Below are 116204 nucleotides of genomic sequence, written 5' to 3'. Positions count from 1 at the left end.
TTTCTTTCACCCTGCTTCTGTTGGGATCTGCCGGACAGCAGCCATCTGAGAAGGTTTTGGGAGACTGTACAGTTATCAGACTGAGACAGAAGGAAATAGTCTGAGCTGGAGGCAGGACAGCCTGTACACATATCCATTCTTTAAGTCCTCTTGCTTTCCCCGTGGCTTAGCTGCTTGTCAGGGCAGTCAAACTCAAGGTCTCACTGCAGCAGGGTCTGGACAGGCTGGAGGAATGTCCTCTTGAGGTGCATCCCCATAAAATTCAGTTAATGCCGTAACACATGGAGGGCATTTGGCTCACAGATCATGATGGGATCCCACTGTAAGAAAAATTTCTTTAAGGCTTTTTGAAGCTTTCTTCTCATAGCAGAGTGCTGTGTACTTGTATTTATGGAAAGGGAAGCAGTATGAGGGTGGTATAGGGTGTATAGGGCACACGTCCCTTTTCCAAGTAGATGTAGCATTGTTTCATGCCCCTTGTTGGCTGGAATGATTTCCCAGAAGAGAGGCTGGCTTTGTATCCTGGCAGCCTGGGTTGCCACTCCACTGTGCAGGATCCCAAAATCTGTGTTTATAAGCTAACACACTAAATCATCTTTCTTTGCTTCTTACTAAAGTCCTTCCTTAATAAAACCTTTCTTTCCATCTCACTTCCTTCCACACAGTGATGTGACTGACCAGCACTTCCCCTGCAGCTGAGGATGCAGCTGCACTCACCTGGGCCCTCCAGCAAAGAGCAAGGTGAGAAGTAGAGAGTGTGAGTGCAACTGTGCTACCCTGGTGCTCCCAGGGCTGGAGCATGTTGGGTACCCGCACACCAGTGAGAATCACTGAAAGTGACTTCTCCATCCTTCCCCTTAAATTTTCCTTGGGCAGGAGTGATATCCTACACAATCCACGCTTGAAATTTTTGTGCTGTTACTTATTGCCCAGAGCTGCCCAAGCACAGTGTTCCTCATCACAGCAGGCTGGGTTTACAGCACATCCTCAGCTGTTGGGAGCTCTCCAGGGGTAGCATGCAGCCCCCTTCAGCTCTCACTCAGCTGTTTTGCCATCATTTTGTTTGCAGCTACTCGAGACATATTTGCCCAAATCACACTTGTGAGTGGCCAAGGCAAAAAGTTACCTGTCTCAGCAAAGTGAGATTTCACTTATTTTTCCACATATTTTACTGACTGAAACCTTAAAGGGGTATCTGCAGGTGGCAGCCACATTTTGTAACCAAATTCCCTCTGCATTCTTACTACTTTGTAAAACTGCTACTAGTTGATTACAGAAGCACAGTCTCATTACTTTGTTGGCCTGTTTAATTTAGAAATGTAAATCTCATGAACTTCTGACAATTGCTAACCTTCTCATTGGATTAAATTCTTAGACAGTTTTATTGATTCATTCTGTGGGGTTTTCCAAGGTTTTCTTTGGCTGGGTCAGCTTTTCTAAACTGCCACTTAGATTTGCTATGAAAATAAATGCCTCTGCATCCAGCGCACACCCTGTCAGATGCACAGTGGAAGCCCTGAGCCCAGGCTCCTTATCAGCCCCCTGCCCAATGCTGCAGGGTGCTAACATCTCCACTGGGGCTGGTGGTACTGGGCAGAGAGGCTCTGTGCTTGATCTCAGCCCTCTCGGGGCTTAGATCACTTACTTGAGGTTGCAAAAAGATGCTTCACATCCCTAAAGTTGCTTCTGGAGTTCAGCATTTTGGCCAGCACTTTCTGAGGCCCCAGCAGCACAGTTGTGTTTTGTCCTAGTTGTAATGGTTGCCCATGACATGGAATAGCTGTTCCAATGCCACGAGGGTCCTTTCTCAAGTTTGCTTTCCCCGATGGAGACTCTCTGAGACTTGCAGGGTTTCTGAGGGTGCTGTGGAGCACTTGAGCTTGCATTTCCCATCTCCCATAGCAGGAACATACATGGTAGAGTACAGAGTATTTTCCTCTTAAAGCTGAAATGTATTTCAGCTCTTTGGGATGGTGGGTGTATATGTGGCAGTCTTGTAGGAGAGGAGACACACGATTCAAATTCAGTTCTAGCAAAAGTTATAGTGGTTTCTATTACACATTCCTACAAAGTTCAGAACAGATTAAGTGGTAATTAGATATCAGTAATTGCCAGTGGAACTAAAATCATAACATAGATCTCAGTAACTGTTGATTTAGAAATGTCCACAATAACGAGTCTACACCCATACTTGTAAAACCCCAAGACTGGTGGAAAGAGCATACCCACACAATGGAAGTGTCTTGAAGATATGCAAAAATCTGAATAGCAATGTGAGTGGACTAAAAAGAGTTCTGTTTTGGTTTGTCACTTTTTTTTAATATTGAGTTTGGAAATAATTAGGCCTCAGTTTCGTCAGACAAATCACTCCTCTTTGTTTTGTACCTCTTCACGCCACATCAGATCCAGTGCTTGGCAGTCACCTATATTCCTTAGTTGCTGTGCTGAAAAACATTCACCTAGTCATTACATTCTGGGAAGCATACCAAAGCTGTCCGCTTTTCCAAATATTTTTCCTTTTACATGACACCCCACCACAGACAGTTGTGGAACGGGTTGGAAGGAGGCATCAATCTGACCATAACTTCTGTTTCTGAACATATTTTACCCCTCATCCTCAAGTGCATATGGAATATTTCTCTCTAAGAGTTGCTCCAGCTCTACTTTGAATATTTTCCTGCCTGACCTCACACAGGGGTAAAGACTAGGTAGTCTGCTTTCCAAATGGTGCAATTAAAAAAAAGTCAACTATAAGTGAGTTCAATGAAGGTCTGCAGAGCAAGACTGGCAGCCGTGAGGACAGAGATTTTCCCTATACTGGGGAAACACAGCACAGAAAATGGCAATCTTAGAGCCTCTGACTATTGCACCCATTGGGACTGAGTGCAGTTCTCAAGGACGGTGTGACTTTGGTTATTAGCGTGAAGCAACACTGATCTCTTCTCTCAGAACATTAGGAGCTGCTTTTCTTTTGGGCTGATCGCCCCCTGGAAAGTGGGCAGAGAAGCCCCACTGGTTTAATACATGATGTTGTCCTCCAGTGGGTCTCAGCTTGGCCCTGATCAACCCCAGTCCCATAACCGAGGTTTACATAACTGCTGACCATCCACCACCAGCCTCCTTCTCCTCTTTCTTTTTGACTCTCTGAGTGTCTGTTTGTCCCAATATGTGTTCCCCCACCCTTCCGTCATTGGAAGGTTTAATGCTGAGTGAAAAACCACGAACAGCCTTTGAACGTGTTCTGCCAAGTCTCTTTACAGTACAATACTGGCAGGAGTAAAACACTGGAGCCAGGCAAATATGCAAGCTTCATCACATTAAAGGAAGCAGAGCAGTACGGTTATTGCATCATTCTATGGCTTCCCAGACGTTGTTGTTATGTTTTCATTAGAGCAACAGAACTGCACTTGGTGCTTTCTGCTGAGGAGCCAAGGAGGCCCCAAAAGGCTGTCAACTGGGGAAGAGAATGCGGCAACTGGAAAGATGAGTGGTTTATTGCACTAATTTTATAGCGCAGCCTTTACCAGTTAGTGGTAGAGGGAACCAGCAACATGATCTGTGTTTGCTTTTTTTTTATAAAAAAAAGACACGTAGCCAAATACTTATAACCATTTTCTTGTTCAAGACAAGTTATTTGGAAGTTTAACTACTACTGAATCAACCAACGTTTTTCAACACTAAATCATTTTGACTCCATATCATATGTTTTTAATTTTATCAGCATCTGTATTTTTTTAATTACCATTTTTATTAAAGCTTTTTTTTATTTTTTTATCAGAAGCAGGACACAAATCCCTAGCTATTTAATCTGGGTATTAGAAGGTGCAGTTCAAAGCTCAGCCATTGAAAGTATAATTCTGCTGCCAGATGCACCCACTGGACCACAGGTGCTCAGTATTGCTTTCCTTCATTCACCAAGCGCCTTGGAGAATTAGAGTGTGACATAGCATGGCTGGACAAAAACTTACCACCATTAACAATTTCAAAGAACAAGCAGCGTCAAAAGCATTCAGGATCCTAATGCAAAGGGGAGTTGACTGAAAACTGCTGGTTAGGACCTTGTTTCCTGGTTCACCATTAGTGTAATGTCATTCTTCTGGTCCTTCTCCAACACACACTCAAAAGCAACAACAAGCAAAGGTTTTGACTGGCCAACTGCTATCTTGTCACCACTTCAGGATTCCCAAATGATGGAAGAAACATGTAAAATTAGTGAAGATGGCTTTGTGTCACTGCAGAACTACAAAAGTAGCAGGATTAGGCCACATCACATTATATGGTAGCCAAAATCAATGCTTCCTTGCATGAGTTCACGAGCCTTTCAGAAAGAAAACATTTGTGTTCACAGTAGAATTGATTGCAGTTGTAAAAGATCAAGCAACTGAAGGGTACTGTGCTCCATGCAGACCAGGATAAAAACACATAACTTGCCAATGACAACAAATGGAAAAGAGAAAGGAACTTGCCAACTGAAAGGTGTCTGGCAGATAACATAGAAACAAGTTGAGAGGATAAACACAAGCCATGGTGATGTTGTCCATGGAAATACTTCCCAGCAAGTCGTACTACTGAACTGATAACTAGGCAAAGCACATGTTACAATGAAAATTGCATCCAAGGAAAAGGTTCATGAAAATGGCTGGCTTCAATAGCCAGAGCAGCAAGATATCAAACACTGAGGAACAACACTGTTTAAGCAGGAGAGGGAGCAGTAATTGGTAAAATTAATTCCTTCAGAAGTGGTGTAATGTAACTTGCTGCTGCAATGGCTGTGACTGCAAACACTCTTTTCCTGGCCTGTGTCAGGTCACCGAACAGCCTGTGATTAGGCTGTCTGAGTTGAGGAGTGGCCAAGGTGCAGCACTGCTTCTTTCTGTTGTTCTGGATCCTAAGCAGTGTGTGGCAAAGCCTACTACAATTTGCAGTTGGTGAACAGTCAGCTTCTGACTCTGAAATAAGCTCTGCAAACAGCCTGCATGGAAACTTGAATTCCACTGCTGAAGAAACACATTACATATTTCCATCGTAGTCATCCTGCTGTCATGTGTAAAACGATGATTATGTTGGTGGAAGTGTGCAAGGAACAACCATTTAATTTATTATGAGATGAAAGTCTTAAACTAACATATTATCTATTTCGGCCTCCTGGGACGATTCACATCTGACCGCCAGGGTCAGCAGCTCATTAAACACACTTTAGGATATGTGGAATGAAAGAGGTACCACGCTTTCACACAAAGTGATCAGTTAGCCTAAAACAAACTAGTGAATCAAATCTCAAGACAGCCCTATGAGTTTCAAGCTCATTTATTTGCCAAAGGAAAGATCTGATGATGGAGCAGAAAAACAAAACCCCTAATACATCTCAGATTCATTGCACCCAGGCCGCGAAGTTTGTATTTCTCTAACAACTTGGAGACAATATCATGTGTCAGAGCATATGCACTTGTCATTAGCATGCATAAGAGGAAATGAACATAAATCCCAGATTCAAATGTGCAGTTTGAACATCCTGGGACAATTAAATTATTGATAATGGTTATCTGTCACCAAGCAATAAATCATAAAGTCATGGAGTGGTAGAAGAAAAGCTATCTTGGTGCTGACAGATGTGTAGACTGAAAGATGTGGTGGGCCTTTAACGTTTCAGAAATAATTGCATAAAGGTGAAAGATTTCTTCTTTTACTCTTTTTCTCATCAACTCTAGCATTTCCATACTCAGAACAACACTTTCTCATGACAACTTTTCTTACTTGGACTCTATGTTTTCTGACATTTTAATGTAATTGATGAACAAAGCTGACAATGAGCAGCCGGTGAAGAGCAGGCCCGGCTTTATGGCTGCCAGTTGGAGCACGGTGCTCTGTGCAGAGCTGGGAGCTGGCTCCCAAAATTGTGAAAAGTGATGACAGTAACATCCATGTAAATAAACTGGAACCCCCCCCATATTACAAGACTGTGAAAACAGAGGAATCACATAGAGGGAGCAGACGATGGCATATGAACAGGACAGAGGCTGACTCCCCCTTCTAAATCACTACATTTTTGCAACTAAAATGATTTGTACATCAAATTGCTCTGTGCTGAAGATCATATCAAGGTCCCATACTCAGCATAACCATATTTCCTGAGGCTACAGGTTTACATGGACAAGTAGCAGCTGGCAGGAAGGGCAAGGAGTGAAGGCATTTCCCTTCCAGGCATGGGAGCTGGGAAGTAGGAGCTGGCTGGTGCCTGGGTATATGCGGTGGGAATGCTGGGCCTGGGTGGCGGTGGCTGCTCGGGTTGGTGCCAGGGCTTGAATAGGATGGTGGGCACTGCCAGGAGGGCTGTGTGAGCAGCAAGTGGGACCCAGCTTTGTGAGGATCCCTTTTCAGAGAGCTGCAGTGCTGGGAAACTCAGCGCAGTTCTGTGGACAAAGTGGAAGCTTTTCAAATGTACACGTTGTACTGCACCGCTCAGAGGGGTCAGGGATCACACTCATTTATTCATTTTCCAACAACTAAATCTCTTTATATTAATTACATGGAACCCACCAGTTTTGGCCAAAAAAAGATGTATTTTTTTAATACTAGTCCTTTGTCTGTGTGGCAATCTGTATCGATTTCAAGAATTCTTCTCCCTGTACAGAACTTAAAAACTGCAGGCATGGTAAAGGAAAAGAAAACAGCACAAGTAAGTCAGCTTAAGTCTAGGATTAACTGTCTGAGGTCTTAAAACAAAGGTTTCAGAACTACTCGGAGGCATAAGGGCTACCAGTGGGAGTGAGAGTGGCAAGCTGAGGCCATTTCATTGTCAGGAACATGACATTTATTGCCCTGACACCTGTATCATAAAATTAAGCTTACTTCAGAACTTATTCCATTTGAAATCCATGCTAAACAGTTAAGTGTGCCTTGAGAGGTCATGTTAAGGACAGCAGTTATTTTCAGGGAGGTTTTTTTTCCCCTTAACAGTTAGAAAAATAAACCACCATTTTACGTGTTATTCATAAGTGAGACTGTGATAAACTATTTGTATCTACAGCTTTTCTCACAGAAAAGACAAAAATAAAATCAAGCCTCTCCTCTTCCAAATGAATTTTGCAATCAGCATTTATTTTAGAAGTATTTTTGGGTATAGTGCTGAAGCATATGATACTACTATAGTTGTGACATCAGGGTAATAATATAGACATGTTTATTCAAAATAACATACCAGGCCTGTGGAATAGATTTGGAAAATGCCTAAAATAAAATTTGCTTGGTCACTGGTTGCTGATTGAACTTGTGACAACCCCATGATTATGTTGGTGTTTGCACTGATCAAAAAATACTACTTGGATTAACATTTTGATCTCCACACTATTATATTAGCACCTGTCAGTAGTTGGTTTCCTTTAAAATAGTCTCTACAGCTTCCCTAAGGGCCCAATGCAATTCCCCTTTTTCAGAATTCCATGAGTCTTCTAAAATGAAATTTTAAATGAGCCTTCATGTCTGCTTCAGAGAAAACAAAATAAAGAGGTGGATTTGCATTATGTCTTCCTTAGAAGCTTCTGTCAGCAGGAAAATTAGTTGCCTTGAGAAGTCATGCTACTTAGAACAAATATGGTGAAATTACAAAATGCTTCCAACCAAGAAAATTGTTAATTATTAAGTAAAGTGAAAAGAAATCATTCAGAAGTGAGTCCTTGACAAAGGCAAGTTATTTAAACATTTGCTTTTTTCAGTTTTGTCAGCAGTCTTTGCTTGTAATTAAGACATTACTGCTCTCAAAGAAATGCCTTAGTATTATTTGTTAAGCATGGTATGTACAGTTGGTCTGTAATTTATAATATCAATAATAATTTCTGTGCTTTTTTGAAAGCAACTCTAATTCTGAACATAACTTTATGCAGAAAAATAAAGTAACTACACCAATACAATGTTGTCTTCAGTTTAAAAATGAAAAAACAGGAAGATAATGTGCAAATGTAAACATAATATCCTGATCTTCATTTAGAGCTGGTAAATTTTAATCTGAGTTAAACACATGTTAATTAAAACACATTTCACCAGCTACTTGTAAAATTAAGGGCTATTTTGTTTGATGTTGGTAGAAACGGGAAATCTGGAGTGATGTCTATCGCTACAGCTGTTTTCAGTCCTCATATAACACCAGATGTGAGATAGATGTATCTGCATTTTCTGCTCTTCTGTGACTCACAAGTGATCAAACATGCAAAAACATCATGAGAGGATGACTGGACAAGTTTATAATGCAGGGAACTGTTCAAGACATTCATAAATTGCTGCAAACCACACACACAGTGAAGGAAAATTTATTGTAACGTCACAGACAAGCAAAAACATTTATATCTACAGTGAATTAAAATACAAGCATATTAATTGTAGAAGGTGTCTTTGACATATCTCAACTGTATTTAAAAAGATATAATGCTAAAAGACACCCAAAATCAGGTCTGAGTGTTTTATCAAACCTAGGTGTGACAAATCAATAACGCAAAAACAAATGTAAGTTTCCACAGATTTGTTTTTATTGAAGTATCCTCATATAAATGAGCTCTGCTATGAAATACAGATGCTGGAAGGAATAATCATGTATTTAAATGTAGCTGTATTGCTAAACAAGTGTGTTGGTAAAAGCTGCTAAAGCATCAGCCATACTTTGCTTTTTCTGTTGCTAGAGCCAATCTGCGTATGTTTGCTACGCAACCAGCTGCTGCCTCCTGCAGAGGGTCATCTGTAGAGCCTACCATAACCAGTAGGAGCTAGCAAAAATACAAAAGAGAAATGGCATGAGAAAAACAAATAAGTGTGCTATTGTTTCAATAATGTTCAAATCATATCTGGAACCATTGCATGAATTTACCCCCACACATAATAAATAAAATTCTAGCAATCATATTAGCAACACTGTATTATATATGTATATATATATGTATGTATACTGTTACATGCATACTTTTGTACACATATATGTATTAACATCCACATAAGAGTGCAATGCCTTATATTTTATCATATTTGTACCTGTGAGTTGGCATTTTCATGTCTTATTTTCTGGTTATTGTACCATGTCTGTCTATTGGTTGTACTTGGATTTTTTTATTTTAAGCAGAAATTGCACATGTTTTATTTGAGTCATGGTTTTCCCCCCAGGGTATACCAGTGTAATTGTACATGCTCAAGATTTTTAATAAACAAAGCCATGCTTTTTTTTTCCGGTCTTGATCATGGAACTGGATCCATGTGAATGGGCCCTTGTGTCCCATTGACTGCAGTAGGTTTCTTTATTGTCACAGCAAACCACTCATGTTAAACTGCTTGAGGGATATAGATCTGGGCATATCAGTCTTAAACATTTGCAAGTGAAAAACAAAAGCTCAAGAAAGGCACCAAACTTTTGGAGTTGATTCAGCTTTTCAGTCATGTGGAGTAAATCCTCTACTCTGGAAGTCATTCAAATTTTTCAGTGGAAATTCCTTGGGAGTAAGGTACTGTTCAACATGAGCAAGACACAAGACAGGCCTTGATGATAAAACATTTTTACATATCAGAAAACCATTAATAATGGGTTAGGATCTCATTTTACTGTGTTGTAAGTCAGTGATGCAACTGCAAATGCAATATAACTGGAAAAGAGAAGATTCTTGCTTAGCTCAGATCAGCTCCACACAACCTCCAGATTTCTGAAAATTTGCCAGGCCTAATGTGCGTTCAGGTATTTTGAAGCTCAGACAGCTCTAATTAAAATCTATATTTTCAGTCTGCAATACTTAGGAGTCTGTATTCACCCAAACAATGTTGAGTCAAACCACAGAGAAATATGTTATCACTCAACTCTGGTGCATATTTTTCATACAGCTAAAATATTACACAAAATTATGAACTGCTAAATATAAAAGCATAAATTGAATGCAGACATCAAATTCATATGCTACCTTTTTCTAACCTTCCAGCAGTTGTGAGGCATGGGCCACAGCTGCACACATATGGCATTTGCTTAGAGAGATCAAAGCCTTTTGAACTTGAGGAAGTAGTTGTGTTAGCCAAATGTACAAAACAAGCATCTTGCCAGTCACCTATCACCCTTTGACCCCTACATGCAACTTGTATCACAGTGCCTGTGATAGGCCTGAATTAAGTCAGAAAGAGTATTGTGTCAATTAAGCATCAATGATATTTTTTTCTAGCAATTCTTCTTATAATTTCCATTACTGTAATCAGATGTCTAGGCCCAAGTAGCCAGGTAGTAGAATTCTTAAAGTATGAACACTCCTGAAAGGATATGCCAGAGTTAAAATGACATGAGAAGAAATGATATGGGAAAGTTTTATGTTACTCTACTTTATTTGCATGCAAAACCCGGGCCAAGATCAGCAACCAGAGAAGTCAGTGGAAGGTACCACTGGCTTCAAGTGGACCTAAGATTAAGGAGCATGTCTATGTGTACTGATAAAACTGCTCTACAAAGCACAAAGACCAGAGTGCAAGCCTTATCAAATGACTTCTATTTTTTGATTCTGAAATATTGCTGGATGAAGATCTTTCTGCCTTGCCTTTTGCCACGAGCTGATTTCTCATAAGCTTAAATTATCTAGTGATTCTTTAGGTGCCTCACAACTTTCTTGTGTAACTTACAGAAAAAAACTGTTATAAATCCTTCATATCCCTGACTCAACCCCAAAAATATGCCTGCACATACCGTTCATATGGCGGTTTTGGTAAAGCTCTAAGTTTCAGATTTGGGGGCAAGGAAACTATACGCCTTATGTGATTATTCACTTCACAGATCTAATGCAAGGCTTTTCCAGTGTACTGAGTGTGGAACTCAAACTCCCTTAATAATTTCAGATAAGACTTGTTATCAATGTATAAGAGCTGAAGTTCATTACAAAAATAACGTTTTGGAGATACATTATCTAGTAGGAATATAGCAAAAAGCGAAAATCAACCTTTGCCTACATGTTAGGTAGGACTCAATTCAAGGTTAATTACCTTTTATTTTAGCCATCACTTCTTTCTAGGCCCAGAAGACTTAGGAAAATAGGTATTTTTCTGTCGCTTTCCATGGAGAGCTCAATATTAAGCAATGACAAGAGCTGTAGGGGAGGGTCCATGCTCTTTGCTGCAGGTGCATTTTGGAAGATCAGGGTTAGGCATCAAGGAACAGAATGCTACACAACACTGGTTCCAAGTATCCAAATAGATGCCTAAAGAATTAGTGGTACGAATGCAACCAACGCAAACAGCAATTTTTATAAAGGTATCAAATACTGATTTTTCTCCTTCTGAGTTCAGGGGATCACAGATCAGTTGTGCTCCAATTTGCTGTTTTTCTAAATCACTTGCCAGTGGTAACATCTATAAGAACTGCCACGTCATACAAAATCCTGTACTACACTGTGTCTCAGGATTTTTACAATACGACTTCAAAGGAATATTCTTGGAAACACTGTCCAATACAGTAGCTGCCTCTAAAGACTGAGGATATACAGCAACATTTGTCAGTTAACTTACTCCTTTTGTGCTAACAAAAAGACAGCTGAAGAGAAGATTATCAAAAATGCAAAATATTTCATTTAGAAGTAGGTAATTCTGTATTTAGGAATCCAACTTTGAAGATTTTGATATAAATCCTGCCTTAAATGAAATAAAAACTTATTAAACTTATTCTTTTTTTTATAAACCAAGACATTTATCATTCTTTCACTTCCTGACTGTCACTCCTTGACCCTTTCATGTGTTCAGTTCAGTTTACTGGCAATTTGGGTCATCCAGTTGAGGTATGGGAATATATTCATAGATAGTATACGCAAACTACACCCACATATTAGATATATTTGACAAGTCCAAGAAATATTTTTTTTTTAATTCCAATGCACCAGTGCAATATAACATGTCATTTTTCTTGATGCAATGCCCTTGAACTTCACGTATCCCTTCCCTTTACTGTTCAGGTATTGTTTTCTGACACATGTAAATGTTAACAGATGTGAGATGCAGTAAAAAAAACATGTGGTATAAATGCTTCTTTCTGGCACATAAAAGGCACTTTCCATAGACAGGGAAAGCATCTGCAGCACCATGTAGCCTTCATTTTCTGTTGGCAGGTATCTATATTCTAAGGCAAGAGTCCAATATTTTTTGCACAGTTAGCACGTCACACCAGCAAATAATCACAAATACAAGCTGTTTTGAGAATGTACAGAGCATATGTAGCATTTCTGGATTCCAAAAGCAAGAGTAATGCACAGCCAAATCATTTAAATATTCAGACCAATTAAGATTTTGCTATTGCTATTCCATCTTCAAAATAGCACAAAATTGTGATACTATATTAGGAGTGCACAAACACAGAATAATTCAGAATTCTGAGGGGATCTCAGGAGGTCTCTAGTCTAATGTCATGCTCAAGGCAGAGTCAGATATGAGGTTAGACCAGGTTGCTCAGAGTTTTATCCAGTCTGAAAAACTCCAAGCATAGGAATGGCACAACCTCTTTCAGCAACCTATTGCAGTGTTTGACTGACCTGGTAGAGAAAAAGGTTTTCCCTGTGTTCAGTTACTCATGTTTTAGTTTATGCTCATTGTTTCTCATCCTCTTGCCATGCTTCACTGTGGAAAGCCTAGATGCATTCTTTTGATGACTGCCCTGTAGGCATGCCATTGACCATCCTGGTGGTCCTCTGCTGAATCTATTGTGGTTTATCCATGTCTTCCCCACATCAGAGGCCAAAGCTGAGTGCAGTATTTTAGGTGTGATCTAATGAGTACTAAGGGGTACAAGCACTTTCCTCAACCTCCTGGCTGTGCTCCTGGTATAAGCCCAGTGTTTTGATTTCTTTGCTGTCAGAACATATTGCTGGCTAATGTTCTGCTTGCTATTTACCAAAACCTCTATATCCTTCTCAGTAAAACTGCTCCTCAGCCAGTCAGTCTCTAGCATTCCCTTCATAAACTCTCCAGAGAGGAATGTGAGGTGACCAGTCTGTGGTGCTCCAGACTGGAAGGTAGAATTGTAGCTCTGAAGACACACTTTGCAAACTCTTATTGTTGGGTCTTATGCTCTCTGGCAAAGGTGTAACAAAAACAGAAATTCCTTTATTCCTCAAGGCATTAGTAAGAGGTAAGGGGATAAATATAATATTGGTGGCTAATGATGCCACCTACCACTGCCTGAAAGCACATCCTCCTTCTGTTTAGTATCTTTACCATCACAAAATAACCAACTGAAAAAGTGTTATTTCAAACAAGATAACACAAGCACCAACAGCAGAACTTGTCGGAAGTCCCATTACCCTGGATGAGTAAGACAGTTATAAAAATGGACTAGCAATTCTCTTTCCCATGAATATGTCTTTCTAGAATTTTTCACTTCTACAAAAGAAGTAGCCCAAGGGGATTTTAAAGCAGAAAAAGATAGGTACGTTTTGTAACAACAAACCCTAAACCTGACAAAATCTCAAATGGTCTCGATGTACTGGTTACCATAACTTAGAATTACTCACTTTCCTTCAGTCACAGTCACTGCAGCTTCTAGACTCAGAGGAGGGAAGCAAGAAGCATAGGATATCATGTTTTCAGAAAGAATAGAGGTTTGCATGTAATAATCTTTAAATAACAAGTTAGTCATGCGATGTTTCCACAACAAGTTTTCCAAAACAGTGGAAAGTATAGAACAATGCTGTTGGAAAGAGGCTCCCTTGCTCATAAACAGATAAAAGATCAGACTATTCAATACTCTGGAGTCCTGTGAATGTGAACGAAAATTATGAATAAAGAATAACCGTAAAAAAATATTTAATGCCCTTTTTTATTCTGGCTTCTTTAGGTTTTCGACCCTGTAAAACAAATCTTATTTGATTTTTTCTAATCAGAAGGAAATATGGATAAACTCCTTCAACAAGATTCATATCTGTACTGGGAAGCTAGTCAGAGTTCACATAGAGCTTAAAATTCCTGGAACTAAAGACATTTGCTTCAGTACAAGATCTTGTAGATTGATATAGCATTTCCAGTTGATGGTAGGACTTGTCTTTTTTTTCCTTAAATTTAGATTTAGTATCTGACTTTTTTTACATGCAACATTTCCTGAAGGATGCTAAATTCCTAGCACTGTGATTTTCTAATTGTGTAACACTTTTTTTTCAAAAAAGACATTTTTCACATGTTTTTTATAAATTTAACATAAAAGAAAAAAATACTTTAAATAAAAGCATATGGTAGAACCTTATCCAAGAAAGTATCAGTCTAGATCCAGCCAGCATTTTCTAACTTTCAACACCATATTGCACACTGGAAAATATTAAAGCACCTAGTTTGAGTGTTACGTTACACATATTCCTACAAAAATACTTTAATAAAATTAAATTATAAATAATAAAACACTCCACAATCAAAGCATAATGAAGGTTAAGCCAAGTCACTGCTTCTAAACTAAAATTCAGGCCAATTTCCTGATTTCCCCTTTCAGCTGAACGAAAGGGTAAGACAACAATGTACCATACCCAGACTGCTAAGAAGATGCTTGTGTAAGTTCTGGGGTGTTTTCTGTTATTTTTTTTTTCCTCAGGTGGCACAAAGAGAATAGATTTCAAACATAAAGACCTATGCACCAGGGAACACTGAGCTAGCAGTCATACAAAATCCAGTACCAAGAAATTCCAGTAACGGCAGAAGATGGGCAGGGCAGACACTCACTGTGCTGATTCCCTCTTTTATAGGGTCTCTCCTCTCTGGGACTGAAGTTGGAGTAACCCTTGGTGCAGCCTAGTTCACTTGTTCTGAATGTAAAGAGGTGAGAACTGAAGCTCTCTGGCTGGGGTGGAAGAAATCCTAGGAAGATTACACCTGGCTTCTTTTCATTTCTTGTCTTCTTTCTGTCTTTTCTCTCTCCCATGAAACTCATATCCATTCTGGCAGCCATGGGAAAAGGACAACAATCTACAGTCACTCAAGAATGGAGGGGGGGGCTGAGGAGGTCGAAAGGATGCAACTTGGGCTAAGTTACACCTGAATGTGGTGGTGGTCTCTTCTTTCTCATCTTTCCCTTCCTCCCTCAGAAAATTAGGGAAAGAGTACAGAAGCTGGAAAACCTGTGCACTTTCTACAAAGAGGTACAGGACTTTAAGTCAGGATGAGAATGAATTTGTCTGCAGTTTGTTGTGCATTTAAACCATCTCACCTATCTCAGGACTTAGGACAGGCGACTTGTCCTTGGGAAGTCATTTTTCCCATGTGACTGCATCTGACAAAATGTCTGTTGGCAAGATGAATCCCACAAAATGCTGGGAAACACGGGAAGAAGACGAGTAGGACTTGATAGTTTCAGTGAAGTATTCTGAACATATGGTTATTGGTACCTTACCATGAGATGTTTACTCTTTCTTTAGAATACACAGCTTACTGAGCTTCAACTGATTTTACACCATGACAGATTCAAAGTTTAAAATCTTTTTGGGTACAGTGTCATTTTTTCATTTTTCCTGCCTGCTGTCAGTCCTTTTTTTCTAATTTGTTTAGTCACCTCCTGTACTACAGGAGGTATTTGGGTCAAGGACCATATTTCTCCAACACATCTGAATGGGAACAGCACTCTCGAAAAGAAGTCCTCTTGAGCACACAATAATAACATACAAAATAAGAATATAGTTCTCATATTCTCCAATAAAGTTAAATGTTGCATTGCATTACTCTGGAGAAATACATACAGCCTGAATGCCTAAAGGGAATTATAATATGGTACACATACATACTTGCAAATGTTTATATAGCTACAAAATATGAATAAACTCTACAGCTCTCTCTCCACCTCAGCTGTTTCATTGTCTGTTTCGTACATAGTTATTTAGAGAAGGATGCCCTCCTTCTCTGTAAAGACTTAATAAATGGGCAAAGAACTGTGAATATCAGTGACAAGGAGAAACTGACCAAAATGCTAAATGGTGAAATGTAAAATAGTTTAAAAACTGTAAATTTGCAGACAACTTTAAAATACACTAAGTTTAAAGGTTTTCCTATCTCACATTGCAACTTACAGGACTTCAGAGGAATATTTACAACAATTTCAGATGTAAATCTAACTAAATATAAACATATCATGCAACACTAAAGGTGCTTAATAAAACTGGTAATAAAAGTTATTTCTTATCTTTGTTTAAAGATATGTAACCTACTGGAGTCCTTAGAGGCAGACAGTTTGAATCTACATTCAGCTGTAAGATGTTTGGTGCAATATTAAGAAAGAATTCAATCACCGTGAACATTCCAATGTACAAAAAGTCTTATGGGATATGAAATTCATCCCACAAAAAACAACAGGCAGATCTGATAATCCAGAAGTGATGAAGCCCAGGGTCTCACAGCATATTTTTATTTGAACCACTTTCTCTATTTTATTTTTATTTCACTGTAGTTTTCAAAAGAAGATTAACATATAAAAAGCTCTTGGTGGGATAGAGAGAATAAAAAACTTTTTGGTAATCTCAACAGAGTGACATTTCAAAGAAGTTTTTTTCAATTCATTGGAAACTAATTTTATTAAAATTAAAACATGAACCTGTTTACTTACATGTAATGGACATTCAAAACAGTGAACTTATGTCATGGACATTCCCTTCCTTTTATAGAATCATAGAATCATAGAATCAACTGGGTTGGAAAAGACCTCCGAGATCATCAAGTCCAACCCTTGATCCAGCACCCGCCGTGGTTACTAGATCACGGCACTAAGTGCCACATCCAGTCTCATCTTAAAAACCTCCAGGGATGGTGAATCCACCACCTCCCTGGGCAGCCCATTCCAATGTCTGATCACTCTCTCTGTAAAAAATTTCTTCCTAATATCCAACCTAAACCTCCCCTGGCAGAGTTTAAGACCGAGCCCTCTTGTCCTGACCGACGCCCAGCTGGCTACATAATTTACTTTGGCTCAGTAACATGCTGGGGACTACCCTTCCTTTATATCGCTGCCAGCCTGATCAATCTTTCTTCTTTGTAGTTCTTGCTCTTTATCCATACTTACCTGCTTTTTCACACTTTCCTTTTCACTTTACAGGAGCATGACTTTTACCTTGCCTTTCCTTCTCAAATGTTACTGAGAAGATAGAATAGGAAATTGAGAAAGAATTCAGTTTTGGTTTTCAAATTTGTTAATATGACTATGAATATGAGTATTTTGTCTGTTTGTCCCTAGCAATCATATGAAGATTATATGAAAGCTAATCAGGGGCAGTTGCAAATAAACTATCATCAGCAAATCAGAGGAAAAAACCTGAAGGGTTCTGCTTGACTTCTCAGCAATAACCTGAAAACATGCTGTGGGGTTTAACTCTGAAATTCCTGAAATGCACTCTAACTAGTCTGCCTGTGAAGACAACATTGAACTGCAGTAAAGAGACACCACCGTTTCCAGACTTGTGACAAATTTTGCAGTGTTTACTGCAAGGGCATCTTATCCTGAGAACAGGGTATAAAATCTGACTGCACTAGTATTTTAAAAGTATGTTAGATCTACTGGTGTTCGTGAACTGACTTCAAATTCTCTTCTGTGCTCATTTCCAAGCACTGATTTTGATCTCTAAGGTTAATATAGATTTAGGTCCAATGATCTAAGTGTCTGTCTCTCTTCTTACATATGATCATTATAATCAAAACCAGTGAGGTGCTTTTGCTAGTAAACCTTACATATCAAAGTCTGGGGATAAAAGCAGGATGTGGATCCATACAATAGAATTTATTTCAAATAAGGAGCCAGGGTATTTCAAAGTTCTTTTTTTTTGTGGCACACAAGAAGACTGTTCTATAATCTTATGTTTTAATACATGTGGGTGGCAACAGTGCATACATTTACATAAACTGGAAGATGAGTGGTACTGTTCAACTTATAGTCCGGTTTTAGACTACTAAATGTACTAGAAAATGTTCAATTAGAACACAGGGTAAATAAATGTATAGATGGTATGAACACAGCTCAGCTTTATTCACACAAATATGCAAGTGAATGTGATGAAGCAAAAAAAGAGCTGGGGTTTTCATGGGCAAAGGTCCATGTACCGTCCACATGTTCATTCATATTGGTAGATTTAAATGTATGATATCAGAACATTAACAGTATGCTATCAGTTACTTCTCCAGAATCTCAAACTGCTTTTTTTGTTATCAGAGAAAAACACATGGAATAAATTAATTTATACTGAGGAGTCAACTTCCAATAATCAACCCAAATTTCTGAGTCACTTGAGCATTTCTTTACGAACAGAGTCTGATTCAGTGCTCATAAAATATATTTACAAGTGCTGGAAATTTGTGTGCTTTTTTACAGTCTGTGTTGTGGAAAAACATTACCATGTACACTTATTGTGACAGATAAACACTTTGGGTTTTGGTGATGAAAACACAGGGAGTGGCTTGAATTAGTGTTCCACTCAGGTCATATTCAACCAAAGTACTTGTGATTTGCATACAGTTATCTAGAGGGGACTTAGGTTTTTTTTTTTTAAATAAGCAAAAAGTCTCTCCAAAACCACTCAAGGACTCTGGCCACAAAGTGCTTGAGTGACTGCTGGATTTTGGAAGCTTTGTGAGATCAGAGACTTTTAAAAACACTGTGTAGCCTGCAAGCAAGCAGGCAATAATACCTGCCTGCCTGATTTTTGTATGTCAGCCAGGAAATCCTAGAGGCCTTGATCTGCTTCCTTCCCTCTCTGAAGATGTAACTATGAAGTAATGAATGAAAAATTAATTAATAAAAGCTAAATTTAAAACTTTAATTGAAGCAAAAGCCTGTTCCTCAACTTTTTTATTAACTGATCAACTTCAGTTCCAAGCTTCAAGTTTTGGAGATCTTTTTGGCTTACTCATTTGCTTGGGCTTTTTTAGTTTTATAAAAAGAAAGTTATAGTTGTGCTTGGGCAAGTGGAGGTTGTACCACATGCATAAAAGCTCTGCTAAAGCTGGTTAAAGCATGCGGGGGAAGATGTGAAAATTAATTTTCTAAACCCATGCAACTCTCTGCTTTAGTACAGAAAGAAAAAAAAATCATGTGGACCTTCTAGCTGAATGCTATCACTGCAAAAGGTAAAAAAAGAATCATAATTAATACTCTAAATTCGGTATGGCAGTTACTTTGTCTCTCAGGTAAGATGAAATGGCTGGAAAGGTTAGTTAGTTAACTAGCTACCCAAAATATTATTTCACAACACTAATGCTAGCACAAGAACATCATTAACCACATATTGGACATTCTTGGGTGAGTATGTTTGCCATCTAATTAAAACAACATGTGGAGCTGGTTTGAGACAAAGTACTACTCCTACATGGGGAATGTACTCTCTTCTTTATCAGTTCCCTACTCAAACAGGCTAGTATTTCAATAAAACAGTGCATCATGGGCTTGATTCATGACAAAAATTAAGGAACTAAACATCCTTCCCTGAAGAGGAGCATCTTTATGAAGAATATTGACATCTGTAAAAGAGTGGTTTCTCAAAATACAATTCTCTCATACGCATTTCTGATTCTGAAGAATTAAACAGACTATCAATTTCCACACATACCCCACTTCCCAGGATGTCAACACAAATTTAAAGATAAATAACTCCTACATTTAACTGCAAATTTTATGAGAATTCTTGGATTATGAGACCAAGAGCAGAAAGATTAATGGAAAGAGCCTGAACAATCAGAAGCAAAGTCAGGGCTTCAGGGTGACCCTAACTGTATGTTACATTGAATTTTTTTTCTGTCCAAATTGTTTGCAAGGACTTTATTGCCTCATCCAAATATATGTGGACATCTTTTCAGTTCTAACACACAGTTACTGTCGGTCCCTTTGGATCTGCTGCACATGTAGTGTGCAATCCTGTCCAGTGTAGTAAATCCAACACTTCCATGAAAAGGAAAAACTGCAATGAGCTGTGACATATTTGCACAGGAGATTTGACCTCCATAGCTCAGTACTGTGAATTGCAGTTTGTAATTGTCTCTGTCTCTACTACCATGAAGAACTGTACTGTCAGCAAAGTTTGCAACCTTACCACTTACTACCCTTTCCCATTATCATTTATGAAACACTGAATGGCAAGATCCTGTGGCTCCAAAACTTCATCCTATTTCCTACACTTTGATTCCTCATTTTTAATCAATTATTTATCCTCTCTAGGACTTTGCTTTCTCATCACATAGTACTTTAACTTCTTTAAGCATTTTTGGTGAAGAGTGCTGCTGAATGTTGTCTTAAAATCAACTGTCAATTCCACCCTTCCAAATAGCAACAGTATTATTGCACACAAATAGAATAATCAACTGATGAAAAGACAAAATGCTCTGAGGAGCAAAAGACTAATAAAATATTCTTTATACAATGAATCTACAGCAAATGCAGTGCAAAAATATGACAGACCTCCTTTAGATATATATACACTCCATTGACCTATAATGTGCCTGGAGTTTAGCAATTGTGTGTCTTTGGAATTCTGAGAAGGAGCTAATCCAGTCTAATGACTGTTGGATTTGAGCAGATTGCACAGATACAATATAAGAGATAAAAGGAGCAAATAAACCTGAATTCATCCCACATACCTGTGGTCAGGGTAGACAGTAGGCAAGAACTGGTGAAAGACAGGATGTCTGGAGGGGCAATGTTGATTATAGGTGTTCTAAGGACTTTCTGGATATTTTTAACTTTTCTATGTTGCCACAGAGCCCTAAATTATCTTAGTCCAAGTCCATACTGTCATACCTGTATGGCAGTATGGTAGCACCTTTATGAGTTCCTGTTTTCTCAATCCTATGTCATGGAGATTTTTTTTTTAATTTCATCCATACCTTTAACGCAAATGCAATGAGTAAACTACAATCAACCTAAAGGCATCGTCTATCTAGTTTTACAGTTTCTGTAAATTCAAAGATAACATATAACTTGCAGTGTATCAGACTCCTTTGGTAAATAAATAGTGTTGCTGGCTAATATTCTCTTACTTTAACACTATGTTTTTTCTTCAAAGCTTCTTGAAATGAAGAATTATCCTAAACCATGGCAAGAAATTCTGCACTGATTAGCAGCTGATAAATACAGTCAACAATCATTCTTGTTGATAAGTGCAAAATTAAATAAAATCAAATTTTCAATAAAATAAAATTGTATGGACTTTCACTCATAGTCTAGAAGATACATTTTAGCTTTTACATACAATTGATTGTTAAATAAGCATCATTGCATCAGCAATTCATAACCTTTCCCTACTCTCACTCAAGTCAGGACAGAATTCTCATCAGCCTCCTGCTGCCTGGCAGCCTTGTCAGCTCTTCAGAATTGATGCCAAAGTGTGCAGAACACTGACCAGGAACATTAACATGAGAGCCCATCTCATTATCCCCACATTGCAAATGGACTTTCCCTCAGCATCTTTACCTTGAAAGTGTCATCAATAAGATGTGCCATATTACTTAAAAGATACCATAGATTGCTCTTTGAAATGGCAACATGAAAGAGATTACAACGACTAGGGCCTGAAGCCAAACTGAAGTGATTGATTTTACAGGAAGAACTTTGTTCTTGGTATTTCTTATGTTCAGCTTCTTTGAATAGCTCCTTACATACAAGGAAACTATTTTTGATCAGCTGAATGTCAAAAATAATTACCTGGCATTGTGTTCTTACCCATTAAGCCTTATATCTCTCAATTAAGTAAACTAATTTAATATCTGACAGTATAGCTAAGACAATATTCCATAAACATAAAAATATTTTAATATTCTTCTTTCTGATTGTTGCCAAATTAGAAAGAAATGATTCACACAGTCACAAGGATAAGTCTGGTGCAGGGAGCTAAACAATTGCAAGAAGCTGCTCTGTGTATTTCTGTGGTTTGGAAATAGTGCCAAGTCGGAAGGAAAAGACATTCTCTGCATTTTCTAAAGCAAGATAAATACAGAAAAGAAATATAGATGAAAGATGGAACTGCTATCTGTGGACTCTGCCAGATTCCTTGGCTTTTTGGCACACCTATTGAAGCTGGCAGACTTAGCCAGTAGCAATCTTTTCCATTAAAAGGAGCAGCATATATTTGGATTTAACATACTTTGTTTGTGCATTTTTAAGCTTCAAAAATGTCTATTTAAATTTTTTTTAATGATTCCTTCTGCACAGTTGGCTGCAATTGCACTTATTTGAAATGGCTCATTTATCACTAAAAGAGCTGCAGGGCACAGCTACTGTTAAACAGCTCCAACAAACCTACAGCTTAGTGGGACAAGCTCCTTTTTATAAGACTAAAAGATGTTTAAAATGTGCCAAGAGGAGCTTTATGCCAGCCTCTAGGTTTGTTATCCAAATGTTACGAAATTAGAGATCTCCTGAAGCACAGTTTGTACAACAATAAGCTGATCTCTCTTAGGCTGCTGTTTTTTCCCATCCATGATCAGACAGATTTTAATAGAACACTTGCTACATATCATAAACTTTAGCAATGCGAAATTTTGAAAAAAATAATCTAAAATCTGAGGCTTAACCTATACTGAAGCCACACTTCATTACCTTTATCAATGGCGCAAAAGCAAAATGTTTTACATGTAAGCGCCTCTACTTTATGAATGGTGAAATTTTGCTTATTATGAAGGGAAAGGGTTACTGGTTCCTGTTTCCTGGAGCTGAAACCCTAAGAAAAATGTTCACACCTGGCAGTTGCTAGCACAATAGAAATTGCACTGGTGTAACACCGACAATTTTCATTAATTCTTTTGAAATGAGACAAAATATGCTAGTATTGGACTTTGTTTATGCAACTCTTATATCTAAAATTTAAGTGTGATGTGATCAATACATTTGTGGGTGAAGGGATTTGTCATACTTTCTGTAGACAACAGACATGCAGAAATTTTGGAATCTAGTGCCCTCTTTCTTGATGTCCAAGAACTGTAACAACTAATTTATAAAAAGCAACAGGCATTAGCTTGGAGTATGTGCCAAACACGCCATATCTCCAGCCTGAACTGTGGAGCCTGAATAGAGTGAACCACTATAGTTAAAAAGGGGATTCTTCTAAACTTAAAATAACCATATAAATATGTAAATTTCAACTACACACTATTATACCCCAATAATACTATTGTATATATATTACACTGAATACTTTGGATTGATTTATGAAGATATTATCTTAAAATTTGTTTAATAACGTAAAACTCCTTATTCTTTATACAGGGTTCTCACCAAAGGCCCCCCCACAAGAAAACAACCAATCCCATTGCCAAATACTCCTAAAGAAATAGGTGCCAGTGCTTTTGCATTTCATTTTCTATACTCCGGATATATAAAGTATGTGATAAAAGGTTGGGTTTAGAATGTTTGCAGTAGAGATTACTAGTAATTGTCTTCCATATTTTGTAATTCACATTTATTTATTTCACAAAGATGGTCTTATGAAAATCCTTGCACATAAAATGGTTAGCCAAAACTTCTTGTAGGGATTTATGACTTTAGCAAATAATGACCAATTCTCTGGAAGCTCTGCACAATAAGTTACAGAAAATGTATTTTTTAATACAGTCGTTATAAAGAAGCATAAAAAACCTTCCAAATATGAAAACTACATTTCACATAGCTTTCAGAAATCATTGTTAAACAAACTGTTTTTATATCTTGGATTCTTACAAGGGAATGGATGAGCCTAACCTTTTTTCCATTAAGAACTGAACTCAAAAAGCACAAATATCTCCTATTAATTCAACACAGAATTCCAAAAATGCACTACAACTGTTATGCCTTCTTTGCCAAAACAACAAAACCAACCAACCAACAATCCAATATGGAACACACCCACCTTCTCCCACCTTCCCCCAGAGGCATCTCTGTAGGCTGTAACCTGATGAAAAGACATGAACAAATCTGATGAATTAATTAAAAATATTAAAATCTACGATTATACAAATCAAGTCCCCTTCTTAGGAGTACGAGTCTCTGCTTTTCTCACCTTATTCTACCAAGCAGTTGAAATGCAGCTTTCAGCACCCCTGGTGACCTTCTTATAAGATAGAACAATTGATATTCTAGAAGGCATCTATTAATGTTTTTAATATTAAGAAAACAGAGCACTTCCATGTTGGGCAAATAATACCATAAACCAGACCACAGAGCAAGGCTAAAGATCAGTTGTATGCATGGGTAGGTTGATTAGGCACTTTCAATATTAAAAAATATCAGAACATAAATGGAAAGTCTGATCTTGTGCATTTCAGGTATGTATACTTTAATCATTAAGTTAATGGTTCCCCTAGCCCAAAAATAATTAGTTCTGCATGTACAATGGAATAAGAAGAGGAGAAAATGGATTTGTTCATACTGCCGCACAGAATACTATCTTTAAATAAATCTGTTTGGAAAACAAAAGCAGCTCAGAACAATGCAAAGCTCAACAGAGACTAATTTACTTTGACTTCACGTAGCCTTCAGTGCAGACACACATACGCGAAAACCTGCCAACAGCACCAGTTATGGTTCCCATATGTTGTAAGTGCCTTAAAGTCTGGGTGACTGGCTACTATCCAGTGGTTCTAGGTTTTTACAAAAAGCTTATAGGCAGTATTTGATATGTATGTTTTACTTTAGATAACTAAGTTGCAGCTATGAATCAGCAGTAATTGCATCCCAGTTTGCTCGACCTATCCAATGTAATCATACCTGCCCAGTGCTGCATCCAATTGCGGTCGGTCATTAGTGGTGTCCCCCGAGATCAGTGTTGGGCCCAGGCCTGTTTAGTATCTTTACTGATCATCTGGACGAGGGGATTGAGTCCACCATCGGCAAATTTGCAGATGACACCAAGTTGGGGTGAAGTGTCAATCTGCTGCAGAGGGAACTAGACAGGCTGGATAAATGGGCTGAATCCAATGGTATGATGTCTAACAAGACCAAGTGCCGGATCCTGCACTTTGGCCACAACAACCCCCTGCAGCGCTACAGGCTGGGAACAGAGCGGCTGGAGAACAACCAGGTGAAGAGGGACCCTGGGGTTCTAATCAACAGGAAGCTGAACATGAGCCAGCAGTGTGCCCAGGTGGCCAAGAAGGGCAAGAGCATCCTGGCCTGGATCAGGAACAGTGTGGCCAACAGGTCCAGGGAAGTGATTCTTGCCCTGTACTCAGCACTGGTGAGGCCGCACCTTGAGTGCTGTGTCCAGTTCTGGGCCCCTCAGTTCAGGAAGGATATTGAGGTGCTGGAGCAGGTCCAGAGAAGAGCAACAAGGCTGGTGAAGGGACTCGAGCACAAGTCCTGTGAGAAGAGGCTGAAGGAGCTGGGGTTGTTCAGCCTGGAGAAGAGGAGGCTCAGGGGAGACCTCATCACTCTCTACAACTCCCTGAAAGGAGGTTGTAGCCAGGTGGGGGGTTGGTCTCTTGTCCCAGGCAACCAGCAGCAGGACAAGAGGGCATGGTCTTAAGGTGTGCCAGGGGAGGTTTAGGTTAGACATTAGAAAGAAATTCTTTACAGAGAGAGTGATGAGACAGAGTGATCAGATATTGGAATGGGCTGCCCAGGGAGGTGATGGAGTCACTGTCCCTGGAAGTGTTTAAGAAGAGACTGGATGTAGCACTTAGTGCCATGGTTTAGTTAACGGGGTGGTGTTGGGCCATGGGTTGGACTTGATGAGAGGTCTTTTCCAACCTTGTTGATTCTGTGAAATATTTTTATTTTTTTTTTTCTACCATTCCATTCCTTTCGGTCTGTTCACCTCCACCCCCGCTGTGTGCTACATTTAAATTGAAAGTTTTTTGGGGTCATCTTCTTATACACAGGTACCATCACTCTCTAGTAAAGTGAACTACTTATCTGTGATCAATGCCTTTAAGCATCATCACAGTATACAGAAATAAATGCTAAATAGAAAACCCAGTACTTTTAATATTTCTTAGTTAGTTTGGAATTCAAGCAGAAAGTTTAAGTCAAAACATCAAGAGATCCTCATATGAGATACTGGAAATTACCTCACTGCAAAGATCTCCCTAAATGTTTCAAAATATTTATGTATCATCTGAATGTGTACTTGCAAAGGTAGAATTTCATTGGCAGGCAGAAAAGGCATTTTTTAGCTTTACACTTTACAATCAAAGCCACTTGTATTCTTTTCACAGGACTTAATCCACTTGTATCTACATAATTCAAAAGTATGTACCACTTTCTCAGCCAGTGAATTCTTTCAGTTTTCTAATGAATCTTATTTCTGCCAAGGCTGAAATCCTCTACTATGGAAAGGCAATATTTTGCTTTAAAGGTATGACAAAAAGAGTCAGTATGTTGGTCTCTTAAAATTTTCCTCTCTAAAACAATAAAATGCTTGAATACATTTTGTAGCTGCTTTTAAATTGCAAATTATTCTTACAAAAATGAGAGCTAAGTCATCTGACATCTATAAAGTGTACTGACAACAATTAAAATCTGAGACAAACTCCTGGGGAAAAAAAAATCAGCTTATATCACAAGGTCTAAATTCACTGGTGATTTTTACTCCTGCTCATGAAGGCCAACATTATAGCATGTGAAGGTTTAACCTGAGGAACAGTTTCCAAAAAGACATGGAAATCAAAGTAGAAAATTGGCCAAATAGGAACTTTGAGGGCAATACTGTGGCCAAACAGAATAATGAAAATCTCTGATGTTCAAATAGAGCTTACATAGAAACAGGGAAGTTATTTTACCTGTTTTAAGTATTCATACAGATATTACTGGAATACTGAGTTCTGCTCTGAAGTATGTTGCAATTCAGTCCAAAAAGAAAGTTCAAAAAATAAAAAAATCAGAACTGACACACAAATACAATTCAAAAAATAAAAAATATAGAAATTTCATCATTGATTACACTTGCTTAGCTAATTAAACATATGACAGCAATTTGATCCTTTTAATAAGAATTTATATGAAAACAGAAGTTATGTAGGGCTTTTCAGTTTACCAAGCAACAGTATCATACATGCAATTGCATAAGATAAAGCTAGAGAAACCTTAGGCTACAAATAAGGTGCAAATGTTTTTATGGGGAAGGTATTTAACTATTGGAACAAGTTATGATGGCTCTGGTGGATTTTCCATCTCTGGAATTTTTTAAGTAAAGAGTCAATGTTTTTCTAAAAGATATACTCTATTCCAAGCAGAAAAAAATGAAGCAATGTCTCTGGTTTGCATGAGCAAGGCTAGTCAGACCAGGACAGTAAAATGATCCTTCTAGTATTATAAGGTATGTACGTATGATTATTTAACATAATGTCCAGTTTAAAGGACTATAATCTTATTCAGGCTTTTTAAATATTGGCACATTACCATTCTTCCAGCGCTGCAACTTCCCCTGTACCACAAGTTTGTTGAAAATCAACATTCAGGAGGATATTAATTTAAATTCAGCTGTCTGAATGCTAGCTGTTTAGTCTGAGCTAGTCACCTAGGTCCTTTCTATACTCAGTGGAGAAAATCAGGCACTTTTATGAGTCTATTCCTTGCAGATATCTTGGGCATCTATTTTCAGCTAGGACAAGTCTGCAGGTGTCTCTCTCTTTCCATTGACTACAGAAGGTGTCTTAGTTTAGACTACTTTAAACTCAATACCTAACAGTGGCCAAAGTTAGATGAAAGGAATCCATCCTTAATACTCCAAAGATCTCCTTCAAAATCCTTGGTTTCAAGTCAGTTAGATCCACTAATTTAAAACATCTGGCATTATTAGATCATATACAAAGTGTGCTTCAGTTATTGCTGGGCAGATTGAGTTTCATCACCATCATAGCATATAAATTCAACTCATCTGTACTCTTCTAGGAAAAGAAAAATTATTTTTTTTAATAGCTCTTTCTTATTGCACTATTATTCAGAATTCTGTCATTCATATCGAATAATGGACTGGACTGTATATTAATTTTAAAAAGTTCTCCACCGCCTTGGGATGGGATTCACCCCACTAAACATAGATACCTACAGTGTAGATATGCAGATCTGACCTTTAAACCTGCACTCCCATTATAGCCAAAAGAGACCAGAAAACATTGCCAGTAGAAACTGAGGTGCCTTATCTTTGCATAAATATCCAAATTAAGAGAGATGAAACACAGTAAAGAATCAATTCCTCTTCCTTGACTATTGTAAAATTTGGGATGACTATTTCAGTTTCGTGGGTGCGAAATGTGAACATTTAAAGTTAAGATGAACTATTAATTTGATTAATTTTGTTTTTCCACAGCCTGACTTTGACTGCTTTTTTCCCCCTTGTTCTTACTGTTTAAATTACTATAATAATCTCCTCAGAGGTCTCATTGTGCTCATAATAAAAAACTGGCCCCAACTCTGTAGGCGATCAGGCCATTCAAACTTCCTAGGCCGCCTTTACACAGATATAAATTGATATTCCACATAAATGAATCCTTTATATCACTTACAAAGTCAGAAATTAACTTCCACAATAACAGAAATTCCACAAGAGATTTCCTTTTATCTTTCTCCACTTGCAAAGGAAGAATGACCAGGAATATTCAGTTGACAGTTTGAGATCTTTTCCTGAATGAACTTGATTGTTCTAAGGTTTCAGCAGCAGTCAAATATAGGTAGACATCTTTGTTCCTCTGCAATCGCTTTAAGGGAGATTTTCTGCTGTTTCCACAAAGAATGTGGTCATGGCTTCCTGTTGCTTGTGAATTTTGCTATTTCTCTTCCCTACGATTGTGACAGACTCCAAGTGGGAAGAGTGTTGCCTGCTATTCCTGCTTTTCTTGGCTATAAACTGCCAAATCCCACTGGATTTCTCTTCTCCTTTGGTCTGTGGATAGCTGTCTTCAATCTTGAATTCAGATTGATACCTGTTTGATGTCCAACATAATTTCTCTTGCCGTCTAGTGTCCCACAACGTGTTATTATTGGGTCTTTGAAAATAGAAATCTATTTTTCAGCACAGCCATGAATTTTTACTTCAGAAAGAGGAAATATTTTCTGGTGCTTTGTAGAAAGAAAGCATTGATTCATCTGTCACAGGTCATAACCATTGTTCCATTTCCAGTCATAAGAACATTGAGCATGGTATTGAACATAAAAGAAAAACTTCATAAACTGCCTTTCTAAACTTCCTCCATAATCACCCTGTTTGTCTAATCAGAATTTCACATGACAGCTGACATACACCAGTGATTTCCCAAGCTTTTTATCATACAGACTCACTTGAGAAAACTGAATGTATTTTGGGTGCAGTTAGAAATAGGTGAAAACTTAGAACACGGGGTTTTTTCTCACAGCTGTGTGCATACACCTGTTGTTTGGTGATTAGCAAATACTGTTTGAAGCAGTGGCAAAATGTGAAATACAAGAATCTGGTTGAAATTACTTTCCCTATATAATTTTATTCCTGGTTTCCTGGACAAAAACATGTATATACACATTGGATAAGGAATGGTCAGAAAGTCTAATGCTTTTAAAAGGCTTTGACCAACTGTTCAAGCACTCAGCAATTACAGGGTAAATGTTTCCCTGAAGCATCAGACTTTCTGTGCATGCGAACGAACACAGCACGTGAATACGTGCTGAAGAACACCTGGGATTATGCATGTATTGCAACCTAGTCAGAACTACAGCAGCTGTGACGTTAATCCAACTGGGCATGATTACTGAAATACCAGATATCTGGAAAAAGGATGAAAAAATATCAAAGGAACCCAAACAAATTTTCCAGTAAAAATAATTGGTCCTGGAAAAACCTGTACATAACAACCCCTATTTAAATACAAAGTATGCTTTCAGTCACTGGAGAGGCTAGAAGAATGAAAACACACAGACATTCTGTCATCACTGAGAAGCACGGAGCAAAAATATCCAATATCACAGACAACAGTGCTGCAACTACTGTCTCACCTGTGCTGGGCAGATGAACTGAATAAACCAGGCAAGATTCAGCACTGTACTCTCGTATTTGAGCATTTAAATCTCCTCCACCCACTGTCTTGCCATCTGGAATTGCCTCTCTAGCCTTTCTGAAACTTCAGTAATTGATTCTTGACCGCAATTCCAACAGTGCCACCACAGAAGTCAAGCTCATAAGTTTTGGCCATCTGTGCCCTGAGCTGTCATGGTCCATGTGTTGATTTGCTTCATGATCTACTCAGCTCTGGCAACACAGAACAAAAGCACTTGGACTAGCACATCTGGAGAAACTATCAAAGGTCCAACAGAACATAGTTTCTCAGACTGCCCAACATGTTTCAGTCATTTATCCTCACTGGATAGGAAACACTGTGTCTCACTAGTCTGATGTGTCTTCCAAAAAGACCTATTGGTTCCTTCACTTTGTTTTGCCATTCTAGGTATAAGACAACAAATAAGCATCATAAACTGTTTGGAAACATCACAGCAGGGTAATTGCTAATTAAATCAGACTTTATTTAGGGTTAGAAACTCTAGATGACCACAGGTATTGTCCTTTTGTGGGTAGGAGAATTACATATCCTGAAAAATAAGTGCAAAACCAAACTACATCCTTTCTAAAAAAAGGGTATGTGCTGCAGTCATAGTACTAGAATAAGGCAAATCATCTGACACTGATCTCCATGCTACCAAAGCTAGACAGGTAAGAAAGCTCAAGACAGCTTAAGAGAGCTCTGATAACCTCTCACTGCACTTTTGTCACTTCATGGCCTAGGGAGAAGACACCATGGTCTAGGTTTTTCATGGTTTATTAACATGAATCTCTGAACTCCTGACCTACTGGCTATGCTCCCTGTAACACAGCCAAGGATCCTGTTAGCCTTCACTTCTCCCAGGGCACTAGGTTCATATTCAACTTGCTTAAACTACACTCTAGGTCTTTTTCAGCAGAACTTCTACCCTGGCTGATAGTCTCAACATGGACCAAAATGCAGCTGCTTCCTGTCATACTACTAATGCTCATCTGCTTGTATGACACAAATACATTCGTGTGCTGGCTCACATGATGAGATTCAGTCACATATCTCTTGTGTTCAGGCCATCCATCAGTTAAAAGATGAGAGGTAGTTCCACTTTGGTTCTGTAATGAACCAAACACATTCAAACACTTATCCACTGTACTACAAAAATATAAGTTTCTGGTACATGAGAAGGGAAGTGCACCCTGGAATAAAAGTTTAGATGTAATAAATATAACCCAAGTTTCCTTATTTTGCAGTTTTAGTCTTTCTTTTATCAGTTCTATTTTCTCTCCCTTAACATATTATAGTCAATCCAGAATATTGTGAATAATAAAAAAAACTAAACCCTTGCAATATTTTTCTGTGCATCCCTATTTATTTTTAAGTGCAAATTAATGTTTTTAATTATTATAAACACTTTAACTAGGACTGAAAAATAAAGATGAACCTCGACAGAGATGGAATTACTGTAAAAGTGCATCATCAGAATGGGTTTTATGTTTGTTGTTCCACAACTTATAAAACCTAAAATCTGCATAATAAAATAAATGAAAACAACAGATGACAGGAGGTCAGAAAATGGGTAGTGTGAGTTGAATGGAGAGATAAGCAACATTAAAAACTCCACAAGTGCTCGTGCTGCAGTACTGTATATATCCCCTATATGTGCTATATATACCATATATGTGCTATTTAACCTGTATAATGCAACTGTGATAGGAAGGTGTTAGTTTCCAGCACTGAAAGGGTAGCTTAGATTTGAGCAAGTTCAAGTACTGGCATTTAAACTGAGTCTTTAAATATTTTTGACCAGTGGATCCTTTAAAGCCAACTACAGATAAATGTATGATAATGCAGGACCATTAACTGTGCCAGAACTGAAATTGCTCACAATAAAGTGCACTATCATAAGTGAAGGCATAAAATCAACATTAATAATAACACTGCATCATAAGTGAACTCTTACTGTCAATACATTTACCTGAACATCAAGTAAAATGAAAAGTCTGCATACAATTAATCTTTCAGGGAATTTATGACAACTGAGAACTCCTGCTATCTCCATCTCTACAGTCATAACGCTCATCTCTTCTGTGCCAAAGGAATAACTCTTCTGGCTTCAACTAGTGAGATAAAACTTTGCTAGAAAAATCTTTTTGAGACAAAAATTCTTTGTAGGGTAAGGTCTTACCAGAATGTGCTCACGCTTAACTCCTAAAATAAGAATTTTTATAAGTAAATGCAGAATTAATTGAAACAGCTCAAGTTGAACTAAGCCTTTGTATTATTCTATCTTAATTTGTCCCCAAATGCATCTACACTCCCTTTCTACGTGACTTTCTGCCATATTAGGCAGCTATCCATTAGAGATAACCCAGGTTCTTTTGCAAATGTCACTTGAGAATGACAAAATGGTGATGTGATGTCACTACCAGCCTAGATCAGAGTTAAGTAAATGTCCACATTGTACTTCCATTCCCAACAACAACTTAGCTGAAATATCTTTAGCACTAAAATCCCTAATTCACTAATTGGCTACACATTTTTAGGAAAAAGTTTGGGAAGTCTGAGGCGCAGAGCAGCATTCAAGAACTATTCCAACTTAAAGATCTCTTTTTTGACCAGGTCAAACCTCTTCAATAATTTGAACCCCAAATAAGAAAAACCTTCCATCTCACCTTCACCACTCCACCTTCATGCATTATGATACAGTTGCTAGCCTCTTCTGAAAGCTGATATAACGCCAGAGCTGCAGCTCTCTGAACTGACGGATCGTTTGCCTTCATGTAACGAACCAAAGGACCCACAGCCTTGTACTCTCCGAAGGCAGCTCTATTGCTGCCCCACATGCAACAGTTGCAAACAGCCTCTGCTAAGTGACGTTTTAATTTGTTATCATTCTGAAGAAGACAAAAACATAAGACATTAAAGTCAACACAATACAACAGAAAATTCATAGGAAAGCAGAATTGTATTCTCAAATGTCATTAAGGCGTCCCAATTTAACTGCTGTATAATTAACTGCTGGAGACAGTTGTAAGGCACAGAGCTAGGAGAGTCTCTTTAACATTCTTTTTGTAGGAAGTGCTGTGACTTTATTTCAAAGGTAGTTTTGTACTGACTGGAAATTAGATAAGATAGCATTAAACTGTAAAATATAGACCCATCACTGAGAGTCTCTGCATGTTTAGATTTGTTGTGTTCTCAACCCTTTGTGCTTTCTTCATATGGCAGCTGCACCTCTCAAAAGCAATATTCCACAACAAAAGCTATTAAAATGAAGCTCATCTTCCAAAGCAATTTTAGTACCAGACACAGAGTGTTTTCATGTCCAATATACATCTCGTACAGGAAGGATTCTACGTCTCTTCCTTGTAGCTGCTGCAAGCTACTGCTCTTATAACCTTTTAGTTGGGCACAATGCAGTCTGATGTAAGAAATTCAGATACTTTGTATAATATATTTAGATGTTACTTACTGTGTTTGCTAGTTTGGACAACAGAGGGACGACTCCATGATCTGTCATAACAGCTAAATTTTCTTCATCTTTAGCTATATTTGCAATGGCTGCACATACACTAGTTAAAACTTCTTTATTCTTTGATTTTAGAAGACTGACTATCAGTTCCAAACCACCAACAAAGGATCGAACCATCTCCCCAGAATCCTAAATGAGAATCAAAATAAGTATTGCTTTTAAATATTCAATCCATATTTATATGCAAATCTTTAAAAAAAAGAGATTGGCATGACATATTTATTCAAAACTGCAGCTATTGCTGTGTTGCCTTCACCAAGAAATATGGCTAATTTGGAACTCAAAGCTCTTTTGATTGACATATCAGAGTTTGACTGTTGTACACACCACCATCCAGGCAGAAATCCAATGCCTAAATAAAGGTATCTACCATTTTTTTATACCACAAGGTATAGCTGTCACTTCAGAAGGGTACAAATCTCCTTTATCGGTTGTTATCATATTGGCCAGACAGATGAGTAACACATCTAACACAGCAACAGGCACTCCTGTTTACTCTCATAGTGTCTTCTATTTCCTACATTAAGTCTGACAGCTAAGACAAAGGAGTGGTAATATTATTTTCTTGTATTGATGCAAACAAGTATTCAGGTATATTTAAGAGGGGAAGTTACACAAGTCATGACAGCTACTCTGGAGGATCCATGGTGCACCTCAGAGTACGAAAAATCAATATAATATATGACACAATAGGACACAAAAATTACACTGGAAAAATGTCTAAGTATGCCCTTAGAAATGATATAGAAAAGAGTGTCTTGAGCTTGAATACAGTGGTCAGATCTGGTCCATTTTTTCCATCTTGAAAAAGTTATAATAAAATCAGAAAAGATTTAGAGAAAGACAAGAATAATCAGGGTAGGGAACTGCTCTGTAGAAGGAATGACTAACCAACTAGGACACTCAAGGCAATAAAAGAGAAAAAGGAGGAGCATTGTGATACAGGTGTACAGAATCTTAAGTAGAGTGAAAGGGCACACCGGGATCTCTCTTCTTGGAGAAGAACTGGGAACATCAGACGAAATTAGCAGGTGGCATGTTCAGAATCAAAGTTATCTTTAGACAAAGCACAGTTGAGAAGTTGGAAGTCCTTGGAGCAGGACTGCAGTGGCTCGTAGAAGTTTACATGTTAGACAAATTAGAGGGAAAAAAAATCCATTAACGGTTATTCAATATGAAAGTATTCCCTCTGATTTAGAAATTTCCTGAGCCACAGATTTCTTGAAGGTGGAAGAGCAGTCTGGGAAGGGAACCAAGACTACAAGTTTGCCCTGTTCTACCTTTTCTTAGGCATCCCTTGTGGGCTAGTATGAGAAATAGAATACTGTGTTAGTGAACCTTTGGTCTGACACATCATTGCCTGTTCTCATGCTCTTGTGTTTGTGAACTCATATTATCAAGCACATCTTTACACGTCATATGTAAATTAGAAACCAGTAGTTTTGGCACTGTGAGGCTGAACTAACAGGTATGGGATTCACTTGGTTGCCTCAAGCAAAGAGGAACTGGTAGTATGTGATGAAGTGACATGCAGCACATAAGGTACTTCATGTACCTTAAAAGCACATTGGAAATAAATCTAAATTTTGTTTAAGCACAGATTCTGAACGTTAAGTTACACAGTCACTGACCAATGCTGTACACAAAGATTCATCACACTCTGTTAAACAGAGATGCTTGAAAAGAAATATATCTCTCTCTTTGGTAAGATGTTCCACCATTTAAGATTACATTATTTTAGATCTATTTTCAGTTTCTTTGTGGACAGAACCAATGCCATAGTGGGAAAATATCTACTACTTTGAATGATTTTTAACATGTTTACTCAATCTGTGGGTAACACTAAGCAACATATTGCCATCAACCATCTAGAACGGGTTCTCAGGATGCCTAGTTATACAGAACCTGAAAGACAACACTGTAAAATGCAGCAGCATTTTCAGAAACTTCATTGTAAACATAATAATTAACAAAGGGTTGAATGGAAATTCTAGTATTGCGACACAATCTAGAGAAATGACCATTTTTACTTGAAAGGGCCCATCAGTGGAGCGGACCTCTATAGTAAGCATAGATACCTGTGTTTTATCAGAACTTCTTTTTACAAGCTATAATCTAGCCAGACATTTTCTGTTAGATTTTCAACCTTTCAGATGTGGATCTGGAAAGATGACTAGTTCTTCTAAGGTTCTTTGTCCAGTAAATACAGAAACTAGCAAATTACTTAATTTTGGCTAACTTAAGTCTTCTGTTCCTACAGGAATACTTAAGAAAATATATCAACTATTGACTACAAAATAGATACAGAGCAGGGTCCAACTGTAATGCATTAGCTTTGCTGAGTGAATCCATCAAATTGCTCATGGACTTGGTAAATAAAGATTTCAGAAGATGCTGCAGCTCATCTTCTTTTAGTTCTGGGGCTAAACGTGAAACAGAACTCTGGGCTGTGATGTTTCCTTCTCACAGAAAGCAAAAGCAGTGGGTAGGCATGTTGGGAATAAAACATTTTCTGCCACAGGCAGTACAAATCTTGAGACTGGAAGGGAGAGGTTAAAGCCATACAGTGTGAGGGTAAAAACCAGATGCCATGGGATATGGAAAAAGGGCAGTATCCAAGAGAAAACTTTAAGCTGAAGTCCTTAAAAAACCCAGAATGAACAAATAACAGAAGTCCTTATAGAAATTAAAATAGAATTGAAATGCAGAAGAAGGACAATATAGTTTTGTGGCTCAGAAAAGCAACTGAGAGAAACAGAGAAGGAAAGGCTCTGCCACCTCTATTACCATGTGAGTTGCATGTAAAGGCAGGTTTCCCATGCATACCCTAGCATAAATGTTCCTCTGTCATTGCTAGTGTATGCATACCACCATGTAAATGCATCTACAGACAATCACTTGAATAAAAACACTGTTTCTCAGTATCAGTTTTCATATTTGTCTTGAAATTTTAAAATTTGACCAAAGGTGGTAGAGTTACAGAGAAAGTTTTCTACACACACAGATTTCTTATCTATATGTATTCAAGGGCTAGGCAGCTAAGTGACCAGACACAGGAGAAGGAAAGAAAATGAGATATTTTATATTTACTTACATTCCTTGAAAGTCACTACAGAAGTGTGTGTTACCTTGTGCATAAGTACTGGCTCAGGAGATGAGAAAGGAGATAAGAAAGGAGATGAGAAAGACTTCTGTTCAACAGGTAAATGCCCCAGTACAGTACAGTGTAAATGCCCCAGAGACAGTAGTGTCTAAGATTTGAAAGGCGCCCTGAAGATTATTCTGCTTTTCTGCACAGCTCAGATATCTGTGTATTATTATTCCTGCTTTTGAGAGATGTTCCATGAAGAGGTAAGATAGCTTGTATCTCATCTTAATGAACCAATATGTACATTTTGTATTTTCCTACCTGTACATATTTTTTCCAGGTGATTATAACCCTGTTTGTTAAACTTTTCTTCTGACAAGCTTATACTTTCCACATTTTGTAAAGGAGTACAGTCCAACTGAAGTGATGGGATAATATATAAACAATCCAGCAGTAAGTAAAAGAAAAGAGTTTTAATAATCATCTGTGAAACCAGCTAAACAGGAGGATAGAACCTTCTACCAGTGAAGAAAAGCAGAGGGAAACTGCAGAAACCACATGTCGGGAAAATTTCCCAAATGTGATTGTGGGTGTAGTCTGGTGGTCTGTGCAAGACAAAAGAGAAAAGCAAAATGGCAAGAAATTCGAAGAACAACAAGCTGAAAGAAGGACTGAAATGAGAGCTTCAAAGTCCATTATGTTATGTACAAGATTTCTTTTTTTTCAAAGAAATTTAAAGAACTAATGTAATCGCTTTTTTGTATCATTTGGAAACACCACATACTTGCTTTGTACAGTAAATTTCTACTTTTTTTAAAAACTGAAATATGTGTATTTGTTATATACAATTGCCATACCTCAAATATATTTAAAGGAGAAATTATATGAAGTTGTGCCCGTAATTGCAGAGCTCTGGACTTAATTCTTTTGAATCTATGTTCTTTGAGTATACCTGCATTAATGATCAGATAGCTGCTCATAGTATAAAGTCTAAAGTAACTTTGTGACTTTAGTTTCCAAGTGCTGCCAGGCATTTTCATCTATATCTTTTTTATTATCATAAGAGAAGAAAAATAATATACTCCAATATTAACTCAGAAATAGTTTTTTACTTTGTGCTTCAAATAGAAATAAATAGAATCTTTAAATTCTATCTTCTATATTAATTGACAAACAACTTACTCTGTCTGATAACCCAAAGGGTTTGTAATGTCCAGCTATCAGTGTGCGTTAAGCCTTCATATTTACCCGTAGTACGTTTTATGCAGGTGCCCCCCTCCCTTACCTATTGTGACAAAATCTTATTTCTTAGTTGTCCTAACAAGGCTTCTCAAGTAGAATTAGGCAGGAAAAAAAAATGGCATGGTAAGAATAAAATCTAAGACAAAGTCTTTCTAGAGAAAAATATTGATAAAATCACTGATAAGCAATAAAATAGATAATTTTATTGTATACATCTGAGTGCATGTGTTAATGATAGGTTGAATACATCTGCTTTAACAATAATATTTCCTGAGCTGAACAAAGTAAGTGGCCAAACGCAAAGACATTCAAAGAAGCAATAAAAATGTTTAAAAAAATTGAAAAGGGGAAGAAGCCTTTACTGCATTAACAGCAAATAACTTAATTTTAAATCTTCATCATTGTTATACCTTTTAATGTAATATTTAACCTGAGGCGACATATAAGAAGTATGGATTGCTAAATTACATTTTAAGTGGCTGAAGAAGACAGGAAGAGATAACAGAAGTTTTCATGACTTCATGTGACCACATCTTCTAACTAGCTGACTGCAAAATTTTCATCCTCAGAAAGTGTGATACATACTATTTTAAAACTGGATTCATAGGGAGGATTTTGCAATCTCAAGCAGTAAAGAAACATAATCTATCTGGCATAGATGCTGAGGCCAGTAAAGTTACCTGCTGTGCTAATAAAAGCCTCATCCCGCTACTCTAATCACATATTTTCATCTTGCTGAACTGCATGACTATTAACAAAATTTAGTTAACTTTCCCTTTTCACTTTTTTCTATATTGGCTTCAGCCAAAAGCAGAAATATTGTGAGACAGACCAGCTTTCCACATTTTTTTTAATTAGGAGCAGAAACTATCATGGTATTCACAGAAAGACAGATTTGGAAAAATCACTTGATCTTTGCAGTATTTATACAAGGAGAACATTTGGGATTTTTGAGTTCCCTCATCATCATATTATATGGTTTTTTGTGTTTATTCTCATTAAGTAAATAAAGTTCATCAGTCTTAAGTTGAGACATACAGTTCTTGCAGAAGAACTACTGGATTCTTTTGTAACTTATTTCCATTCTTATTTCTTCCAAAGTGAATACTGTTTTCTTTATTTGAAAGATTTAAAGATAAACACTGTATTACAAAAACACATTGTGTTTATCTTTAAAAATACTCCCCTTGAAAGATAAAAGTTTCTCTACTAAAAACAAGTAGTATTTCACTCTTAGAACAACATAAAAAGCTTAAGGTGTCAAAGTTAATTTGTCAAATTGAATTGCTTTTGCACAAAAAAGTGATGGCATGGCTGTGAATACAAACTTTAGTCATCAAGAGCCATCTTTAAACTACCTTTTCTTTAATGAATGAAGCTGTCTATTTCCATTCACTATTGCCAACTGAATAACTTCTCATCCTAATGCACAAACCAATTTAAAATTCAAATTAAAGAAATGCAACAGAAGTTTCTATATTATAGCTGCTCAATGAAAATGGGAAAGAGTTTATATAGGCAAGTTTCTATTAAATTTTCTTATTAAATAACTCTACGGTAATGTTAATCATATTATTTTATATTTAAAGGTTAATTTTATTCCTGTTTATACAGTACAGAGGCTTCCACTGTAGCAGAACAGATGAAGAAACATCTAGTAAGATGAGACCACTACATCTCATAACTTTTCTTCTGTGTTGGACAAATGCAATGTGTTGGGAAAACAAGAGTGGACAACAAAAAGAATTTTCTTGTCCTCTTTACCTCACTGAAGCAGCTAAAGCCATAGCAACAAAGCAGAGTCACTTTAAGATTATTCCAATACTACTCAATAGCCTGTAAGAGCAGAATTCCTCACTCCTGGCTCTTTAGGGATTTAATCATAGCACAGTCAAATGCTTTGCAAGTGTATTTCTATTGACAGTTTCAACAACAGTCAAGTCTACATAGTCAATAATGCAACTTTTAGTAGTCCTTTGGTCTATTGTTTTCTTTACTTTTTAATCTGGCAGACTCAACCTGAAGTTCAGTCCTGGGCAAATGCCAAAATCCTAATTTTTTTTTCACCGAAGCAGTGGAACTACTAATATCAAAGTCCTTTGAGGCCACAATTCTTTTAGATTATCTTGAGGAGCATTTAAATAATCAAAGTGTGAGAAACAACTAATGTTGAATAACTGGAAAAACTAAAGATTGTTTCCATTGGTTTTGGATTGAATTGAATTCAAACACATCTAAAAAAGCTTTGTATAATTATTAATACATTTATGAGACAGTCATCACTGCTATGTAGTTTTGTATTGTAGAGGTGTAAGACGGCATTATTGGAATGTTCTGAGGATAGTCTATCTAAACAATCAATGCAGTGACAACACAAACTGATAAACTGTTATAACAGTTATTGTTTGTGTCTTTGCAACTCTGGCATGGTTCCATGAAATAGAGTGGCACTTAAGAAGGCAATCATATCATATTTTACCACTCACCATCACAGACCACTGAGAATGTGAACAAGCAGCATTGAGTAAAAAATATGTTTTAGTTCAATCAAAAGCTTCAGCACTAGATAAAATGATTGCTTTAAATTTTATGGTTTATATTATGCAGTAAATGAAACAATGATCTCCATCCTCTTTTCTTGCCTAAAGAACTACGGAAGTTCCAAGAGAGAGGGTAAAGACAGGAAAAGAGTGAGATGGACAAAAAGGAAAAACAGAGAAGGAAGGAGAAAAAGAATTGGAGGCGGATGGGGTTTAAGCCTTTTCTAGACTTATAAAATCCAATTAGCAAGCCTGACTTAAAAGTACAGAAGCTACATGACAAGCTGTTGACTAGCATGTGTAGCTGTTATAAACTAAGCTACAAGAAAAGCTGGTCAAATATTTTCCAGTGGAACAGTATTCCATCAGAAAATGCTAATGGAATGGAACCAAAACCTTCCATAAGAACACAACGACTTCTTGAAAAGTTTTGACAGAAACCAGGCAGAAAGGCAGGCTAAATTACCAATGTGTCTCTTCATCTTTTCTCTTGTCAGCCAGATGGCTGGTGAGGAGCCTGCCAGGCTGCTTGGCTTCTAGTTTTCATAGAATCCCTGACTTCTTGCCTGATGGGCTGCCAAACAGCTGGAAAGCCAGGTCTCCAGGAGCTCCTGAGTTTTTTGGCTTCTCATGGTCTCCAAGCTCTCAGGCAGCTGCTTTGCATGGAACTTGGGACCCAAGGCTCCTCTGTGAGGGAAATACAGGTTAGACCCTTATTTTCCCTTCGCTTCACAGCTTTCAGTTTATGTGTTTTACGGAAATTGAACTCCTGTATTTGTAGACATTAAGGACCTCAGAGCAATTTATGCCTGTCCATTTGGGATCTCCAACATGTCTACAGGAGCCCCAGACAACTCCTGATAGCTGGTTCACTAAACTAGGCAGCCTGTGTCAAGAATCAGTGGATGGGCTGCTTCTGCATGTACCCTGCAGGCATGGCAGTCAGATATGGATTCACCAAGCCAGGTCTGGCTTCCTGGGTGTTCTAAATCTCCAAGGACCCTGGTTCTTAGGAAGGCTTGAGGGGCAAACCAAAAGTTCCTTTTTGTCTCCCTTATAGTATGCTTTTAAAGTTTAGTTCATAACAAATTCTTATAATCTGGAAGGTCTAAATCCAGATATCAGGGGTTAAAAACTGCATAAAATGAGAGCAAATATAGAGAAGTAGGGATGATTGAAGTAAAATAACCATACTCCTAGAGAAAACAGGAAAATGGAAAGAGAGCAGTAAGAGCAGTAACCTTGAACTGCCAAGGTTTCTGTATAGACTTGCAAGAAGCATAGTGAGGGAAAACAAAGAAACTGTACATATGCAAGTAGGGAATTTTGACATTATAGGCTCAACCAAAAAATTGTAAGTAAACAAAAATGTATTGGTACTGCTAAAGCAAAATTTTAAAAATATAAAACAAATTAACAGCAGTGTGCAGTATGGAGCATGATTATCTTTTTACACTACAGTTTTAAACCAGTAAAATGTGTAAAGAAAGCATCTTAATTAAAACAGCAAATAATTTTACTATTTGTTATATATTAGAAGAATTTCCAAGTTCAAGTACATTTCTTTGTTACTTTTAGTAAAGAAATGCTCTCTGCGGTTTCATACATATGGTTACGTTAAAATTTCCATAACAAGCAAAATCTTTGTAAGAATCCTACATAGCATAGGTCATCAGCAGCATATTTTCCACCCACAGGTTAACTCCAGACTGCTGGCTGCAGAAGTCACTTCCTCAGAATATAATACTGTTGCAAGACTGAAGACTAACTGACCTTCACACATACCCATCTCATTACCCCTTCCCTAGTAAACCTGGTTTAGTTTTCATTGGGTTTTGGTTTCTCATGTGTCAGCATGGACATTCCCTGTATGAATGAAATGCACAGACAACTTCAGATGGCTGATCATCTTTCATCACACCCATGGTATTCCACTGCAGAGCTGAAATCACGATTTATTAGAAAAGTGTGAGATGTCATTTTACAAGTACATTTAAGAAAACAGAATAACTTTCTAGTCTCTCAAACCCCCAGTTTCTGTCTGTTTACTTAAAACTGAAAGTTGAAAGCTGATATGCAAGTAGAAAAGGACAGAAAAACACGATGCCTGACGTTACCATTCCTATTCTAATGTTTGCACCCAAAACTCTACTAAATATGAGGACAGAAAATAAACCTCTTCAACTTTTTTTTTTATTTTTTCTTTTTTTTTTAATTTATTTAAAGATTCTAGCAGAAGGTTACTCCATGAGGAAATAGGTATTTTCATACAAACTCAAGTTGGCAGCGTTCCTCTTATTGGCACAATGCCTTTGGATGATTTTTATAATAGCCCCAACAACATTTTTGTAGAATTTCTCTAAATGTTTCTGTTTGGGCTGATGTACGTTGGGAGAACATTACAAATACTGTTTTTCAAAGAAGCATCATAACCAAATATTGCTGTTCCAACATCAACAGAGTTCAGTAGACTTCTCCTAGCCATTTTTCATAATCATTTGTGTTTCTTGGACAGCGCACTTACACTTTGTCACTACCAATGTGCCTACAGTAGTAATGTTTCCTTTTGGAAGTAAGGAACTAATTAATAAGAATCTGCTTCTATGAAGATAATTCCTTTGAATAAATTACATTCTTGTCTCTTTATGTCTTAGATTTTAAAGAAATGTATGAACTACTTTATCCAAAACCATGACATATTTGTCTAAAATTCACATTTAGCACTTTCAGGTGCTATGCAAATTTTCTCAGAAGAGTTCTACCAAACAAATTGTATCACTGACAGTAAGATCTTCACTCTACAAGAAATTCTTCAGGCTAAACATACCTAGAACTAATGCTGGCATATGAAGTGATGATTGATGTCAAACTAATATTACGGTTGTCAGAGCTACAGTTTATGTACTAGAGTGTACAATTTACATCCTCTATTTAAAAAGTCATAGATCTGTTATGGACCAAATATCACTGAACTTTGTCATATTGCTGTAACAAACAATATCACTTAGCTATATCCTACTGATACAATTCTATTCCATGGGAAGCACTCTGAAACAGCTACCATGATATGACTGTCAACACATATAATCTAGGTCTATGGGAACTTGGATTCTTCTCCTTTTGCAATTAATTGCCTAACAGCAGGCAAACCAGTTAGACCCAAAAGCTCAAAACTGACAAACATCTAAACATCTTGAGAATTCAAGCCTTGGCCTTTTGTGACTCTTATCCCCTAATGGTAAAACAGCAATGACGGACCCCCCAGTCCTAAACAGATTATAACGAGAGTAAGTGCATGAGAGAGAAACACGTACTCATGTGCTGTGACAATAACCACCCTATTAGAAAGATTGATTGGCTTCTAAGGTTTTATAAATATCAAAAATAACTTTTAAATTCCTTGTACAGAAAATGTCTATGTGGGAAAATGGATGCTGCATGACATGTTATAAAAATTTGTTTCTGATACTATTAACAAGTTCAATTTCGTCTGCGAGCCTCCATAACACAGAAGAGAACCACTACAGCTGCCACAAAAGAACACAGAAAGAAAACAAATCCAGATTCCATGCTCACAGCTATTTGAAACACAGTCTGCAGTCCCAAGTACAGGCTTGGAAGAGCCAGAATGCACATAATCCTTTAAAGTCATACCCTTATTACTGGTTTTGAATCAGGCACTGCGTAAACCAAACTGCTTCTTGGAAGATCATGCAAATTGTTGAATAATATTAACTCTGATCAAAAAATAAAAAATTTTCTTTAGATAGAAATAGCTGCTGTACTTCCACACTGTGGCTATAATCACTGCTTTATACATATTTCTTTCTATTCAGTGTCAGCGGAAAGGGTATTATTGGTAGGCTTGTTTCAGTGTGCCACTTGGCCGCAGGCTCACACAAAGAACTCTTTGTGGGGTCACAGATTAGCATTTGGGCAGGCAGCCAAGAGAGATGAAAGGGGGATAGCTACACTAAGGATGTACATAGCTTGCACTCATCAAGTATCCTGGGGAAAAAAACAAGAAAAAAAATCCATGTAATCTATAATTTCAGTAGCTGTCCTCTATTCCTTAGTTTCTGAAAAAGTGCTTTTAGTGGAGAAATTCTAGCAATGTGCAGTTCTATTCTGACTCTGCAGGTCACAGAATCTTACACATAGTAAGTATTACCTTAGTACGAATCAAGTAGTATTTTAACATTCAGTTATAGCAATATTGTTCAAGAGAGAAGCAGGTATATTTAGATACAAAAAAAACTTTATTATACTAGAGTGTACATTTAGAAAAAAAAAGATGAAAATATAATTCAGAATAACCAGCATGTCTGAAAAATGGCAAGCTGCGATTGCAGAAATCATTGTGAAGAAACACGAAATTCTTAAGTTATAAAAATCAAGAACAAATATTCTCATAATACTTTTATTCATATATCTGTATCTACATCAAATCATCTATATAAATTAATAGCAGCCAAACAGTGCTCAATTCCAAGCAGGAAATACTGCCTGCAAAGTATACTAAGGATATCTAGCACTTTGAAGGAATTTTCGCTCTTTACATAGTCAAGATCTCAAATTATATGTAGAAGGATATATATTTGTGGTAGAATAGATAGCAGATGCAAAAGTTGCATCGATTATGGAGTAAATTAGAAATGGAAGCTATTATTGTACAAGGATTAAGGAATAAAGTTGGTATTCTAGGAAACTTCTAACTGGAAACAAAACCTTGCCCATTTATTCTACCGCAGGTCAGTGGTGAGGATTCCCAGAAGATGACCTGCAGCTTATACTCACCATTTTATCTCTACTTGGAAACTGACACAAAATACATGAATAGCTCAGTTTTCTGCGCACAACTGACCTGCACAACCACCACTATTCACAGCTGGCACTTTTTGTTGGCAGTCTGAGCAGAAAACCTAAGGATTACATTGGCACTGAGTCTGAAATATGCTCTGAAATCAAATGATGGTCTCTTGAGAACATAGCTGAAGTACCTCATAGTGGAGAACAACTACAACTACCTGTGCTATTCATAGCCTGTGAGTAGAAGCTTTCTGTTTTCAGCATGCTTTATTTGGGAACAGTAAGTTAGATCCTGGTAAGTTATTAAAATATATTTTCCAAATACCATAAACACCATAAAGGCAAAACATATTATATAATGAGCGCTAGATGGAGGACTATTTACTTTTGAAAAGTGAATATGTATGTTTTTTAAGCAGTTAACAGAAAGAAATAAGGAGAGTCTAAGTAGCAAACAGCAAACTATTGCTGGAAATGATCCAAACATAAAAATTGTACGTGTGTGTGTATATATATAACAAATCTGTTACTTTCAATACTTTCTCACCTTAGCATTTTCAACGCAAGGACAAAGAGCCCAAGCTGCACTTGCTTGAACATCTGGGTTAGGATTTTTCAACAGTGACCATAACAAGCGAACTCCATCTAGACTGTCAATTATCCTATTGCAGAACAGAACAAAAAAGAGATAATTAATTATGGAGTGGACAATGTTGAATCTCAAATTACATCAGTTTGTTTGGAACACTGCTTTAACAAACACTGTCATGATCTTAACATACTGTTTTGCTTTATGCAAGTGCTTGTGTTTTATTGTCAGCTAATCACCATCAACATATTCAGTAAACAGTGCTTACTATAGCAGATGAGCGTGAACAAATAAAGACAGAATGTTTTCTACATAAATCTCATTAATGTTTTCTTTTTTCCGGCACTGTCATTCAAAATTCTTACAGAAGATAAAGTAAACTACATTATAACCAGAACTCATAAACATGAAAACAAGCATGTGACTTTTTAACGATCTGCATGTAAAGTGAAATCTGAATTCCAGCATACTGGCTTCTTTCATATAGTAACAAATACTTTCCAAAACAAATATTTGTGCCCAAAACTATGTACTTAATTTTTTATTCAGTCTATGTTTAATGTATTTACCTTGCTCTATGACATATTTTAAAACACTATGTTTCTAATCTAGCATTAGAAATTAAAATGGTCACGCCACAGAGCATCCTTTGTTGGGCACGAATAATGTGTAACTTGTTTCCCATGTGCTCCTTACTAACAAGACCAACACTGAACACTATGTTATAATTACTTAAACACACTGTAATCAAAGTATCTTCATGAGTAGCTGAGAAATCAATTATCAGCAGAATCATCTCTACACCATCTGCCTTATGTTTACATATCAATCAGGCTTGGGGATCATAACTTCACATTAGGTTCCACTGAATACCCCAAAGAGAAAGGAAGGTCAAACAAAACTTAATAGCCTTTACTAACATACCTTTTTTTTAAAAAAAGCTGTGTTAAACTCAAAGCAGATGAGTTGGAGATGAAGAAAAGCAAGTACACCTTCATTGTCTAACCTCAAAAGTAAAAAATTCAGCTGCATACAATGTGTTTACATTTTTCATTGTAAATGTGAGATAAATTGAAATACAGATTGAGCTTCAAAACAGCAGATAAAACATCTCATTTGTGTTCATTATATATGGTTTGCCAGGAAATTTTAAAACTAATTCTAAAATGAACTTTGTATGTAATCCTATCACCATTTGGAGCAGAAAAAATAATTAAGGACATGTGATCTGTCTAAAATAAGAAAGGATTTTATTCATAACATTTTCATGCAAACTGGTTAAACAACTATGTTTTTCAAAATAACACTTTTTGCACAAAGCTATGGTTAAGCTAAGACGCTGTAAATTTTTTAAGGTCTGCCAATTTTAGTACAGCTTATTTTACACGCTCAGCTCCAAATCAACTGCAAGAAAATCACGCAAAGGACAAATTCAGAAGTCTTAACACAACAAAATAAAACAGCATAATCATGAACTACACAATTACACATATATGTTCACATAGTAAGGATGACTCAAGTAAAAGCTTCAAAACAAACTTTTAAATCCCTCCAAACCCCAAAGACTTTTAAGGAATTTTAACATTACTCTCCTGTCATTTCAGAAAGCACAAGGCATTTTTTCCTATATTGGAATTAATTAAAAAAAGAACCCATGAATCTCTCCTCTAGTCAAGTGAGTACTGATCATATACCAACATGAGGTACTTCCTCCCAAGAGGGGCTAAATATAAATGACCCAGCTCCAACCAGTATATAAAAATCAAGAGATAGAAGCCAAACACTGAGCTCAGATTTTTCCACCACACTTAAAAAAACAACCTCTAGGCTGATTTATCTTTCCATTTTTTTAAAGCTTCCTTTTCAATTTACTTTCATTTTCTTTTCAGTTTTCTTGTCTTCTCTTCATTGTTTCGAGGTAAACTAGCCTCACTCTATTGGTCATTGTCTGAAGAAGAATTTTGCCTTTTGCTTGAAGACCAGAAAGACCAGTTGTCTTAGATGCAACACAACCCATCTCAGAATATCTCTAAGTGTAGTTCTCTGACCACTCAACATGTATAAAATCAAACCAGAAAACACTACAGACAAAACAAAAGAATCTCCAAATTACATTGTTCATCCCTGAGTACTGCTTTCTCACAGTTACACTAGATTAACTCAAAAAGAACGACGCTCTTAAATTCTCATTCTGGAAGAATTATCATTGTGTAATCACTATGCAAGCACAAACTCTTTTATTTTCATCTCGCTGAGAGCATATATTTGCCAATTAAGAAAGCATTGCTAAGGAGTTCAATACTTTATCTTTCTGTGGTTTCACTACACACTCAGCAGATGAAGAAAATGGGTGTTGAATGAGCGTATCTGCCTTAACAGCAAAGGGAACACTAAAATAAATGGTCCTGAAAAATGTTTCCTCTATAAAAGTGCTTAGACATCAGTTTCCTTCCTATGTGAAAATTCCTTTTTAAAGCTGACAAAAATACACATTCAGGTTTCTTTACAAATAAACAAGAAAGAGAGAAGAAAATAGACCTGTAATCTTGAAAATTTCAGCTCTGATGGCATAATGCTAAACAGTATTCTGATTTGGTTTTGTAAACAGTTTTCGTATCTAATTTTCTTCCCAAAATGTATTATAATAATTAGGAGGATGCTGTAATAAAGCTGCTTACTGCAATAAATACAAGCAAATATACCATAAAATATACTTTGGTTGGCATTCAATTCTGTATTCATCCATAGCTAGCACGTTATTCACTCTGTGGTTTCACTCACTTAAATTATATATTTCATAATAATTTGTCGACATTCTGATGATAAAATTAAACTACAGTTAAATCCAGAGTAAGCAACCACTCATGGGACTGTTAAAACACAGGTTTTTTAATAAAAATGCATAACATTGTCTTTGAAAGCTGAATGGAAACTCATAAAATTTGACATAATATGACATTTAGTTGATATAAAAATCTTAATGTTTAACACTTAATTATTCAGATATTTAAGTGCTTTATAGAATAGCTGATCATCATGTATCTAATGTACAGGACACTATCATTAATAGTCAAATTCTTAACAGGCATGAAACTCATCCAAAATAGAAATATAAACTTTATGGTAAGTAATTGCTGTCTGGTGCTTCACTATAAGTACATAACAATATATAAATACGTGGAGTTCCAGTGCAAGAGCCCACTGTTGTGGTTCTATTCCTTCACACAGCTGAGCCATCTCACAAGAGAACTGGACCAGTTCTTGTAATTCAAAGCTTTGTACTTCATCATATATTGATCTTATTTGATCACTGATACAATTTAGAATAGGTGTAGATTATTCTGCTCCTCAAAATAACCAGTAGTAGTTGCACTGGCAGTTAGAAATGGCTGGAGGGAAGAGGCGCTCCTGTGCTGGCCAGACACCATTAGAGCAGAGGTGAAGGGATATGCAGCTGGCATCACTCCTACCAAAAGGCAACTGCAAGGTGTATGACCAAAACATCTTCCTGCTTTCCACACAGAACCGCTGATGTATGGTGTACATAGAACAGGTCTTATGGGCAAAAAATTTTAATGTGGTTAAACCCTTTCAGAGATCACTGGAATGTTTAGTATTGCAGTGAATTGGTATTTGCTATCTGACCAGAGCAGATAACTTAACAAGATATTTTTTGTTGACTTCTGTTGTCTATTCACAGGCAAAAGTTGCTTAACACAGGCTTTTCAAATTATTTAAGAATCTTGATATCATGAAAACATTGAACATCATGAGCAAGACATGGGCCACAATTCTAACAATTTACTTTGCTTTTTTAAATATATCTGAAACTAGCAAAGCTGTTAATCCTAAATAGTACTTCTCTTTCAAATTAAAACTTAATATTGAACATTTCCAGTAGTAACGTTGACATGAATTGCTTAAATACACATACATACACGCAGCTTAGACATCTGTTTGTCATATCTATCATCTTTCTCTGTTACAATGTTGTTTGCCAAAACTTTGAGAACTCTAGTTTAATTGCCTGCCAATTAAGACCACAAACGCAAATGTAAATAAACAAAGTTATACTGACTCTGTATTGTGCTCACTGGTAAGATTACAGGGTTTAAATCTGGCAGAATGTAATCTCGTCTTTTTTGAAACCACAATTTAGCATTTTCCTTAAAACTTTCACTAGTTGCTGCGGACTGCTTTGATAAATAGTATTATATACCAATGACTCAAACTCCATCTGTTTGGCTAAAATAATTGTACATTTCAGTTTATAATATTCTAAACCCTCAGTTTAGAACACTAGCAATGAAGTCTATGGGTTTTCAAACGGAGAGGGCAAATGAAAATAAAGTGACAGTCAAAGAATAAGCACCAGACCTTTGTTGTTAGTAAGAAAAAAAGAATAATTATAAAAAGTTCCTCAAAAAGATAAATATACATTAAAAAAGTACTGCAGCATCTCTGTCATGGCAGTGTAGCATGGAGAACAGCTTCACGCTGTCCACAAAAGAGTAAGAAAGTTCAGTCACATAATTATGCTTTTTTTAAGATAAGTCAACTTATTTTTGGCTCTGATAGAAGCTGGCTGCTATTCTTTATTTTAAATAGCTCAATAGAGCCAATAAGAATCACTTAATTGCTTGAAGTTGCCTTGAAGTAAAGGATTGGTGCAGAAAAGTAACACTAGTGTACTTTCCATTCAGCAGTTGTAGAAGTTATAGTGTCAGCCAGAAATGGCTGCAATAAATGGCAGAAATAAAATACACAAAATACATGTAGAAGATGTAGATTCACTTATGCTTATCTACTAGTCTATCTTCATCAGAGCAGGCTTCCACCATGGAACGTAAGAAAACTGTACAGCATTTCCCTCAGAATTTAACTCCACTGCTTCATAGAACACTCTCAGGTTTTTATAATCCACAATAATATTTTTTTCTTATAATAAACCCATCCTCTTCATAACATATCCTTGAATCATTCACAGAAATTATGTGAGCCCTACACTTGGTCTCTATGGTTTCCACATACCTACTGCTGCAAGAATAACCACATTCAAAATAGAAGACTGCTCAACTGAATATTTAGTTTCTAACCCACACTTTGTTAAACAGACATGAAATGTAAGACTATATCTGAAAATTCTAAATCGTTATGAGATCCTATCTTTATATTTTTCTGCTTTTTTTTCTGTGTTTCTAGTACATATGGAAGTCAATGATAGCAGAATTCAGAAAAATCATCATAGTTTTCAAAATTTCTGTAATGCCAAACTAAAAAAGTAACCCTATAAACAGAGCCTGTCTGTACCACATGACAAAGAAAACAAGCCTCAAAACCAGCCAAATTTGTCAACACAAAGGCTAACAGTAGAGAAGAACTGCTCACCTAGAACCCATCAAGACATTCTGAGAAATAAGTGATTATGAAATGAGGAATATGATAGGGTTCCATCTAGATGAGTAAGAAAGACCATAAACAGATAAGTATCAACATGCAATGGAAAGTTCTCATCACCTATATACACTTGCAGGCTTCAAGTGGCTTTGCTTTGCTTCTTTTCAGAAGATAATCTTGGCACATCTCCATATCCTTGTTCAGATGTGCCTTTTTGGTTAAGAACTTCAGAAAATGTTTACAGAAAGAGACTGAACTCCACAGTAGTTTCTAACAAGGCTGCTTATTGTTTTGGGCCCAAATTCTGTAAACGGAAAAAAGTCATACTACAGACTGTGTATGTATATCCTTCATGTCCTTGGTGACTTATTCTTCTCCAAAAGGAGAGCACATTGGATGAGGAGATACAATTTCAGCTTCTGTTGTACTGGTCTGAGAGGCGGACAAAGGAGAGGAATAGATGTACTTTTTTTTTTGTTGTTGCTTTTAAGTGCTCTCAACCCTGTGAGAGGTAGAGCACTCAAGCAAATCATTTAAACATGTGAACAGTTACACTGCTGTCAATGTTTTAGCTAAGCATTGTTTTTAAAAAATTTGTTGGGTTGGTATCAAACTTATCCCCACTGGGATGAATCACGCTTTGGGAGAAGACAGCAGCATTATCTCTTCTAGTACTACAAGCCTAGCTAGCACAACACATCAGGTACGTGCCACAGGCTTGCTAGTAATAATAAATTTTGTGTAACAGGTTTTTTGTAGTAGTAAAAAGTATATTCTACTCTCAGAATATACTCAAGATCTTGCTTACTTGTTAATGTTTTAAGATACTTTTAAAAACCCTTCTAGAGTTGAGAACTTCAACAGAGAATTTTTTATACGAACGAAACTTTATTCCTTTGTTCACTCTTCACAAAGTCTATAAAATTTTGTCCCAAACAACCTGTACTCTCTCTTTCTTAAAAATAAGATGGACTTTGTTCTATCACAATTTTAACAGCAACTTGTATTCTTTTTTATGCTTATACTGAACACATTCCAGTATGAAGCTATCCATGCTGGATACTACAAGTGACAGTTCTGAGTACTAGAGTATGTCTGAGGTTTTATAAATATCAATTTATATTTACTGGCATTTAAGTTTTTCAGTATTTGCAATGCTAATTCTGTTAAGTTTTTCAGTATTTGCAATGCTAATTCTGTTAGGTTAATACATTACACTAAAGACTGATTTTTAGTGAGATGTCTTGAAAGTGATTTCATTTATTTATAGTTTTATGCTACATGGCTAACTGCTCATACAACCCATGTTTACAGTTGTGTACCATCCAGCCTTTTGCCACTGGGTGACAGCCAAAGCATGAAAACAAAAGCCCTATTCAGGAAAAGAATTCCCTGCACTGCTATATGAATATCAAGTGAATTATGCAAATCAGAACAGGAGGAGCTTAATAAAACTCTCTTTCTGACCTTCCTTATGTATACGGAGGGAAATATGCCGAGAATCTTGAAGTAAATATCCCTGTAAGGGAACTGTAAGTGCAGTAAATGCCGACTTCAACATTTAACTGGAACACTTAATCATAAAACTCAAGAATCTTTGTAACTTATACAAAGAGAGGAACAACTCTCTCAGTAAAAAGACATCCTTTGTCTTTGGTTTTGCGAAGGAATAAGAGGTGAGAAAAGGGTCCAAAACTGTCTGAGTTCACAAAAGGAACGATGGAGGGGGACAAAATACAAAATACTAGAAGTACACTACTTCAAAAAATTTATTTTCATGACAGTAAATGGGCACATTTCCTTTTTAGAATAACTTTCTCTAATTTAGCCTTTATGATTATTATTTATGATTTGATAACAGACGTAAAAGGACATGGCAAAATACATACCTATCATGCAGCACTTCAAAATGGTGCTTTGTAATTTTGAATTTTAAGTTTAATAAAAATCAATTTAATAAAGGTTAAATTGGTTTTCCTCAAAATGCAAAAGAGATATATATATATAATATATGTATTTCCTTAATAATGTTTTTATATATCACATTTACAGGAGGCTGTAACTAACCCACAGAATCCTGAAAAAAAACCCAAAAAGTAAAACATCCTTTTAGGTCAGATTAGAATTGACTATATTTCCATCAGAATTACTAAATATTTTTTAATATTTAAAATGCTATATATAGTAATAACTCACATCATATTTTCAGTTTCTGTTGCACATGCTCCTACTGCTTTGTTGACATTCACAAGTAGTGCCTGATCTGTTGCAGTCAGTAACTTCACTAAAGGTGGTATTCCACCACATCTGCGGATAGTACTTCGATTTATTTGCTCCTGGCAACATTCTCCCAGTGCTCCAACGACATTTATAAGGACTTCTTCAGGCTGATCAGTAAGCAGTCCTACCAGAGTTTCTATGGTTTGATATTCCCGAAATCTAAAAGACAGCAATAAACCCAAAGTTATTATTTTCAGTATGTTACCATTATAAATTTAATTTTATAATTAAAGTATCATTATTATTGAAGTACAATGTTTAATTTCTGTATGTAAAATCATCTTGCTGAAGAAATCCTAATACAGGTAAGTCATTCCAACAACTTAGAATAAGTGTGACATAGAACCTACTTTTCTCATGACATTTCTCTAATTTAATTATCTGGGAATCTCTTGAGTAGTTTGAGCGTTTTCTAGACCTTGACACGTGGATGCAACATCTACAAATAGCTGAAACAAACCAGAGGACTGGCAATTGCTATGCTATCCTGACCTCAGTACTTTTTCCTGCTATGTTAACAATAGCTAGAGTAGTGGTCTACCAGACCCTTCTCCACCTCTCTGAACCAAAGGATCACGAGCCTTTAGAGAGTTTGCCCTGAGCAGTTCTATACTTAGTTCAGGCCTAATACATTGCATTTTCCTAAGGTCAGACCCATAGTTCTAGTACACCTCTACTGTACTATGTGAGATTTCAATCTGAAATTAAGAAATAAGTTGACAGAAATTTGACTTGATTGCTATATTAATACTTTCCTCATTCTTCATAAAACTTTTGGTACTGAAAATCAAAAATACAGTTTTTAAAAATCCTGGAGGTCCTATCCTACAAAGAGATGTGTGCTAAACCTCAGAAGTTCATCTTTCAGAACAGGATGTTTCCTCAGTGCTAGAATCATCTTCTAAGTTTGTTTTGTTCAAAACTTAAGACGATTATTTATACTTAAATACTGTATCTTCCTTTCATACATTTTCTGACACACCTTGACAGTTTCACTTGGTATATCAAGCTACATCTAATCTGTATCTAATCTAATTATCAGAGATAATTTCTCTGAGGGTACTGAGTTCTCATTTGTGTTTCCCTCCCAGCCCCTACCTTCTGGAAGTGTCTACTTGAGCTACAAAAACTGTATTTTCCAAGAATCAGTTGCACATGTGGCTTTTCTTTCATACAAAAAAAAAAATTAATATTTCTGAGATTTTTATGGCAGACTGGAGCTGTTTCAATAAAACTTAATCTTTCCAAGCTGGATTATCAGCATAACAATTAAAGTAACTGAGAAGTGAGAAACTTTCTTTTTTGGTTATTCAAACCTTTGCTTAAAGGGAAATCTTCCTTTCTTTGTTCACTATAACTTGGAAGTATCCCTAAAATCATTTTTTTCAAGAGTAAACATCAACAGCATGAATAAAAGAGCAATAAAGTAAGCAAATAATTAAAAAAAAAAAAGAAAAACAAAGCAAACCAAAAAAACACCAAACTGTTTTTCTCTGGCTACTTTTTCTGCATTGCATATCAACCGCTCCACAGATGGAACGACAGGAGCTGGCTCTGCAACAGGCAGGCTGCACTCTGACAGAGCTGCTGGCTCGGGCCATCTTGTGTCCAGAAGCAGAACGGCTCCTTGCACGCGAACTGGAATCTGAGCTGGACGGGCCCAGGCACCTGTATCAGCTCACTGCTGAGTCAGCACATCACCTCAGCAATGTACTTCAGGTATAGGAAATACTGTGCAGCACTTTCAAGGTAATTAAGTGTCCCTGCAGGAACCAGCAGGATTTGTTAGTTCCAGCTTCAGGCCAGACTCAAGCTCATCCCTCCAGATCTACTTAGGTGTTTTCATATCGACCTCACTCCCTTTTCTTTAGTGCCCTCCCATCTTGAGTTTGGACATAGTTTTAATGCTTCAGTCTCAGCACTACATAATACATGAATTCAGCTGGAGCTGTGCCTGGCTAGTAACCTTTGTGGAGCACCAAGGACTTGCCAAAGATATGTGAGTAGCCCAACAAAAATCTGTTTGCATTTGGACAGAATTATTGGCTACAGCTATACTAATAAATAAAACAGGCAAGGGCTCATTCTCTAGCCCTGAGGACGAGAAGCACAACATAGCATCCATATGGCTAAAATCTCTTCTCCTCACAACTCAGGGTGGCCTCGCCCATTCTGCCTAATGGAAACAATCTGTTGCCTGCACTGTTCCCAAGGAGTGTCTGGGCATTGTCTGGGACAGTGCTTGCTGGCACAGGCCAAACTGTGTAAGGGACTGTGCTGGCAGTTGAACAGTACGGATAATCCTAACATAGTGCCTGAACCCTGAAAGGTTGGCCCTGTTTAGTTTACTAGTAGAGAGAGAGCCATTCAGTCTGTCTCATCATTGATTGATCCAAAATCAGGATACCTCTGTGCAGATACCCAAAGCCCACAGAAAAGAAGGATATACCCTTCTGCGAAGTTAGGTTACCATACAATCAAGAACGCAAAAAGCAGTAGGACAGCAGCAGAAGATGTAAAGGCTGTGGGTTTGGGAACTCAATAAGGACAGTAAAAAAGCCAGAATGTAAACACTTAGAGTGGAAATCTTCCTAATTTTTATCTAGCCTTTATCTATATTTGTGCTTATTCAGCAAAGTACACTAAAATGAGGGCTGCAGGAAGAGGTTACCTCTTACTTATACTCTTTCTAACATATGAATCTTGCATTCTTTTGTACAGAACAGCATAACTTCTAGGAAACCTAGCACATATGCAGCAGAGTCAGCTTTTTTTTTGAGGTAAGGTGCATGAATATGGTAAATTAATTTTAGATGAGGACATTGAGTATTCTCAATGATGAAGCTGTTCCATGAAAGGTGGAGGGTGATAACTCATGCTGTCACATTCTCAGACAATTACTCAGGACTTTGGTACAGAGAGGTTGTAGGTACCTATGGTAGGACTCTCATCAGTTAATTCCACTCTTTAGAAGCTGGGTCTCCAGACTAAGCTACTTTCCTGAGACCCTTCTGTAGTCAAGAAGAGCAGCATCGAGACTAACTATCCTAAACTCCAGTATATTTCTAATACGTATTAGACATCTACCCTAGAATGACATCTTTTGCTCTCTGTCTCTCTTGATGTAAGACATTAAAGTGTACTAAGAACTCTGTCTACCATGCTGCAGTGATTCCAGCTTGTAAGCTACACGGAGGAGAGAGGATATCAGATATGTCCATGTATCAGATGTTTAGTATGTGCTGGTACACCTCCCGACTCAGTGTCCTATGTCTTAGCTATTCTTTAGAGGCATCGCTTATCTCCATTTACTCTTAACATTCTAGGATCTGAGCACTGTCCACCATGCCCTGATGAGGTCAGGTGGGAGTTTTTTAAGTACTATGAAACCTAAGTTGAAAGTCCAACTGATTATAAAGAATGTTTTCGACGAACCATGACACAACAATTTTGAAAAAAATTTAAATTGTTACTTTGACACGTTTTCTATACTGATAGCACATTTCCAGATAGCTCCCGTCACAGCTGCCAGAAGTTTCTTGTTTTCAGAGTTATCAAGCAGAACAGAGAGTGGTTGTAGACCTCCATGTTGTCTAACCAGGTCACGTATTTGTTTATCTTCTGCACACTATACAAAACAATTAAATATATACATTATATAAAAATGTGTAAAATTATGTCTTCAAAAGCTAGCTGCATTACATTGTAACTAGTAAAATCTAATACAGAAGAAAACAAATATTGTATTAAAGTACCTGAATATGCTAACAACTCACTAAGAGAGTTTGACAGTAAACTGCTACTGTATATGCAGCAGTGCTTATACTGTCACACTGTCCACTTTGTGAGCAAACAAACATAAAAAAATCCAAAGAGGCTTCTCTCCACTGGCTACCCGTGCAATTTAGGACTTGCACAAAAGAAGAGCAAGTAGGAACTTAACTACAATATTAAATATGCAGTTAAAATATTCACAACATTTTTATAAAGTAATTTCTTACATATTAGAGAAATAGTGAAATTAAGAAATATTAAAACCGACAACCACATGAAAACAAGGGGCTAATTCTGGCTCTGATCTACTGATTGTAATAAAATTACCTTAAATATGGCACTTGCACAATGCATCTGAAGCTCCTCATGTTCACTACTCAAATTTTTCACCAGGTTCTCAATCATTCCCTCTGTTTTTATTGCAAGCCTGTAACTTGGCTAAAAAGATAAACTGCATCTTTTAAATCCAGTATATTAATAGTTAATAGGTCACAATAATAATACAGTGCTACAATTCCAGGGTTTGGTATTGAGAAGTCTTGTACTTTGTCACAAGCACAAGTAATCATTGCCTTGAAAATACCACTCATGATCTCAAAGGTAAGGAAATATAGAAATTCTCTGCAGTGCTCTTCCAATCACCTGTAAAACCAGGTGCTGCAATGCATATTGTGTAGCCACTTGGCTTAAAGAGAATGCAGAATATTCTGAAAGGTGTCCAGACTCCCTGCTCAGAGCCAAGAAAGTAAAAGGTGCTTCAGAATGGGATCAAGAAGTACCCACCCACTTCATTGATAACCAGCAGCCAAAACAACAGATCTATACCTAGAACAAGGTTAGAAAAACAGGCATTGTAACAGGGGATCATTGTTTAAGAGAGGGGAAACATCATTGTAAGAGGTGCATTTAGTATTCTTTCCAAGTTAGGCCAGACAAGAAACCCTTAAAAACGTCACCCCCTCAATACAGACTTATTTAACCTGAAACCTGCCAGGTTTGTGTCTCATGCAACATGCCTAAATTTGTGTAATTCAAGAAACTAATTTTTAAATTCAAGAAACTAAATTTTTACAAATAATGTAAAATCTTTTGAAAACTCATGTCTTCCGTGTCTCGAATTCTCCAAGAGAATGTATTTATATTTTTTACCTGAAGTGCAATACACCTTACTTTCAAATATGATTCTACAAATGGAGGTATAGAATCATAAAAAAATAGAATAATTTAGGTTGGAAAAGACCTTCAAGACCTTTGAGTCCAACCATTCACCCCGCACTGCCAAGTCCACCTCTAAACCATGTCCCTAAGTGCCACATCTACACGTCTTTTGAACACCTCCAGGGATGGTGACTCAACTACTTCCCTGGGCAGCCTGTTCCAATGCTTGACAACCCTTTCAGTGAACAAATTTTTCCTAATACCCCAATTAAACCTCCCCTGATTCAACCTGAGGCCATTTTCTCTGGTCCTATTGCTTGTTAGCTGGGAGAAGAGACCAATACCTATGTTGCTACAACCTCCTTTCAGGCAGCTGGATGGAGTTATCAGATCCTCCTCATCTCCTTTTCTCCAGGCTAAACAACCCCAGCTCCCTCAGCTGCTCCTCATCAGACTGGTGCTCCAGATCCTTCCCTAGCTCTGCTGTCCTTCTCTGGACTCCAGCACCTCAAAGTCTCTCTTGAAGTTAGGGGCCCAGAACTGAACACAGGATTTGAGGTGCAGCATCAGTAGTGCCAAGAGGGGGTGATCACTGCCCTGGTCCTGCTGGCCACACTATTGCTGATACAGGCAGGATGCCACTGACCTTCTTGCCACCTGGGCACAATCTGGCTCATGTTCACCCACTGTCAACCAGCACCCTGAGGTCCTTTTCTGCCAGGCAGTTTTCCAGCAACTGTTCCCCCAGCCTGTAGCACTGCCTGGGGTTGTTGTGACCCAAGTGCAGGACCTGGCATTTTGCCTTGTTCAACCTCATACCATTGGCCTCAGCCCATGGATCCAGCCTGTCCAGATCCCTCTGCAGAGCCTTCCTGCCCTCCAGCAATTCAACATTCCCACTCTACTTGGTGTTGTCTGCAAACTGACTGAGGGTGCCCTTGATCTCGTTGTCCCCATCACTGATTATGATATTAAACAGAACTGTCCCAGTCATGTAATCACATATATGGTCATGGTAAAAAATATTTGTATTTGAATTTAAAAACTGAATATACTCAAAACTGTGAAATCTGCCATGGTTCACATACTACTCCCAGCCATTTAAATAAAAAATACATGGCCTTTACTTCATTACAAGCTGTGACCTTCTCAAAAACACTTCGATCACACAAAGCATCTACTTCCTGATGGGATAACTGCCCTGATTTAAGTGACATTAAAATGTAATACTTCCTTTTAGTAGGCAATTGTTTTAATGCTTAGAAATAACTTAGCTATATGTGTTTACTTACCTCTGAGGCACATTCTTGTAGTGTTCCCACTACTGGGATTAAGATGTTTGCATCTGAGCATTTGAGCCACGTAGCTAACAATGGAATGCCACCAGCTTTACGGATTGCTTTCTTGTTTTTGGTGCTTTTGCTGCAGCTCCACAGTGCCAAAGCACCACAGCGTGCTATTTCGGTATCTTTGGCTTGGTATGGTGTCCCCACTGAAACACCCTCCAACAGCCCAACCTAAAAAAACCCATATTTTTTAATATCTAAAGGGAAGTTTGATATTATACTGCTTTTTAATTATGGTAAACACTACCACAATAATCACGTATACAACACATGATGTATTTTTTTAACAAAAATACACATATGACAAGGGTACAAATTTTAATGTCTGCTTACCAATTTCCTGATTCCTCCATATTGCCTTACTGTCTTTCGTGCTCGTTTAAATCTAGCAACGTGAGCAATTGTTTCAGCTGCCAAACATTTTAGATCTTTATCTGGAGAGTCCAGTATTTTCACCATGATCTCTAAGCCCCCAAGATCTGCAATTGCATGTCTGATCAGTATATTTTGACTAATTTCCTTCAGGATTTTTAATGAACCAGTCTAAATAATGGGAAAAAACAGACGTTAAACATTATTTAATTATAAAAAACATTAACATTGTTTAAAATGCTGGGTTATCTAAAACATCTTATCTTTTATATTTAAGAAACTGAAAGTCAAAGAAATTGATTTCTTTCTCAAAAATCTGAAGAAAAAAAGAAAATAGAGGAATGAGTAAAGAAATAAATCAATTTTCTTTACACTCTATAACTTTGAAAATTGAAACAATATTCTAACAGAAAGGGCATATTTATAGATCTATTTGACAAAGCTGCTTACCTGACAGTTAGTTTCTTCTGTATCAAGTAAATTAATTAACACTTCAAGACATCCAGTGTCTTTGAAAGCCAGCTGACACGATTCTTGAGCCATATTGAAATCTCTCATTGAACACAGTGCAATTACAGTAGCTGTTGGATCACCTGCCTAAAATAAAGCAAATAATTAACAAATCTGTAAAGTGCTCTTATTATAAAACGTAATCACTTCCACTCATACTAGTAAAATCACTACTAAAGAAGAAACATGTTAGAGTATTTTGATTCTATTATGTTAAAAAACACAGACATAGAAAGAAAGGGAATTATTGATAAAGTCTGTAAATGTCATAAAGATTCAAGTGAGTGAATAGCTCAGGTGACAAATGACTAATATGGCTTTCTGTGAATGGACCAGTAAATTAGGCAGTCAAGTATTGTGAGCTTTGTACAAGTGTTTGCAGATAGCAAAAGAACACAGAGTGAAGATACAGACATTTCAGAGATCCTGTCTGCATTTTTGCATTGGTATTCCAGAGATTCCAACAGGAATCTTCCATTGTGGATATTTCAGAGGATTTTTTTTCCCAGATTGAAGCCCTTGTAGAAAGTGTTTATTAAAAAACCCTGACATTTATGAACAATAACAAATTGCCACTATTAGATAATATTCAGCTGAGTTATAAAGGAAACGGTATAATAGTTGATTCAGCAGAGGTGGCACATATCCTCTCACTTCAAACTGCCCTGTTACTGCCCTGTGAAACAACAAATGTTATGTCAACTTTGGAAACAGCTCAAATGTTATCCAAGGCCTTTTAGCCAAAAATATGCGCTGGACAAATTGGTAGATTGTAATAAAGAACAGAATTAGCAGTCAGTGCATATAATATTCTTGCAACAATATGATATACTTAGAGCTCCAAAGAATGACAAAAGTCACCAAGCTGTGGCAATAGTGATCCAGTTGATATGTCCAAGTGGACTCCACAACGATTTTGACAAAGTCAAAAAAGGAAAGACCTAAGAAAAGAAAGTAAGCCACTGTATTATAACAAGAAAGATCATTATTTGGATTGGAAAGAATGACTGAAGGATAGGAAACTGAGGATAGGAGCAAAAAGTCAGTTCAATACAGGGATGTGATTTAGTGGAGTTCCATGGACCCCTGTTGAAGTTATGTAATTCAACATACTCGTAAACACCCAGAGAAATGGAAGGACTAGTTAAGTGACAAAGTTTATTGACAATATTATAATTCAGGGCCTGTTGTGACAAGCTGCTAAAAAAATTACTAGGACTAAGAGGGCAGTAAAACAGCAAACAAGAAAATGAGAAATTATGCACATCAGAAAAAACAATCCTAACTCCACAGATGAAATGATAGTTTTTCAGCTGACCATTAAAAATTAGAAACGATATCTTGAGGCTGGGGGAGATGGCAAACAAATAAACATAATATTGGGACTTATTTGGCAAAAAATATTGAACAGAGAACGTCACTATACCACAGTATAAATCTACAGTTCACATACAACTTAAAAACTTCAAGCAATTCTACAGCTTCCCCCTCAGGAAGGTTACTATAGCACTGGAAAACTTTCAGAAAAGAGCAGCAAAGACAATCCAAAATTTTTTTAGTCTAAAAGAGGGAAGCCTGAAGGGATATCATAGAGGTTGACAGTGTTAGGGATGGCCTTGAATAGGACAGAGAGGGGTTGACTGTCCTATGTTTCTTTTAATACAGATATAATCTCCTTTCATAATGAGGTATAATAGGGTTAAGGTAGTTGGTTCTTCAAATGAGGTAACAGACTAGTTGTGAAATGACTCTGTGTAAGTTAAAAATTTTCACTGAAGGTCAACAAAAACATAAATATGTCATTCAACTCTTAACCTCCTGTGTTAAAAACAAGTGGCAGTTTGAGAGTATTAGAAAGCTATGTTTGCCCTGTTCTTACTTCGCCCTGGGCAATCTTTTGTGGTACTGGGTTTCTTCTGCCTTGATGAACTATGATAAGAACAGTGTTTCACACTACTATAGGTTATATAGTCAAGTTTCCCACATTTGTGAAAATCAGAAGTCAGGACATCAGAATGCAAAAGATGAACTTTAACCACATAAAAGTTCCATCCTGATCATCATGTCTCCCCTCCTGTTGCAGTCAGGTTATTGGGATACATTGTCTTCTGATCTGTCCAATACAGGGGGGTTTGAAGGTCATACAAGTAATGAAAACAGGATATAACTTGAAGAGTTCTGTTTTGGAAACAGAGTAAAAAAAGACTAGGGATGTTGGATATGAATTTGAGATTACAGTGTAATATTTGATTAAAAGGATGAATTTTGGGATATATAATTGGAAGAACTGCATAGGAACATACATATTCTCTCTTTTTAGGCACTTAGGCACTTGTGCAATTACCACTGAAATTCTGTGTCTAATTTTCCTTCTTACTGTTCTAGAAGGAAAGCGAAAAGTTGGAGATGATTCAGAAAAGAAAAATTCAAATTATTGTAAGCCTGGAAAATAGTTGCATTAAGAGAGACACGAGGAATACTATTTAGTTTATTAAAAAGTAAATTAAGGTATGAATCATTCATAGTGACTAAATAAATCTATTATGAATAGGAGCGTGATCACAGAGAGCTCTACATTCTAGCACAGAGATTTGATGATTTGAAGTTAAAGGTACTAAAACTCAGATGAGGAGTAAAGTGCAAGTTTTCCATTGTGTGGTTAATTATCCTTTGGAAGAAATTATTTAGGAGCGATGATAAGTTTTCCATCAGTGGAAATTTTTCAGTCAAGATTGGAAGATTTTCTAAACAATAAGCTCTATTTCAGTCACTGCTACTAGACTTAAAGCAAGGAAAAGATCAAAGAACACAACACAGAGAGTTAAACCAGATGACAATGGATTCTTTTGAACCTATAATATAGGTTTAGTGTTAACAAAATCAGGGATGGACCAAGCTGAATGGAAATTAGGAGGGCTGAGCTAGCATGTAGCTGCAACAGAAGCTGAAGCACATGAACAATGCCAACTGCGGAAGTTACAATTTGGAATCCCTAGTAAATCAAATTACAGTATCCACCTTCTGCATGCCTCTGAATTCTAGGGAAGCTTTGGATCCCACCAGATCTGAACTGTGCTGCCCAAGCCCATCTCTTCTAAATGACAGTTTTGAATCTGTGAAGGACTTTTAGCCAACCCCTTCCAGTTGTGCACATCATAACGAAATACAGAATATTGAAAAACTGAGTAAAGTTTGCTAATCTGAAACAAGTAGATCTAGCAAAACCAAAACTTTTGCAGCATATTACTTAAAAGTAAACAGAAACACTATGACAAATACAGTAAAAAAAGTATTTAAATTCAACATGCTCTTCCCACAGTTAGGATAAATGTAGTAGAGAATCACAAGTGAGAAAATCCAAAAAGAATGCAAGAACTACTTCATAAAGTTTGAGACCAGTAACTCACATCAGACAAAACACTTCTGCAAATCAACAAAGTGTATTCTGATAGTACTTCATAATTTTTACTTAAATGTTTTGTAGCAATAGATATACACAGAATTTCCCCACAAAAAAATATTTAAATATAAAGGTAATTTTTAAACATCTGTAGCATATAGTGTGCTAAAGGAAGATGCCCATGATTTTTTTAAGTTATCTTTTTTTAATCATCGTTATCATCTTGACTTCAGAAGAATGAAATGTGTCTTGCTTTAATAACATATTTTCATCTACTTTGAAAATATGTCCCAGGGTATAAAATAGCGTAAGAATTTCTCAAATGTTTTCATAGGGAAATCAGTTTATCCACACAAACAAAACTAAATTATTTTTTTAAAAATCCATATGATATGATTAAAAGACTATATTGAATATCCTACAGCTCAAAAAAACTAACAGCTCTCCTTTTACGAAATCTATGGTCTTTTCACATATCTTAGGCTTTGTTATTTACTTTGCTTTGTATAATAAAAACTTTGCAGCAGGTGTTTTAAGAGAAAACTTATCTTTTTATTATTTTACATAAATGCAGAAGTATATCACTAACCTGAAAAGTGATGTCTCTTCTTTTGCAGACTGCTTCTCCTAAAGTGAAACTCCACTTATACCTAACATAATAATCCATAATTCCCTTATCTTACACGTATAATAGTTGGCATATGATATTTAATATAGACCAGATTTTTTAAAAATAAACAATTTTATTTTTCTTTTACTAAATAAAAAATAGAACTGTATATAAAATACATATATACGCATTTTATTTTTTGGCTTCAAAAATGAACACACCACTTAAAGTGTTTTTAATGTAAAACCACAATAAAATATTTCTCATATGTGCTGAAGCATCAGTTCCACAAAATAAGAAATATTAGTGACAGTTTCAACAATTCTTTTTTTGTTTCTTGAAGTTATCATTACAGTAAGTACTGCAGTAGTTACAGAATAGATTTTAACATGCATGGAAATAGTTACCTCTCCATTAAGTTGACATAAAATCTGCATCATGTTGTTATACCATTTGAAATCTGATATGCTGGATGCAAATAGACCCTACTGGCAGATCAACAATCAATTTTAAGGCTTGAAATTAAACACAGACTTAGTTAAAAATGTGCCTCTCTTCCTATATATTGGTATAACATATATATCCATAAATGAAACGAAAATAAACCAGTATCACCATTACACTATCAGTAAAACATCTTCTGTGCAATGTATGTGTAATGTCTCTGTTATGATACTCAGAGCTTGCAAATGACAATTACAGAACTACCAACAAGATCAAATAAGAACGAAAATAAAAGAAAAACACAAGCAAATAAGGACACAAACTAAAATACAGTTACCAAGGAACACACAAGTTCAAACCATCATTTTGTTTGATACTTCTGTAATAATCAAGAGGATAAAATCTGTTAGTCAATGGCAAGCTTTCAACAAATGAAACTAAGAAGGCTAAAAGCATTAAGGGGCCTTTTTTATGCATTAACTTTTACTGTTTTCTACTAATGTTTACTTAATGTCAGTGATGGCATAGTGAACACTGCCTATGCTAAGGACATAATTAACTAGTCAGTAAGTACTTAGATAACTTAGATGTTTTCATACTAGATGAGCTTAATGGATTCTGCTCTTTGGTGCTGAGAGAATTGGCTGATGCCATGACGAGCTTGCAGAACTGTAGATAAAAATCCGTTGTTATCAACACAATATAATCTACCAATATCACAGTGTTGCCAAACAAAAAAAGCAAACTTTACAGAGAGACTTACACCCAGATTTGTAAGATAAAAGAAATCATCCTTCTTTGGTTTGGCACTGATTAAGTGCTGTGTTCATTCTAGGTATCACACTTCAAAAAAGATACTGATAAAGTTGATAAAGACCAGAGGACATCAAAATATCTCAAAAGTATGATCTTCACAGAAAAATGGAAGGAACTGGAGCAGTTTACTCTGAGGTAGAGCATAAGGAGGTGGTTTAAAGGACAGCTACAATGGCAATCATCTGTTCACCAGATCCAGTGTAAGACAAGAAATAATTGGGTTAAATAGCATCAGGGCTGATCTATGCTAGGCAAATAAATAAATAAATAAAGGTAAGGATATTTGAATTTTTGAATATATTGCTTGCAGCACTTATGAAATCTTCACAACATGAACGAAAAGATAGAGAGATATTTGTCCAGAAGACACACAAAGAATTGATGCTGCTTCAGAGGCAAGCAGATGGAGTCAATGACCTCCTACATTCTGCCCTAGTCCTATTTTCTGTTGCTTATTTTTTGTGAACTTTTACTACCATTAAATTTTGTAAATATTAAATGTTTTTGACACTTCCTTCTTTTCTTTAAAAAGAGGATTGACCCATAACAGATAATATGATTAAATACAGAGAATAGATAGTAAAATAGGCTTAAGATTTCAATAGCCCTTGTCCCATCCCAATTAAACCCTTCCCAGTCAATACAAAGCTTTAAGTGTTGAAATGATGATCTCAGTTCAGCGGGCTAGGAAAGAAAGACACAAAATTTCCTCTAGAGTCCTCTCTGGAAGGGGTAAATACCATTAAAGGTTTTTTGCAGACGATCCGCCAGTAGGCAGAAGCATTAGCTCGACAGGCAGTTGAGACTGCACAGGAGCTGTGCAGGAGACTGCAGGGTATCTAATCCAGTACAGTCCACTGTATGGCACTCCTACCCTCCCTGTTCCTTCTGCTTGAACCCTCTGACATCATAAGTGGCATAATTAGGCCACTTTGGGTGACCTACAGCAGAGATCTGTATCAGAGTTCAGAATTGTCACAATTGCCACTAGGGAAAGGACAGTTTTAAGAAAAAGGCACCACTTATACCTGGACTCAGGATAACAATGATCTTTGAGTCCTTTGACAGAATTGCTTCCTGCTACTGACCAGGTGCCTTTTCCTAGTATCTCTCTTCCCCTCTTTCAACTGAAGCCTAAAGGCATTATTGGAGTACAAGTAATAAAAGTACTAACAAGATTATAAAGAAGATTATTCCAAATTTGTTGCTCAATTTGTAGTAAAATGAACCTCCATGCATGGAAATATATAAACATTACAATAAAGTTACAGTGCATTTCAGTTTCTTCAGAGAAAGCAAGATTAAATAAAAACACAATTATAAAGTTTTTGGCTCACAAACATCTCTATAAATATGGTACCTATTTGAAGGGGGTTTAAATTAATTTATTTAATTTGTATTACGATTTAGAGTGAACATGACTGAATGCAACCAGAAAATGAAATATTGTTTTACTTTGCATGGCAATGTCAAGAATGGGGTTTTTTTGTTTAGACCTACGTTTGAAATTTATTTTTCCAGAGTAAAAGTTTATTTACTGTATTAAATAATTCCTGGATAGACAGAATAATGTGCCTGTCTGTGATAGCATGCCCATGACTGAATAACAAGAAAGAAAATTGCTGTTTGTGGGCAGTTTTGTCATTCTTCTGTATAATAACACCTAGTTTTGATGACGAGTATATATAATCAGAATGGCAATTACCATATACTTGACAAAACTAAGACCAAACGTACCAAATCAACATATTTTTAGAAAATACTGAACAAACAAAATAGCATAATGTGCTATCCAAAAGACAGCAGGTCAACTGATATTGTTATACCAGAAAATTTTCAATTAAAATTCATTAATGGAATGAAAAAAACTTCTAGAACAAAAACATTGTTTAAGTGGAATCCCAGCCTAAAATATTATTAAAATACTGTCATTTTTATAAAACGAGGAATCCAAAATAAGTAGTAAAGTATGAAACAGAATTCTTAGTTTAATACTTTGCCAGTTTTTATTTTCTGTTAAACTTGACTCTCTCAAATCACAGCCCCTTTTGTAATTTTCTGCTGGAAAAGAATTAAAAATTTAAATAAATTTTGATAAAGCATAATGAAAGACTGAGTATTGCAGTACAACATGAATAATATGCTTCAGCAAGGCAGTTTTTCTATGCTAGTGAATCTCTAAACACTCTGAGTTTTGTTATGGTTTATATATTAGTTCCAATATTTCATTTTAGTTTATAAAACATACAAGCTGCAACTTGTTAAGACATGAGTTATGGACAAGTATAACTGAGTTATGGAATAATTCCCTGACCCACTTCCTGAATCTTCTGGCGTTCTTTAGCTACAGCCTGGCAGTATGTAAACCATACAGATTAATATAAGTAAAGCCAGTGGAAAATCACAGGCATCATGAAGTCTCAAAATCCAAAACATTCACATTGGACTACAACAATGCACAGAAGCTGCAGTTTTAATTGCAGATTAATACCTTGACCCTGACCCTACACAGTGGCAGAAGTGACATATATGTCATCACCCAGATACAGTGAATATAAATTGTCATATTTTATGAAATTGAAAAGAGTTTCCAAACAAAAGAATAAGTCTATTATTTTCTGCACGAACCAGAAGGTTTTGTTAGGCAACCGTTGATTCTGTCTTGAAAACTCTTCCAAGAAATGTATCCATTCCCTTAACTTTCCTTTTCTGATTCATAGTAATTGGATTCTACTATAGAGAAGGCAAGACTCTAACAGTTCATGTGCAAACATATGAACTTTTACTTCACTGGACTAGGAATAATAGATTTCCTAGTAACTTCTCAAACCTCAAACTTGGAAGGAAGTGAAATGGTGACCCCAAAACCACAGAAAACCTGGCCAAGGTAATATATAATATCTCTAACAGTGCAAGTTTATCTTCTACTTTTTTGTGAAAGTTTCAGTTTAGGAGTGTATTTCCTCCCCAGTTGCATCTAGACAATTTTGTTAAGACGCTTCATTTGAGGAAAATAAAGCATATATGTTTTTAAAAAGAACATGCTAAAATTAGAAGGAAATAGAATTGAATGAGAAAAGGGTCTAGGATTAAATTTTAAAAAGAAAAAATCCTGCACAAACAGCACTATTGTTACCAGTATTTTAACACTGAACTTAACATTGTAAACCCTGACTGGAGACTGAGATGAGACATATGCTGTCCATAATACAGATGTACTATTGACCTTGTGTGACAGTGTCAGACCTGCCTAAGCAATTTTGACTTTGCCTAGTAGTTGGCTCACAAAGAGGATAAAAGCCTTAATGTTATTACAGCTATTTTAATTTTATGTATCCAACTAATTTGGGAAACCAGTGGAAGTGAATCTGAGGAGAAAATTAAATGAGGTTGAACTAGGAAGGATCTGTGCCTCTACAGACTACTGGAGAGCTCACACACTGTTGAAACAGAAAAGACATTTTAAACTAGCAAAAAAAAGATTTTGCAAGAAAAACAGAATGATAGCAATAGTTTATGAAGAACTAAGAGACAGGTGTCCTCTGGAGAAATAAAACAAAAACAGGGCTTAGTGAGAGCATAGGAAAAACAAATATAGATGAAGACATGGCTGAGGCACAGGCTTGCCTCTGAAATAACTGTGAGCTGCGATTAAATTGAGCCTAGTCAATGTGGAACACCTAAAAACAATGAAGAATATTGTTCTGTCTACTTAAAACTCTTTGTAGCTTTCAGACACAATTCTGTTCTAATTCTTTAGGAAAGATAATGATTTGATTACCTACTTTGTGAATATAAAGCCTGAAGTCACATTCAGACAGCTCTGGCAATTTACTATTATTTTAAAGGTACTATAGTTACAGTGTCAAAACCATAGTTCATTAATTTAATTACCTGCTTTTACAATAGAATACAATCCTGCAGAAAGAGAAGAATCAAACATCAGTTATTTTACATTCTTTTCCTCAGTCCTGAATGTTTGACATACCATCTCTTCTTTCTCATCTTTTATTGAATTCCACTTTTTGTTTGCTTTTTTCCCTTTTATTTCTAAATTGTCTTTCATCTCATCAGCTATGAAACTCTTAGGAATGTGTGACCCTCTCAACATTAATTAAACCTCCACTATACAGAAATTCATCAGAGTTGGTGTTAATGGTCAAAATTCAATTGGCTGTTATGAATTTTATATGTCTCTTGTGATGAGGAATGATTGTTTGTACAGTATTTTGAGGAGAGAGCTATTCGAGTGCTTCAGAGTTGCCAATTATAATAATAATTTGAGAGTTCACCATTTGCCAATATTTCCTACCTAGTAAATTTATCATAAAAGTATTTCTTTTTCCTGATCAGCACAATCTAGGTTGTTAGAAAATACATATCTTAACTATAATATGCAGTTTTCCAATATTTTTATTTCCTTTTTTTTCAGTAATCACATTCTTTACTGAATTTTAAAATAAAATCTTGGCTAATAGTGGAAGATGAGAGCAAGAGACGTTCATGAAGAGTAGAGAAGAGAGTGATATGAAGGCTGACAGGTTAGCCAAGGCTGACAGGTTAGCCTAACACGTGCTTAGAAACACTAGCAGGTGGCACATGATTCTGTCAGATACATTTGGTATTTTCTGAAAAATAACAGTCTACCACTTAGCCAAACTACAGGAAAACTTATTTTCATTTGAATAACCTTCAATTTACTCCACCAAATACTTTCATCATGGAAGGGGGAAGATTTATTTTTAGATATTCTACTAATAAGATCAGGTAAACTACCTGCAAAGTTGGTCAGTCCCGAAAAAAAATTATTACACAGTGTCAAAAGTATTTTACATACAAAAATATTTTACACGCACTTATATGTGCTTATTTTGTATTTAACAGCTAAAATATAATCTCATGCAAGTCTGACTAGTATGATATTATAAAGAAAAACATGCTTTTATCCACAGATTGTGGAAAAACCAGCATGATGTGCAATATATGTTCTACACAGATTAGGTACTTTTACTCCTGCTATTATATTCTGACATTTGCACCTATTACACATATAGGGCCAGATTTCAAGACTACAGACTTTGTACTTGCAGTTCTCTGTGCAGTTTGCTACTCAGGAACATCCATAAACACCAGAGATTTTTTTCTATGACTATCAAAAAAATTTTGAGCAGTATTACAATGTGCAAAATAAGCAAACAAATGTTTGGTACTTCAGCAGGTACCTTGCAACACTAGCACTACTTTTTTCTTGTCTTACTAAATTTGAAACTACTTTTTTGAAACTTTAAGCTTTAAAGTTTCACTTTAAAGGATCAGTATTTGAAGACCCATTTTATTCCTTAAGCTGGGATGTTCATGTCTTTTTTCGAGGTTCTGCATTTTGGAATAAAATAGAATTACTTTTCTACTACTCCCAAAATACAATTGATTTCTTAACCCATTGCTCATGAAGCTGATTTAAATTTTTATAATGAGTGTTAGTGTAACTTTTCATTTGCACAAGAAAGTAATAATTTTTTTGAAAGGCTGGATGTTTTCTATCACAAAATTTTATGAGGAAGATATCTGTTTTTCAGGTATCTAAAACCTTACACCTCAAGTACAACAAGTCTCATCTTCGACATAAACTGTGACTGACATTATATTAAGACATAGTAGGGAAGTGTGCAAGCATTCAATTATTGACTGCCTCCTGCTTACCCTTGATGCAGAAAAAAGTCACACTGCAAACCCTGCATAGAGAGTGCAAAATAACTCCCCACACACATCCAACTGCAATTTAAGATTTGGTCCTCAAATGTTCCAAAATATGCTCCCTGTTACTGTAATAGTTTAGATCCTCCTTGTCCACATTCCTGAACTTCAGGCATACATGGATTTCCTGTACCTTGGTTTGCCCCAAGTCCCTTAATCCCAACTTCCAGATGTTTCCATGTTTTTTTCTGGGAAATAAAACTACTCCATACAGTTTATCAAAAATATCTACAAGAATCTCTGATTTGAGATCCTCTTAGCTCCTGGCAGAGTCTCCCTGCATCATTTCACTTTCTATTTGACTTTCTGCACTTTTAATCTGCTCCTTTCTTCCCCAAGAATGTAGGACCCACCACTCCTTCCTCCAAACCAATACACATGTTCCTAACTGATAAATTTGAGCTTTCTGAGAAAATAAACTGTGCCTGTGGTGCAGAGGCCACACTACACCCTCCTGGCTCAGGTCTGCCCGTACTGTAAAGGGGAAGCAAAAGTGATGGGCAGTAGGTCTTGTCCAGCCAACAATCACTGCAATGCAGTGAAAAGAAAGAGAGAGAAAAACGAGAGAAGAAAGAAAGAATGGAGAGAAAGAAAAGGAAAGAGGCAAAGGCCAGAAGGAATATTCCTGTACATTCCTGCCTCCCTGGTCTGTTTGACATCTTTATGTAAGCCCACTACAGAGGGGCCTCCTGCCAGCTACAAAAATGTTGCTTGAACACAGCAGCCTTCCAAAGGTTCTGCCAAAATTCAGCTGTGGAGCAGCCCTGAATACACCCAGTGTATCCTGCAGGTTTTGTACCTTTTCCTTGTCCAGTGAATGAGATTTCATTGACTCGTGATAGATGTCCTTCCTTCCCAGCCATCCACTGCTATGCAGCACCAGGGCACATGGGCACGTGGGCACCTGGGAGCTGGTGCTCAATGCCACAGTCAGGGCACATCCTCTGTGGCTCCTGTGAAGTGCCATAGCATTTCCCCAGCTCCTGGACCTGGCACAGGATGGGAAGAGACATCAGATTTGTCCACCTATGATTCTGAAGTAGAAAAGAAACACAATGCTGTTCTGGGAATGAGATCTTTTGCACTGGAGTAATTGCAAATAGATACGAAATTAATGGATATTTTAAGTGAAGTGTGAGATTTGACTGGTTTCACCAGTGTATCCCTGAAATATAGCCAAAAGCAGAACGACTTTCCACATAAGAAACTGAAGGATGAATTCTGTAACTGCCATCGTCCTGCAGAACTCTATCCAGAGCTAACCCTGGCATAGGTGTACACATAAATCACACCCTTACAAGGAACCAAGATCAAGCAGCACAAGGGCTTAAGGGATTACAGACTTATTCTAGAGATTGGAGTTATTACTGGCACAGTCACCAGCCCCAATTCACCTCTCAACATCTCAGTTTTATCTCAAAAACTGGCAATAGCCAGTGCTCAACCGTGGGCAGCACAAAACCCAGCTCTCACCCTTTTTCTTTGTTCTTTTTTTTTTTAGTGACCAGCCACAAAGAAGATTCTGCATTTCTACCTGATGTTCCCTGTTTCTAGTAAAATGATGACAGAAAAAGATGATCCCTTCATCCTATTCCTAAAATTTTTCTTTAAATATCCCCTAGAAATCAAATACTTCAAAAGCACAAATTTAATGTCAAATATAATGTCAAATCTGAAGTAGGCACTTCTGGGTGAATCAAACTGTTACAAACATCAACAGAGCACTTCATTCCAGTTTCATCTACTCTGGCCCTAGGAGATACCTAACACAAGGTCATCACCAAGCTCGCTGATCTATCTTCGCTGCTCGCTGCTAAGTAGATGGGGAGACATGGAGAGAACACACATGTTCTGTCTTCTGTTTCACAGCCCTGGGAAGCTTAAGGTAGGACAAGGAGCCAGACCACAGAAGCAGCTGCTTCCCAGCGGAACAATTCCAACATGGATACTCTTTCCCAGAAAGGAAGGGGAGTGGAGAAGGGCAAAAAGTCAGAAGGGAATTTCCCCTGCACTGGAATTTTCTCTCCATGAAGAGGTATACAAGTACAGAGCCTACAGGCATAACTCACAGGAGCTAGCAAGTTTGCTTTATACAAAAAGCAATTGCCTTTTTAACATTTAATGACAATCTAACATTGGTATAAAAACTAGGTATCTTTCAGGTTTTATGGAAGTTTTTTTCTCTGTAAATTCATCTTTATAGAGTCTTGCTGAATTGTGATTCACATTTACTTTAGCAGACATTAAAAAAATGGTTCCATCTACAAATTTTTATATCTTCCTGGTATCTCAAACACCTATCATTTACGGCATTTTATTCATTTTTTCAGATGTGCAAACAACGTATACAACCTTTGAAGATGCACAAGCCCTCTGAAATTTGTGCTTCTATATAAATAGGCTTTTAGATACTTAAATAACACAGTCATAAATATATTTTCTCTTATGTTGCATCTGTCATGAACACTTGCCTACATGAACAACAAGAATGCCAAAAAATCTCCTAAGTCTGGCCAGAAGTGCAGTATTTATACTTGAATTAAAACGAATTCCATGTGCAAGCTAAAGTAGCACTCCATCAATAAAACATTTCAACCACTGTCTGTGGTATGGCACTGAGGCATCTCTTTTCAGCTTTATCTGACCCCAGGGAGTTCTTGCTTTACGTAGCTAAGAATCAACACAGAATTATTTTAAGTATATCTTCAAATATTTTGTTTAATTTATACCTAATTTAAAGAACTATTTGGCGACTTGGGTGTGCATGAATACATGAACAAGTATACATCTGAATTTTCAGAACAAAACTTTTTCATATTATGGAATTTTGTATTATAAACTTCTTAACAGGTACTCGCAATTTGATCAGAAATGCTCCCCTTTCTTTTTCTAGTTCCATAACATTTTGTAATTTTCCTTGTTGACAGCTGGAACAAAAAAATACCAATTTCTGAAAGAGAGAGCTTGAAAAATACATTTCCCTATTTGCCATTATCAGTCTTCATGCAAATGGTTTCATGCAAATGTAGATATGAATTTCAATACTGGATAAAGTCCAATACTAAAATCTAAACATGACTATATGAAGAACCTAGAGAGGAAAGGGAGTTTGAGAATTATGTAATCAGGAGACAAGAGCCTTGTCGGTAAAGAGGGTGGTACATAAATGGGCCAAAGAAAAGATTACTGTGAGTTCATCAACAGTAATTAATTTCAAATCTCCTCTCTAGGAGGACCTTGGATGTTTACTAAAAAGCAGCATGGTTGTTTCTCTGAGCTCTCAGATAGGCAAAAAGAGATGCTTCATACATAGACCAAACCATTTATTAGCAAACTGAAAAATTTGAAAACGGCATCTTGAACTGTAATTCCATGCAAAATCTATACATTATGTGTTCAGCATTAGGAATAGCTGAGCAAGTTACATGCTCAGTGTTGTACCAGATTACATTTGCAAAGTGTTATTTTACCACAGCCAAAATGACAAAAATATAGAGGTCCAACCTAGAAAAGATAATTGTAGAGAGATTTGTATTATCCATGTTTGTCTGTGTCTCTTTGGCTACAACCACTAGCAAGGCTCCACGCACACGAACTGAGAACAAGCAGTGTGACTACTCTGAATACAGTTTAAAAGACTGAGTTACTCTTCTACAATGGTCAAAGGACTGGAAGGAGCCAAAACTTTGCTTATTCCTCACAAATGTTTAATTGTAGAATCATAAAATCATTAAAGTTGGAAAAGATCTCCAAGATCATCGAGTCCAACCTGTGACTGAACACCACCATGTCAACTAAACTATAGCACGAAGTGCCACATCCATTATTTCCTGAATACTTCTACAGATGGTGACTTCACCTCTTCCCTGGGCAGCCCATTGAATCAATTAACAACCCTTTTAGTGAAAGAATTCTCCCTGATGTCCAGCCTGAACCTCCCCTGGCACAGCTTGAGGCTATGTCCTGTCATCCTGTCTCCAGTTGCCTGGGAGAAGTGACCGACCCCCACCTGGCTACAACCTCCTTTCAGGCAGGTTATAGAAAGTGATGAGGTCTCCCCTGAGCCTCCTTTTCTCCAGGCTAAACACCCTCAGCTCCCTCAGCTGCTCCTCATAGGACTTACACTTTTTTTGCTTTACCAAATGGCAGCACCATCATTTTATCAGTCGGATGTGTGTGCTCTGTACTCAAAAAAATAAACAAGCCAGCGCTTTTATTAGTAACTTAACACAACATAAATTCCAGTACAAACTTGTAAAGGAATTTCTCCTGAGGGAAAAACATAATTAGAGTTTTCCAGAATAGTAGAGGGTTGCTGGGGTTTTGATGTGTTTCAGACATATTCAGAATTTTAACTGTGTATATTTATAGGTTCCAAAAGATTTTCACCAAGTCTGTGTAGAAACCTTTCTTTTTCGTTTGTTTTAGAGGATGCCTGTTTATCATACATTTTCTTGTCCACTAAAGCATCTATCCAGACACAAGACCATGTTAGAATTACTTCAGTCATGCATTAATCATAGTTGATGAAAGACTTTAGGCAACTATTCAGTTTTAATAAAAACTCTTGAAAGTTATTATCCACATAAAGAAATATCTTGGAACATTTCATACAAAAAGCAAAACAGAAACCAAATAATTAATAAAGAGATTATACCATCTTAAGTTTTAAATAACGCTGAACAGATGGTTTAATCTAAAGGTCTATATAAGCCAAAAATAGCAGATGAAAAAAAAAAAGTGCATGATAGGAAAGTCCACAGTTCCAGGATTTGAACATACTGCATAGCAGGGCTATTCTAAAATATATGGAAGGTAGAATGGATGAAGAGCTGTGCTCTCAACTGTATCTTTTTTATTTTTTATAACATTTATCAACACTTGTTAATTACCTTTACATATTTTGAAAGTTTCTGAATTCCCCAGTATTCAGGTGATAAGTCAGTGGTTCCTTCCTGACGACGTATAGGTTGTTCATCCTCCTCAGCGTCTGAGGAACTGTCACTAACTTCTTCTAAACTGCTTGATGTTTTTCTAAAAATAAATAAACAGAATCACCAATTTTAAACAGCTAGAAGCTAATAGGGACAAGCACATTTCAAACAGGTATTACAACAGTGCCTAATAGAAGAATTAGAAAAACACAACTGACATTACTGAACAGTAAATATGGTGATAATTACTGTAGATAGGGAAAATAATTATTTTTTTTTAAATGAAGAAAGAAAAATAAGTAACCCATACCTTCCTGGGGCTCGATTAATTTTAGGAGATTTAGCATTGGCACTGGATTTCTTTTTCATTTTCGAAGACACAGGACTACTTCTCCCTTCTTCTTCAGTATCTTTTTTTGAAGCTTTGTCACTAGATTTGGGTTTATTTAAAAAAATAAAAAAAAAAACAAACAACCAAAAAACAGAAATAATTTTTTCCAGAACATTCTTCAGCAGATTGTGACTCAGATTGTCCATGCATTAACAGTTTTGGATGGATTCTTCTTCAATGAATGTGTCTTGTTGCTTTTTGTATTCACATAAACAAATGAATTTACTATCCTCTGGCAAAGACTTTGAGTGCTTAGCTATGTGGTGTATGAAGAAGTCTCTCTCTCTGTTCTGAACTGATCTCACTGGCTCATTTTCATTTGACACCCTTTATTCTTGTCCTAGAACAGACAGTGACTAAATGTTCCCTGTTTATCATCTCCAGTCATGATTTTCTGAATCTTTCTTCTTCTCCTCTAGTCATTATTTTCCAGGCAAAAGAGTTCTAGTCTGCCTAGTTCTTCCACACACGGACATGTTCCATAGCTTTGATCATGCTGAATACAATATATCTTGCTTTCCTTATATTCCAAAAGATTCCTAGGCCTAGTTGAGTACAATAACTGGTGCTTTTTTGTCCCTAACTTACAATATTATGAAAGCAAAATGTCTTTTCAAGCCTGGACTGGTCAGCCTATCACAGTCACAACAATAAAAGAGAATACTACTCATGATTACAGCCCATTTCACTACATCTAGACTTTAACAGACTGGGGAAAAAGGTTAGCTCTTGCCCTGGGAAACCATTTTTTTTTAATTGATGACTGTAGGCCAAATCCTAAATCTCTTAAAATGTTTCTTGCAATGTCAAATTGGAAGACTTGAGAAGATACTATTTTTTGTAGGATGGCAATCAAAGGTTTTTCTTCAGATATTCTTCTTCCTCCAGTAACATGAAATCAGGAAACATTAAATCAAAATAGAATTCTGATTTCAGAAGAAAAATCCAACAATATCCAATCTATGTATACTCTATTTTGGGTGTTCAAGATCTGAGATAATCTCATTAGTGAATATTGTTGCTAAGCAGAGATAGAAAAGTGGCTCATATAATATGAAATCATTAAAAACTGGTAGTACAAATAAGAGTCATTCTGGTTTTCCATCATGAAAGTGTGGTTTAGATTAGATTTTTCTACTCTGTCTTGCTTTAAAAGGTATTTAACACTAAAAATATGATGATAAACCAGTATTGCATAGAACTGCAAGACATTTCCCTGCCTTGCTGCGGAAATGATGTAACATTAAAGTTGTTGCATGAGAGAAAAAATGTGAGAACTCTCTTCTTAGAAATTAACATGTAGTAAGTTTTGTTTCATTGCTCTTAAGACAATAATGCAGACTGCAACATACAGTCCAACCATTAGCACAGTTTAGAGAGACCTATAGGAAAATTCAATTATAAAGATAACTACTTATCTTTGGGAAGCAGAAAGCCCAGTATTTTTCCACTGCATAGTTGGTTGTAACTTCTTGCCAGTGGATCTTCTCCCTGCTGCAGAACTTTTCACTTTCTTTTCTGTAGAATCATAAAGGTTCTGGGATTGGCCAGAAACCTCAGCATCAGCACCTTCCACATACTGATAATTCTTCTCATGTGCTGGTTCTTTAAAAAAACTATATTCCTAATAAAAGGAGGCATGGTTTGTCAGTTATATTGCTATACGAATAATGCATATGAAGTTATAAGCAGTTATAAGCACAATTCCAGGATTCTGTGCTTAAAAATTGTATGCATTATATGTAGAATTAAATTCTAAACACAAAGTTGTATTGTCTTTAAAAGAAAAAAAATTAATTTGGAAAGCAGCAGTTACCATGTGCAAATTGAAGTTTTTTAAATAAATGAAGTAGCTAAATTTGGAACTTTCTGAGCATACTTGAAAATTTGGTGTTGTTCAGTTTCTAGTATGTCCAATAATTTGTGACACAAGCACTTTTATAGAACCTAATTCCAAACGAGTTTTAAGATCCAGAATTGCAAAATCAAGTCACTGTGCTTCCAGTGGATCATTTACATAAAAACTATTTCCTTCTATAAAGGATTTACAAAAAATTCCCACCAAAAAAGTAATGAAGAAAATAGGCTATCATAAACTGCTCGACTTCAGTTCCAAGTAATTTCATTTGATATAGTTTAGAATTAATATGAACACATTCCTTTTCATTTTTTTCATGTTCCGTCTCTCAGGGCAAAACATTGTTGAACAAGTCACATACAAGAATTGAGCTGAGTGGCACCTACCAATCCTTCAGCTGTCTGTGTCTAGTACCATGGCTGATCAAAAACATACAGAACAGAAAAGACTCTTGTCAACTCCTATTCTCCATTGGAACATATTCAATTTTTACAGGAGAGACAGCATACAATCGTTACTTATTATTATTATTATTGCAGCTGTCACTACCAGATAGGTGAAGACATTCCTTTATGTATCTGATTCAGGGCAGTTTTAAGGAGGCTGTCACAGTGTGGTCTGCTTTTGACCAGTCCCTGATGTGAATCGGCTGTTCCAGGCTTGCTGATCCAACTGTCCCATTCCACACTAACTCTTGCTAATTCTCTCATTCTGAAAATGTACTCCAGACAAGGCAATTTAGTACATGATAAACTAGATAAATCACAGGGAACTGGTGCTGTAGCTTCACCAGCTAAGCATACATTAAAAAGTATGTTTCCTACAGCACTATATACCAACACAGAAATTCTGAATGTTAGCTTAAACAAGGCCAGGCAGATATTATAAAAGTTAATTGGTTTTGCAATATATGTGTATGTAACAAGCTTTTTCAAGCTCTCCTCTCCTCAGAAAATAAGTCAAAACTATTTCCAGTCATATTTTACTTCATATAGGCAAACTTGGAAATATGGCTTTTCTCTGCTTTTGAGAGTTCTAATACAGAGATTTTCCCTCAGGTACAAATGCTCTGCAGCTTTACAGTATTAACTTGTTTACATTCTAGTTTTAGAAAGGAGAAAGTACTAAACCAGCTTTTCATCATGGCAGGATGATATGATATTCCTAAACCATTAAAAGGAATAATGTATACTCTTCTACATAAACATATTTACATAGCCAGGCACTACTCAGTGCGTGATTTCTGTGATAATGGAAGGAAAACAGTATAAATTCTATTTATTTACTCTTATTTAATAAGTGTACACATTTCTTGAATAGTTACATTATCTTTACAAGGGTGGAAAACCAGTAAAGAAAGATATATTATCTCTATTATCAACAGTATCATTATTCTACATTAACATTTAGGATTAGAAATGTAAAAATTATTAAAATATTCCCATGAACAGCAAATTAAGCCATATCACTGCAAACACATTAAACCCATAATTATGTCTAAAACCATTCATATGTTATTCCATTTATAAGTGTAAACCAGTATGTAGGTATAACATTAAAAAACTTGCCTATAAGATAAATGAAAATTTTTTTAACTTATTGCTCTTTCAAACAGAACAACTCACAGATTTAATTCCATTGCTGTAAGCTATTATATTTATGCATATAAGTTGAAATGTTCTGTTCTTTCAGAACTGCCAAATACCTGTATCTCAGAAAAATAAATATCAGCCCTACATCACAAAAAAACATAGCTAAAGGATAAGAAAATGTCTTAATCCCTTCCTTCTTTGAATAAATAAAGTTGCATATAAATAATCACGATAAAATTTTTGGCAGGTTTTGGCCTGTAATTGATTTTACCACCAAGTTATTAATCTGTTATAACCACACTGGAAATCTAAAAAAAAAAGAGTTTTTGTCAGGAATGATAAAACAACTAAAACTGTAGTGGCACTGTGTGGTTCTAGCTAATATAGAACTCTAAATTAAAGCCAAAACACTTGCACTTTATAGTGGCTGAAGCAGGACATAGTGTGTAAGCTGGATGCTTAACTCCCAACTCTGATATTTAAATCAGACAGTTCTCATAAAAAGAAAAAAATCAAGCTATTATTTTTCTTTAGGTTACAAAGTATGAAGATAAAAGTTTAAGTGGTTTTGATAACAGAAAAATATTGTCATAAAAAGTTGACTTTTCCCATAAGGATATCATATTTTTCTGCTTTAGTATTTCCAGTGCTCCGTAGAGAACAATACCAGAAGACCAGCAAAACATTTCAAGCAAAATTAGAGGCTGGCCTCACATGTAATTCAAACCCCACCGTAAGGTATGACAGAACAATACATGAATGGTGTATTATTTGCTATTTACAAAAGAAACATATTTCACAGAACCTGAAACAAATCCAAAGAAAAAATAATACATGCACTTCAGCCATTAAAATTCTTCATTTAATCATCTTTGATAAAGAACATAAACATTCAGCCAGGTTTATAATTTAATTCTTAACAATGTACACTTGTACAAAGTAGAAGATACACCCAGTATCAGTAAATACATACCTGTTTAGCCATATTTTCTACAAATCTAGATGATCTCTCTCTTAAAAATGTGACTATATCTTTATATACATCACTTTTTCTTTCATAGTCAAGCTCTTTACCCTTTAGCAGACCCTTAAAAAAAGAATACATTTTAAATTATTAATAGCTTTGCCCTACACAGGTAATTTAATCTGCATCACAAAATAGTGCTAAAGAACAAAGGTCATGCTGTAATGAATTAGGTACAGAAGTCTCATGCTCAGCAGAGCCCATCGAATTTCACCAATGCTTTGTAAAGACGTATGGATCATCTCCATGGATCCCTACATATGACGAAGATCTCACATGGAATTTTGCAGGCAATTATCAGTAAATTGTACCGTGTGTAGTTCCACTGAAAAGAATTTACGGCTTACGGCAAACAACCAACTAAATACGAGCTTCCAGTGCAGCACGGCAGACGTCTAAACGGATCAGAAAATTATGTGACCTGATTGACCGCGCTTTATAAGCTTCATTTATTAAAAACGTGCCAAGTCAAAATTGCCCTGGATTTTTTAACTCTTAGGAAATCAATTTGTGGAGTTATGCCTGACGGACATCAATCTGTCTTCAAAATGAATGTAAGAGCTCTGGTCACTGCTTAACACACATAAGGGGCTAACATGCCTAAATAAAACCCATCTGAAAGGAAAAAGGTAACCAAAATGAAAAGGAGAAGAGATAAATAATTTCTAAAAAGCTTCCACTGACAGGAGAAAGAACTGCTTTATCATTTATAAAAAGACAAAAGCAAGCTCTATTAGCCACACAGAACAATATCACACTTCAGATCAAGAGCAATGAGGCACTAAAGAGGCATCGAGTCCCCCAGTACCTTTAAACAGGAACACTGTGAAGAATTGCTTGAGTACATTTAAAGACCAACCAAAGACTGTTGGGAAAGAGCGCAGAATACACTCCGGGTATAAAACTTTTTGAAAAAGCACTCAAAACACATGGAAAAACTAGCACACATTTATTACTGTGGCTTCTCTTTCTGTACCAAAACATGAGCTCTGCAGGTCTTAGAGACCCAATACCACTACCCTAAACCTGAGATTTGATTTTAGCACAAAAAAATAATCATTACTGCATGGTATCCTTTATTATTACTTACCCCATTTAAAAACACTCCTGCTGTGTTGCAAGTGATATACAAAGGATCAGTGTCATGTGGTTTGATGACTAAATAACAAATGTCTCCATGCACTTGTCTCCAGGGAGGAGCTCGGCATCCATTAGCAAACACGTAATCTGTAACCAATTAGCATTAGTGTTTTTATCCAGTTTAAAAGAATTTTTTAATAGTTATGCTTGATGATTAATGTAACACGTATACAAATAAAATCCCCAAACAATTTGTCACTCTTAAGAATTCATACTGTTAGGTATTAATCGTGTAAAACTCTGTGACCCTTGGTCCAATCCAACCAAGAACCACAACTGTGTTTAGCACTTTTCGGGATCAGGGAGTCAGTTCACTTCCTCTACTTCCACTGAAGATATTCACATAACTGGGCCTTTATTTCTGTATGTAAAGGCTGAAGAACACCATTGCACGTCTGAAAATACTTTTTATTTTACTTCATAACTTTATGGTAGAAATAAACACTTTAAATGTGTTACCAAAATTAATCCAAAAAATTTCACACAGAAATCAAGTACTTTAATAACGGTCTATGTAAACATGAGATATGATCTAGACCTGATGTGTATTCCAGTGATTCCAGTACTGTATCTTCTCCTTTCCCAGAGAAATTCTTGAGAAGATTCACTTCACTGTTTACAGCAGCTGGATTTAGTCTAACACCTCTGCAATTAATAGAAAATAGTTGAAAATGTATTCATCAAAAGGATGTGCTCAGAGAAATGAAAAGAATATTGCACGATTTTTTTATTTTACATTGAGTCTTACTAGTAGCAACAAAAATATAAAAATGGGTCATCTTTCATAGTGTTTCTTAATTTTTTCTATCGTTCAGTGAAATTTTCGTTCCATACCTAATACAAAGTCCTTGTAACTAAGAAACAGACTCAATGTAATACTTAATACAGTTCCATGAAGAAATAAACAGTTCCTTGAAAATATTTGACTGTAACTTTGTTGTTTGTACAAATGACTTCAATTTGCTAACAAAATGCAAAACATATGCAATAAAAAAAACACACTTGTGGGCACACACTTGCATACCCACACCTACAGAAAAATCTTCATAAAAAATTGGTTTTTTCAATAACTTAGTGAATAGTGAAAGTTATTTCCATAAATTTCTTTATATCACACCAAAAACACATGCTGTGGGTTGAAACCAATCTGATTTAACAATAAAACAAAAAAATGCACTGGCTGAGATGCCTAGCTTCCATTTGAAATGCACTTACTGTGAAATCTGTTTCAAAGAACTATTAAGCAGTTGCAAATCCAGCTGATGAAGAAGAAGAATGATTTTCATTTTCGTCTCTGTTTCAGGGTCATAACCTCTTTTCACTTTGTCAAATAAATGCAAGATGGACGTATCTTCTCCTTCAACAGTCGCATATTCAGGGCCAAGAATTTTCACTATAGGATCTCTGTTAGCTGTAAACATGAAACAGAATCATGTAATGTGCAACTATGTTTAAAATGATTGGATGAGACAAACACCTTTTGTTTCAATTGCTGCATGATTTTGATGCTATTAATTTACAGTAAGAACTTTATAATGTTCATAGTTATTCATCAAACATTACTGTCTGATTTATTCTTTCATATCCCTCTACTGCAATTTTAAATGTACTTTTCAGAACATGATAACACTAAGAACAAAAAGAAATTTTTCTTAACAAACCAATTGCTTTTTACAGCAAATATTAAGATTCATTCAACCAAGGGGTGAATATTAAAGAGTTCCCTTTATCAACAGCCCCCTTTCCCAAAAATATGCCTGGCTGATTCCCAAAACAGGAAATCAATGGGCTTAACTCACTGAAAATTGATCATTTTGGAAATATGATTTAGTGTAAAGAACATCTTTAAGCTTTTCTAGCAGCATTCCCAATGGTCCCATTACTTCCTCAGCTATGCCAGCTGTTCTTTTTGGTAAACAGTGACATAACTACATGTCAATGTATTTTACAAATCCATTTTGCTCTGTTGCTGCAAATGAAGTCCCATGCATCTCTGAATGGCTCTGCATGATACACTGGTCATATTATTCTTCCCTAGTATTCATGGTTAACCACTGTCAGTGACAGGGCCCTGGATCAGATGGATCTGAAGCTTGATCCAGTATATGTATTTATATTTTAGTACTGCAGATGCAATTTCTACTAATATCACAATAGAATATCACTGATCTCTTCTACCTCCAGGTAGGAGGAGGATATCCAGTTTAGCGTATCAAGAGTCTTCTTGTCAGTTTGAAAATCTTGCTCTTGAAGATGACACAGTAGAAGTGCTCATACCTATATTTTAAACCCATTGTGAGAAGGAGGAATCTGGAAATGCTCATTGTGAACCTTGTACAGGTAAGAATGTCTTAAACATACAATTTTTTCTTTGGCCGTTTTTTAAGGATGTAACATTTTAAAAGAATATTAAACTACATATGTAGGAAAAACTGTTATTTAGCCTCAAAGAAGACTTTTTTTTTTCGGAAATTGAAGCCTACTGTCATCGCTGGGAAATTGCTCAGTATACACAAATTTGTATGAGATTCAACAAAATTATTTTAACTTTATTCCAGATTTCTCTGTTATTAATTTCTGTGTAAATAAAACAAGAAATAGAAACTTCATTAAGGTCTGGATCAGCACCTTTAGCCACCTTCATGAATTAGTACCTTCTCACATACTTAAAATGAAGGCATATATTTCTTTCTGCACATTTCATAAATTGCTGAAAACATTTTAAGAATGAGGAAAGACTTAAAAAAAAAAAGAAAGAAAAGAAACCTTCGAGGCATGCTTGTGCTTCCTTTAACTTTTTTTCCATAGCAATTTGTAGCAAACGGGACAGCTGGTCAAAACTGCGAACTCTGAGAGTTGATGCTGAGAGAAGCAGCAATGGTTGGCCATCTCTGCTTGTGGCTTCAGACTGAACAGCTGCTTCACTAGAAAAATTAAATTATATCTTTTTAAAATAATAACTTTAATTGAGAAGAACCTTAAATGTTATTCAAGCTTTACATGATAAAGCATACACAATTTCTTTAAGCAATATTTTAAAAAACTTCCAAGGTAAACCAATTCATTCATAGCAAATCAGCAGGCAGATAGGCCCAAAGGAAGCTGTGACCCCATGGGAAGCCTGTACTAGAACAGGCTCCTGGCAGGACCCGTGGGCCCACAGAGGGAGAAGCCTATGCTGGAGCAGGTTTGCTGGCACGATGTGTTACCCTGTGGGAGACCCATGCTGGAGCAGAGGGTGCCTGAAGGACTGCACCCCATGGAAGGGATCCTTGCTGGAGCAGGTCATGAAGACCTGCAGCCCGTGGGAAGGACTCACATTGCAGAAGTTTGGGAAGGACTGTTTTGTGGGAGGGACCCCAGACTGGAGCAGGGGAAGAGTGTGAGAAGGAAGGAGCATCAGGAAAAAATGTGTAATGAACTGACCGCAATCATTATCCCCCATCCCCCTGTGCCACTCAGGAATGAGGAGACAGAGAAAATCAGAAGTGAAGTTGAGCTTGAGAAGAGGTAGGTATGGGAGGAAGAGGGAAGATTTTAAGATTCAGTTTTATTTCTCATTATCCTACTCTGACTTCTAATTGGTAGTAAATTTAATTTCCGCAAGTCAAGTCCGGTTTGCCAAGGACAGTGACTGGTGAGTGATCTCTCCCCGTCCTTATCTCAACCCATGACCCTTTGGTTGTTTCTTTCTTCCCTGTCTAGTGTAGAAGAGGGAGTGATAGAGCAGCTTGCTGGGCACCTGGCAACCAACCAAGGGCAACTCACCACATGGGAGTCGCTCCTAACACAAAGAGAAATCACAGTTGAACATATGTTGTGAAAAGTCTTAGGAATAGACAGATCAAGTGTTAAGAACTGCTAACTTACCAGGTCTGCATCACAAATGAGACAGAATAGTCTCAAACTCAAAAAGAAACACTTAAAATTTCAGCTCAAAATTTTCAATATATATCAATAAAAATCCCACCCATGGCCACTAAGGCTTGCTTTATGCTAAGTGAGCACAATTTTGCTTCATAGTTCACCTTCTGCATTTGAAAACACACTGCAATTCACTTACTTGATCACATAACCCTTTCCAAATACTGAAGAGTCCAACTGCGTTTTCCACTCAAGGGGCTCTCTGAAGACAAACGCTGCTTCCTCGGGATGTTTAGTGCTGAATTCCTCTGCAAACTTAATAATCTGGTTTAAAAGAGATTCGTTCAAAGGGGTGATTTCGAGCGTGCCGGTTCCAGAGCCAGCAGCAGTCCACTGAGCCGCCCTCTCCAATGCCGCTCCCATGGTCTCGGACACTTATCACAGGAGTCCACCTTGGCAAAGAGACACCACCAGAGAACGGCAAAACTGAGCTCTCAAATGGTAAATGCCGCTGTAATTTAAAACAAACATAACCAGTAATTATTAGATTCATTTAACTCGTTAAAATCCCCGAAGTGGGGAAGGGGGACTTGAAGAAGCCAACTCGCAAATTTTAAAGAAATAGGGAAGTCAGGTGCAAGCACAGTTTATTTCACCTTAATTAATTCCGGGTGCTATAGAAATGCTGGGAGCAGAGAGCAGAAGGCCCTTGTTGAAGCTGTAACAAAAGGTTTCCCCCCCGTTAAAACCCCCTGTGCAGGCGGACACACCTAAGCCCACCATGACCCCCCGGCACTGTCTCTGAACGGCGGAAAGGAGGGTGTGGGACCTCCCTCCCGACCAGCCTGGAGAGCCCGAGGGCCGCCGCAGTGCCTGGGCCTGGGGCCGCCTCGGCCCTGCGGGGAGCCCGGGGCAAGGGCCGGGGAGGGAGCGGGAGGGAGCCGGGAGCCCGGAGCCGGGAGCCCGGGGGTCGCCCGGAGCCCGCCCGAGGTCGCCCCTCACCTCGGGCCCGGCGGACATGGCCGCGCCCCGCCATGGCCGGCGGCGTTGCCGTGGGGACGGGCCGGCGTCACCGGGACAGCGGCAAGAGCCGCGGCCCCGCCGGACGTTCCCCCTCGGACGGGAAGAGGAGCAGTATTTAAAATAATAAAGCAGGCTTATATGGTTTTTGGGTGCGGAATTAAATAACGTAGTAACTAGAGTTACTTCGCACCAGAAGTTAAAGGGAGACCACCGACTGGTTTTTAGCTTGAATTTTAGCCTGGACAGCTCAAACCTTTCACTTGCTGTCAGCTGTTATGAGAAAACAGCTTTGATTAATAATGGTTGAGATCGACCACTTTTAGTTCTTGAGACAGTGTGACAGATTATGCCTGAAATCCTTTTTGTTAAAGGAAAGGTAATGTGAAATTATTGTTTCTTTAAAGAAGTAAAGGAAATAGGTATGGGCAGAAGCAAGGAATAAAGTCCTTTCACTTACTGAGTACTACACAACACTATACACATGTAAATAGAAAGCTCCAAACACAGAATGGAAATTAATACTATTCCCCTAATCCTATTATAGATCCATATATTGTTGAATGAGCCATGGCTCTGGATAAATTTTTAGGTTATAAAGTTTTTACTGTGCTCATCTCATCACTTACTATCTCATCTTTTGTGCTACTGAGCAGATAAGAACAATATTCTGGGACTTCCCTTTCCACTCCAGTTCTGTTATTTGGGCCCATCAAAATGCCTACGAAATGACAAAAATTGGACTTAAGATTTGAACTAGGAAGGAATGATCACCCGCTGTACAGTGAGTGAAGTTAGGAAGCTGTGGTCAGCTTTCCAGTATATATGTCCTTCTGAAGGCAGTATGTGTGTCCTTCAAGGACAGTCGAGCAGAAATACCCAGCTTCCAACACCACAGAGTTAACACAGCCAAGATTTGTTTTTCCAACTCAGAACTCAGACAGGTAAGAAACCTCTAATAATGAGGAAGGTCATGGAGTGTATGTGGAGTGTATCTCGAAGAATAACAGTGTGGGATTAATACACTTCTTTCACAGAGATGATTGTCCATATACATTTTACTTACTGAAACTTTCAAGCAGTTACTATGGATAAGTACACGCAGTCTGCACAGTAATGACTTAAGAATAGCATTAGCTGTTCTTGTTTCACTGCATAACTTAGAGAAGATTGAAAATGAATCATTTGATTAGGTGAAACTGAAAGAGCATTTTTAGTAAAAAACCTGGGTAGAGACTTAATGCAATTTCTTTTCTGTATGGAATACTATGTATGAATACATTTCCGGAGTGGATTAAATCTCTTCTTTTTACTGAAGCAATGACTATAAAAAAGTTGATTTTGATGGGCAGAAGGTTCAAGCAGTAAAATGTGAAAGGGAGTAAAAGTATCCCCACCATGGGTGGTGGGGAGTGAAGACAGTGAGTTTTCACACAGAGCTGAGTATTTTAAGCAAGAAGTCGGTGGAGTAAGAAATAGAATTCCTAAATGAGATCACTGTTCCACTGAAGAGCAAGAAGAAAAGATATTTCAGTGACAAAGATAAATGGGATGATTTGCCCTCAAAGACTATGCATCTCCACTGGCTATAAAAGGAGCTTTGGTAACTAGCTCAGGCTTAGTTACCAGTGGAACTTCCTGTGGGGACAGATAAGTGAAAAAATTAAAAAGCAGAACAGATCCTGCAAGCCAGTGGTGAGGAATGCTGCTGGGATCTGGTATTAGAAGTTAAGGCCTATGGATGCTCTGGAGTCAGAGGTGCTTTTCTGTCTTTTTTTTTTTTTTTTTGTAGCTGGCAAGTGCAGAGTTCATAGCACAGCAGCACTCCCAGGAAGACTGCTCTAACTCTTCTGAAGACTAGAAACCACCTGATTTAATTTATAATCTCACTTTGTGTGACTAGTTTACGTGTATTCGTTCTTGTACGAATGTTTGTCCTTTTCCTTGTTTTCAACACCTACTTTCCTCCATAGATTTTACACCCAGTTTCTGAGTTAGAATATTTTCTCTCAGACTTCACTTTTCTAGGCTAAACCAGTTCAGTTCCTCTAGACACAGCCTACAAGTTCTTCATGTCCTTACCATATTAGTATCTTATTTGCCTATGTTCCAGTCTGAGCATTTTTTTCTTAAATAGATTCAATGCTATTTCTAAGGTCATTTCACTGGGACCTATTACAATGGCATTAATAGTCTTCATCTCTTTTGGAAGTTCCTCAACTACTACATTCTAGGATTGCATTTGGTTTTCACATTTGGGATTGTTGTCACCTTGCAATTGAATAATACAACCAACTTTTAATCCATCACTTTTATTTTCAGATGATGAGTTTGTAGCTTTCTGCAGAATTTCAGCATATAATATTGCCATCTGCCCTTATAAAATCAAGTTCCATTTCTAAACAAAAGAAATATTTATAGCCTGCAGTCTCTATCTTTTGGTTCCCATCCTCTTCCTCTTTCCAAAGTAAGTTTTGAATCTGATAGAAAATTTGAATCATATTTTACAGGGGGTTCTGATCTTGGAAATAATTAAGTGATATGAACAAGGTCTGTTCCTGCTTATTGTGTCTGTGCTCTGTAGTTTTTTGCACATATTCAGACACGTATCAGCTGTAACAAGTCATTACTGCAGTTATTGCATTGGTATTTCAGCTCTGGGTGATTCCCTTGGTTACATTCAGGCATATCATGCTGGATGACAGGGAATATTGCCTTCTTACATCAGCTATCACTAAAAAATAAACACTTAGGGACTCCCTCACTTAGCTAGACTGAAGGAGATTTAATACCACTTCTTGCTTTTTTTGATTGATCAGTGCTATTAATACATCCTAACACAATAGTGTAAATGGGTATATTAGAAAAAATTTTGCCTGAAAGCTAAAGTGTTAAGTAATCATTTAAAGAAATATGAAAGTATTCTCTTGGTAGCTCAAAATCAGCGTGCAAAAAATTGCAGGCAATAAAGCTGTAACGTGTTCTCAAAAGCAGCTTACTCAGGAACTGGGTCTGCCCAGAGATGGCATATGCACCATGTTTGGCTAATTCCATAAACCAGTATTAGTACATTTCTGTAATAGTGACTTTCTGCTCTAAGTTATTTTTACATTTTTAGTGTAAAAGACATTTTATAAAACAGTAGGTGAGATGTTTGCCTGAGCATAGTCAAAGATGAGATCATTTGTTACTGGCACAAAGAAATGGGGAATATGAAGAATTTGTTAGCATGGAGAGTAAGGCAATTGGAAATTTTTTTACAATCTCAAAGTTGCAGCCAGAATTTGTAAGCAATTTTTCATGTATATTTTTCCTCACATTATTGTAGAATAGGGAGTAAATTATTACTGCCAAAGCAGAACATTAATACACATTGTAAAAAAATTGTAGAGGCTTACACAAAATAAAAAAGGCATATAATACCAGCTACTCCTTCTGTTAAATAACAGTTTAGCTGATCAGCTGCATGGTCAGTTTGTCAGACAAGTTGAAAATCAGGAGAAAACAATATAATATTTGTCAGTTTCCTTTTATTGTTCATTAGCTTGCTTTTGTTGCAAAATTTACATATTTTGTTGTTCATAAAACAAACTAAAGTCTTACTGTTTTGGTGAAAAGGGCTTAGCAAGAGAAATAAAAAAAAAAAAATCCATTTGTACTGCTTTTATTTCCTTTTGTATTAGTACAAATGCACCACTTAGATGCCTGGAGTTGTTAACAAGCATTTTTATGCATCTTAAATTCTTGTAATCCATTGTTGTTTGTTGTATTGATGTTTGGGTTTTTTTAATTGGGTAGTAGTGCTTTGTGGAAAGGCAGGATTTCATCTCAAAAGGTGACATACATGAGAATGTAAGAAGAGGGAGAAGACATGAATCTGTTGATGTCTTTCTTTCTTCTCTTTTTCACCTAGTCTCTGATTTCTGTGTTGTGATCTTCTACTTACATCTTGTTTTCTGAGTAATTATGTGTTTCAAAAAATGCCAACTTAACTGCAGTTAGGATTTTTATGGATTGGACACTGTGCAATTCACCGTCTTGGCCCTAGAAATTAAAAAACAGAAAAGACCATTTTTCAAATGGGACTCAATGCAAGGGGCAAAGAGGTATGCAAGGGCACATGGATCTCTGGCAAAGAGACAGTTACTTCAAAAATCTTCAAGGAAAATAAAGCAGGACAGTATTTTGGTTAGTAAGTGCACAATATCTGCACAGTTATTTTCTGAACAATGACAATAACAGAGATATGCTGCTCTTTTTTAGAAATGGCTTCCAGATGGGATTCATGTTTTACAGTCCAAGATTGAATGTGATTTAATAAGTTTCTATCAGTAAAGAACATAATATTTCAGAATATGAACTGTTACTAGACTGTGCTTCCCTCTCTTTGTAGATGGCAAATTATTCCCTTTTGTTCATTTCTGTTTGCTACTGCCTAGGACTTTTGAATATTTTTGAGTATAATTTGAAAGAAATAATCAGTCTGGTGTAATAACCAGAGGACTGTAACTATGTCACAATAATATTTGAAGTACTAGTTTACAAGGCTGTGATTTTGAAAGACTCAGTAAATTCATTGAATTTTTTTCTTTGTAGCATCAGAACAAGATACAGGGCAGGTTATCAGGGGTCTTAAGATGGTGAGATATCTTTTCAGAGGCTGTTTTTCCTGGGTTTGTAATACTTTAGTAGGGAATAATTACATTCGAAGATTTTTCCTTTTAATTCCTACATTATCTTTTTTGCATCTTAAACCTCAATTCCCTCTTCATGTAATATTTTGTCTTGAAATTTCTGCAATGAAAATATGTGTGCATAATAACCCTGAAAGAAAAAGCTTTTGAGAAAGATATTCTGAAGTAGAGTTATCCAAGTATATAAAATTTTTTTGAATTGTTTTTAAATCTTGACTTTTACAGGAGGAGTCACCAAAGTATTGACTCCATGAGTCACCTTAATTTCTTCATATAGCAATACAACTCCTTGCACAGAGAAAGGATTAATGGCTAATTTTCTTTATTTTTCCAATTGATTCTTCCCTGCATAAAAATTTTATATTTTGTTTGTATTTTTCAAGGGAGAGAGAATATCTATGCATTTTGATATTCATATAAAATGCTTTTTCTAGAACTAGTCAGTTGTTCTGACTTTAATAGCATAGCAATTCAGTACTAATGGAAACTACATAGTGTCTTTTAAAACTTGTTCCTTGGTTAGTTGAATTGTTTTTATGAGTGGATTATAACTACAAGGTTAGTACAGTTTCTGTAAAGAAATCAGAAAGATAGAGAAGCCTTTTAAGGCTTCCATGTAAATAAACAAAACAAACCAAAATAAACCCAACAATATTTATTCAAAATAGTCTGTGCCAAGTGGAATGGACACAGTCATAACCCAGCAAATTAGAACACCTTACTCTAAATCAGGTATATCCAGAAACACTTTGCACCTTTGCAATTTAGAAAAGAATTTGACTTTGGGGCCAATAAAACAAAAAATGGAGAATTATTTTAAATTGTAGGCAGAAAATTGCCAGCTGCACTTCTTAATTATGTGTTTAGCCTTATTTGAAATAACTCGATATTAAAAGCAATGCTGCAGACAGTGTGTCTTGTGCTGTATTGAAGACAGTGTTTTTAGCTTTCAAACATAAACCTTTTCCAAGTGAATGCTACTGACGTGCCCAAATGCCTTTTGCTTTCTTAGTAGTTTCTAAAAATTATCTCCTTTTTCAAGGGGAAAAAGGGAGAAAGGATTGGGCTGTTTGTTTTGTGGTGGGAGTGTGAAAAGGAGATTGTTTTAAAATTAGAATTAGAATGTCGTAAGTAGTCTCCAGTTATGGATTTCTTTTCCTAGAGGAAAAATGAGAGGTATTGGTGGAAAGTATTTTGGACTGTAATGTCCAGTATTAGTCAGGAGAGAGGGTTTGACTGTTTCGTGACGAACAGATTCTCGCACGAGGTGCTGACACAGACATGCAAAAGACACTACATAGCTAGAGAGAAGGTTAAAATACTTCTCAGGTATTCAGCTACCAGTTATTACTGTAGTAGCCCCATTTCACTCATTAGGTAATCACCAGCAGTAATTCTGGATAATTCCCTCCTTAGTTTTTACAAAGCTAACATAAAAATATTAAAAAAAAATTGTATCGTTTTTCCCCTGTTATATAATCAGAAAGAAAGCCAAGACTGACATCAGGGCGTTTTCTCTTCTTTGTAGGTCATTTCAAGGCAGAAATTCAAGCACCTTGGAGCAATCACTGGTTTCGAAGAGACTGCTTCTATCATTTATGGTGGTATGGTAATATTATATGGGAAAATGTGAAATGGTGAGAGGAGTGGAGATCAGAATACAGCCAAATCACTACAGGGTTTGAGCAGCAATTGGCTGTAAAATTAATACCGAGCAACAGTTGGATGTTGCAAGGTTGAGCATTAATCCAGTGCCTGGTAAAAAAATAATGTGTTTATCTAAATTTCTGCTTCAAAGTGATTGTACTGTGTGAGCTATTAAACAAAACAAAATAAAAACCAACTCTAAGTCCATAGAATATGTTTGATGAATCTGACATCTTCACTCAACTCGGATGAAAAATAAGTCCTTTGTGGATGAGAACAGGGATTATAGCTCCATTCCAAATCCTTTTACGGTAGAACTTCAATCTGGGGAGGAAAGTTGCCTTTTTATCAAAATTATTTTTATTGAGAGAAGCAGAAATGTGTGTTGCATATACATGTCTTCTTGCATAGTGTACATTCTGATACAGTTAATTCAGCCAATTTTCTGGTATTGTTCTCAAGATCTGTGCCATGGATATTAGAGTCCTCCATATGGGTACATTTTTCCTCTAATTTTTTCCGCTTCTTTTTCTGGTAATAGCTGTATACATTCAAGCATTTTAGTTTAAATTTAGAATCATCAATGTTGTTCTAGAGGATCCGAAGTTCTGCCACAGTTAGGTAGTTATTTTACTGTAGAAGGAGTTGCAGGTAGCTCCTATGTCTTTATTTTTTAGCTCAAGCAGAGATAGAGATTAAAACTGTCTATTTTTAAAAATTCTCGATTATTTTCCACCTAATTTATGCATAAATTAATATTTCAGCTTATTACAATAGTTGTTGATTTTCAGCATGCCTTCAACTCTGAATGTAAAATTTGGGGGCTGAAGCAGGCCACTTTTTCAAAATGCATCCTTATGTGCTCTGTTTAGATTTGGGAAGAATAACACTGAATTGTTTGAATGTTATTGTTTCCTGGAATATCAAGTTAGCATCTGTTGCTTTGGTATTGAAAAGGTTGCTAATTTTGATGCCAAAAGACTCTCTTACTAAGTAGTTTGAAATAATTTCTCAGAGATGAAAGGGGATTCTGTCCCTAGTGGAAAATTGTACATGGCAAGACCACATGGCTGACAAGTATCTGCTCCCTTTGTCATTGACAGATTTCTGTCACTGATTTCATGGGAGGAAAAATTTGGTCTATCAACAATAATGTCAGACAGCAGGCAGTTAAACCCTAATTTTTCCCAGACTCTTTCAAAAAAATGTAGGACCTTTGGCATTCTAAAACATAGTTTAGTTATATTAATGACATTTTTCTTCTAAGATTTCAATGTGAAAGGTTAGCGATTTGTTCAGATTTTGGTAAAGCCATTCATGCTGGAAATAAGGATGCCATGGGCCAGAAGCAATTAGGCTTAAGAGTCTGAAAAAATCTACTACCAATTAGCAGTTTGCTGTTGCTGTGAAGTAAATATAAGCATATTTGATCATGGTAAGCCCAAACTGATATGCTTTAGTGATTCATTTATAATGGTATTGTAGTCTTTGATGTTCTGTTTCAGTAATACCTCTAAATTTTAAGCAGTGACATTCAAGAATTAAAAATGTTCTGTGCTGTTAAAGTGAATAAGTGTAGAATAAAATTTGAGGATCTGAATCTGCGCATTTTTATGCAAAGAGTCCTTTGCACAGTATGTACGGTATGGAAATCGATGCCAAAGCTGGCCCACGGACTGGGAGCAGGGTAGCCTGTTTGTGCACTTTGCCAAAGCTAATTTACTTTGCTAAAAACCAGGGTAAATTAGACAGTATGCAGCATTAAGCAATGTGGTTAAACTGCTTCCAGTTACCAAGCTGGCTCCTTTGGAGCTGCTCTGGCTATCTCTCTGCAGCTCAGCGCTGTGCAGCACGGACATGCCCTGACTAAAATTGATGTGTGTGAAATTTTATTCATGTAAGGAAGGACTGGTGAATCATACCCATCCTCTCTTCTGCAGAAATTCTGTCCTCAGATACAGGCAGAATGTACAACTAAGCATGTTTTCAAATAACTACAATATAACTGTCATTGCATTTGACCTCAGTAATGTGATTCTCTGAGTAAACACAGACAGGCACCACAACTGATTATAATTAAATGTAAGTAGCTAAGCACAGATCTGTGGTATAAATAGATGTGTTACAGCTGACAGTTAAAGTTTGAGTTCAGTTTTCGTGTGAGCTTTGCATTACTCATGTAAATCAATGTTCTCACTTACAAGAGAAACCTCATAATTTACCACTACCCATAAAGTAGCCTCGCTGTAATCAATAGTGATTCCTATATGGAATTACTGTGCAGAGCAGCGTTTCTTCCATCCATATCCTCAGTACGATTACTGTATGGTTTGGCACCACGACAGAAAAATATCCAGTGAGCTCAGTAGTTTTCTGCGTGGTAGGACTTAGTTGTCCTAATTTGGTACAAAAATTCTATTCAGTTTAAAGTAAGCAAAAGTAGGATTAAATACTCCACATGGGGAAGGATTGAGTATAATCTTGGAGGGGGGAGGAATGGCTTGCAATCTCACTGTATTGAGACATTACAATTAAATTCAGGTCTATTTTTATTCTATGTAGAATATAGCAATTAGAAATACTTGGTGTTTTCTGCCATATTGATAACAGTAAAGGATGATATGGTGATTTTTTTCATCTCTGCTTCTGGTGATAATTATATATGCTTCATTTGAGACTGAGAGCAAACCATATTCAAGTGAATCTCAAAACATTTTCCAGTGTTCTGATCCTGTGAGCTTGCTGCACTGCACACACAGACATCCTGTGCTCAGCTCTTTAGTCCACCAAACAGGAATGATGAGTGCAGAGGGGTTTCTGAACTCCTCCACTCCTCTTGGGAGCCTGGGGGTGCCCGTGCGGGTGCAGGGCTCTGAGCCACTCTCCCAGGACACCTCATGGAGCCACAATCCGTGTTCAGTGGGATTTCCTTCTATAAAACAGGCTGAAGCTTTGAACAGTAAGGTAGGGACTTTGAAGCATGTGGGAACCCGAGTCCTCTGTAACTCACCACTCTGCTAGACAACTCCACAAGTTCATGGGCAACTGCCAAGTACCCACGAGCCCAGGACATGAGTGAGATCCATCCTGGAAGCAGCCCGTGATGTCAGTAAGTGGTAGGTGTGCTCTGGGCACCTGGATTGAAGCAATCTCCTGAGGGAACTGAGTCCAGACTTGTCTTTTAGTGGGGTTAAAAGAAGCTGTAGCTGGAAGTTGAGAGTTTAATGTACTCACAGAAACCTCAGCTTTGGCACTTAGCAGACTGACAGGACAAAACAATGGAGCCAAGTGAATTCAGATTTTACAGTCAGTAAAGCAGAGGTTTTATGAATTACTTTTGTACATTTGGATTGTCTGAATTCTACTTTGGTGCCATGTGTGCATCCTGAGTGTATGGCTCTGTGTCCCAACAGAAAAAATAGGTTACATCTCAAATAAGCAAAATTTAGAAAATAAATGGGTTTCTGTGTTAGTATATGTTTGTGATTACTAAAGTTAAAAACATCCCTCTACTTTTCTAGTCACCTATGTAACTAACACCTCTGGTGGAATGGAGCATGCCTCTTCTAGTTACATAAAACAGACACTTCCAAATGTAATGTTTTTAAAAGCTGTGATTAACTAATGGGGGAATAGAAGAGTTTTCTATTAATTATGGTGAGCATGCAAAATAAATATCACTTTCAAAAAAACAAATAGTAATTCTCCCTGGCACTGGATTACAGCATCAACGAGTGTCAGTATTTAAGATGACAAAACTATATTACAGAAATCTGTGATCTGCTTTTCTGTTCTCATTTTCCATTTCTCATATGAAAGAGACTTATTTTTGCCCATCTTGATATAAGCATAGCTTACATACAAAATGCTATACATATTTTCATGCAATTTGTGACTTTTAAGATACACGTTACACAAACAGTCGTTTTATTTTGTGAGTAAGCAGAAGATTAACTCTTCACTTCAAGAAGTATCTTCCCCTAAAATGTCTTACATGTCTTTTTCAACTTTTGCCAACAGAACAGTGTAGTATTTTTAAAGTGTTATCTTTTTGCTCTACGATTAAGCTTATATTTTTCCACCTTAAGACTATGGGAAAACACATAGAGGCTATTGAATCTCTAACTTTGCATATAGTCAGTAAAAACATACACGTACTCGCAATATTACTTTAATAGGAAGTTCTTCAGTGACTGCTCAATGATACAATAATATCTCCATTTAAAAAGATAAAGTAGCAAAACAAATGAAGGACAGACAAATGCTAAACAGCAATTTTACTACTTGTCAGCTTAGCAGACCTATCTTAAACTCAGCAATTGTTCACAAATATTACATTTGTATTTAACTAGAACTTTGCTGTTCCTATTTTAGGTACAGGAAAGGACAAGTTTAAGAAGGACAATCCCCTTCAAGCTGTTCTTCAGCCATATAAATTGAACTCACGAAGATTTATCTGTGTAATCCCTGCCTCCACTTTGCTTGCCTGCCTCATTGGGATGCAGGGTGCCTGGTTTCTCAGTGTTCATCACAGCACAGCTCCCACTGCCTACAGTTTGCAGTGGCAAGTGCTCAACACTTCTACAAATTACACTCCTCCATACCAAGCACCTCCAGAAACACAGTTAACAACCACATGTGCAAAGTGACTCGTATCACACAGGAAATCTGTGGCAAAGGCAGGGATACGATTCAGTTCCCCAGGGCTGCGCTCATGCCTTAATCGTGAAAACATTGTTTCCTTCTGTACAGTTGTCTGCTTCACTCACTGTGTCCTTGCAACGGCTGCAACAAAGTACAGATTGCACAGAGGTTTTACTAGGCAGTGATTCATCCTCCAGCGCAGGTCCTTTCTGTGCGCTAAATAACACAGAGGAGCCACGGAAAACTCTCTCTGCCCAAAGGAATGACATGCAGTTCCCTCTGCCTCACCACTCACATAATCCACCAGAGTCCTTGTCCTTTTGTCTGCCTCTTCTACCACCAAGAGAGTTGGGTGCATGGGAGTGATGGGATTCCTGATCCAATTCCTGCGCTTAATCAGGCCCGACTGCAGCAGCAGCGAGCGGCAGGATCAGGGGAAAATGTTTTGAACGCCAGTAGCCCCAGGGCTGGAGCGTGCCCAGATGTTTCATGGAATGGCTCTGGCAGACCAGTCACACACAGGTGTTTATTGGCTTGAAGTAAAAGTCAGGAATACCAAGAATAATTCATCCGCCACTTGGCTCTTCAAACAGAACAGGAACGAGCACAACGTGCAAATCTAAATGGCAGATAACAGCAGCTCTTAGCTAACACACACACTTCACCCGCGGAGCTGCTTGCCTGATGAACTTTTTATTTTCCTGGAATGAACTCATTTGAGTTATGAAAACTGATTATGCATATTGTTACAGGCATGCAGCCAAGCAACCGTACAACTTGCTTTTTCACTAATATCTGTCATTTTTAGGAACAAAACATGCTGCTGCTAACTGCAAGTATAAATCTACTTCTTAGAAATATGATTTGCAGTTTACTTTCTCTTTACATTTAAAAGCTATTTAAAAGCAAAATAAATCTAGCTGGATCAAAAGTAGCATTGTGTACTTAGATTAAATATACTAATTTTCACACTAAAATTACTTTAGGGAGCAAAGACTTGCTATATGTGGCAAATCAAAGGAGAAATGTAAGAAACTATTCCAAAGAGGTTTGTTACTCCGCATGGCAAAAGCTGTGCACAGCCTCTCCGTGACCTGACTCCGCACGATTTATTGGTCATCTTTAATAAAGCGAAATCCAAGCACCTTTTCTGTTTCGCTACTTCCATTTTAGCACTTGCAGTAGCAGACAGACAGACAAAGTTTAGTTTTAGCCTGGGAGCTAAAAGAAATACTTCTAACATACATATGTACTGTTACAGTCTGACTTATAAATGCTCAGTAGTAAAGTCAGCAGGAATTGAGCACTAAAACTGGAGAAGAGTAAATGGAAAGAGATCCTGCTGTATTTGCAGACTCGTGGTAATAAGGAGAGCGCTCCCGACTGCTCTTGGAAACTTGTCATGTAAGTGAGTAAGGGGAGAGGTCAGACAGTGACAGACTGCTCTTCCAGCCTGAAATGGGGGGTTGCACCAAATCTAAAAAACCAAAACCAGTTTGAAACATGCACTTAACTAAAAATTAATGTTATTAAAGCAAATTATACCCATCATTTAGAAATGTAGTCTGAAAGTACCGTAACTCCTGGCTTCTCTTCAGATGATGTCTGGCAGTGTGCTATGTATTATCCACAAAGTATCTTCCAGAATCCCCAGCACCCTGGCTTCAGGAGCCACTCTGAATCTCACTAAATTCTGATGATTCTGATGTCATTTTCTAAGCTTAAAATATTCTTGCAAGTGACATCAATCATGACTCAACTGGACCTTTCCTGCCACATATGACAAAGGCTCCTATTTTTAAACTTCCAGACAAACACAGCCTGTATAATTATTTTTTTTTTTGCCAAAAATATGTCAGTTCAAATCTCACTGTTCTGAGCATATTCTGTTCTTTTGGGATACTTGTCAGCTGGCCTATTTGTATCAGGTTTATAAGAAATTAAATGTTTTTCAAGAAGCAAAATAACAGACTTGGAGAACAGAGCTTCCACCTTGCATTATTCATAGAATTTGTGAAAATCTGTGGTTCTATTGTCAAGAAGCACAGAGACTAATTGCACAGAGCCAACAATTCACTCAGTGTGGTGGTTAAAATGGATAAAAATGATTTGTATTAGTGCTTACAGTCTCTTGGAAAAGTCAAATACTGTCTTGACATTCTAAAACCCAGGCTGTACAGCAAAAGTGGGAGAGTACCATTTCGTATTAATTTAAAAATGCGTCAAACAGATTATCCCCTTCTAGCACTCAGTATTTGACTGCTTCCTGGAGACCCGAGATGCTGACTGTAACTGGCCACACTCTTCCAACTCATTGTGGCTCTCATTCGTCTTCAGCAGAGCAGTGAAAGTTTTACTTCCTACATAGAAAGATATTTACTTCTTATGTAAAAAAATATTTACAGATTCCCCACAACCAGTTTTCCCACTTGGAGTAAGCTGTAAATGTTCATCTCCCCTGTTTCCCATGCATGGTGAGCTCGCCATTCCCATGAACTAGCTGTTCCTCTTGTGCAAATCCCTAGCCCATGCATGTATCTCCATGCATTTCAGTACTGTCATGCAGGTTCATACTGTTCACCTTAATCACCTTGCAGGGTTCAAAGGACACCTGGACATATTCTCATCTCTAGTCTCTAAAACATTCACCAAAAGTTCCAGTATAAAGGATTTATTGTATTTCTTTGGTTCACAACATTTATGTCCTTACCATACATCTGTTAGACTCTACTTTTTTTTACTCTGCTTAAGTAGAATGATGCACAGGTGTAATTGAACTGACAAAAGTGTTAATATTTTTCTAGAACAGATCACTTATATTTAGTACAACTGACATTTTACTCATTGTTCTTGTTAGTACCCACATTTATTCTAAAAGAATTGTGAAATGAAATCATCAAAAAGGTACCGGCTGCATAAGTCTTCTGAAGCCTCTGTCTGAGTCTGTCTTAGACATTACAAAAACATGCAAGAAGGCTTAGAGATAGTCTCAAAAAAAAAAAAAAAAGAATAGAAAAGGAATATCCAGGTGGCTCTTAAACTGCGGAATACAATAAAGTAGAGTTTGGAAAGTATTACACAGAAATATAGTAACAAGAAAACCCAAGATACACCGTTTACAAGTTGAAATATATAGTGCTGTGCCTTTGCGTGAGCCGAGATCAGTAAAGCAGACAGAGCTCACCCTACAGGGTTTGAGAACTGCGTGACAGCTCCGAGTTTACAAATGTGTGACTGGCAGCTTCCAGGCGTGCTGAGCAACACTAGAAAATCTTTTAAGGCTTAAGGTTAATGAAGGTTAATTATTCTGAAACACTGTTTTGTAGATTTCAGTAATAATTACCTAAAGTGACAGCGATGAATTGCTGCCTCCATTTTGAGAGCACTTGGGAAATTACTTAAAAGTGTGTGAGAAGATTTATCAGGAACACACTGTAGGTGTAAAAGAAAGGAAGCCCTGGAAAGACAGCTAAGTAGCAAAGGGCAGGGCCATCTAATGCCATCCTACAATTTCCATTAAATAATTCAGACAAAAAGTCAATAGATTTATCAGCCACACATATTTACTACCACGTGTTTGACAGGACTTTGAGGTGTTTGCATTGAAATTCGCTCCCAGATTCTAATCTCAGATATTAATCCAAAGATAATAACCAGATGGCTCTCACACGTTTGATTACTTGCCGAAATATTTATCATCTTTGCTGATTGCATCTTATCTTAAAGCCAGACCCTGAGCTCAGAGAAGTCATCAGCTTGGTTCCAGGGTAAGAGCTGCCAACCCTATTGTGAGGAGTGTTACAGAAGTCAAGACCACACATGAAATGAGGCACTAAAGTTCAACAGTAAAAGCTGAACAGCAAGACCTGGCATTAGATTACAAGGTCTTCAGAGCAAAGGCACTCCTGATTTCCCAGGCACAGAAAGACAAGAGGTAAAACTCTGATATTGTTAAAATAAAAATGAAACTTTTCTAACTTCACTAGCACTGCGTGTTTATCTACTACCATCTCATCTGTGCCACAGAAACTGCAGGAACAATTCTGAGTGCTGAAGTGGTACAAATAAAAGTCATTTGAGGCTAACTATAGGAGGAGTTCCTACTATCGCTCATTTAGGGGTTGAAGTGGTGTCAGCTCTCTGCTGATATTTCACCCTTGTCCCATACACATGATACAGAAAGCAGCAGCAGCCATTAGGTGCTCACAGTGAAGCAATCCAGGCTAAGCACTTTCCAATAGCACAAAATGAGGCAATTTACCAGGAAGAGAGGGAGTTGCATTAGCATGAAAAAATTCTAAGTTATTCACAAGATGCTAAAAGAGAAGGAGGAATCATCAATCCTGAGCACTGGAACCATGAGGATCCATAAGGATTTTACATGACGCTAGTGGGCCCAAGCCAAGTAACCACTGCTGTAAGTGGAGCTGTGAGGGGAGCAGAGCAGTAGCACTGCCTCCCTGCAGAGCTTTCACATATTTGGAGAGAATCTTGCCTCTTGTGTTTTCCACCTAGATTTTGTGACAGATAAGTTAGTGTGGCTGGGAGCGACCCGGGAGTTCCTGCAGAAAATATGAGCATGAGTGTCTCACAGGGGGTACTTAATGTGGTTGCAAGGACAATAACAAACACCAACCATATAAATGGGTCACATTTACTGGCAGCAGAGTTAATACAGCCACCACCATCCCTCTGGTACAAGGGAGGTGAACATGAAGGAGACTCAGGATTAAAAGTGCGATGACCTTGTCAGTGATATGCAGACACATCAACCACACCCATCTTGGGACTTGTTGGACTTGAACAGACTCTAAGAGTAGGCAGGTTTTAATACCATTTCAGAGGATAATTTCTGGAGACCACAAAGTCAAGAGCTACATTCAGACTGTGACACTGTGAAGGGAAACCACGTGCAGAGTCTGCCACAGTGTAGTCAAGGACTGCACATTGGAGTGTGTCAGCTGGCATGGAGGGTAACGTAAATGCTCCCTGCTAAGTTCTTGTAAGTGAAGGGCACAGGGGTGGTGACTGCTTCTTCTCATAGTTAAGAGGGAGTAAACGACACCTTGCTGCTCACATCATCTTTCTGTGCTGTTTTCACCCATAGGTTGCTCACTTTTGTGCCAGACTTGCAGACGTGCTGGTGTTCAGAGCCCAGCAGTGCCCCAGCTTCTCCCTTTCAGTGGTTCCTGGCCAGCCTCTCCTTTCTGCTTCACATTGTCCTTGTTAAACTATTGGCTCCTGACATGGAGAGGCTTTTTGAGAAGATTGGTTAGGAAGAAAGGAAACGAGATTAAACAGAATGGGTCACTTGAGAACACTTGCAGAAATTTTGTCTTTATTTGCTTGGTCTGGTAGCTTTGGAAGATAGGAACTCCACATGTTTTATGGTTACATTTATATAACAAATAAAGTCTTTAATTACAGCAACCCTTACTTTCAAGCAGGCAGTAGGGAAGCCAAAAGAAAAATATAAAAGTTTGCTGTCAGAGTAATAGTGTCTAATAATCAGAAGTATCACATAATCCTCTGAAAATTAAAAATGGAATAATAAAATATTTTCCCCATTTACTAAGTTACTGTATAATCTTATCAGGGATACCATCCCTCATTTCAAACACTGTGGTGTTACCTATGGCAGCCTCTCCCGTGGCAAAGAATGGCACCTCCTGCTTTGCTTGGAAGAGGTTCCCTGCAGCTCCCCTGCTGTGCCGCAGCATCCCCCGAGCCCACGCGGCTGTCTGACAGTCATGGGGAGCGGAGTGTCAGAAGCAGGGTACGAATGTAGTTGGATTTGTGAAGGGAAAATAGAACTTGATACTTCAGTTCCCACAGAGTACTACCACAGAGACTATTCTCTGTAAAACTAAACCAGTGGAGTGATGTTTTACACCACAATATCACATAAAAGGCAAGACAGTTGGCCCAGTGATACTCCTACACAGACAAATTCCTGTGTCTCCGGACAGGTTCACATTTCTTTATCTGGCAAGCATAAAATTGTAGTCTGTGTACAAAGCAGCCTTTTCATTTAGGGAACAATTAAGCTAATCCCATAAGATTTCATGTTTAACTAGGTTTGTAGGGAACAAGTTTGTAGTCTGCATTCAATCAAGCTCTTTTGACTTTCAGAAAATAGGGGCAAACCAGTGTAGTTGCAATGTAAAATTCTAAGCTTCCTGAGATGTGTGAGTCCTGCCTGAGTAAAACTATGCATCTATTTGCTAAAACATTGGTATTTTATCAGGAGACTTCTTTCTTTAGTCTGCCTTTTATCTTCCAATTAAGAAATGCAAGACTGCTTTTTTCAATAAAATAAATTGGTGTACAGTAAAGCACTTGATAAATGCATAGCAATATATACATGTGCACATGTATACAAGGCTCAGTTAAAGCTGCTATTGGCATTAAGGTGACATCAGCTGCACTCATGACAAGATGCAGGTTCTTGGCCTTCAAAGTCACACCTATTCAAGAGCATGGTCAGGCTCTGTGCTTTTTTCAGTGTGGTTTGAACTGGAGTTGGATCCAGCTGTGGCCAATGATGATCTGAATTCAATGAAGTCAAAAGAAGACAATAATTCAAGTTCAGTTCTGGTTTTTGACAAAACAATGGTTCAAATCAATCTTTGGTTTTGGTTCTACTTCCTGCTTAACAGCTGTGTAAAGAAAAACACCTGGAATAATACCCCAGCAGGGCCAATAACTGAGGCTGCTCTTTCATACTATCCAGATAGCACCAATATTAACAAAGCTTTCAAGCCAGTTTTCAACAACAACAACAAAACCCCCAACCAAACCAGAAAACTCCTTTTGTGCCTTACAATAGTAGCCAGGACTACAAATGGGAGTTGGAGCAGATAGGCTCCATTGGCACCAGGCACAGAAACAGGACAAGAGCTGCCATTCTGGCTCTGCAGGAGAGAGGCAGAGCACAGCTCACGTGTACACAACTAATTCCCTTGTGCAGCCAAGCTGGTCACACAGCTGCCTCGGCCAAGCTTTTGTGAGCCCTCGGCTGTGCCTGGGCACTGCACAGCACGGGCTGAGGCCCTGACACGAAGCTCTAACCACCTGATCCTCCTGTGAGATGCTGAATCCTAGATCTGACTGCCCCAGTATGCCAGCACTGCCTCTGCTGCCAGCTGGTAAGACCAGCTGTGCTTAGTGCATCTCTTTGCACTTTCTTGCTGCACTGCACTGCTCTGCCATCCCTCTGACTGTTTTTAGTGAACTCCTCTGAATCTGGGACTATGTCTTTGTTCCATGTGCATATGGTACCTAACACAAGCCAGTCTCTATTTGGGAGTAGGGCTCCAGAAGCTGCATCAAAGTAGGTTTAGAGGGGAAGCATAACCCATACAGGGCATGCAAAGCTCCTTGGAGTGGTCTCAGCCCATGGTCACATCTGGACAATTGCCCCATATCAGTGAGTGTCTTGATCGTGAAACGTGACTTCCCCTACCACTTGAGGGCCAGACCAATTTCAGGGAACCACAGCTGCTTAAAAATAAGCCAGTAATGCAAGTCTAGGAAAGGGAGGGGACACACCAGGGAATGTCCAGAGGTCACACAGAAAACAATCAGAACTGCCCCCAGTGGCCATTGCCTTAAACAGCTGAAGCCAACACTGGCTGCATAAAATTTAAAATTGCTCCTGGTCTTTTTTACCACGTGCTGCTCTCACGCATCAAACAGGCCGCAGGGACCTCTCAGAGCAATTCTGTTTTCATGGGACAAAACACATTCATATGCTTCTCCATCTGGAACAAACACTAACTCTTCATCTCTGTTTCAGACACACACCACCCCAGTGTCCATAAGGAAGGAGGTAAAAAAATGTCCTTGTATTAAATTTTTTATGTCTCACTGTTTTTCAAGACGAGTTAATTATCCCTTTTCCCCTCTTTGTATTACCTAGATTACTAAACTGAAGCTGTACAAAGGCCAAGAGGAAAACAAAGAATGAAATTGCCCATGATTAAACAGAGTTTGGTAATTTTGTGTTGAAGCTGTGACTGACTCTTGCTGCAAAAGTTAACGAAGTTAGAAGAAAGTAAAGCAATAGCTTGGTCAGATGTGCAGGATCTGTGGTACTCCTTCTGGGTACTACATTTCAGCTCCATAATTCCCACAATCTTAGCTTTGTTTACAAAAGCAGATTTACTGGTGCTTATTTATATTTACCAAGGAGGGAACAGAAACCGCAGCACAGTTGCAGCCAGATCTCTGATCTCCTGTTCAGTGACTCACAAAACCGAAGATGCATTTTCAGGGTGGTACTTGCATTTGTAACGTTCTCAGTTCACCTCTGCCCTACCCTCAGAGCCTCTGCTTTTAAAGTGTACCAAATCCCTAGGTTTCTAAGAGTCTGTGTAGAATCCTGTAGAAAGCTTGTAATATCTTTGTTAAGACACAAATCTAAATTTCACTTGAAAATTATAGGATGCCTTCTGGGTTTTATTTAGCATATTCAAGTTGTGAATACTAATACAGCTACTGAAAAGAAACAGATCTAATTACAAAAGAAATTGTGACCTAATCTTCTCTCTTTATTGCTTATCAACAAGTCTTCCGATCCTGTTTGTGCCATTTGAACCCTTTTGGAAATCCTGATGATATTTTTCTACATTTATATACTGAAATGCGTAGCTGGCAGTTTTGTGCCACTGAGTCCTTAAAAATTTGTTTAAACAGACGTGTGTACAACTGAAACAGAAGCAAAACAAAATCTCGATATGGATTTACCCTCTTTGTTCAAACGCTGGATGTCAACCACACAAAATACCATAGTATTTTAGTACAGAGATGTAAAATCATTCCATACAGTCTTCCAAATATCCAACTTGCATTTCAGATGTAGATACCAAGAGGGGAAAGTCTCCAGCTGTCTAGAACTCCAAACTCTCTCATTTGTACTGTCATTTAACATAAGACAAAATTTAAGACCAGACTTTAACTGTTTCCAAATGTTTTTGTGTGTGTTTCTGCTGAAACCTTTAACTGTTATCTAGCACCAGAATTCTAAAACAACAAATACACCCACTGTCTTCCTTTAATTTTGTATTCAGACATTTTTCTGTTGAATGCTTGCTATCATACATTAATCATGATAATATATGATAAATACTTAATGACTCTAAGAGCAAAAGGTTCTTGGGCAAATTGCAAGTACAAATGATTTTAAGAACTGATACACAGAAATCTCTTAATCCTGTGGGGAAATTACTGTAGATAGAATGGTAGTAAAAATAGACTCAGATTATAACTTTAACTTCAAATCTCTGAAGAAACTATTCAACCTTTGAAACCATCTCACAAAAGCTAAATATGAACTTTACTGGGGAAAAAATTCTCCACGCACAGTAGAAACCTGAACCAAAGTACATGTGGGAAATGCAGAATTCTGCACTGAAACAAAACAGAAGGGGCTTAAAAGTCTTCAATCTAATCCTAGTACGTGTTAGGCTTTTTTTTTCTGGAAAAGACATAACACAATGCAAAAAGTAACTCAACTTTCTTTGAGTCCTACAAATGAGCACAACCTCCTCTGGGACTTGTGAGTGGCATAGAAGCATATGTGTCTGATGAAACACTCCAAGTCAACAACTCAGATAACACTCCAACACTTTGCAAGCCCAGACGAGCTGATATTTCAGCTTGATCCACTGACATAAGCTTTTCCTCTCAGAAAGAAAATGGTTTATTTTGGGGTGGGCTACAGGAAAAGGTAAATATCTATTTTGAAGGAGCATCTGGCAACAAAAAGGAAATATTAAGAATTGTTCTCCTTGTTCTAGGGTGCTTTACTTTTTCCACTTAAGATAATTGGAGCACTACAGTTAATAGAGAGACCTATGAAATAATTTACTTCTTAGGCATTTTACCTTTTAAACTAATTTTGTTCATCCTGGAGAAGAGAAAGATTCAAGGAGACCTTATAGCACCTTCCAGTACCTAGAGGGGGCTGCAAGAAAGCTGGAGAAGGACTTTTTACAAGGGTAGGTAGTGATAGGCCAAGGGGTAATGGCTTTAAGCTGAAGGAGGGTGGGTTTAGATCAGGTATTAAGAAGAAATTCTTTACTGTGAGGGTGGTGAGCCACTGGAGCAGGTTGTCCAGAGACACTGTGGATGCCCCAACCCTGGAAGTGTTCAAGGCCGGGTTGGATGGGGCTCTAAGTAACCTGGTCTAGTGAAAGTGTTCCTGCCCATGGCAGGGGGGTTGGAATGAGATGATATTTAAGATCCCTTCCAACCAAACCACTCTATGAGTCTATGATATGTTATGGTGCAATTTACAATAAAGAAAGAAACACTTTCCGTGGTATATCAATAATTTATTATTTTGCATAAGAAGGTAAGATCAGATTTCAGGTAAGACATCAACCAAGAATCTGATGGCAAATTCAAGTATAGAGCTTGGTACAATATTAAAAAATACTACCCTTTGTTTGACTACGGCAAACAGCTAAAACACAATAAAAACATCTGGACTTGACTGTCAAAACATACAGTTCTCTAAAAACCCACACAGCACAACTTGAATATGTGGAATATTGGAAACATGTTTAGTCGTCTTCGTTCCCAAATTCTTAGGATTCAAAGGAACAATCCACCCCCCTGCTCCCCTTGGTATCCCAGAATAGTTCAGCACACAGGCTCAGCATCCATCATAAGCAGGCTCCTGTCCTGTTGAAACTCTTGGGCTAAGACATTTTTTCTGCCTTGACCTGCTGTCATTTCTGCCTGCCTCGTGGAGGCCAGGGCTTTGATTTTTAGCTTTTGAAGCTAACACTGCAATAATGTTGATCTTTCAAGAGTAATCTAGTAATGTAATTAAAACCATTTCTCACCCCTTAAAGACTCTGTGCATGTTTTACTCTGTTGGTTGGATTTATGTTTTTGAGATTCCCTTTCTTTTGCAGGTGTTACTATTCAGGAATTAGCTCCTGGCTCAGAGACGGGGCAGGCAGCCATCCGTCTGGGAGACTCCTGCCAGGACTGTGCAGGGATCAGAGGGTCAGTCTCTCTGTAAATGCTGCTCACCGCCGCCCAGGACAGCAAAGCTGTGTAGAAGATCCTCTTAGACCACACCGAACCAGGAATGGGAATTAAATTAATTTCATTTCAAAAGGACAGGAAAAACAGCCTGTAGGACAGCCAGAACTGTTTCTACCAGAGAGTTTGCAGATTATTCTAGCATCTATTTCATAAAGAGAAAAGCAGGTCCCTTATGCGAGCGTGACAGTGCCCCAGTGTTCTGAGACAGCCCAGGTCAGAAGCAGTGTTAATAGTGTTTTAGGAAGGACTAAACCCCCTCTTTTTGGAAATGGCCAGATCCTGAGAGGTGCCGAGTGCCCTCTCAGTTTCAAGAGATGGTGAAAGCACTCGACGTCTCGCAGGCAAAGGCAAAGGCAAACTGACCCGCTGAATTCCACATCCCCTGAAAAAATAGTTTAATTTTCAGTAATTAAAAAAAAATAGAAAATGTTTTCTCAACTCAGATAATCTCTATGCAATTTAATCAACAAATTCCTATTTATGTTACAAAAAAGTTTAAGTCCACCAGGAAAATGGTGAAATTTGACAAAAGTTACATTATAGCTGTTCCAGCAGAGTGTGTATCCATACACTCAGTTCATCTGTAACTCTTGCATAAACATTTCCAGACTCCTGGGGATTTTGCTGTTGTTTCTTGCATTTCATTTGTTTTATAAGACTCTAAGCCAAATGCAATGACCCACACATTAAATACACATTTAGAATAAAACTGCAAAATCTGATGGCTTTATCAGCATAAGAACTGAAATAAAATATTTACATGGAATGTTGAGCTCCATTTACAGAGACTGTTTCAAATTACAGACTTAGTAATCTCTTTAATAAATGATCACATTGACAAGAAATTTAAAAACTTAACATCCCTTTTCAACCCTTTCATAAATATATAAAGTTTCACTAAATTCTTTTTTCTTTAAACAAGACAGCTATATTCTCTTTACAGATTAACATGAAATAATGGTTTCCCGTTTGAATGTCACAGATGGGATGATCTGAAGTCAGCAAGTTCCTATACACATTCTGTACTTACAAGACATTCACAACACAACACACAGGTGTTACTTGGTCTTCACATGTGTACTCACTTCCTGCACATCGGTAGTAAATAAAGAAAAATAACAAATTATCTATATTAAAAATACATCCTCTAATATACATTTGTTTACACTGCCACATCACATCTTAAAATGGGGTTTCCAACTGTGTCTGACCAGTGACAAGGATATTTTTTACAGTGAAGTCTACAGCATTCATTTATTTTTGAGTGGAGACAAAATACATGTTACGCTACTAGAAAGTATCACAACATACTCAACAATAGAAAGAATTAATCTCTTGCAACTGCTTCCTAGTATCCAAGGTTTCCTCACTGTTTGAAAATTTCTGATGGGAAAATTGTTCTAAAGGATGGCAAAACTATTTTAAATCAATTTAAAGGGGAAAAAAAGTTATTTACTTTGTTGCTATTCGTATCACTTTGCCGCTGATTTTACAGAAGATTAATCCCAAAGACTGAAGTTGTATACATACTAACTCATGTTTTTTCCTATTTAAATAATTATTCCCATTAATTTTCTTTCTTGTGGCACAGGGCATGCGTGAAAATATTTTCAGTGTGTGCATGCTCACAGTTGAGTATTTCACAATTAAGTCACTGAATACATCTTTCTTTCCATGATTATGTAAGTGCAAAGGAATACCAACATCACTCTGGACATGTAAGACAAGGTTTACATCTAGAAAAGTAAAAACACTTATCTTGATATGTAATTAAAACTATGATGTTTTCCTCATAAAAATGTTGGTCACTTTTGCCCGTTTCAGTTCTCTCAAGCATTTAAGGGGCAATAACTTCCAAGTGCTGATGTGCTCTCTATGGGAGCAGTTATGCTTAAAACCACTGAAGTGCTGATCTCCAGTATTGACTCGTATCTTCTGCAAACTCTCTGTTAAAAAAGCTCACCTTGGAAACACACAGATGATGATAAAGAGGTGTTTGGCAGTTTTGTTACAGTAGTATTAGCTCACTTTATGGAGTGTAGTAAAGCTCCGGTTTAATCTGACTGTTCTGCCCCGAATTGTGGGCAGGAGAATTGAAGACACAGGAAAACAAGACCAGTTCCAAGTGCATAAAGAGTATACCTGCTGCTCAGTAGAGTTAAAAGCCCTCCTACCAAGAAAATGACCATTGAGTGCTGCCTGAATCATGCCCCAGACTGAGGCGCTGATACAACAGCAGATGTTCTGGCTGTTTAAAATGTTACTATGAATGGAGCCAGCTGACGGGAACCCAGAAGGTCTCGGTCTCCAACCTGTCAAAAGTTGTTTTAAGCTCACTGTAAGCTGTAGTGAGGTCATCGTTGACTATCACCTTGTCAAAGAGGTGGCCATACTGGCTCTCCATCACGTGGGCAGATTTAATCATTTCGTGAAAATCTTCCTCCTAGTAAGATCAGTGCACTGTCAGTCCATAGCAACATTGCACTAACTCACTCCATACTAAACACAATCCACTTGCTTATTTTTTATCTTATCAGAACATGGAAACTGTACTTTTAGTTATAAAACCCCCAAAATTACAATTACAAGTGATCTCAGAGAGTCTTCTCATGAGTCGACTCTGCTCAACAGGCAATTCTTTCATCTCTCCCCTCGTAGTGACACAATTAGTCACTGCATGGTAATTACAGAGACATTTTCTGTTAGCAGCACCACTGGAAAATGTTTCTAGCTGTTTACTTTGATGATACATGTAAAGTTTCATTACTTAAGTCTCAGCTTGATATTAGTGTGTGACATATTACAGTGTAGCCTCTTTTCTTTTAAGAGCTTGGTAGGAGCCGTCATTCTATGCCTGGTTCGATCTGGCTTAGTGGATTCTCTTCATATTTGGGAAAAGAACAAATCTTAGCAATTTGTTTAAATAACTTTGAGAGATTAAACCTGTCCTAACTAAGTAATGTCCTGAAGGTTGCCCTTAAGAATGAGCTCCTCTTACTTTTTATATATCACAAACCAACATTTTCTTATAGCATGTAATTTCCAAACTATTTCAAATGCACAGTCTACACAGATAAAGTCTGGTTATATCTGTGACTCAGTTTGAAACAAACCCTAAAAAATCCTAAATAACATCTGAATGAGGGAAAATGATACACATTGTAAATGCAGATAAAAAGTCTAACAATGATCAGCTTTGCTGTAGCTTCAATTAAAATATTTCATTATATTACAAGGAAGCAAGCAAGTTACTGTTGGGTAATCTAAATTTTTTTCTGACTATTGACAAAAAGCAGCATTTTTTACTTGCTTAGATTTTTCTTCTTCTTTCTTACAGTGTTCATTTCCCTATAGCATTCAAAAAAACCACTGTTTCTCTAATCCACAAATATTTGCTTTTTATTAAAGTAGCTTTGACTTTTTTAATTGGCTCTTTATATTTGAATTTTCTTCTAAATTTAGACCCTGTAATACAGTTGATAAAACAAGGAAATTCTTATATTTGAATAGAAATCTCTAAGCCCAGATGCAAATTTTTTAAAGGAAATCCACAGCATTATCTCTCATAAAAGTATACTTGCACTGTGGGGATTCTTCAATGACAATCAGAGGACTATGGAAAATGTAAATACCCACGAGCATATCAAACAATGAGAACACCACAGTAAACGTGTGACATGAGAGAGCTGGGAAACAGCAAGATGCTACGTGTAAGCCCTGACAAGTGCTGTCAATGAGATCCAGTGATCACCTTTATTTTCGAGGTAAACCACTACAACAAAACTCTTAACAGGTTCTCATGTTTTGCCATGTCTAATTATACTTACTGTAAAGGGTTTTGCGGTTCCCTTATCATCTTTACTTGAAATAATCTTGGCATTTTTTCTGGTCTCTCTCAAACGGTCAAGCGATGGAGGCTTTATAAATATAACGAATGGTTTAAACTCATATGTCCGTAAGTGTTTCACTGTCTGGGAAGAGGGAAGATTTTAATTAATTAGTTTATTTTGCACAGTGGAACTTACTGTAATAACAGAAACTCTCCACTAACTAAAATAAACCCATAAAACACTTCTAGGCAGGTATTTTTCATTTAGTGCCATCCTGCTCTGCTGACCAGCACTGATTCACGTAAGGAGAATTTTCATGTGAATGGTAAGAAAACCACTTCTCCAAGGGTGATCATTACCCTTGATTTCCACATGGCTGCTGGTAAACCCCATCATTCCAGGAAAGGCTGGGCTGTGCACACCAGTGCCATTGGCAGCACGAGGATGGAGGGGAACACAAGGTATTCAGGAGAAGACAAGAAGTTCAAAAGTTCAATGGATTTTAGCAGGAATAACACTTTGTGTGCCCATGAAAAATAGCAGAAAAGGGTGTCTGTGACACTTGGTCACAAAAGGTCAATGATTTTTCTTTTCAATACTTTGTGCCCACCGCACAACCCCCTGCTGTTCACTCTTTCTGCGCAAGCCGAGTGATGTTATGTGTGGAGTTAGAAACACGCCTATGATTTGGATTGCAGCACAGGGTAAAGTAGGGATGGCCAGCAGCTCAGGGTAGTGTATGGACAGCCAAAAGCTTTCTGTCCTCTCCACACTGCCAGGGTCCACAGGAAAATCCTATGTTGGAGAGTGGGGTGCCAGAATGGTTCACAAGCTTGGGTCCCCAAGAGAATTTCGTGCTTTGCTGGAAAACTGGGCTGGGTGGGACAAGCAATGGTCTCACAGAGCAGGAGCCTCTGCCCAGCTCCCCTCCTCCCCTGACACAGGGTATGGCTTCCCTGGCCATTCCTCTGCCAGTGCAGCCCTGCCCTGCTCCTCAGGCACAGCCCTGCATCTGAAATTGCCCCAGAAACTGTGCACAAGTCATACACTGGCCACCCTTGGAGAAGAAATGCTCTGGCTGGGTTTAAACAAACTAGTTCAGCTCCTGGAAGAACTGTGGTTTTTAGGAGCAAAAAAATTCCCAGTGGAGCTGTTCAGTGGGGTTAAAAGACAAGGTCAGTGCAAGAAAAAAGGGTTTAGAGAGGAATGTTCTTAACGATTATCCAGCCAACATCATATTTAGTGCATTCCTTGACTCATGTCCACCCTGCATGGAAACCCTTGTCATGAACAGTCTGGTGAAACATGTGAGAGAAAATTGCTGGACTGGGTGATACCTCAAAGCTGTTCCAAAATTAAAGTATCAGAGACAACCTTTAGCCCAAACTAACAGAGAGATGAATGGAAATATAGGAGCATTCTGTAATTAAATCTTTGGTATTATGCTGCAGGTTTTCAATTCACTTATTTACTAGCTGTATAATGGCCAATTTGTATTTAGGTTTCCTTCCTCTCCTTTCAGAGAACCTTGCTGTAATAAAGGTACCCAGCAAGCCCACTCAACAGTCATTCTGTGTGGGATAAAATACACCTTTTTAGAAATAATTTTTTTCCTGGAATCCCAATATGCAATGTGGGGAAGTGCAAGAGTACTGATGACATGCTTACTTACATGAGGCTGCACATCCAACAAACAAACTTTGTTTTTAGCTAGAACTGATCGAACAGAGTCTAAACTTGTACCATAGTAGTTGTTCTTATACTCGCCATACTCGATAAACCTGTGGCAGAAGATGAAAACAACTGGAATCATTTCCATTTTGTGCAGAAAAAAGCTTACCAGTTTGGTTTATAAGATTTAATTCGGGAGCAAAAATATTGTACTTTACATGAGGGTTTTACCATGTTTTATAAAGGAAATGCTGTCAAGTACTTCAGCATGTCAATTTTAAGAAATCTTCTACTTTACCGCTTTCAAATCAGTAACACCTGCTTGTATTACAGCTAAAGAGAAAAAAGTACTGTAGTCCAACAGCCCACTAATGTTTTCCATCACCTCTTTTTCTGAACTAATGCAATGCAATAAAACAGTGGATAAGCTAAACAATAGAAACTACTGAAATTTCATTGCACACTACAGAATATCCAAATTCTCTGTCTCAGAAGAGGAGGAGGAGTGACGACGGTGCTAATGGAACCAAGGCGGCTGGTTATTTGCTATAAAAGTACAGGCGCTATTTGCCAGAAAAGCAAAGCACAGTTTGAAGTTTCAATAAAACCCACAGCCTTGTGTCTAATACACTTTTGCCCTCTGAAACACTAGGGCAGAATTTCAAGCTGCAGCATTTTACAGGCTGCTGGAGAGCACGATGCTACCATTGTCTTAATTTTAGTTTGCTTCCTAGAAGGTGTACAGGCAGGGGCTTCACTGTAGATCTCTAAATTCAAAAGCAGAGGAAGTGCCTGGCCTGAAAGAGAGCAGAACTATGCAAACATTGACTCAGGCATGCCTGCAGCACTTCCATGGCCCTTCATCCTAGAGCTGCAATGCTTTATTGCTATCACAGAAGATGCTCTATTAAAAGAGTGCTCCCCGATCCGAAGAACCTACAAGTTCAGTGTCTTGAGGAGATGAGGTACTGAAACTACTTGGAAGCTCAGAAACAGTTGTGTTTGCTGCTTTTTTTTGCTCTGTGTTTTTTGCCAGCTGCTTATATAACAAAATGTAATTTTAACACATCTTCAAATCACTGCAACTTATATCCACTTTATTATCTAAAATAACAACCAGCCCCATTCTATAATAAAGCCATTGTTTTAACTGCAGTTCTAGTTAAAAATCTCTTCAACATACTTGTTATTCTGTACGTCTGTCTCAAACAAGTGCTTGGAAATGAAAATGTATTCGACACCATCACTTTCTTGGCTTCTCCTTGGACGAGT

The 116204-nt window shown here is 37.3% G+C and overlaps 2 protein-coding genes across 11 annotated transcripts in view; both read right to left on the bottom strand.

The window, feature by feature from the left end:
• Positions 1-8481: 8481 nt before the first annotated feature.
• Positions 8482-87447, bottom strand: ARMC4 (armadillo repeat containing 4). 3 transcript variants are annotated; one of them, XM_017820299.1, is made up of 21 exons: positions 87368-87384; positions 87022-87083; positions 86565-86876; positions 85268-85425; positions 83717-83912; positions 83040-83146; positions 82452-82588; positions 81311-81424; positions 78306-78511; positions 76807-76938; positions 76455-76596; positions 60479-60625; positions 59990-60199; positions 59603-59827; positions 57480-57590; positions 56852-57006; positions 53295-53537; positions 45660-45774; positions 33374-33562; positions 32574-32795; positions 8482-8753 (listed from the first exon to the last, which is right to left on the bottom strand). In XM_017820299.1, the coding sequence occupies exons 3-21, from the start codon at positions 86786-86788 to the stop codon at positions 8640-8642; spliced, it is 3147 nt and encodes a 1048-aa protein (XP_017675788.1). In that variant the 5' UTR covers positions 86789-86876; positions 87022-87083; positions 87368-87384; the 3' UTR covers positions 8482-8639. The 3 variants fall into 3 exon arrangements, with proteins under 3 accessions (XP_017675788.1, XP_017675787.1, XP_017675789.1); XM_017820298.1 differs by lacking the exon at positions 87022-87083 and having other exon boundaries at positions 87368-87447; XM_017820300.1 differs by lacking the exon at positions 87022-87083 and having other exon boundaries at positions 86565-86817; positions 87368-87418.
• A 21247-nt stretch (positions 87448-108694) lies between these two features.
• MPP7 (membrane palmitoylated protein 7) overlaps positions 108695-116204 on the bottom strand; it is a 149466-nt gene continuing 141956 nt past the window's right edge. For 7 of the 8 annotated variants that reach the window (XM_017820287.1, XM_017820290.1, XM_017820292.1 and 4 more), the window contains 4 exons: positions 116116-116204; positions 114934-115042; positions 113259-113402; positions 108695-111874 (listed from right to left, as the gene is read on the bottom strand). The exon at positions 116116-116204 is cut by the window's right edge and continues 5 nt beyond it. In XM_017820287.1, coding sequence (XP_017675776.1) covers positions 111695-111874; positions 113259-113402; positions 114934-115042; positions 116116-116204 — 522 coding nt within the window. In that variant the 3' untranslated portion in view covers positions 108695-111694. Of the gene's footprint in view, positions 111875-113258; positions 113403-114933; positions 115043-116115 lie in introns of those variants that run through there. The other variant, XM_017820295.1, reaches the window with a different exon arrangement.

This window comes from Lepidothrix coronata, unplaced genomic scaffold (assembly GCF_001604755.1).
Source record: "Lepidothrix coronata isolate B3197 unplaced genomic scaffold, Lepidothrix_coronata-1.0 Scaffold80, whole genome shotgun sequence".
Taxonomy (NCBI): domain Eukaryota; kingdom Metazoa; phylum Chordata; class Aves; order Passeriformes; family Pipridae; genus Lepidothrix; species Lepidothrix coronata.
Note: the sequence above shows the minus strand (reverse complement) of the source record. Positions and strands in the feature narration are given on the sequence as shown.

Coding starts and splice junctions, on each gene's coding strand:
- ARMC4 (XM_017820298.1), bottom strand. CDS start 86,788: ATGGGAGCGGCATTGGAGAGGGCGGCTCAGTGGACTGCTGCTGGCTCT. Junction 57,591..59,602: donor TACAAGAATGTGCCTCAGAG/GTAAGTAAACAC, acceptor TTATCTTTTTAG/CCAAGTTACAGGCTTGCAAT. Junction 57,007..57,479: donor GTGCAAGTGCCATATTTAAG/GTAATTTTATTA, acceptor TGTTTTGTATAG/TGTGCAGAAGATAAACAAAT.